Genomic DNA, 144179 nt, shown 5'->3' with positions numbered 1-144179 from the left:
ATTGTGCAACTGAATGTATATACAGGGTGTTCGGGATAAATTTGACAGTTTCGTAAGGAAAAAGAAAATCTTCTTTGTATCTATTAAATTTAATGAATTGACAAAAAAACATTACAGGCAGAGTTAATTACAATACTATCAACAAGATTTACTCAAAATAACCACCATTAGCATCGATCACAGCTTCAATTCTGCTTCGGAACCTCGAACAAGCTGATGCTACAGTCTCCCTGGGAAGGGCCGCAAAAACTGTTTTAATTTTATCCATTAACTGGGCTTTTGTATTACTGGAAGTGCGATTGGTGTCTTTTTCAACTGCGCCCCATACAAAATAATCCATGGGGTTAAGGTCTGGGGAGTTTGGAGGCCAAACATTTGGACTGGTGAAGTCGTAGAAATTTTCAGACAACCATTTTTGACTTTTCCCAGAGGTGTGGCAAGGGGCCGAATCCTGCTGCCATACATACGGCCTACCATTGGCTACCCTTGTTATCCAGGGCTTGACTACAGTTAGCAACTCCACGAACAAAGCCCGAATTCCAATGCCAGGGTTCTTCAACACCTGTTCCTGCAGATTTGCGAGGAATTCTGCTGTACGAACGCAATCAGATCGTCTGCTAGGGATCTTTCTTCTTGCTACATCCTCATAGTCACCATTGCAAGTCTCTAGTTCATGCCTGATTGTTTTTACTGTATTCAGGGAGCATTGGGCAGCAGTCGTAATATCCTTATTTTGATGGCGGGCACGAATCATCATGATACAAGTTATTCTCTTCCATGATTCAGGTGGGTTCCAGCTATCCATCCTTTCTGACATCTTGTATATGAATGAAGAAGGGTCCAAACTTTTAAATGAAGAGAAGTGTGTGTTAATACATGTAACTTACGGAAAAATATAATTAATTATAAATATGTCAAATTTATCCCGAACACCCTGTATATACTGCATTCACCTGAAATAAACTGTATGCACCATTATCAGCTAACAGATATGTGAGATGGCACCCAAACCAACAGACTTGACTCAGAAAGCTAAACACCACCAGGATATCAAAGGGTGCTTGGAATGTGGTACAAAAATTATTATATAGGTTTCTTCAGGGAGCTGAGGAGTGCTCAATGGAGGATGTCTTCCAGATAATACAATGTCTAAATACCAATTAATCTTTCTTTGAAAACTTTAACGGAATGCATTCAAAACACTCACTGATAGTCCATTTCACATGCTTCCCACATGCCATAAGAAGAATCCTCAAGATTTAACATACGTGCTTCGTAACCACATCCGTAGTCGGTATAAAGGATGACCTTGAGTGTAATATGCCACTTGTCTACACTGCAAAATTCCTTATCAACTTGGAATTACAAGCTCAACGAAACAAACTTGACTTAACTAACATATCTCTAACAGGGTATGTTACTGTCTGAAATAATTTGGGTTCTACAGTCAGTTTTCTTGAGTTTACAGGATGAAAAACCCAGGTTTCTGGAGAAAAAACCTCCTTACCTATGCTAAAGATTGACTAATTTGGGAGCCAAGTTAGTCATGTTTACTAAATAACTTAAGAAATTCACAACATACACTAGAATATAAATTAAGTTAAACTTTAATACATATTTCCAATATTTCGGCGTCATGTTGCCTTCTTCAAAGGAACTTAAGATAAAGACATGTGCACACAGGCACTACACACAGTAAATGAGGACGAAGCGAGGAAGTTATTGTTTCTCCTAAAAGTCCTGATGGTGCCCCCTAGTGGACTATGTAGTTATTCTTGGCCATTGGGCTGAAGGTCTCCTGATGTGTGTCTCCCAAATTTGGGACAGTCTCATGCAACCAAATTTGTTGAGGTTTGGTATGTTTCTTAGGGCTGAGGAAGATTTCATGAATAGTCTTTCAAATTTGAAATTGCTATGGTGTATTACTGTGGCGTTCTTCCACCATATTCTGTGGCGTGTATCCAGAGTATGGTCTGCAAGACCAGAGTGGCAATACTGGTGAAACTGGATGCAGTCCTTGTGTTCTGAAATTCTGATATTCGCTGTCCTGCCTGTTTGGCCAAAGTAGGACAGCTTACAACTGCAAGGGACCTGGTAGGTCTAGGGGAAGTGGTTGGTCTTTGTTGCAGCAGATAAGGGACACCAATTTTCTATATGGTCTGTTACAAGAGTTCAAGTCATGTTTTTTTAAGATTTTAGTAATTTTTTCCAAGGTGCCTCGGATGTAGGGAATGGTGATCGATTTAGAGTAATCCTTGTTGTGAAGGGAGGGAGGGGGTTGTGGTTTACTGGTTTCAATATTTTTTGGATTTTTTTTTTTGGTGGGGGGAACCATTGGCTGAGAAAGTGTTGAGGATGTGGTTTAGTTCAGTAGTTAGGGCATTGTCATTTGAACAGATTAATTTAACCCTGATGTATAGTAACTTAACTCCATATTGCTGTGAGGGGGGGGGGAATTGTTGGTGAATGTATCTGCCTGTATGGGTAGGTTTTCTATAAACTGAGAAAACCAAGGTTCCATCAGGCTGGCAGGTGACTAGTGTGTCTAGGAAAGGGAGGCTGTTGTTTTCCTCTTTTTCCAGGGTGAACTTGATTCTGGGGCATTGGTTGTTTAAGTTTGTTAAGAAGGAGCGGAGTGTATCAGAGCCAAATAGCGAGCACATCATCAACATAGTAAAGCCATATGGTTGGTTTTTGTGGGGCAGAGTTTAAGGCTTTCTCTTCAAAAGTCTCCATAAAGAAGTTGGCCAAGGGTGGGGAGAGTGGTGAACCCATGGCTGTCCCCTCTATTTGTTTGTAGATTTTCCCTGCCAAACGAAATAGCCTGAGTTCATTGTGAACTGAAATAGGACTGAGATATTGGGAGGAAAGTTAGCTTGAATTATCTCTAAGGTTTCCTTGAGTGGGACATTTGTGAATAAGGAGGAGACGTCAAAACTGACCATTATGTCAGTATGTTGGAGTGTAAGGTTTTCTATGCTGGCTTTGAAGTGGGCTGAGTTTTTTATGTGTGATGGTGTGTTGCCAGTATAGTGTGTGAGTGCTTTGGCCAAATGTTTAGCTAATTTGTATGTGGGGGAATCAATGCAACCACTATGGGACGTAATGGCATATTTTCTTTATGTATTTTTGGGAGTCCATATATACAAGGGGGGGGGTATAGAGTTAAACGTTTTTAATTTGTTAGTAACTTCTACAGGCCAAGAAGTGACCTTCTTAAGGAGCCTAATGGAGTTTTCTAATTTGTGAGTTGGTGGGATTGTATTCAATAGGGAGGTAAGTAGCCTGATATAATAATAGAGCATTAAGCTTACCTGTGTACTCTGTTTGGTTGAGTACTGCGGTGGCGTTTCCCAGGTGTACGTTGTGAATTCCTTAAGTTATTTAGTAAACATGTATAACCAACATATAAGCCTTTCTACAAGTTAGTCAATGGAAAGTGGTTGAAGAAAGGCTTAGAAAAAGTTACTCCAGTCAGCTACTAGACTTGTAAAGTCTATCTTTGAGTGGCCTAGCACAGAGGATGCAAGCGTCACTTCCACTGAGCTATACAGAACTATACTGCACCTTTTCTTTCTTTACCATGCTTGTCACCTTAGCCTTTGTGTTTTTCATGGATCCAATCACCACCAGCTGTCTTGTACTTCCTCCATAGCCTTTTCTTTTCCAACACAATTTGCTTGATTTCACTGTTCATCCATTTTACTCCTACTTTATTTACTTGCTTAACCCTTGGTATGCAGTTATATATTGCTTGTATCAGATACTGCCTTATGAATTTCCATGCACTGTCAACATCTTTTCTGCACAGCTCATCTACCTAATGTATTGATGCTAATTGATTGCAGAACTTCCCTGCCTTATACTTCCAAATATATCATTTTTGGCAGTAACCTTTTCTTGTTTTTTCACCACTTCTTAAACAAGTACTTCATGATCACTCTCACCAACCAATGGCAGTGTTAATACCTCATTAACAACTACATCTTGTGAAGTTATCACCAAATTTAAAACATTAAATCCACTAGTTGCTTCACACACATGCTGCTTATTGATGCTAATTGACTGTAGAGCTTCCCTGCCTTATACTTCCAAATATATCATTTTTGGCAGTAACCTTTTCTTGTTTTTTCACCACTTCTTAAACAAGTACTTCATGATCATTCTCACCAACCAATGGCAGTGTTAATACCTCATTAACAATTACATCTTGTGAAGTTATCACCAAATTTAAAACATTAAATCCTCTAGTTGCTTCACACACACGTTGCTTAAGATATTTATCTCTCAGAAATTCAACAAACTCACTCTCCTTGTTTCCTTAACAGTCTCTTTCTTCCATTCTATATTCTTGTAATTCAAGTCTTCCATCAGGATCACCTTCTTTTTACATGTCCAACCAATTTGCCTAAACATTTCACAATCAGTATTCCCTAAAACAGCATCCTGTCAGATATACTAGTCTGTTAATTTCAACTTGACACCACAGAGATTCAAAATCTGTGCATGTGCTATCAACTTCCACACTTTATGGACACAATTCTTCTGCAATCATTAACAGCACTCCTCCTCTTTTTCTTCCTATCCTTCTGGAAAATTATATATCCTTCCATTTCCCGACATTACATTCTCCTCAGACAACCAACTTTCACTTATACCAATTATCTTTGGGCACACTGACTCAATCAATGGAACAAACTCAGCTCTCTTATTTCGAATACTCCTTACATTTATGTACAAACATAAAAATCCCTGTCTTTGAGGCCATTCTACTACATCAATATTCTCTGTTTCAGTTGCTACATCACACCTGTCTCTTTGATCTGACCACTTCCATTTCCCTGATAGTGACTCTGATTTCCATGCATAACTATCTCATCCTCACCTTTATGCATCCCATCACCTTGTGCTGCTGCAACCACATCTTCCATGTATCCATGTTCCTCCTATCATACAATCTGTTTAGCTGTGCTATCCTGCTTCACAAGTAGATGCTGATCATTTGTTGCATTAACTTCTTGATTCTGTGCCTTCTCACAAAACAATAGCCTTTCTTAATGCCCAACACCAAACTCATTCAAATGCAATCCATCAACTTTAGATCATTCCAACTTTTCTTCAAATTCAGTCCACAGATTTACAAACTGAACCCCCTTTGCCTCACACAACTCAGCCATCTTACTATTATCAGTGCTCTCCTCAATTCATTATTGTCATATCTGGGCAGCACACTAATAAGTTTTCCAACACTATTATCCTGTATTGGCTGCAACAACTTCCTCAAATTCTATTTTTTTCACCAAGTAAGTCATTTGTGGTCACAACTACAACTAATTGTAATGCCCGTTCTTTTCTTCTCTGCAATGCATCCATTATTTATTTCATTGTTCCACCTTTATTAGTCATCAGAATCTAATGATCAAGTCCCCACACAATGATATATGATTATCTTCCGACTCTTTCTTTGTAGTACTAACTTCCTTTTTCTCATTCTCATTAGTCAATCTCCTCTTTAAATGTTTAATATCATCATTTCATTATGCAATGGTGAATGCAGTTTTGCAGGTTGCAAATCCAAGTGGGTTAGTACAAGGGGTAACTGTAGGTCCACACAGATATCAAAATGTATGTATACAAATGCCAGATGTATCAGAAATAAAGGGGAGGAGCTTTTGTCATTGGTCAGCTCAACTTGGTCAAAAATGCAGGTATTAGTGAGAACTAGACAGAAAACGATATAGTTACAGAAATAGAAAGCAAAGGTTATTGTATTTTCAAGAAGGACAGAGAGAATAAGAGACGAGGTGGGAGGATGTTACTAATGATATATGAAGAATATTAACCAAGAAAATTAGAAGTTAAAGAGTATCTTTTAAGTCTTAGGAAGATAGTTCATCTGAGGCTATCTGGTGTGTGTGTGTGTGAGAGAGAGAGAGAGAGATCAATAGAACAAAGTGTATTGTTCACTACTACTATAGACCAGGAGGTCCACAGGAAGAACCACAGGATGTCATACATCATTGACAGACTAGCACAATAAGTGCAGGCTGAGCACTTATTGTGCTAGTCTGGGGACATGGAAAAATGGAAGTGAAATTTATATATGTCATCATCATCATCATTGCTCATGGGTCCAATGCCTGTTTTGCCATCTTTTGCCACTTCTCTCTATCCACAGCCAGATGGCTCAAATTCTCTACATGCTTTCCACACCACTCTTTCATATCATCTACCCACTCTTGCCTTGGCAGTTTTCTTCTATTTATACCATCTATTGTACCAAGCATCAAGGTTTTGATCTTTCTACTGTTATTCATTTCTGTATAACACACACACACACACACACATATATATATATATATAATTATAAAGAAAATGATTATCCGCATACTCAAGAGCAGTACAAAGTGCAAGCAAGAATGGTGACTGGCATGGTAAGAAAGGCCAAATCTGATTATGAGAGAAAATTAGCTAAGCAAACCAAAGTAAAAAAAGAGTTTTTTCCCATTAAGTAGCAAAGTAAGAGGAAGAATGACCATGGAAGGATTACTATAATTAATAGTAATGGTAGAAAATTAATAGTAAAGGTGACAGAAGGAAAATAAATAGTTGAGTTGCTAAGCAACTCAACTATTTATTTGATCTTTGCAAAGTGATCTACCAATCACTTTGCAAAGATCATCTGTATAGAGATTTTGCAGTTGTAGATGTGATAGAGTCACATCAAAAAGTATCAATGTGAATATGTCAGCCCTTGTGCTATGTGAATGTGCAAGAAAATTGGCAGTGCCACTAATGAAATTGTTCAATCTAAGTCTGAGCTCTCATAAGGTTCCAAAGGAGTTGACAGAGATTAAGATAGTTCCATTACATAAAGGCAGCTCCAAAACAGAAGTAGCAAATTATAAACCAATTAATATCTCAGGAGTAGTAGTTAAAGTATTGGAAAAGTTGGTTAAAGGTAAAATTCAGCAATGGGTGGATGTGAAAAAATATTCTATGGTGGGCAGCATGGTTTTTTAAAAGATAGGTCCTGCCTTAGTAATTTATTAATCTTTTATAATAGAGTGACAGGAGAATTACATCAGGGAAATAAATACACCATGATACTTCTGGACTTTGCAAAGACAGAATACTGCATGGGAAACTATTACAAAAGTTGGAGTAAATGGGAATGGATATAAAGCTGGTAACACGGATAAGGTGATGGGTGATAGACAGACACCAGAGAGAAATACATGGTGGAGTAGAATCTAGGAGAATGAGGGTAACTACTAGAGTGCCTCATAGTCCTGTACTATGAGTTCTGCACTCTTTAATTTGTATATTAATGACAAAGGGAAATTGGGGGGGGTATTGTTTGCTAATGATGCAAAACTGGGTAGAGCAATAACTGATAAAGGTGATGCAGATATCCCGCAGGATGATTTAAATAAATCTGCATTGTGGGCAGAGGATAATGATTATCAATTTAATGTTGCAAAATGTAAGGTTATGCACTTTGGGTTGACAAGGCTACATACTGTGTATCACATTGATGATACTGGATTGCAGGAGATTGATGAAGTTCATCAATCTCAACAGGGAGTTGAAGTTCAGAAGGCATATTGCAAAAGTTGGCAAAATAGCTCAAAGGATTACTTATATGTTGAAAAATATGCTAATTAGTAAAGATAAGGAAATTGTGAAGCTTTGATTTGACCACATTTCGACTACTGAGCAGAGATTTGGTCACCTGGGTTTTTTGGACATCAGGAGATGGTGGAGAGGATTCAAAAACGAGTGACTAAGCTGATGAGAGATCTGTGGACTGCAGAACACTTCATATGAGGATAAGTTGGAGGTGTGTGGATTGCAAAGTTTAGTTAAACAGGTGGAGAAGATGGGATATAATAGCAACATATAAGTTATTCAAGGGGTTCTATAAGATCAAAACAAAGGAAATTTTTCAATACATGACAAACAAAGAGAGATCATCACTGGAAGTTGTGAAAAAGTGTGGTTAGTAAGAGTGTGAGAACTACATTTTTTGTAGAACTACATCTACTGCTGCCAGATTAGATCGTGCCCTGAGGCAAACAATTAAATATTGCCCCTGATGGATTATAAGACAAAAATATAAGAAAATCGCCAATTGCTATTTTGTTTTTATTACAAGAGAAACATTAATGCAAAACGATTACATAATAATATTAATTAAATGTTTGCTTTATGGGGACATCGCACAATAAAACTGTTTATAAGCTCTTCTAAATTTAAATTATAAGCTGTGTCTGCCTCTATCAATATAGTTGCTAGACTAACCAATCTTTTTTCGGTCATTGCTGTTCACAAATAATTTTTAATCAGTTTAAGCTTGGATAAACTGCTTTCTGCACTTGTTATGTTAACATGAATTGTTAGCATAGCGACAGCGCATACAGCAATATGGCTGAACGAGTGTCCTTATTAAGCCGCGCTGTGAGGCAGGCAGCCTATATGCTACACCCTGTCGACGGTACTGGGTGTGTGAGTAGAATGAACTGCCAGATTATCTGTGAGTGGCCCAACAGTGAACACATTTAAGGAGAGGTATGATAAGTATTGTGTGTATAAAAATTAGTGTGGATCTCCCACAATAGTGCTTCTGACTCCATAGAGATATCCTCATAATAATAACAACTTATATGTTTCTATCATGTGTCCTGTCTTCTGTTTATAACTCAGATTTTGAGATGACATTCTTTCAATCCATTATTTTCATATATACAATGCTATATGTCTAATCATCTTGGTTAGACATATAGTATTGTGTATATAGGTTAGACATCATGGCTGTTGGATCTTTTCAATTGTTTCTTCTTCTTCTGAATCCAGATGACTATATCTGAACAAAGTAGTTAATAAGTGATCTGATCAAACCAAGTGATAAGAATAACTTATACAATAGAAGAATAACTTACTCCTATAGGTTAGTGCCCTCTTCAACACTGCAGTTATCAAATGTGATGACCAAAGTACCTCGGCAATGTAGTGCAGTCCTAAATTTTAACTTACTTTCTACCCCCCCCCCCCCAAGTCTCTATCTTCATTAACTACTTATGCAAATTACCATTAACCACAGTGGCCTCGACGTGTATATATGTCCATAATTACACAGATGCAAAGTGTCCATTGAAGTCAATATAACCTTTGGATATTATAGAAATAATATGGATACGAAGCATATGAATATTTTATCTATGTGGCCATTTAGATGATTAATAAAATATTCTCACTGCACTCATCTGCAAACAGAACCAGTTTCTTTGGGATTCTATCAAAACTCACCATGCATAACTTTGCTTCATCACTGTATAATACAATGTATCACTGTATATCACTGTATGTAAAATAACTGTATAATACTATCCAAAGTAACTCCAATATCATAATATAGAAGTTACACAACAATGGCCTGAGTACAGAATCCTGTAATATGCCACTTGGCACCTTTCTTCTCTTTGACTTGGCCTTGATACATTATTCTCTTATACCTATCAGTCAGCTAGTCTCTCCAATCCCTCGCCAGCCTATATTTCATACCCATATTCTTTTGGATTTATATAACAACTTCTCATTATGGTTATGTGACCAGATGTACAGCATTTACAGGTCCTGCACAGCATTAGTATGCTGTGCAGGACCTGTATTGATTTGAAGCATTTGAAATATTTTATTTGCCTTAACAGAAAGAGTAAACTAAGAACATACATTAGTTGTTTATTCTGAGGAACTTTTTCAGTTAAAATTATTTTTTGATTAAATGCCAAACTTTTAAAGAGTATTTTTGGTTGTGAATAAATTATGGACTGCAGAGAAAACACAATTAAAACTTGAAACAATAAAGGCCATTCTTTTTAAAAGGTTAGCTGATTTTTTGGAATGGTTGTTGACAAAAGGAATTGTAATATGGTTGATTCCTGTGAAGATTTTATGAGTGAAATGAATGATGAATTATTGAAAAGAATTCATTCTTCCAAAAAATATGTTTAAATTGTTCATTTGGAGAGTTTTAATAGATATTCATTGTATACAATAAATAAGTTTTGTGTGATATTTACTTTTGCATATATTATTAAGAATTTAAATAAAAGTTGCTTTTAATAAATATCTATTCATTGTATAAATAAAATAAATAAGTTTTTGGGGGATATTTACTTTTGCATCCATTATTGAGAATTTAAATAAAAATTTCTTGATAGTTTAGCAGTAACAATATTATTAATTAGTAATAATAACAAGAATAAATGCAGAATGTTTTATTGAAAAGGTATGATTATGTTTCTGTTGGGATAAGAAGAAATACAGCAATTTTAGAATATTCAGCTGGAGGGAAGGCAAACCTACAAAGCAGGAAACAAAAGTTATGCAACCAGTGGAACGAGTCCAGCATTGGTCCTTGGATAATCTGGTCACTATACATTATGAAATCCTGTCAAATGCACTAGCAAACTTTTAAAGTACTGTAGTATATCCATTTCCCTTATCGAACACTGCCACCAATCCATTGTAAAATAACTGTCAGTAAATTACTAAAGCAAGACTTACCTTTAACAGCACCATGTTGTTCTCTGTAGACAATCAAAGTGCTCTGAAACTTAACTGACCGTTACAGGGATACTGAATAGTCTATGGTTGGTTCTGTCCCAGCTCTCCACCTGTGTATAATGAAATTATCTTGGTTTCCTTCCATTCATTAGAAGTGCCCATATTGAAATGAAAGCTGAACAACAAAATCAGAGGTATTGCTAATTCTCTTGCACATTCCTTCAGTATCCTTACAGATATCCCATCCAATCTCATTACTACATGTGAATTTCTTACAACAGCTTTAATATCTCCAATTCATCCACCTCTGTCAATCCATATAGCTCCACATCAGCATCTTGACAGCTAATGAATCTGCCTTTCATAACCCACTATGAAACTAAGGCAATGTCTAGGAGAAGCAAGTCTGGAAGGCAGCAAAAACTGACAAAACTGAATATAAATCATAAAAACACCAGAACAATTTTTTTGGGTGGGTAGTAAAATGGTGCTTACCTAGGGACAGAATATACCCTAACTATCTCACTAAATTGAGCAACTTTTCTATTTTGCTGGCCTGGTTGGCCGAGTGGTTAGCGTATCCGCTCTCCAGCCAAAAGGCTGTGGGTTCGAATCCCGCTGTGGGCATGGATGTTTGTTTGTGAAAACACAGAGGGTGGGGGAGCAGGAGATGTTTAGACAGTTGAGTTTGGCAAGTGCAAGAAGAATGATTGTTATGGGAGATTTTAACTGCAGTAGTATAAATTGGGGAGAAGAAGATGCATGTAGCAATAAGGGAATGGAATTTCTAGAATTCTTAAGGGACAAATGTCTTAGGCAACATGTAATAGAGGAAACAAGAGGTTCAAGGTTTTGGACTTGGTTATAGCATCAGAAGAGTTAATAATAACTGAGATGACATCTCTCCCACCAGTTGGAGAGAGAGTGACCATATGGTTTTGACATGGAAAATGAATAGACATGGAGGAGTATCAAAGAGACAGGAACGTATGTGGAATTATAAAGCAGGTGATTATAATAGTCATAGACGTCAACTTGGGGAAGTTTCATGGAGGGAGGAATTAGAAGGCCGGGATATCATTAGTGCATGGGAAATTGTGAAAGAATATTTGTTAGCTGCAATGGTAAGTTGTATAGCACGAGTGAAGAAGAGGACACAATTTGAAGTAAAGTGGATGACAAACAATATTAAGCAGGAATTGCATGCAAAAAAGAGGCTATGAAAGAAATATAAGGAGTCAGGTGAAGAGAAGATGCATGAAGTATATAAGACACAGGCTAGAAGAGTGATTAGTATGGTAAGGAAGGTGAAACTGCAATATGAGAGGAGATTGGCCTTAAGATCCAAAAAAAATCCTAGGGAATTTTTTAGCTATGTGGCCGGTAGGAGGAGAAATGACTGTGGAAGGATGATACTGCGGGATAAAAATGGAAATAGGGTGACTGATGCAGAGGACATAGTGGAATTGTTCAATGAACACTTTATTGGAGTATTTCATCCTGGAGGAGTCAGTTTTAATACTAGAGGGATAGGGCAGGTTCTAGTTTTAAAGGTACAGGAGGAGAGCGTGTTTCAAATACTGAGTACTCTGGATGTCGTTAAAGCTGTGGGACTGGGTGGTATTTCACCACGAGTTTTGAGAGAATGTGCTAGGGAACTGACAGTGCCTTTGACTTGGCTTATCAATGAAAGTCTGGCTGCAAGAAAGGTGCCCATGGAATGGAAGGAAGGTAAGATAGTGCCATTGCATAAGGGTGGTAGCAGACTGGAAGTGTCTAATTATAGGCCAGTTTGTGTGTCATCAGTAGTTGTTAAGATCTTGGAGAAAGTAGTGAGGGACCGTATACAGCATTGAGCAGATGAGGGTGGTGTTATCCATGAGAGTCAACATGGATTTGAGAAGGGGTGCTCTTGTTTTAGCAATATGCTAGCCTTTTATAATAAAGTTACAAGAGCATTAGATGAGGGAAAGGCATATACTGCAATTTTCTTAGACTTAGCGAAGGCATTTGACAGAATGCCACATGATAAGCTGATATTTAAGTTGCAGCACATGGGTCTGAATTTCAGATTAGCCAACTGATTCAGGATTGGCTGTCCGATAGGTATCAGAGAGTTGTGTATGGTGGGACAGTTTCAAGGAGGCAGAGGGTTACAAGTAGGGTCCCACAGGGCTCAATACTTGGACCTATATTGTTTAACCTTTATATCAATTACATTGTCAGTGGATTGCAAGGGGATATTCAGTTGTTTGCTAATGATGCGAAGCTGGGAAGGATTATTAGTAATAGTGCAGATGTGGTAACCCTGCAAGAGGATTTGAATAAGCTAGATAGATGGGCAAATGAATGGGGAGTGTCGGTTTAATGCAGCAAAATGTAAGGTCTTGAGGTTTGGGAAACATCGATGGGACGCTGCATACTCTATGGGAGGAGTTATACCGGAGGAAGTAGGGGAGACAAGAGATCTGGGGTTGATGATTGATAGAAACCTGAAATTTAGGGGACATATTGCAAAGGTGGTGAACGTAACACAGAGGATTGCTGCAATAATGAGAAGGACAGTGACCTGCAGAGATAAAAGGGTTATCATTCTGTTGTATAAGTCTCTGATCACACCACACTTAGACTATTGTTCTCAGATTTGGTCCCAAGGATTTGAAGGGGATAAATTAACTGTGGAAAGGGTACAAAGGCGGATAACAAAGATGGTTTCAGGACTGTACCATGTTAGTTATGAGGATCGGCTGAGGGAATGTGGACTGCAGAGTTTGGTGGATAGAAGAAGGAGAGGTGATATGATTGAGACTTTTAAACTGTTGAGAGGTAGTTACAGGGTTGACACTGGGGAGTTTTTTCGCTCGGTTAAACTGGAAATTATGAAAACTCTTTGCAAGAGGATGAGGAGTGATTTCTTTGCATGGAGGGTGGTTGAACCATGGAATGCATTGTCTGATGGAGTGGTGAGAGCAAGAACGGTCAATGAGTTTAAGGAGTGGTATGATAGACTTTGTGTTTCTCGGGGGGGGGGGGGGGTGACGCCCTTCCCTCGATGAGTCTTGATAGACTTTGTGTTTCTTAGGAAGGACCTCCCATGATGAGTCTTTTGACTCCATGGAGGCCTGAATAATAATCATCAAAAAATCAACTAACGCCTATGTTGTTCCTGTATAGGGAGTAGGCAGGGCCTTTCACCCTATCTAACTTTTGGAGACTGAGTGGGCAGTTCAATCTCTACTGGTAGCCAATCAGAGAGATAGCTGGCCCAAGGCTATTACTGCTTCATCAGTATGCAGTGAAGAAGGCAGCAAGCTAGTGCCGCCATCTTGTGGTCTCTAACCCTAACACAATATTTTTAATGTCTGAAAATAGTGTGGGTTCTACGGTCGATTTTCGGTCGTCTTGAGTTTATGGGACGAAAAACCCGAGTTTCCGGGAGAAAAAACCCGCTAGCCTGTGCCAGAGATCGACTAACTCGGGAACCAGCCGAGAAAAGGCTTAGAAAAAGTTCCTCTAGTCAGCGACTAGATTTGAACCACCAAATCCTTTCTTCGTGCGGTCAAGCCCTGTAGAGTGCAAACGCCACTTCTACTGAGCCACACAGGCTCTCCTGAATAATAATAATAATAATATTAGAGGTGGTTGAAGGTGTTGGTGTAGATGATGAAGGTAGTTGCGATTGGTGGAGTGGTGGAGACAAGAGTTGTAGAGTAAGTATCCTCCCTCAATGAGTCTTTGGACTCTCTGGAGGTGTTATGTAATAATAAAAATATAAATAAAATAATAATAAAATTTCTAATGCGCCTGACACCTTGTGCCTTCACTAAAGTTATTCTTCCATTGTCCCACTTCCTTTTATGTGCCACATGGCAAAACAATTCTCTTGGATTTCACTCTGCCTGTAAGACTTTTTACAATCACATTTTGTTTTTCTCACCATGGCAAACCTTCTCCTGGCATGCTTTTTCTCGTCACTACTCCTAAGGCTTGTCATTGCCTTTTTACCAGTATTGGATCCACAACATTTTCTTTGTTGTACACTTATTGCTCCAAGGTTTTATTCATATATTCAACTCCCATATTATTTATTCCCCAATACTAGGTGAATAAATAACACATAAACTCTGATATAGCTACTTTCAGACATCCTTTGGTCTCTTCTCAAGCACTAATGATTCTTATACCATGCAAGATTCCATGTATATACATGTGTGTGAATACATATATTTTTTTAATTCAAGATCCTCACATGATTTTCCACCTTCAGGGTTAAAATCACACAATCACTTTCTTCAGTGGAAGGAAATAGAGCTACCTCATTTATATGCAGATTCTCAAAAGCTATTAATAGATCCAATATTCTTACAACACATGCTGCCTAGGTAGTTTTCCCTGAGCAACTCTATAAATTCTCTTTCCCTCATCTTGGATGGTTTCTTTTCTCTCTCAAGTCTATCTTCCCATAGTTAAAATTACTTCATGATAATCCTACTTGTATCCATGAGGTTTATCTGTCCTTTTGTCCAGGTTACAGTCCTTTTCAAATAATTTGGCCTGTAGCAACAGCAGCATGCAACTCTGTATTTTGCTATATGCTTCTACTTCACACCAAATAGCCTCAAACCGACTGCCAGTATTACTCATACCCAGTACCATCAACAGGGTGCATAGAGGCAGCCTGACTCATGGCGCGGCTTAATAAGGGCGCCATATTGTGGTTGGCAGTGTCGCTACTCTAACAGGAATTGTGCTATGCTACGCTAACAATTCCTGTTAGCATAGCATGTGAGGGAAGAAGTTTTTCCAAGCTTAAACTGATTAAAAATCATTTGCGAACAGCAATGGCCCAAGGATGATTGGTTGGTCTGGCAACGATATCAATAGAGGCGGACATAGCTTATAATTTAAATTTAGAAGAACTTATAAACAGTTTTATTGTGCGACATCCCCGTAGAGCAAACATTTAATTAATATGATTATGTAAACAAAATAGCAATTGGAGATTTTCTTATATTTTTGTCTTATAATCCATCAGGGGCGATATTTAATTGTTTGCCTCAAGGCGTGATCTAATCTGGCAATGGCCCTGCTCATACCCTATCATCATTTTAAATGTTTATCCTAGATGGTTTTAATTTTTCTCAATCATTAGTGCTACTATCTTACACTTTCTGTCAGCTTGTCTGTCTTTCCAGAATACACTGGTATCTATCACATTCTGTTTCTCTAAGGATATAAGGAACAGGTTGATGTCAAAATAGCAATCCATAAAATTATTAAGTAGGAGTTAATTAAGTCTACAAGGAATTAGATTAATAAAAATAGAAAAAAGTAATAAAAAATAGAAAAAAAAAATCCTAGCCCACCCAGAGTGTGAATACACTATAGGTTTACAAAAACTTTTAATGGATGGGAGCCATATAAAAAAAAAAAAAACATGGAAATCATGACCATGGTCAAAGAACATGTGTAATTTAGGTTTTGCTAGAATATAGTGCTCTCCTAGTACTTATTTCAATACAGTATATATATAGAGAGAGATCAAAAATTATTCGGTTTCTGACAGCACAGTTGTCTAAACACACATGGGCGAACTACTTCTGCCATGGGAAATATTAGTCAATATACAAGATAGGATTCAGGATAATTATTGAATATTATTACCATTAATGCTACAAAAGCATACCACATAAGAATTAGTCAAAAAAATATAAAACCGAAAGGAAAACTCATGTAAAAAACTTTATTAGAATAGAATTTTAAATTCTAATAATTTTTTTATGTGGGTTTTCTTCTGGTTTTATATTTCTTTTATGTCAACTGAATGGCATTTCGTTATTGAAACATAAGAATTAAATGGTTAATTTATAATCTGAAATATATGACTAGATAGTATTAATAATTATTATGTAACCCCTCCAAGGAGTCGAAGGATTCATTGTGTGAGAGCACACTACTGAATTAGCTGATGAGACCACAGCAGATAGGTGTGGCACCTGTCTGCTATATTCTCATTAGCTTTCTTTTGATATACTAGCAGAGAAATGCATTAACTTTCTGTGTTTCTGATTTGCCAAGGGTGAAGTCAACTCACTCAAAGAATTCCCAAAGTTAGCACTAAAGAAGAAAGTGCTGCTCTTTGGAGAATAATAATATAAAAAAAAAAAAAAACAGAACAGTTATTTGTTTTCATAAATTATAAAGATTCCTATAGTACCAAAATGTGCTGAAATAATTATAGAGTTAACAGTATGGTTTTTCAAGTGGCTTACTTATGGATTATTCTTAGACATAAAGGATAAGAATGGAATAAGAAGAAAAAAGAAGTTTTATATTGAGGAAGAAGCATTGGATTTTGGAACCAGTAGATTAGTAATGGTTTGGCATTGAGGGCAGTTACCGAGGGCACTGGTATCAGAAGGGTACTAGTGGCAAAATATTTTATCAATTATCAAAATTGTCATACTAAAAAAGGTGCATAACTAAGAATTTGCCAAGGGCACCAAAACTTAGCTACTGTTTAGACCTATTGCAATCAAGTACTTAACTAAAATTCTTCCTTTTCTTCCCTACTAACAGTTACAAATCCAATATCTCCTTCATAAAGAATTCTTTTATTTTTTCATCTAAACTGCAAAAAAATACCAACAGAAGACAAAAAAAAAACCTTGCATGAAAACCAGCATCCCAAAGAGTCAGGTAAGCATCCCTTACCATGCCTAATAAATAATCCAAAAGAACTAGATTCAGATTTATACAAGCACACATTCAAGTTATGGTTACTCATCACTATTTGTTTGGGACACTTGCTCTTCTCAAAGAACAGTCTTAGAACAGCTTAATTAAAAGAATAACTTTTATTATTATTATTATTATTATTCTCAGGGCATCTTTATAGAATTCTAAAACTCATAGGTGGAGGAGACAAGTGCTAACAATTATTCCACATTGCCTATGATAACTCTTCTTAAACTCATTAACTCACAATGCACTCAACTACCAATGGCAACCAATTCCATTCATTCATCACCATCCAAGCAAAAATTCTAGTCTTCATACTGTTGCTACCTACATTTTTACATAACTTCCAAGGGTGATCTCTTGTTCACTTCCCTTCTTGTCTTGTAAAGAAAATTTTCATATGGATGCAGCCTATAAAACCCTGAAACTAATATGTTTCTATTGCAGCTTTCTTTTCCACCTCTCAACCAAATTTTATAACCCAAAAATCTTCAGTCTAACTTTATGGGAATGCAAATGCATTATAGATATCTCTAAATTCTCTCTCATCACTTTCTCATTCTTCCCAGACAATCAATTCCTAACCAAGTAATCATTATAAAGAGGCTTTGACAGAAAAGAGAGAGAGAGAGAGAGAGAGAGAGATGAAAACTTATTTATCCCCAATAGTCAATTAGTTTTTATCATTCAAGTGATCGTTTGTGCAATTTTGTCCACTTCTGCAACATGTTCCCTAAATTTCAATTCCCTGTTCACCATTATCCCCCCCCCCATACACACAAAATCCCTAGCCTCATCAGTTTCTTGTAGTCTAGTCACATCAATATAATGAGGTGTGAGAAATAGGTTTTTTACATGCAGAGTTGTGAATGACTGGAATGCCTTGCCTGAGAGTGGGGTGTCTGCAAGCAATTTGAGAGTGTTTAAGGTGCAGTATGATGAGTTGTGTATATGGCAAAAGGACCTCCTAGATAAGACTTTGACTACATGGGCTCTTGAGATAATAATAATAATAACAGACCAGTTTTTCATCACAATCAATTCCTAATAATAAAAGTATATGACAAAAGGAGGTCCTTTTGTCATATACTTCTATATATGACAAAAGGACCTCCTAGATAAGACTTTGACTACATAGGGACTTGAGATAATAATAATAACAGACCAGTTTTTCAAATGTGTTCTGCAGAGCCCTTTGGATGCACCATAGTTATCTCAGGCTCTTTGAGGCAATTTTAGAATATGCTTTATTTGTTTTTTAAATTATACCTGACTAAACTATAATTACGATTTCAAATTGCATGCAATTGGAAATCCTAATTATTATGTTGCAATATATTGCAGAAGTGGACAAAATTGGAAATCCATTATTTCCAATTTTGTTTCCATAGATGACATTATTTCAATAATGTCATCTATAGACTCATGGAGCACAGTTTGAAAACCTCTGTAAATAGAGTTTTTCTTTATTAAACTCTATATATTACTTTACAACTGGAAATGATCTATTGCTGCTGAGCTATAATATTCAACACTGTTTATTCTTTCTGAACCCCAACTCTTGTATATAATATATGAATTTAATACATACAGGGTGTTCGGGATAAATTTGACATATTTATAATTAATTATATTTTTCCGTAAGTTACATGTATTAACACACACTTCTCTTCATTTAAAAGTTTGGACCCTTCTTCATTCATATACAAGATGTCAGAAAGTATGGATAGCTGGAACCCACCTGAATCATGGAAGAGAATAACTTGCATCATGATGATTCGTGCCCGCCATCAAAATAAGGATATTACGACTGCTGCCCAATGCTCCCTGAATACAGTAAAAACAATCAGGCATGAACTAGAGACTTGCAATGGTGACTACGAGGATGTAGCAAGAAGAAAGATCCCTAGCAGACGATCTGATTGCGTTCGTACAGCAGAATTCCTCGCAAATCTGCAGGAACAGGTGTTGAAGAACCCTGGCATTGGAATTCGGGCTTTGTTCGTGGAGTTGCTAACTGTAGTCAAGCCCTGGATAACAAGGGTAGCCAATGGTAGGCCGTATGTATGGCAGCAGGATTCGGCCCCTTGCCACACCTCTGGGAAAAGTCAAAAATGGTTGTCTGAAAATTTCTACGACTTCACCAGTCCAAATGTTTGGCCTCCAAACTCCCCAGACCTTAACCCCATGGATTATTTTGTATGGGGCGCAGTTGAAAAAGACACCAATCGCACTTCCAGTAATACAAAAGCCCAGTTAATGGATAAAATTAAAACAGTTTTTGCGGCCCTTCCCAGGGAGACTGTAGCATCAGCTTGTTCGAGGTTCCGAAGCAGAATTGAAGCCGTGATCGATGCTAAAGGTGGTTATTTTGAGTAAATCTTGTTGATAGTATTGTAATTAACTCTGCCTGTAATGTTTTTTTGTCAATTCATTAAATTTAATAGATACAAAGAAGATTTTCTTTTTCCTTACGAAACTGTCAAATTTATCCCGAACACCCTGTATAATTATTATTATTACCACCCCAAGAACCTCATGGAGTCAAAGACTCATCTGGGAGGTACTTTTATCACACACAAACAGCTCATCATGCCATGTTTTAAACACATTCAAACTCTTTGCAGTGTTGTGTCAGAAAAAAATGATGAGTCATCCTTTGGAGGGTTGTAAATGGGTGGAATACTTTGCCAGAGGTGGTTGTGAATGCTTCATCTGTGAATGAGTTTAAGGGGAAGTATGACAGGTATTGTGTGAATAATGGTTAGTATGTCATTGTTGGGTCTCCCATGATGAGTCTCTTGACTCCATGGAGGCACCTTATATATAATAATAAGACATCACCAGTACAACTAATGAACAACAGTAGGAATTGAATTCACCTGCTTAAATTAGAATCCCTCTACACATACAACTGCATGTTCATGGATTAAAAACTATTGGGCTGAAATTAAAATTACTTAAATTAAAATAAAACTATAGCAGATAAATTACTGAATATAATATAGAATAACAATTTCCCAAACTTTTGGAATAGTGAGACAGTCGTTTCAATTAAGATTAGGTCTATGAAGTAAGGTTTCAGCACTTTTTTTATATAGCCATTCATGTTTATATGAGTAACTTGACATTTTGCCACTGGATATTGTGGTTAGCATTTAACCTAGCATACCAGTTTTGAAGGACATATTGTATAAGTTAGAAAAATAACACAAATCTGGCTGTTGAAGAACACATTGACAAGCAAATATATAGATATTTTTTATGATATTGCTCTTTATAAGACTTTAACACAGTTATATGGACTATGCTGCACTAATTTGGTTGCCTCGGTTTCTTTGGGATTAGAAAGGGGTGAAGAGGATCCACAGATGAAAGACTAAGATTGTGACAAGTCAATGGAATGCTCTCTACAAAAACAGACTTGAAATTTATAAAATTGGTTGATAGAGAAGAGAGGATATGACAGAAGCATATAGGCTACTAAAGGGACTTTATAAGAGTAATGCAGAAATTTTGCAATACATAACAAGAAAGAAGAGAACAAAATTGTATGACTGTTAGCAAGGGCATGAGGAGTAGATTTTTTTTTACTTGAAAAGTGATGAATGAGTGGAACGGGTTGCCACAGTCATTCATGAGTGCTCTGTTAGTGAAGTTGAGGGAAATGTGTTTTCATTTCATTTCATAAGCATTTTTCCATGCAATATTTGATTACAATATTATAATTATTACTGTTGTACTGTGTCCTTTTGCTCAGTAATCCATGTTCATATCCTGCCAAATTTTTGTAACTTAAATTAATTTTAGAATTTTGTTATTTAATTATAAACCTAAGATCTTAAATGGGAATATCCTGGGAGTTACATATCATTTTTTTCCAAAACCTAATTAGCGTAATTAGATGACCTTCCAGATGAATCTTTGACTCCATGAGGTCTTGGGTAATAATAATAATTACATGTTTGGTCATGGTTATTTTTTATGACAAACTGATTTAATTAAAAAAATAATAATAAATAAAAGAAAAAGTGAAGTAAATGTAATAATAAAGTTTTAACTGTATATATGTAAATGCTCTGTAAGATATTCATATAATATTGTCTATTACATATTATTAATAATGTGTATATAATAATTACTCTTTGTAAAAAAATGGGAGAATTACTCAACACTAAAACTTGTATCATGGTATCATGTTCTTGTTAATTTTCTTCCTGTGTACATGTAATTTCACTGGCAGAGAATAAATTATTGTAGTTTAAGTATTTAAAAAAAATTCACACCAGACATCCATGGGATGTCTGTACTATCACTGCAAAGATCACTGAATTATGTCTTAAATCCACTGACAGTTTTTACACTCATGCTCTCAGGCAATGTATTCCACTCAACAACCATTTTCCATCCAGAGGACTTGCTCCTCACTCCCTTACTTGCGCTCTCCTAATACAGCTTTCAGAGATAGCCACTTGTTCAATTCCAATCTCCTATAATATGAAAAATCCCCACATTAATCCCCACTGGTAAAAGACTCCTTGCCAACTTTTATCTCAATCATATCCCTCTCCTCCTCTTATTCATAAAGCTCTGCATATTATTGCATTTCCTCAATAGGTCTTCATATCAAACATTCCAGATACCCAACACCACTAAATCTTCTCTGAACCTGCTCTATGATATCCTCATTCCCTTGAAAACCAAATAACCAAATCTTCACATTGTGGTTAGCATATCTACTCTCCAACCAACGGGCTGCAAGTTCAAATTGTGTGATCATCTTTAGGTGGGAGATGCCCACTACAAGACTATTGCCTACTTATTGGAGACATGAAAAAGTTCTTTGTTTAATCTCTAGAGCAGAGTTCTGGACTATGTAAAAAATAAATAAAATTCATAAAAAAAAAAAAAATCCTTACTCATAATGGTATGAATGTACTTAGGTTAAAAATAAACTTTCATGGGAGAAGTCACATAAAAAAAAAAAAAAATGTTATCCCCCATACACAGCCTATTGATACCTATCTAACATCCTTTCCAGCTGTGTTCTTTCTCCTTATAGTGTTGCATTCATGAGGATGAATACTATGATAAACTGTTCATTGAATACCTTAACTATATCCTTTACAACAATTACCACTGTGTCATTTCCATTTAAAAACTTCATCTCCAGCAGCCATAATTATATTTTCTTCCACTTGCCACATATTCAAAGAACTCACTAGAATTTTTCTTGACTTGATTGGCTTATTTCTGCTCATACTGCACTTTTGCTGTACTTACCAACTGAGTAACCTCCATGTTGTTCTCCTTCTACTATATGCAATGAATTATTGCCTGTGTGCTTAATCTCTTCATTTCTCCATTTTACTCTCATCTAATTTAGTCACCTTTGGAATGCACTCAGTACCCAAGATTAGACACCCCACATCTTCTGATGATATGAAGTGTCAATGTTCATGTGCCCTAGGTTACGTACGTAAGATAGTTGTCCCTTAAGAGCTCAAGAAAGTCATGGCCGTTATTCACATATACTATATCTTCATTCCAATTAGTATTAACATAATTAATAGTAATAATGGTCTTACATTTTCATGTCTCCACTCTACACATTCCCCAGCCTACAGTAATACCCAACTAAATATCTCATCCTATCAACTTCTATCTCATGCCAAACTGACTCAAAACCATTACTACTATTTCCCCTTGAATTTCACCCCAGTGTTGACACAATTGCTCTGCTACCATCAACAGCACTCCCCCTCCTTTCTTGCAACTTCCTATACTCATTATAAACATCCTTTCATCTTTATTTCCATCAGGAATCAGGATACCATCCTCATACAACCATGTTTCAATTATTCCAACTGCTTTGGAATAAATAAACTCAATAAATGTAACAATTTCTTCTTTACTTCTGATGGTCCTGGCATCTGTAAATAAGCATAGCATTCATTTCTTAGTCTATAATCAGCGCTATCCATATCACCCCTCGTCTGCGACTTCTCCACCTGCTTGCTTACTTTTAGAAGTCCATAATCCATATATATCTCTCTCCTCAGATTGATTTTTTCATACAATTTCTTACAGAGTCTTGGTTAACTCATTTAATATTTTGGATAAAATTTTGTAATCTCTTGCAAAATTTTATCCAAAATGATAAAATTTTATCATTTTGGATAAAATTTTATCATTTTGGATAAATTATATCATTCTCAGAAATTGTATCATTCTCACTGACTCATAGTTTAGTCTACCAACTCTGTAACCTAATAATAATATATAATTATGAACGGTATACACCATGTTGAAATAATTCAGTGGCAGCACTACATTTCAGAGAAACCTGAACTGCATGCGTGCACACACACACACACACACACATGCTAAAATAGAATGCAGGATTCCATCCTTTGGCTCTAATCATACTTTCCTGCTATCCAAGTATAATCACATTTGTAATAATGAGTTGAGCAGTTGAGACAATTCTTCCTTCAAAATTAAATTAAAAATTCCAAGAAATTATATTCTTGTTTAATCCTTTATCCACGTATAAGCAAACAAAGTTTTTGCGTGAGTTTCTTCATGACTAGGCCACTTGTACAGAAGCTAATGACTTCACATTAATGAATCCACCTTACACATAGCACTGATGTGCTATAGGTTCTTGTACCTCTCATGTATAGGATAAATTTATATATATTTTTTAAAAAACTGCCTTACTATGCATTATACACAGCCAAAATGATGCACGTTACAATACGGGATACTAAGGCAATTAATGTGAAGTCATTAGCTTCTATATACCACTGGCCTAGTCATGAAGCATGCACAAACTGTTTGCTTACTCTTGAATAAAGAATTAAACAAGAATATAATTTCTTGGCATTTTTAATTTAATCCCATCATGATGTTTTATGAACTTAAGCTCAAAACTCTGTGCAGACCAGTCAAGTTTTTCTAATTCGTTTTCCTCAAACAATATCGCAATAATTCATGCAGTATGATATGGTGTTAAAGGGAACTTGGGTCTGCTCTTTAACAGTGCTACCTTATCTAGAGGTTGTTGCATACATTTCTGCCACCAGATTTCACAAATAGGATGAAATACTGCATTCTTAAGAAATAAACATTTCAAATCTACTACTTCTACACTCACACATTGCTGGCCTGATTGTCCAAGTGGATAGCATATCCACTCTCCAGTCAAAAGGCTGCGGGTTCGAATCCCACCATGGGCATGGATGTTTGTGATTGTCTGTGGAAATATCAGTGGTGGTCAGCGGTAGATGGCATTGGTGTAGTTGCAGTCAGTTGGTGATTGAATGGTGGAGACAGAGTTGTAGAGCAGGTGCCCTCCCTCGATGAGTCCTTGGACTCCCTGGAGGTGTTAAATAATAATAATAATAATAATAATATTCAATTAGAAAATGATGTAACATGACTTATTATTCCATATTACGAACTTTCAATGATTTATGGACTAGTCACGATGTTCTTAACACTAGTATAGTCTGCATTGTTAATTGCTACCACTGAGAATGCTGCTGTAAATAGCAATATGACAATGATATGTTCATGTTTGGCTTATGTTCAATGGAAGCTCTGTAGAAAGTAATATATAGTTCTAAACAAAGTGCCCTGCTGAATCTTGAACTTGCTAAACTGCTGGCTAATCATTTCCAGCTGTCTGAAATCAGGGCCAGCTCTACCGACGGTGCAAGATGTGCATTTGCACGGGGCGGCAAGTTTTTTTGGGGTGGCAAAATTGGCATAAACTATACAAAAAATATAGTTTATTTTTCAGAGGGAAGGGATGGCAAAATTCCTAAGGGCAGCCCTGTCTGAAATAGTGTGGGTTCTACAGTCAATTTTCTTGAGTTTGTGGGGCAAAAAACCAGCAACGTGTTCATCAGTTGATAATTTTGCCTACAGCTGATTTTTGGTTATGTGGTCTTTACCAACTTTACACAACAATAGGTTGCTGATATGGCATCCTATGATGACACCCCCTTTTGAATGCCATTGACAGTACATAGAAGTACAGTCAACTGTACATACATACTGTAAGCAAGTATACAGGGTGTGCCTCAATAATAATTTCAGCATAGTTTATAATAAACAAAAATTCAGTACCATTAAATTATAATTAAACTCTGGATTTAAGCTAATTCTAGAAAGTTTTTTTTTAATTAAAGTTATACCATGCTGTAATTTTCCAACTAAGTGCTAAAATATAGATTGGTAAAATATAGGTTCTATAATTGTGAAGTCAATATCCTTTTTCAATAGTAGAATCAAGATTGAAGAACGTAAGTAAAAGTGGATAACAGTAAGTTTGAAAAGATGAGAAAGAATTAAGGTGAAAGTGGTGTAGGAGATATTCCAGGAAGTTGTCCTTAGTGGTGATAGGAGAACAGCATCTCTGTTCTCAGACCATAGGTCATGGAATGTGGCATCCATATTTGTGAATGTCTTTACAAGGAAGATGATATTATCACCTTTCATGAGTGGGAATCGCATAAAAATAAAAAAAGAAAGAAATAAGAAATAATTGTTCCACAATATATATATATATATATATATATATATATTTATAAATTGAATGACTAAAACCGAGATTTAAGTAAAAGGTTTTAATATTAAAACACGACTAGTTTCGGCTTGTAACAGCCTTCATCAGGTGACATTATAAAAGAAAGAAAAAAGAAAAAATACTAAAACACTGAAGCTTAAATAAACTATGAACAACATAGAAAGTCTCTATACATAACTGACATTAAAACGTTGTGGTTGTATTTAAAGCTGTTCTTTCGTTTGTTGTATTGTTGGGAAAGTGCGTGCTAGTAGCATCTCGTGAACGCCAGTACATAATTATAGCTGAATGACTATCTGGGAGGTTGTAGCTCAAGTTATTATTTAGATGAACAGGATTGAAGATGATTTCCCGAGATTCCACGATTTTTCTCTCTAGTTCATTATTGCAACGGAAGATGTTAGTAGATTTTTCCCAGCAGACTGTGTGACTTTGGCTTTCATCATTAGGATTAGCCAAGAAAAGGATATGACTTGATAATGCACTGGCTTGCTGTCTCTTTTAAGTAATGTCCCTCATGTGTTCTGCCATACGCAATTCAACAGATTTGTCTGTCTGTCTGCCCAAAATAAGGAATATCACAATCACACAATATTTTATATACACCAAGGTATTTAAGATGAAGATGACAAGGTTTTAGGTGGCTTATTAAGAAACAGATTCGCAATATATATATATATATATATATATATATATATATATATATATATATATATATATATTGTGACTAGTATTGATTCAGCTTGCAGACATTTTAAAAATTAATAATTATACTGACTAAGAATACCGAGAAAGGTAAGAAAACTTTAATATAACACGACTAGGTTTGTCAGAATGCCAACTTCTTCAGGTGTGTAAATATATATATATATATATATATATATAGTTTACTGATATATATTTTATGAAGAACCCGAGATGTTGGTCAACCTATTATTATTATTATTCCACTAATGTGGTATACTGCTGATAATCTTTTTGCCCCAAAATGCATAACCTTACACTTTGCCACATTAAACTGACATCCATTCTCCTTAGCCCAGTCTGCCAATCTATCCAGATCATCTGGAGAGACTGGCAGAATTTTGACATCATGTGTATTCACTATTGCTCTACCCAACTGTGCATCATCAGCAAATAAATGAGCAGTTCTTCTCAGATCCTTTCCTATATCATTAATGAACAAATTAAATAGCAGTGGTCCAAGAACAGAACCCTGTGGCAAACTAGTCACAGGCCTTCTTTTGGATTCTACTCTTGAATAAACTACTCTCTGATATCTGTCCATCAACTACCCTCCTATCCATCTTACCTCCCTATATTCATCCTCCATGTGCTGCAGTTTACTGATTAGAATTCCATGTGGCATCCTGTCAAAGGCCTTAGCAAAGTCCAGCAGTATCACAATAAACCCATTATCCTTATCCAATTCAGCCGTCACTATATTATAAAACGTGAGTAAGTTACTGAGGCATGATCTACCCTTCACAAAACCATGCTGCCTCCCACACAGTACCCATTTCCATCTATTCATTCCTGTATTTTGCTCTTGACCAACTTCTCCAATACCTTGACAATGACTCCTGATATGCTGATTGGTCGGTAATTTGCAACAGCAGTCTTGGAGCCTCCTTTATGCAATGGAAATATTTTCCCCTCTTTCCACCCTCTCAGGACTAACCCAAAGCTGAGACTTAAATTAAACAATATGGTCAAAGGCAATGACAATTCCTTTGCCACTTCACATAAGACTCGAGCTGGTATACCATCCAATCCCACAGCTGTATTACCTATAGTACACTAGTATGGAAAATGGTGTGGGAAATATGATGATGAGCTGTTATTAAACTAGCATATTCCATTGGCAGAAATATGTATATGTATGTGGTCATGACCACATGATTTAAGGGATGAGTGGCACAAGAAGTTGGAGCCTACAATAACATACACACACAAAAAAAAATCTTGTCAAGAGTAACCGCCCTCCCCACCAGCCTCATCTAGTATTACTATATTCATTAAGGCCCATTGTAGATCTAGGACACTTCAGCATTAGTATTATTATTATATTCTGGGCATCTCCATGGAGTTAAAGACCCATTGTAGAAGATACACTCAAACTATTGTTCACACAATACTCCTTGAACTTATTCACTGACGAAGCACTCATGACTATCTCTGGCAACTCATTTGACCTATTTGCCATCCAAAGTCTAGACCTAACCATACTCCTAGACAACTTCCGAGGAAAACACCTTGTTCTCTCTCTTCATGGAATGTATTAAAAAAAAAAAAAAGTCTTCACTGTCAGTCCTATAAAACTGCTTCAATAAAACATGTTTTTATCATATCCTTTCTTTTTCATCTACCTTCAATTTATCCTAATTAATTTATCCTGTTGAAGAACATTGACAAGCAGAGATAGGGAATGATTGTTCCACTTTATAAGTCACCTGGATTTCTTGGTGATAAAGAAGTGCCGGAGAGGGTCCAGAATCAAATGACCATAGACTGTGGCAGGTTTATGGAATGCTTCCTATGAGAATAGACTGAAGGTCAGTGGGCTCCACAAACTAGCTGATAGGCATAAGAGAGGAGATGTGATAGAAGCATATAAGTTATTCAAGGAAGACATGGCAGGAAGGGAGAGAATGAAGGGAAGGGGGTTACCTGTGAAAACCATGATTGCCAAGTGTGCTAGGACTAGATTTTTTGTTTAGAGGGTAGTGAATGGGCAAAATTCATTGCCAGAGGTGGTTGTGAGTGCTTCGTCTGTGAATGAGTTTAATAAGTTTTAGGTATTGTGTGAATAATGACTAGCATGTGAATATAGGGTCTCCCTTGATGAGTCAGAAGACGCATCATGGAGACATCCATATATAATAATAATAATATATATATGTACACATATATAGCACATTCAATCTCTGTGAATTCAGAAGCCACAGAGTTACATCTCTAAATGTGACTTGCATGGATGTGCATGTAGAGCACCTCATACAGCAAATAACTATGACATTCTGAAAATTTACATAGTAAGGAAAATTTTAACTTCAGATATCTCCTGAGATTCTACAGATAGGTTATGAAAGGGGCACGCTTGATTTTTGCAATAAAAAACGATTCCATAACTCAGGGTTTCCCTAACAGGGCTCCACAGCTAAAATTCTAGGACTCTGTGTATCTTGTTTACAAACATTCACTTTTTTTAAAATTAATGAATCAATGATATGATGAAATGATTGGATGCTGAAAGTTACACCATCGTACCAGACTTTGAAAAACTGTGCAATTCAAAATAACTGCACTGTAGTCGTTAAAATGAACTTAATTCTTTTTAATTTACAGAGTACTAAATTTTAATTAAACTGTAAAATAGGGAGTGTTTATTGATTTCTTCCTTTTTTTTTCATGTTTATTTTAAAGATTGAAGCAAAAAAAGTTTGCTTGCTTCAGATATCCGCTTTAACAAGAAGTTTGGGGAAACCCTGTCATAACCTATTCGCCAGAGAATTATTAAAATTATTTTTCTAAACTATTTCCACAATGAATATTTTTTATGCTTTTCAGTTGAAATTTCAGTCCAGTTTCAATTAAGTTAATCTCACGCGGTGTTGACAGGTTTCTCTTCTTCTGGAAATGCGATTCCTCACTCCCACAAAATTGACAAATAGCCAATGAACATACATAATTATCACTCTTCCTGGCCTTATATGCATTAGCATTAATTCTGAATAACACCATTTTATTTTAAAGCACTTACGAATTTATAGCTTACTAGAAACGGGTAACCCTGTTGCAAGTTAATAATTTTTATGAAAAATTTACCCTTCCTTTAAGATCCTTTTCCCCGAGTGTTCTGGTATGTTTAAACTAATGCCATTATTTCTTTAAATTATCAATTCTAATTAACCTGTTCCCGATTTTTACAAGTTAAAATGAAGTTAAAAGTCGTTGTTGTTGTTTTACTTCGTTGTAAAATTAAGTGATGGTTACAGAGACGGCTAGTTAATAAGACATGTTGATTAATTCTGATATATCCTTATCATAAACTCTTTAATTTTGGTACTTACTACAGACTAAATCATGCTTTACAAAGTACATTTATCTTATGTGACCAGGTGTACAGCATTTGAAATATTTTATTCACCTTAACAGAAAGAGTAAACTATGAACAGCGGCGACTCGTACATAAGCACTACGACACTGCAGCACCCCCCAAGGAAAAAATGAAAAATTTAAATTTTGTTTGTGTTTATAAATAATAACAATGATTACAACATTATATAAATGCAATACAACATGTTAAAGGTTAGAGCTTATGTTTTAACATTGATTAAATAGTTAATAATTGGAATTGTTCGATTAACGCTTTAGATACAACATTATATAAATGCAATACAACATGTTAAAGGTTAGAGCTTATGTTTTAACATTGATTAAATAGGTAATAATTGGAATTGTTCGATTAACGCTTTAGATTACGAAACAGATGCACTGCGACCTAACGCCGATAATCGTTAGCGCTTGGCATTGCACGTTATATCATTCCAACACTGCCCAAACAGCAGTGTATTTTTAGTGTCCATACGCACGTTATTTCTGTGAGATATGAAACATTTATTATTGGTGCCTGGTGAACTATTTTATTTTGTTAAAATAACATATAATTATTTATTTATTGTAGATACAAGGCTGAATTATGATGAGTGTCACTGTTGAAAATATGAGAAGAATTATATTTTTTCAATTATCGTTACACGAAACAAATGCATTGCGATCTAACGCTGATATTCGTTTGCGCTTGTCATTGCTATTGATATAAACAAACACCAATAATAATAATTTTTATTATTGGTGTTTGTTCGTGGTGAGGACGAAATATTTTTAATATGTAAATTTATTTATTAATAAATTCGTTACTGATTAGGAAATTTTCAAATTGTCACCGGCCGCTACTGACTACGAACATACATTAGTTGTTTATTTTGAGGAACTTTTTCATGTAAAATTATTTTTTGATTATATGCCAAACTTTTAAAGAGTATTTTACATACTCTTTAAAATACATACAAACAAATCGGCCCTTCAGAACACACGCAATTTACAGACAAAAATTACTAGTTGTGGTGGTGTTGGAGGTGGGCGGTAGATGGCGTTGATGGAGATGATTCGTAGTAGAGGTTAGGTGTAGAGACAGTTGTAGATGTCCTCCCGCGATGAGTCTTCGGACTCCTTGGAGGTATCAGGGATAATAATAATAATAATAATAATAATAATTTTCAGTTGAATAAATTATGGACTGCAGAGAAAATACAATTAAAACTTGAGACAATAAAGGTCATTCTTATTGTGAAATATAATATAATTGATTCCTGTGAAGATTTTATGAGTGAAATATCAGAGGATGATGAATTATTGAAAAGAATTCATTCTTCCGAAAAATATGTTTAAATTGTTCATTTGGAGAGTTTCAATAGATATTCATTGTATGAGATAAATACGTTTTGTGTGATATTTACTTTTGCATATATTATTAAGAATTTAAATAAAAGTTGCTTTTAATAAATATCTATTCATTGTATAAATAAAATAAATAAGTTTTTGGGGGATATTTACTTTTGCATCCATTATTGAGAATTTAAATAAAAATTTCTTGATAGTTTAGCAGTAACAATATTATTAATTAGTAATAATAACAAGAATAAAAGCAGAATATTTTATTGAAAAAGTATGATTATGTTTCTGTTGGGATAAGAAGGAATACAGCAATTTTAGAATATACGGATGGAGGGAAGGCAAACCTGCAAAGCAGGAAACAAAAGTTATGCAACCAGTGGAACGTATCCAGGATTGGTCCTTGGATAATCTGGTCACTATACATTTATCTAACAAATAGTTGCTCTAATTTCGTTCATTCCAAAACGTACATATAAAAGTTAGTGGTAAATTACTTCAAACATTTAATGTTTAAGTGCTATAAAATTTCCAAGATAATTAGAATAGCACTTATTTATATTTTGAAAGATTTTGTATAGCAGTAAGTTATCCTAACGTTGATAGATGGCGCTACTACACATCTGCCTTTTGGTATAGGAATGACAACTTCTGAAATCATATTTGAATCACATGAACAATAAAACAAATGGGAAATAATATTGGTTTCATGACAGTCACCAACAGGAATGATTTTTGATGTTGCTTTAACTTGATTTAGGGTATATTCATGCAATCGACTGTCATATTTCATTCCTTTTGCCTCGACGATAACCCATAAAGGATAACTTTTTTTTTTTTTTTGAAATATATTGGGAATGTTTCCTCTATTTGCAACTTCTTTGTGCATTTAAAGCCCTTTCCCCTAGCTTCCCAAACCATTTTCCATTGTACATTCCGCAGAACGATTTGACAAATGCACAGATAGCCCTAGAGTTCTCATCGGTCATGCAAAAACATACCAAGAAAAGTTATTATGTTTCGTCTTCCCTTTCGTAAAAGAACCGTTGCCATGGGAACGAAGAAAACATTCTATTTGGCATCATGCATCCGTGCGCCACACACAGAGAGAGGGAGAACTATATGCTAAGCACTCACCGTTCTCCACTTGAAGCGAATTTGGTCTAACTTATTTTCCGGAAAAAGAGTGACAAGAATTCTTTACTAGAAAACGTCTAGCATTCAATTCTATTCTAAACCATCTTGCGTGATCTCACTTCGATGATCACACCGCAGCATTTCAATAGGCTATTTATGGACTAGAATTATTTATTAGCTGGAAATGAAGTATATTTTGTGTAATATGATATACAGCGATATCTACGTATTATAAATAAAAAATCTTAAAAATATTCTGATATCTAACATTTAAAATTATGGGTTATAAAGATTTTAAACGGATTATTATTAACATATAAGAATAATACTTAAAGTCGAAAATAAACAATATTTTAAATTATCATACTTCTTGATAACTGTGGCGGCCTGGATAAGAATAGCTCTACTGCAGTCCATGTATGTCGTACGAAGCGACTAAAATGGGCACCCAGGGAGGGTAATGGATGGCAATACTGTAGCCAATGAAGTTCCAACTGAGGCTCGGATATTGCTGTTGCTCTCCTGCCAAGATCAGAGCTCATAGCTCAATAACACCCTATCCTTTCATTGTGCTTTTCATATTTCCCGATATCTGTAGACGACAATGAAAGGATAGGATGTTATTGAGCTATGAGCTCTGATCTTGGCAGGAGAGCAACAGCAATAGCCGAGCCTCAGTTGGAACTCCATTGGCTACAGTATTGCCATCCATTATCCTCCCTAGTACCCATTTTAGTCGCCTCGTACGACATTACGACATACATGGGCTGTAGTGGAGCTATTCTTATCCCGGCTTGCTTCGCCCATCTAGCCAAAAAAATAAATAAATAAAAATTTACAATAACAGCTCTTAATCATCCAAATCCGCTGATCAAACAAGCTTCCGACTACAGTGAAGTGGAATATAAATATAAATGACCCAAATCTATCTTATGCTCAGCTGAACACAGCTAATCTCAATGCCCTCACAGGGCGAGCCTAGAGCTCAATAACACTCCACTCAAAGAACTTCCCTCTCAGACAAAGGGGATTATGAAAAGCATGAGTGCTTCACCCATCAAACAAGTAACATTCTGCGTGATAACAGCTTCTTGGTCTGATACCTGTACCAGCCAACTCACACCTACTTCTCCAACTGAAATTTATGACATTATACAGAATTTAAAGAATAAAAAAGCTCCTGGGCCTGACGGCATTCCTAATAAAGTTATTAAACTGCTTCTCCGAAAGGCCATTGTACATTTTACAATAATGAATGCCATGTTCAGATTCAAATACTTTCCCTCTGCATGGAAGTTGGCAGACGTGGTCCCTATTTATAAGCCTGGCAAGGATCTGCAGCTGCCTCAAAGTTATCGTCCCATCAGTCTGATTTCTAATTTGGGCAAAATTGCAGAAAAAGTTATTCTTTCCAGAATTCAAGTCTCTGTAAACAAGTTAAATATTCCTTCCTACAGAACAGTTTGGCTTTCTTCCAGTTTCACAGCACTACTCAACAAATCCATAGACTGACTGAATTCATTACCACAAGCTACAATTGGCATCGATACACCGGAGAGGTTTTTCTTGACTTAGAAAAGACATTTGACAAGCTATGACACGTTGGACTACTATAAAAGCTGATATTATCCGGCATTCCATTGGATCTGGTCCACCTTATAAAGTCATTTCTTAGTGACAGACGAAGGCAAGTCAAATTAAATGCCACATTATCTACCCAGCGATGGATCTTGGCAGGAGAACCTCAAGGGTCCCTCCTGGCACCGATACTTTTCTCGCTTTCTATGGCGGACATTCCGCACAATCCAATGTCATATATCATTGCCCTCTACGCTGACAACACAGCAATACTAGTCAGATGTCTTAAACCGCATCTTGTCACCAAGAAACTGCAAGAAAACCTGCTGAAACTAGCGCAATGGTTCTCCAATTAGAGATTGCAAGTAAACCCTCAAAAGAGCACTGCCATGCTTTTCACTAAAAACTCAATATCCCCTAAAGAAGACATCTTCCTATTTAATATCAAAATTCCCTGGAAAGCAGAAGCCAAATATCTCGGTGTATTGCTGGACAGAAAACTAACCTTCAGCCCACATACAAAAGCCTCATGTACAAAGGCATTAAAAGTCATAGCACAGCGCTCTCCTCTTATTAATAGAAATAGTAAACTAGATACTAAACTAGATAGTAAACTAGACACTAGATACCAAACTAGATAGTAAACTAGATACTAGATACCAAAATCAAATTGCTCCTCTACCAGTTGATGATTCGTCCCATTATTACTCATGCGTCCCCTCCTGTAGCCACACTTCAAGCACAAATATCCTTAAACTGCAGAGAGTGCGAAATAAATGCCTACGCATGATTTTAAATGCGCCATGGTATATCAGAGATGTTCAACTTCATCGGGACACAAATATCCCTTATATCTACTCTTTCCTGCAATCTTTAACAGTAAAGTTCTTTTCAAAATCGTCTTCATATCCAAATAAATTAGTTCAACAAGCAGCAAATTATGATAAATCAGAATTATGCAAATATAGAAGATCTAAGGCCATCCTAATTCCCTTTAAGGATCTATAACTTGCCCAACTCGGGCTGAGCATGGAGCTCATAAGGTTACTTTACCCTGAACAGTCACCTTATCAGCTAGTAGGGATTATAAAAGCATTTTGCTTTACCCTTATAGTAACGTACTGCGATAACAGCTTCTGCGTGTATGTAGGAAAGACGTATCTCATGCTGATGTAAGAAAAGAAAAATTCTCCACAGGATTTCAACGCCGGTTTTCAAAGTTATAGCCTGGAATTGAAATAATTAATTAATGTTTGGAATTCTGGCCAAAGCAGTTGAGTCAGTATGCGATGTCTGTTGATTGTGTGTGTGTGTTCTTTGATGCTGTCTTTTTCACATACGGTATGAAGATATCCGGATTTCCGGGAAGAAACGATAGCCTCCCCCATTCACCTTGACCTTTAAGTTAGAGGGAGGGGTTGCTTTTGGACTCTATCCTCACCCTGGGGCGATGAAGGGATCGTTGCTATTCCTTTGCTGGTCAGGGACGTCGCTAATGAAGGCCCAACTGAACTTCGAATAACAGTGTAGACTAACTTATATTAGAATGAAAAAGTTAGTACGAAAATCATCAGTTGGCATCATATTCCGTAAATTTTTTTTTAAAAATGTAGCACTCTTTTTTTTCTTTTTTTTTTTTTTGACCTACAAAATTTTTGTTAATTAATTGCGTGTGTTTTGTATAATGTTTGTAGATTAATGTTATTGGCTTACTTTTTTTAGTCTTTCCTATGGATTTTTTTATTGTAATAGTGTTTAGAATATCGTGATACACACACACACACAGAGAGAGAGAGAGAGAGAGAGAAAATATAATAGAAAAAAATTTTGAATTTGTACTCAAAAACTTTGAATACAAATTTGCTAGAAACCATTGCCTAAAACTAATAATTGATACAATTGTTTTCAATAGAGCTTCCTCATTTGTGTATTTATTTATTTATTTATTAGTGTGTTTATTTATTCATTTTATTTGTTTCCGGTTAAGATTTGAAGTACAGTACTTTATTTTGAGTTAAAACTAGAGAGTTCATTGTAGTAGGATAGATTCCTCACCAATGATATTATACTGTAGTGTGCTTGGATTTATGCAGAATATAATATTGGTAACATATTTCAATTTTAGAATCTATTTAAATAGTAAAGTTTTACTATTTAAAGTTTATTTAACCCAATCCTTCATTATCCCATTAAATCTGCGATACACATATTGTTCGTATTACTTATCTCAGCAGTAGCGCACTTAGGATTTAATCTTGGGGTGGGGGGGAACGAGTTGAGTAGACGATTTGAGAATGCACACTCGCATCGCATACGACCTATGATTGAACATCTGCAATGATCGCTGATTCATAAGTAGTATTAAAATAGAAGACACGACACAACATAAATAAAAAAAAATGAATTTTAATTAGGAAAAGATTTTTTGAAATTTTTCTTGTTTTTTTTTTTTAGCGGGCAGGGCCCTTTGGCCCCTCTGTGGGTGCGCCACTGTATCTCGGCAATGCATGAGTCATCATCCCTGAGAGAAGTTGGTCAGCACTTGAATGGCGTCTGTTGTGGGACAAAGAATTTGAACTGTGAATTCGAAACGTTTTTCACCAAATTTGCGGGGAGTGCACTTCCAGTTTTATTTTTTCTCTTTAAAGAGCTTTTTAAACTGGCTTTTGCTGATGCTTTTGCATTTCTCTGCACACAGATGTAGCAGGTGTAAAGTCAATACATATCGCTTCACCAATCTTGCAGCAGACTGTCATTTCGCTAAATAAGAGTTTAGGGCTAAAGTTAATCCGCTGTTTTCTTCTAAGTATTCAGTGTGTACTGTAATCAATGGCGACTTGACACACAGCATGGTGAATAGGGTATTATCTCACACTGCTCGCAGAGGTTTACATTCACGTGATTTTTAAATTTGTTGGTAGCGACACGTTAGTGAGTCGTGAAATCAGTTTAGCGGCTCGTGACAATTATTTTTTTAATGACAGAATAGAAAATATTCGAGTGCATATCACAGATTTCCATTTATTTGCTACTGAACATTTGAAATACGTTGTTGTCAAGGTAATGTTAGATACCGTAAGCATTAAATGAAATATTACATAATTTTTTTTTATTGTTTATTTTGAGGATTTTTTTCTATATATTGTATTTGAATGTTAATAAAATAGCGTCTGTTATTAATATTTTCTATTTCTATTAATATTTTTCACTCCAAGGAGAGATTTGACTCAAGAGGTAGTGCGCTTCCAGGCAACTCGTAGTAAAGGTGGAGCAAGCTCCGCTTCTTCACTGCCTTTTAAAAATCGTTTCAGATTTTAAGATGATAATAACAGTTTTTCTTATCAGCTCTTTGGATCGGACATTTCAGCTTAATATGTGATACAATCCCATTTGGTGGGGGAGGGGGGTAGAAGATAAAATGATTTTAGAAGGTGGCGAAGTGTTTGAAGCGAGATCCAGCTTTACTACGAATTGCCCTGATATTGTGTACTATCTCCCAATTTGGGAAAGTGGTGGAAGTCAACCAACCTGTTAGTGAGTCAATCTCTTTTCCGGACATCGTGTTTGAGTGTCATAACTATTTATTCTAACTAGAGTTAGATATCCTCCATGACCAGGGTATAGAGCGTTTAAATTCACCAAGATCTATGGAGAATATACTCACTTATAAACTATAATTATCAATGTTTTAGTTTAGGCTTCCACTGGACTATCTTTATACCTTTGGTTGCTTACCATGCTGCCTCTTTAAATTTTCCACTGGTCTCACTGGTGGTCCCATCTTTTAGTTACTTTTGGTTGCCGTTTCAGCCATGGGGAGTCATTTGCTAGCGATTTTAGGTTCCCCCTAATGAAAGGTTCTAGTCTCTTTCCTAATATCTGTTCACCATGCAATCTTAATTAGTTTACCTTATACAGGTGTTAGTTTTACCCTTTGCGACTGTATGGTGAAACAAGGGTTATTGCTTTAGTTTATAAGTAATCCATCTCTCAATTGCTTTTTTGGTAAGGTTGTTAGTTTTTATTTATTTTCATTTATTTATTTATCTGTAAGGAGAAGCAGTAAGTTTTTTGTTGTTGCGCTCCTGTATCTTTAAGCATACTATCATTTCTTTTGTGGGAAGTGGTATGTTGAATTTGTTGGCGACATAATCTCACACTTCTTGCACAACTGGACAATCATTTAAATATATATATATATATATATATATATATATATATATATATATATATATATATATATATATATATATATATATATATATATATATATATATATATATATATATATATATATATATCGGGTGATTATAAAATAACATCAAGTATTCAGAGCCCTCTAGCGAGTAATGTATTGGACGAAACACACCAATATTTGGAACATGGGGATTCGATTTAACGAAAAAAAAATAGTACCAAAATAGTACCAACAGGGATTTTGGCGCTGCCAAATTAATTTTTGTAGGTGTGACTAATGAATGACTAAATGGCAAATGAGAGACAGCACACATCAATTTCGTGACGTTTATTGTTAATTACAAATGAGGTTCAATATGACCACCATTCTGATGTTCCAGGAACTGCATACGGTGCACGACATTTTCCACAGTGGCTCGCAACATATCGGAATTGATTTGTCTCACGTGTAACGTTATTTGATCTTTCAAATTTGGAATATTGGGTACATGTCCTTGATACATAATGCTTTTAAGAAATCCCCACAGTCAAAAGTCACAAGGATTGAGATCAGGCGATCTTGGTGGTCATGGCTGAGAAATGCATGACTAATGATTCTTCTGTCAGAGAAATGTTGTCGCAAAACACGCTGTATACCTGAAGTCCGATGTGGGGTGGTGCACCATCCTGCGTGAAGATGGTCGAATCGAGACATCCGCTATGCTGCAGTTGTGGAACCACAAAGCTCTGTAGCATATTGGCATACCGGTTAGCATTGATGGAACAGGTCACTGATCCATTTTGGCGTTTTCCTCGTAAAAGTATGGACCGATGATAAAAGATGCCGTATATCCGCACCACACTGTGACTTTGGGCGAGTGATAGGTATCTGCACACACACAGGTGCAGATTAGTTGCAGCCCAAATGCGACAGTTGCGTGTGTTAATATCGCCGTTCAAATAAAAGTGCGCTTCGTCACTCCATAAAATCTGCCATGGCCATGCATCATCCACTTCCAGGCGCTCTAAGAATCTCAAAGATAAGTCGATTCGTGTGGTCGCATCACCAGGGCGCAATTCTTGAACATGACTGATTTTATAGGGGTAAAACTTCAACGTCTGACGTAGGATTTTTCTACACCGTTGTGCATGCGATATCTGTTTGCCGAGATATTGCTCGTGCACTGCTGTTACCCTGCACATTCGTCATCTCCTGTTCCACAATAGCAGTTGCAACTTGTTGGTGATTGATTGGTTTGCGTCCTCTGCCTACCTGCACTGCTAGAGTTCCAGTGGTTTCAAATCGCCGAATCAGTTTTCATAAGTTTGTTACGCTAATCGGTCCTTTTCGTAAATTTTTCATACGCCGAAAATCACGAAGACAAGCACTGGCATTATTGTTCCGCTGATAATAGTTTGACTAACAAAGCACGCTCACGTGAAGTAAGAGGCATCGAAAAGCAGTTCGTCTACGATTGATAAGAAATCTCACAGGCTTTCATTTTATTGCATGGGCGCTCACAAGAAACGCGATAATGCAAATTAATGCATTTTACTCGATAAACAACGTCAAAATTTCCCCTGTTGGCGACTTTTGGTACTATTTTTTTTTTTCGTTAAATCGAATTCCCATGTTTTACTGTGTACGTGTACAGAATATTGGTGTGTTTCGTCCAATAGATTACTCGCTAGAGGCTCTGAAAACACTTGACGTTATTTTATAATCACTCAGTGTGTGTGTGTGTGTGTGTGTGTGTGTGTGTGTGTGTGTGTGTGTGTGTGTGTGTGTGTGTGTGTGTTCCCACACACGAGAGGAACAAGAGCTATAGCACATCAGGCCATGTGTCAGGTGTAGATGAGGGTTGAGAAAGAAGAAACCTGTTGAACAGCCTTCAAGAGGAGGGCTGTTTCAGAGGACAGAGATAGATGGAATAGACAAGGAAGAGGAGAAGCAGGTTTCATGAGTTTGCAATAGTCCAGTGAAGGGATGCTAGAAAGCAGCTGCTCTTGGTTTAACAGGTCTAACAACAAGTGGAGGAAGGATGTTTGCAATTTACTGGAGCAGTGACCATGGAAGTATGTACAAGAGATACAGAGCTAATATATTGCATCTATCAGATAGAGGTTGAAGTGAGCCTGAGCAGGAAGGGCCATCTATGAGCCGAGTTCCTTTCCTCTGGACAGTATCAAGAATTTTTAAGGAGGTTTTAGGTGCACTGCCCCAAATGGGTGCACAGTATTTTAAGGATGGGCTGATTTGGATTTTTATAGGGTTAGTAGCTGAGTGGGTGTAAAATAGCTTCATGAACAGAAAATAATGCCTAGTTTTTCAGAAGATGATAAAACTATTGATTTGATGTGTTTGTCCAGGAGGTTGGAGGTAAATGTCAGTCTAAGGAGAGAGTTCATCCTGTCTGGTGGTGTATATATTACTGAGGATGAGGGAAGGTGGGCTGAAATCCCTTTTGCGAGAGAAAAGGCAGAACTGCATTTTGGCGACATTGAAGGTGACTAAGTTATCCTTGCCACACTGAAGGATGGTGTGGAGAGTAGTGTTTAAGGCACTGGTTGCAGATGTTCTTGACGTAAGGAATGTTTGAGATCTACATGGTTTGTCAAAGGAGTAGGATGAGTGGAGAGTGTGTTATCTTCAGCAAAGCTGTGGATAGGATTTGTAGTGATTGAGAGCGGGTCATTTATGTATAAGAGAGTAGGTGAGAGAACGGAGCCCTGAGGCACTCTCGCATAGGTAGCAGAAGTCAAAGAGAGGGTGTTGTCCACCATCACATGCGGTGAACGACCAGAGAGAAAGCAAGTTATCTAGTAAGGGTGGGCCCGTATACTATCGCGCAGCAGGCCTGCGTTACCACCGTTTTAACTGCTATACCTCGAAATGGAGGAAGGTCTGGAGTCTCTAAGTATGTTAATGTGTGTAGGTTAATGTTAGTCATGCCCTTGAAGGGTATCACTCACTCCCGTGGAGAAGAGAGTGGGTTATGAAGACTGGAACCTTTGCTCCGGAGACCAAACATAGCATTCGGCATTTCAGGCCTCCAATAAGCAGGATGGTGTTTCGATGAAGGAATGCCATCTACCACCTAGCGGTCTAGTTGGCATTCCTCCAACTAGGAAGATATCCATTTTACTGCAGGCACCAGAGCTCCCTTTGTGGAAACAGGCTAAATCACAGGAAGGGGTTTGACTTGACTGTAAGTGCCTACGAGTATATTGCTCATCCCTGACCATTAGCGGCCCATATACATGTTCTATTGTATCTTCCCCAGGGTAGAACACACACGCGCATTTCCTGGGGACGTCGTCGTTCTCTATATAATTCATGTCTTGTCGGAAAGTGAGGATGAGCCATTCTACATAGAGCAATTCTGGATAATTATGTTACCCCGTATTTTCACGTGGGTGTCTCTGTATGGTGTATGACGTTATTTTCTTTGTTCCTTGGAGATTGCCGGTTGCTAGGCTGAATGTTTCTCCTTTCATTCTTAAGATTTTATAGTTTTTTATTGCTTCATTATGGTATTGTGTTATCAATGTTATCAGTCCCAGTTTTCTATACTTTCACCAAATAACTGGATTTTAGTCCACAGACAGTATCTGGTGAATGACGTGGCTTGATGTTCTTCATTTTTTAGTATCCTCTTTATCAGTTTCATTGACGTTGCTGTAATTTTGGTCCTAAAGTGTGAGAAGCCGAAACTCCCGAACGCCTGTGGCCCACATATATTTCACCTCTGACAACCTCTTCTCCTTTGTATTTCAAGAAATAGCGGTTAGCCATTAATTAGTTTCTTTATTGACTTTGTTTTGATTGGATAGATTTGTACTGTGTATAAGATTGTGGGCAGTAATATTATGCTGTTGATCAAGACTTGCTTCAAGTGCAGATATGTTTAGTGTCCAGCTCCCCATCGTTATTATCTCATTTGCCGATGTTTTCCCTACTTCCTTTGTAAATTGCACAACCAGGATTTTAATCGGTCTAATCAGAATGTTCCATCCATGGAGTGTTGCGTCGTTTGTGGTATTTATATACGTTTCAAAGTTGTCTTCTGTTTACTGTATTTAAGTGCAACTATTACTGAATCCTTTTGTTTTTGAGGATCGGCGCATTTAACGATTCTTTTTGGGCTACAATTGATGTAATATCGTCTGCGTAGCATATTGACTTACATTCTCCTAGGCCTTGTCACGTAAGCACATCCATTGGATGTTCTGTTGATCTGTATAGTTCTCAATAATGGTTCCAATTCAGAGACGTCGTGAGGAATTTTGGCGCCTATGGCCAGGGAAGAAAGTTGTGCCGTTCTAAAAATAAAAAATAAAAAAATAAAAAAAAATAAAAAACTTTAAAAATCTCAATATTTGCGCCTATGTAAAATTAGCGCCTATAGCCGGGGACATATTGGCCATAGCCTCACTACGCCTCTGGGTTCCATGCACATGATGAAAAGTGTTGGACTAAATGAGCAGCCGTGCCGTACTCCTCTTTCTATTCTAATTCGGCTTGTGATTGTTCCATTTATCTGGAGCTGCTTAGTTTGTTTGTTTGTTTTCATTATGTCTGCGCGGTTAGCCTAGTGGCTGTGTGCTTCGCAACCATATGCCTGGGGAAGGAGTGTCTTAGATTCGATTCCCGTCGATGACCTGGGGAGCTTAAGGATCTTCCTCAGCCATAGCCAAGTTAACCGATCTTGGGCGTGGACAGCAGGGTTTTTCCCCAGTTTATCCTGGGGTTTTTCATCCCGCAAAGCAGACAAACCAGCCTTGAGAACTCAACACTACAGGACATAGGATACACTGGGGCTTAGCGCTGACCACCTTATCCTGTGAACGGTTTGAGGTCCGATGATTAATAAACCCTCGGCACCGCAAGGTAAAAGAAGGTAAAAGGAAGATGAGAAGATAGTTTTATCATTATAAACTCTGCTTGTGTGCATTTTATTAGTATTGGATGCAACCTTCCGTTAGTTTGTGTCTTACTAGATGAAGGAAGGTTTTGTAGTAGTCTATCGGTATCTCATCTTTATCAGTGTTGTTTTTCCTTTTGCTAAAGGATTTTATGACTTCAATACATTCCTGTAGGGTGATGTGGTTTGCTTGGTATATGAGGAAGTGTTCTGGTGCCTGTGATAGTTCACCATAGTCCCACGTATTCCAGTTTTCTTGTGTTCAGTCTGTGTATAATAGTTTTGAAATGTCTGTGCTATTTTTTGTGTAGTTTCTGATGTTTTTTTCATTTCCATCTTTTTTTTTTCTCTTTCCTAGAAAGCTGCATTGCCTGTTTCCTATAGTAGCCATTTGGCTTTAACCTTCCATTTGTGTTTCCTTGTTTATTTAATTTCTTCCGCTAGTATGTCTTCTTGTAATTGTTTTCCCAAATTGTTCCATGGTTTAGTGATTCTTGTTGAGTATGTCGTGAGAAATGTGTTAATTCACAATATACAGTACTTAAGTGAAGATAGTAAGATAGAAGGCACTTCTATCGTTACGTTCTGCTGTCTGTTGGAGGTTTCCATTTCTTGCTGTTCTCTGTTTTTCCACCTCCCACAATTTCTTGAAATCTCTTTTAACCTCTGGATCGTGGAGGAGTCTTGTATTCATTGCCCAATATCCTGGTCCTGTTGCATATCTGTCAACAGAGGCATTTTTGCTCCGACCATCTATGGTCTGATACTTGTCTTGTGGTGTTCATATTAAGTCGTTATGTGAGTCCCTCCCCCTGTTGCTAAAGCCGTTGTGGTGTGTAATTTATTAATTCTTGCATAGATATTTTTCTGTAATTGTAATTCCAGGTGGTCGAAAAAAGGTCTTCTTTATTGGCTACCCAATAATCCGCTTTGTTTATTTCTCTACACGTTCTGCTTATTTCAGCAGCTCCTGAGTCTTTTTTTTTTTTTTTTAAATTCACTCGGGGCTCGGCCCAGGAACTTTTTTATACACCGGACCCGGAACATTTTTCTTTTTTGTGACTTTTCTCTCTTTACGGTAATTATGCGTACATTACTGTGTAATTAATCACCTGAATAAGTACGTTGGCACCTTTAAATTAAACAGTTTTGAATTAAATCTATATTTGCACTATATTTTTATAATGATTACTCGATTATCAAAATTTTGAAAAAACCTGTTACATAGAACGCAAGCTAGCAACAATGTCAGTGGCTATAACAGATCAATACTGTATAACACGGGTTTGTCGTGTTAGTGAATTCTGTTATGGCAAAAGGGGAAAAATTGATTTCGTATTGATACAATAACATCAATCAAATAAAATATATGTAGATGCTAGTCTATCTTATCATTTACTACCATAAAGTATACACAAATCTATTATAAAAGTTAAAATTTATCAAAACTTACGCACACGAACACTTACAGACCGTACATGGCCATTTGAACAGCATAAAAATAATTATTACTAATTAATTAATTAGTTAAATTTAATTAAAATTTTATAACGATTCATTCATTAGTGTATAGGCTAGGCCACCATAAAGCAATCATATGATGATTCTTCGTTATCAATGCATGAATCATTACACCTGTAAATAAATACGAATTTCTTTTTCGCATTATCTTTTCATTTTTGATGTCTAATGTTAGTAATACGTATAGCAACTACAGTGTTTTGTATCATATAAGACAATATAGGTACTGACAGACATTCATCTCGTATACAGACAACGTAAAATTACGGTATCGATAAACCCAATAAAGTGCAGTACTGTAAATGTATTTTCTCTTCCTTATGATTTCTTTAATATTTTCTTTTCCCTAGCTTATTTTATTCTAAGAATACAGTATATATATTACAATACATACCATGCAAAATATGTGATAATGGACTGTTTATATATATGGAAAAGAAATGCAAAAATCGCGATTAAAATACGATCTCAGCTCCTTCTATCCCCTTTCTCTCCTTCTGAATTATAGATAATAAGGACCCCCCCCCCCCCCGCCTCACTAATCTTTCTCCTCCAACACGCGCAGTTACACTCGAATCGTAAAATTATCTGTTATATTATCGATGATAGTATTGGTTCGAGTAATGAAGAGTCGAAATAAAATAATTGTTACACTGTTGAAAACTTTGTCAAAAATGCGTGCTTTTATTATTATTTTATTTTATTTTTTCCCTTCTCCCATATTCGTTTGGTTCTTCATGGTTTGGTTATTCATCTTCCCTACAACTCTTTTCCATGTGATAAAGATAATGAGACTCCATCGATCATTCTGATCTTCAAGATTATAAACCCTATGACTGGATTTGTCAGGAATCCTCCAGTTAGATTATTTGGTTGCAACACCACATTCGAATTATTTTCTTTCATTTTTAAATTTTATTTTTATTTTTTTTTTTATTCCGGACTACAGATTATACTAAAATATTTGTTACGATTCTTTTATTAGTGTATCTTAACATTGCTGCTCTTGGCGAAGCCTAATGCAGGTATCTTGTTTAAGATTATCTTGCTGAGCATCCCCGCTACCAAAATATAATATAGAGGAAGCATCAAATATTGGTTTCTAGACGATAAGATCGATATCGTCTTAATGAAAACATACTTGGATCATACGGCTATCAACAAAGATGGTAAGAGTTGACAATATCGTGATTCCCCCAATGTACTAACGCTGTTTCTAAAAACACAGAAAAATAAGTAAATTAAATTAAAAAAAAAAATTACTCTCAAGAAAACCCGATTGTTGGTTGAAGAGTGACCCAGTAATAATCCCCAGTGAAAACAGTACTTGAAGCTAACGAAAAACACATAAAGCAAGCATGATACTCCTAAATGGAAATTTATTTACTTTTTTTGTAGAGCTTATTCATATTTGTTAAATTCATGTGTGTGTATGCGTAGGAAAATTCGTGATAGTTCACTGTTTCATCCATAGATGGCGCTTTGCATTTTCGATGTTAACAGAAGATTTAAAAGTACTTACTTTTTCTCATATTTCGTAAAACTCTCTTTTATACCTTATCAAATGTACATTCGACTTCTTTAAGCGAGTCTTATTTTTGCTGAAATCGCTTTTATGTGCCCGTGATGTTCAACATCCCTCAAATCTTGGAGATCCTCGTTCATTCTTTTCAAAAATGGTTGCATGAAAAATCTTAAAATACCCTTCATGATAATTTAAGGTTATTAATGATTTGGTTATTAATACTGAAGATAGTTAACGGTCTCGTACGGAGGTGGCAGGGTCTTTTTCTGCAGTAAAACAGACGATCCTAACCAGAAGTACACACAGAATCAACAAACATAACATACAGGTCTTCGATTAACACCGTATTAACACTGCGTGTGCAAATGGGAATCATTATTTGAATAAGGATTATGGTTCCTTATTTTTATAGAAGTAGGCTTAGCAGCTTCGTATGTTTATTGTGTACATTTAAAATTTTAAAAATAGTAGCATTCTGTACGAATAAAGACTCAAATACCACATCCATGGTTACAATTACAAAGATATCTGTGAAGTTTAAAATAAACCTTTGCCAGGAATTAATTTCAATCAGAAATTTAAGATTTTTCTCCTTCTGTTTACATTTGAAAAAAATCTCATTATGAATGGGTCTGTTTAAACAACAAGCCACGAAAGTTTGAAAACTTATGAGTCAAGTGGAGATATAATCCTAGAACAGGAGGAGATATTTGTTTACATTTGCGGAGAGAACTGAGATTTTTTTTTTTTTTAATTATCGACCGAGGTGTTTACATTTGTAGGATGAGTCTCTTCATGTAGTGTTTATAGTCGTGTTCTTGCATAAGAAGTAGCACCTTCCTAGTTAACTTCTTGCTGTTAAGCTCCTGTTTGTATCTTACTGTTTATTTTAATTAATTAAACTTTTTTTTTTTTTATCAACGGAGGAGCTTGAAAGGAAAATTCGGATGCTCAGGAATATGCTGTGATTGAATAAACCGATGAATCAATACAAGTCGTTTAATTTACGTTTTCTGAATGGTGGTACTTTTATGAGTGAGAGATAGTCTAGACTCTAGAGTAAAAGAGAAAAGTTGGTTTATAGGTGCTTTTAATTGACAGTGCGCGATATTTAACTCCTCTTGTTCTTTTTATTTAACTTCACTATGGTATGCTATGCTGTGTGTGTGTGTGTGTGTAGGGGGGGGTATGCTTGTGGACATGCGACGATCTTTTGTAATTTGATGAAATGAATTTTTAATTTTTCACTTATTGTATATACTTTTCCTTACTCGTGTTTTAAAATGTATAATAGTTCTAATCAAGGTTCATAGATGGCGTTCTAATTAAATATTTTGTAGAGTATATTCACATTTTTTTCGTATGAAAAATTAATATATGTAAATAGTAGGAAAATAAATGATAATTCTCTCTTTGATCCATAGATGGCACTACGGTTTTTTGTTTTGTTTAGGATAAGTTCTGTTAGTAGATCTCAAGCTGTTTTGGAAAGGAAAAAGTAAGATATTAGCAGAAATTTACTGTTTGTTTATCGTTTATAAACAAACTTATTGTTTGTTTATCATGTTCGCAATATTATTTTTGTATGACACCACACACACACACGTAGAGAAAAGAGAGAGATAGAGAGGGGGGGGGGGATCAGCTGTTGACTTTGATAAGGCTGTCGAATCTAAATATTTAATAAATCCAGATTATTATAAGACAGTACTTTAATGATTTACTGTTTTAATAAAAACTGCAATTTTACATAATTCGAAATGTTTGAATACAAAGTTTATAAACCACCGAATGTCTTTTAATTATACTGTGCATTTTCATATAAAAACTTAAAAAATAAATAGCTTATAACGTTAAACATGCACATTTAATTATGAACTCCATCAAATTCCAACAATAACAAAAAAAATCTATAAATATTGAATAATCAGTTAATTTAAAACAACTTATAAATCAAAAGATTAAAATCTCTGTCGTGATTTGAAGTCTCATCTTTTCTTCTTGCGCATGTGCAAAAAAAACACGTCTCAAGTCATATTTCATTAAATTCACTGCTGACATTAAAAACATCACATGATATGACGTCATGTATGGAGCAGTTCTTAAAAGAGTTCATTTCACATCATCTCACGCGACATCACATGCTCGTGGATGACGTCATCTAATGATTAACAAATGTTAATTTCACATTTCTCTTCCTCCAATCATAATACAGTTAATTGCACTGTTTTTTGAGCACCAGATATCGGTGTTTTTTAATTTATTTTAAGGATTGTCGATCGAGTGTTAAACTCATTCTCATCAGGAAAAATCACACGCATGCTGTTCCATGTATTCCTGACGTTGGATAAGCTACAGAAGGCATATATATTCTGGAAGATGGAGAAATAATTTCTCTGTTAGATTTTAGTCCACAGTGAGTTCTTTCTTGAACATTGATGAAGGCTTCTTTGCTCTCCAGTGGTAACGCTCCGAGAGGTTGCCTACTACGAATTCTACCTTCCGTTCTTCTATTACGACAATACAACAGGAACGCTATAATAGCAGCTATTGCCACGACCCCTACAATGGCTGCTGCAATTACTATCGGAAACGGGAGAACAGATAACGGCGATGAATCAGAAGGTTGCGATTCTGCAATAGAAATTGCAACAAGTAAGAATGATTTCGTAGTGAATGCAATGAAGATGTAAATTCAAAAGAAATTTAATTCTTAAGAATGCACTACTTACTTGGAAGCACTTTGAGGAAGGCACTCCGGAAACTATAACCCATGGTGTTGGCCCCTAGACAGATGTATTTCCCAGAATCATGCTCTTTGGCTTGTGGTATGATCAATTTGTTCAGGAAGGATCCGTCTGGTTTTTCTAATACTTCGCTGGACAACAGCACGCGGTAATGTTCGCCTTGTACTTTAATGACGTCATTTTGGTCGTCGGAACCGGAAGTTTCTAGATCATCAATTTTTTTGAGCCACTGAAAATTAATTCATTATTAAAATAGCTACGAGATGGCGGTACTGTCTGACTTAAAACGTTTTCCAAACAAATATAATGAGAAACCAAAATATATTATTTATTTTAATTAGTTTAAATTTTTAGTTAAGAGAATTATGTCAAAGAAAATTTATTAGGGAAAACTTTTTTATAAATAGATTTTCCCTTAAAAAAAAGCAGTTGTACAAGGACATAGCCATCTTCACCCTTTAACTAAAACCATACTACATACCTAGATGGCAATTTCTACAAGTAATACGTAATATAATATATAATATAATATAATATAATATAATATAGTACGAAATGAATTTATCAAAGAGAAACTAGAATTTTAGTTAATATAATTTGTTTCGTAGGGAAATAATCAAAAGTTGGACTTTTGAGATATTTCTTTATATTCACATAAATATAATATACTATTTTAATAAATGGGAAATATTTTAAAAATTTAATTTTTTTAAAACTCATTTAACACATCATGTGCACTTGCAATAATGGAAAACTATTTAGATAGTAAAAGGTAATGTTACGCAATAGAAATTTAAAAATACCCAATTTTGTTTTCGTACGCATTGAGAGGATGTTTATCCGCGTACTCCCACAATGTATTAAAGATATACCAGATGGCGCCACTTACTTGAACATGGGGTGGTACATCACTCCGTACCCGACATTGAAAAGTTGCTACTCCTCCGTATTCCACAGTCGTGTTAAGAGGGTGAGTTCCCGTCAATTCAGGTTTGCTACGAACACGTTCTGAAAATAAATGAAAAAAAAAAAAAATCAGTTCGGTATTTATTAATATCACGCGAATGAAAATTTCTTAAAATTACAGAAAGAAAAATGACAATTCTCTCTCTCTCTCTCATCCTTCATCTATCTATCATTTGCTCTCGCTCTCTCTCTCATCATTCTCGTCTCGATTCTGTCTGTTTCCCTTTTTTGTTCTTTTCCTCTTTTTTTTTTTTTTGCTTTTTCATTCTTCTCTCTCTTCCCAATCGCAAGCTATTCCTCTTTCTCTCTTTTATTCGTTTTCACCAGTCGTTGCTTTCTTTTTTTTTCTTCTTTCTCCTTTTATTTCTGTCATTCTTTTCTTTTTTTATTCTTTGTTTAAATTTTTATTTTCTCTTTTTATTTCTTTCGTCTATCTCGTCTTTTTATTTTCTTCTTTCATTCTATATCTTTTCTACCTCCTTCACCTTCATTTTTCCGTCTCTCTCTTCTCCTTTCATTCTTTCTGAAAAATCGGCTAAAACCATTTATTCCCTATATGGGAGAATTGTTTAACTCCTAACTTTTGAAAACTGAGGGAGGGCAAATTCAATCTCCACCGATAGCCAATCAGAGATAGCTGGCCAACTCACTATCACTAATTTTAAACAAACCAGTGAAGAGAGTACAGCAGACAAGTGCTGCCATCTCGTGGTCCCTAACCCTAACGCCATATATTATTGTCCGTAATAGTGTGGGTTCTCGACACAAGAAAATTGGTTCTTTTTGTATATATCATTAATTATTCTTCTTTCTATCTTTCTTCTCTCAATCTCTCTCTCACACACACCGTTTATCTTCATATACTCTCTCTCTTTCTCATTCCTTACCTACAATTTTGAGCGAATAAGTCACGTTCAGCATCCCGTACAAGTTTTTCGCCACGCACGTGTAGTTGCCACTATCAGAAAGCTGGAGGTTTTCCAAATGCAGCAGCCAGCGCCCTCTTTTAGACATGGGAACAAGTTCGGTAACATTATGGCCGTTTTTAAACCAAGAAATATGGGGATGAGGATGTCCGGAAACTGCACATCGGAAGCGAACTGAGCTACCTTGGGGACGTTCGATCAATCCGCGATGTAACTTAGTGATGTGGAGGCGGGGCCTAACTGAAAAGAAGAAAAAAGAAATTTTGAAATATAAGCCAAGTAAATACAGTAAGGAAACAGTGAAGAAAAGTGTTCTTAAAAGTATTCAAACTTATTTATTTTAAAGATGCTGCGTAATTTAGTGGTAATTTTAATGACGTCACAATGTTAATTACAGCCGAAGCAACTGAGGCTATCAGTCCAGTGTAAATTGCATGTGTTTTTCTAGTGGGTTTGCTGCTTTGTGGAATTAAAAGTGTGCTGAAATATTCTGATAGGGTCAAATGTGTCGAAAGAGAACCCGGACATATCACTAAAGTAGTGTTTGAAGTGAGTAGTAAAAATTGATCGCAAATATTTCAATATAATTCTCTTTCTCTCTCAATTTTTCAGATTCTCGTTTGTCTTTCTTTCACTTTTTTTCTTTCTCTTTTCCTCTCCATCTCTGTTTCATTCTCTTTCTCTCTCTCTCTCTCTGATTTGTCCTTTGTTTTCCTTGTTCTTATCTTCAGTTATTTTCTTTTTTCTTTCCTTAGCCTCTCCAGCTCAGTTATTCTTATTCCATCTCTTTTTTTTTTATCTCTCTTTCACTTTGTATTTTCTGATCAACACATTGCTTTCCTATTCGTAAACTCATCCGTAGTGCTGTTCAAAGACACGTATCCTTTGATTTTTAAAGCTTACTTTGAATCTCATCTAGGAGCAACTTTTAAACCGCAGGTGAGTTAGCTGGTCTCATTCAGTGATGGCAAAGTGTTTCTCTTCCAGGAAAGTCTGTTTTTTTCTGCCTGCGAAACAGACAAATCAGACGTAAAACACACCCATTGATAGACATACTAAGCACGGTTCATGATCTTAATTACTAAACCTAACGCTAAATGGTCTCGTGTGCTGTTGGACAATTTATTCTCTCCTTCCTTCATGTCGATATTCGACAATCTGACAGAAACACGTACATATAATACATACTGATATTTATACATTTATTATAAGTTTCTTAAACATTATTTTATTATCAACTTCGAATTAAAATTTGCTTAATGCTACAAAAAAAATATAAAAATTAGTAATGAAGAGTAAGTGTCAAAAAACAACGCCAGGGGCGCTTCTGTCTCCAATTTCTTTACCATTGATGAATAACTTATTTCGATATTTCAAAATTTTATTCCCGCGATCATTTCCATCCAGAAATGTTATAAAGAATACGAATATGAATCTGATTCTCAATAGTAGCTAATCCACCTTTATAACTTTTCTTGGTAAATACGCACAATATAAATGTGGCATAGGCTAACGGGCTTTCGTGGATGAAAAAAAAAATGCAGTTGAAAAATATTGGTGACGGTTTTCCTACGATGAAGAATCCAAACTAACGTATGTTCAATAATGTTCACAGATGCAAGAAAGGGACTTGTTTCTGGCTGTTTGTTGTTCCCATACAACAGAATGTAGATGAGGAGGAAAACCTCATTCAGATGGCACAAAGTGTCGACATTCAAAATCTTTACACCCACCTCCATATTCCTCGCATGGTGGTCTAAAAAACCTTATGCAACGAAAGATTATGCAAAATGAAAAAGAAATTCCAGTAGGCTGAGCTCCTTTAACACTAATAAACTTGTTGAAGACAGATTGGCCTCCAGTCTCATTCCTTCAAGCCTTCACTGGTAGTGGGTCCAGTCTATCAACGAATCCGATCTTTTCAGGAGCGAAGAGAATATGGAAGGCAACTGCATTCATCTCGTGCCTCTACACCCGAACACTCGTATGTATTACTGTCTGTAAGAACGTGTTTCTAGCGAAAAAAAAAAAAAAAAAAAGCTTACATGCTGCTTCTGCCAGAGTTCAATTAAATCAAGAATAGGTTGAAAAAGACTTTAAAAAGTTTCTGTAGTCAGTGACTTGAATCGAACTTAAAATGATCTTTCTTCGGGCTGTTTAGCGCTATGGATGCAAACGCATCCTGACCGAGCTACCATAATTCTTCGACATTTCATCAGTTTATTGGAGATAGAACAAATAGTATCAGATATTCTCGTCTATGAATTTATAACAGTTCACAAAGGTTACGTACATTATTTTCCTATTAAACATGTGGTGCAGTATCGTTGATAACCATCGTACTAAATCTTTGCTGTACTCCTAACAAATAACACGTTTTCTTTTTTTCTTTCTTTTTTATGATCCTGTAATAAAAATTCATTTGAAAACACAATGAACCTCCCTCCCTGCACACACATACACGTCGCTAGAAACGTCAAGCAACCTTTGAATAATCAATTTCCTCACCGTAAGATCAGACGTTGTGGGTCGCTGAATTGATCACTGTAGTCACTCGATTCCGCTAATTTCCGTCCATAAATGCATTAAAAACATTGTTCTGAATGCAAAGTAGACCCAACAACCAAATGAATCCAACGAATAATCCTACACTTCAAGGCATCATTAAACTTCTCAGTTCTTTGTATGATTACACTTTGAATAGTCGATGAGTTATCCAAGCTGACAGCAGCCATTTTGAATATTTGAAATGTAATATTTTCTCGATAAATAATTATCGTTCGTTCAAGTAATGCTATTTCAAATATTTTATAACAGTTGAGAATCGGACCCATCGCCTGACGAATACGATCTGGAAGAAGCATTGAATTTGAATGTAAAATGCTATTAATAACGTTTATTGCTTTAACTCTTAGTATTTCTTAAAGCTATCTTACCTCTTATCTACAGAAATCTTACCTCCAACGGGTTCTTTTGGCTCATCACCCTCGTTATCGGGGTATAAATTTTTATCACTCTCCTCATTTTCGTCATAATCCTCATCTAAATAAATAACAAATATATATATAAACAATAAGTAGAAATTACTTATTAGACATTTTCTTATACTTTTTTCTGTAAGGTGTTTGAAATCTTTTGTCAGTTTTATAGAAACGCTAAGGCATTATGCAAAATTTTGAAAGGGATAATAAAATTTTATTTCAGTTTTCAAAGAATTTTTAAAATAATTAGCTTAATAACTGAATTGTTGGTTGAAAATGATTGAACACCAGAATTGTTAACGTTTGTAAATTTTGGCAAATATTTGAGATGTGGGTAAAAATATACATTTTTTATTTTGCAATTGCTTTGTATATTTTAGTAAAGTAATTTTATGATTAATGCACGAATTTTTTTTTTTTTTTACTTTGATTTTGAACTTTAATGTATTAGTCTATTTTCCAGTCTATTTTCAAGCCCTCTAGTGCTATTTTAGGTAACTATCACACCCAGTCACCTGACCTAGCCACCGGAACTGTTTTCAAGATATTTTAGTGATGATATTTTCTTGCGTTCTGGCAATGGAGCGGATTTTCTTCCTAACCTCGTCATTTGTTAAGTGTGCAGTGTTTGACATTTCCAAAAGTATTCTGTAGCACTTCATCTCGAAAGCCAATAGTCTTTTCTCATTTCCTTTAGCAACATTAAACTCTCACATCCGTGTGGTAAGACAGAGATAAGAAGGGTATCGATGATCGTCTTGCATTTTATTGTCCTTCCAAAGTGGCTGTAACCTCTGAAGGGAAACAGTTGCTTTAGCAACTGTTTCCCTTCAGTGTTACAGCCTTCAGTTTCCCTTCAAGTGTCCCTTCAGTGTCCCTTCAGAAGTGTGCAACCCTTCAGTTTCCCTTCAGTGTTGCACACTTCTGAAGTAAGTGAATCTTTCATCACCATGTCGTCAAGGATTTAGGCCTAGTGTGGCCTGTTCCGGCTTTAGAAGTCATCGTTGAATCGTTTAAGAGGATGTCCTGGTTTTCTTTTTCCTAATGGCTTGTACTTTAAGGCTTGTTTTGGTAATCTTTCTGTTTTCATTCTTTGAACGTGTTCCATCCATTTATGTTTATATATTTTCTATTACTGTTTTTTTTTTATTTTTTATTTTTTATGGTTTAATTCTTTCATAATTTCTTCGTTTCTTTTGTGATCAAGTGAATCTTTCAACTTCTAATATTCCATCATTCACTGAAATCTTCATAGGCCGTGTTTGCCCAAAGACATCATCGCACTTCGGACAAACAGCCGATGATATATTTTATATTTTTCTCTCAATCCTAGAGAGTAAGATTTTTAGGACAATTTTGCTTGGGTGATTGATTAGACCGATGGCTATATAATTGCTACATTATGTAACAATAGGAATAGGAATCAGAACAGAAATACACTAATCATTAGACCACGGTTGATTACTCCATGCATCTCGACAAATTTTGAACAGGCCATCTATAGTAGGTTTTCTCTCTGTTTTCTTAGTAGTTCTGAAGTTATTCCATCTGTGCCTGGAGCTTTTCCTGCCTTCAAAGAATTAACCGCAGCTTCTATCTCTTCTCTCAAAATAGGAAAGTCTCCTTCAAATGTAAATTAAAGATACCAAGAAATTATATTCTTGGTTTAATCCTTTATCCAAGTGTAAACAAACAAAGTTTGCGCTGAAGTATTTTCGGGATTGAGGCAACTCGTGGTAAAGGTGGTATGACTTCACATCTCATGCCTTAGTATCCCATAATGCAAAGCACATCTCCTTGCGGACATGCATTTCAACAACTCCTTCAAATGTCATTTGTATTATCTTCAAGGTTTTGATTATTAAATCAATTGTCTTTTGAAAAAGACGGAAATTAGCAGTATGAAATATTAATTGTTCTCTGATATGAGGACAATTTAAATTAATAAGTAATTTAAATGTACAAAATAAAAAGAAATTTGTGAAATACACATAAACAAAAAGAAGGAAAAAAAATAAAAATAACAGCTCTGAAACTTTTTATTTTTGTCTTAATTTCTGGCGTGTTCCCTAGATGGCGCCATTTCTTTAGTCTGTATATCCCATTTTTTTAAAAGTGCACAGATTTACAGTATTGTATAATGCTGCCTGCTAATGGCGCCATCTAGGGTATTTTACTCGTACTAGAAACGTATTAAAAAAAATAAAAATAAATAAAAAATAAAAAGAGAGAGAGAGCGTTCCAACACAAGTTCGTTTAGGGCTCTAAAGATGATATATTCAATCGCGATCAAACCGGTCTGAGTTTGATTATTTTTACTTGTTTCTATCACGAAGCTTCGTGTAAAGAGTTATTTGCCAATGATTTGTCATCATAATTTCTGGCGTGTGAATAGTGGTTTAGCGTGTGTTTGAATGTTTTGGCAATAACGTATGGGTAGAAGTCAAGCAAACACAAAATAAATAAAGGTTAAGCTAACGACCTTGGTCTGACCTGATATGTTGGGGCGGCACAGCGTTCTATAGATCCGGGGAAGAGCACGACTCCACATAAATTAAGGAAACGACATTTTTTCGGCCTTCCTCTTAAGAAGAAAATTTACGACCCAAGTGGAAGCAGTTGTCGTGCTAGGGGGGGGGGGGGAGTTGTATATAGTTCAATAATAAACGGGCCCACCTTAAAGTGGGAGTGAGAGGCAAAAGGGGAGGAGAAAGACGCTGGTAGAGATGACTTAATTTAGAACCTCTTAGTGCGCGAAATGTTGTTCAAGTATGCAGACGAAGCCTCGTGAATGTGTCTACAACCGTTACGAGCCAAAAAAAAAAAAAAAAATTCTGGAGGTGCTAAAGAGACTACTACAGAAAATGTTCCCGGATGTCATGGGGAAACGCATTCTGATGAAAGCATTAACCAGAGCGACAGTAGTTTGAAGGAATAAGCAGATGGCGATACCTACACCGTTCGAAAGACTTCATATATCCTTCAAAAGAAAGTGCAGTGCCAGTTGGGTTTTTTAAAAGCCACGAAGTTTGATATACATCATTTGTAGCATTTTTTTTTAAATTATTCAGACTTACCTAACACGATTAAAGTGACGTTGACTTCCACACTACCAAATCCATTTACTGCTCTACATATGTACACTCCTGTGTCTTCTTTGACGGTTTCTTTAATTCTCAGCGCACCACTATTTAAAATTCGGAATCGTTGACCCCCAAAAGTTGTTAAGGGTTCTTTATCTTTGTACCATTCGAAGAAAAGTGTATCTGGATCCGCATGCACCGGACAAGGAAGATTAGCAGTAGATCCGGCTGGAAGTACTTGCTGTTGATCGTATGATTGGTGTAGTAATTGAGGAGGACCTGAAAATGAAAAATGTCAATGATTAATTACTCCTAAGGGCTATTAAATCAAGTCCTGAGATAAATTTTATTTATGTCAGAACTTAATCTTGATATAAATCTCGACCTAATAAACTGGTTAATCCTTATTCCCGTAATCTCATATGTTTGTATATTGCGTGTGTTCTTTTTACCGAATTGCAGGATGAAAAACATTTCCACCCCATATGAGACAGGCTAACTCATCACCTTCAGTTGAAAAGTCCATCTTCAAACTCTGTCTTGGAAACGAGTGTTTGATATCCACATTCATTTGCTTTGTTCTTATTTAATTTCTGCTCTTATTTATCTTCTGCCAGTCCAATACGATAATCCCAAAATATTGTTTTTCTGGTTCCTTTTCTTCACTAAATGGATACGAGATGTCTTCTGTTATATCGATAGTTAATATTATGCATTTAAATGTAAATTCTATCCCTTTCACATCAGTCTGTTTACAAAAAACAGTCTGATGCGAAACCTCCTTTGATCATCCAGATCTCTTTGCGATATGTTTTTTCTATCGCATTATTTTATGAAATGAGCGAAATAAACATAATCGGATAACTTCGTTTGTCATTGGTTGTGAATCATCACAATCACGTGCCATCCAGTTCACATGAATTGTAATTTTCTCCCACTGACAGCGCCATATTTCCCCTGTTGGTCATTTTTTTAACTACTTTTTTTTTCTTTTTTTTTTTAATTGTGAAAATCTCTTCTCCATGATCTGGTTAGGGTACCTACTAAGTTTGAGGTTACTTCGTCTACTCGTTCTCTCTACAGATTGCTCGGAATAGGGGTACTTTAATGCGAAACACCCTGTAGAATCGCAGTTTTATTTAATGATTGTTTAATCCAATTTTAACTATTATTAGTAAATATCGTGGACGCCCTTTTGATTAAAAATTGAGCTCTCTGATCTAAGCAATTCCTTCCCCCCCCCCGACTACCAAGACTGTACTTATGCACAGGCACACGAGGCTTTATCTAGCTAGGGGCCCCCGAAATATTAGGGCCAATTTAAGAGTCCCCAAACAATTAGATTTAAAATTGAAAAATTAAAAGTGTAAATAATGAAAATTGAACATTAAAAATGACTGTTTTCTGTTAAATTTCCTACATCGCTATAATACAGCTCAAAAAAAGGAAGTCAATATCTAAATAGATCATATCTCCTTTAAAAAAAAAATGCAAATACTATTTATTTTCGTAATACTACTTAATGTTACTATTAACATTTGTATTGTCTTTACTTAGCATAAGTTTTTTTAATAAACATAATAAAAGTTTATATATATTGATTGTTTTTATTTGTCTTTATTCATTTTGTAACGGGGGGGGGGGGACACTCTGGTGTCTCGGGAAAAGTGTAAGGACGGCCCTGCCCACTACACAATTTTCCCCTTACGTACACTGCCTCTTCATATCTTTATTATAAGCCGCTGTTACAAAACACTGGTTCATCAAATCACTTTATTTCCTTCTACATTTCCCTGTGCACTGTATTCCTTATTTTCTGTAAAAAAAAAGTCTTTTTTTTCCCTACACACACAATGCATTTTAGATTTCCCTACCTGCTCATTTATATTCAGTGCAAATAATAATAATAGCGTTTGCAGTTATTTTTTTAAATACCCAGACTTTTGCCTCAATGACTTCAAAGGTTCCTTTAAACCTTGATTTATCCTTTCCATCTGTCTAGAACTGAACCCTCTATTTGTAACGATTATGTCAAAATGTGATTGTCTGTTTGTTGAATCCACTGATATCACTGTTTTAATTTCTTTGCTTGCGCAAGATTCACAAAAGGAAAGTAACCTTAAATACAATCTCTACATTAATTACAGTGTTTCCCCTTAATGCCTTCGGGAGTTTAAAAATCACCCAAGGTATGTGTACACATACACGTAAGAAAGACAGACAGATAGAGAGAGAGAGAGAGACGTACTCAGACTGTAATAGGTATAATTACGGGTGAAGGATGTATTTAAAACTGTCTGGTGGCGAGGTTATTCAATTCGTTTTTGAAACAGGTAACCCCGCCCTCCAACATTACATCTGTTCCCTCCCGTGTTTTTCGTGGTACCTAGAGGGATGGGCTAGCCCCTGCTTTGTTAGTTTCTTTTTTCTACCGCCCTGTCGTCAGATCGCTAATAGGTCTAAGTGGATGTCGCTGCTTGTGCTAATGATCGTGTGCAACATAATTCTGAATTTTAATAGCCCGTCATAAAAGGTAAAACCAACAGTTGGTTGCTATAGTTTCAGGCGAGTTTGTCTTATGACTCTTTACAAGACTGTTAGGATAGATTAAGATGGAAGCCGACAAGCTCTTTGAATATCTCATAAAAAAGGTATATCGCAATGTAAATATCGAAACAAAGCTGTTTTTTTTTTTTTTGTGAAACTACACATAATACAAGTTATAAAAATTCAGCTGTATTGTAAAAAAAAAATAATCAGCAATTTTAACAATATTATAGTCTTGTTTGAAAATTTTTGTAAACCGCGCATGCCTAGTAAGTGAAATGATGACATCATAGTTTCCATCTTTACATCAGTCGTTTTTTTTATTCAGCGAAATAAGCTTTCAAAAGGGAGGCGGTATCTGACTCAAGTCGAATGTATGGCCATTCGACTTGAAAGAACCAATCAGTGCGAAATTCATCGCCACTGTTGATGAGATGTCTATTGATGCGATCCGACTTATCAAACATATAAGGCAGAGTGTAAATTATATTAAAAGCTTGTATTTTGTTAAAGAAATGTTTGATTTACAAAGTACCAAACAAAACCTTTGGAAATAAGCCTCGTATTTCTATTCCCCCTTTAAAATAATCCTTCATCGACAGACTTTTTTAATCTCCTAATAATCCATCTGACTAATTTAAAACTATTTGAAAACGTGTAAACACCACATCTGGCCCGTTATGTTGCATCTTTCAACTCATCGCCATGCATCTCATACACCCAAAGATGCATCGCTGAATGTATCATTACAAAGAGAAAAAAAAAAAACACAAATATCAGTTATAATAACTTAAAAAAGAATGAGATAAATTAATATCAAATGAGTTTGCCTTTCAGTGGATAAAACTCACTCATGTCGAGGTTAAAACGATCTCATTTTAAGACAGATGAATGACGATATATATTTCCCTCTTTCTTTAATAATTGCTCTTAAATACTTGTAAACACTAGAACGCCACTCTCATCAGATATTCCCAGGGACTTTGTCCCCTTTTTTGAAACTATAATTTTATGTTAAGGGCTTTTTCGATATCCAATGTAAACAGCTCTCGCCTTGTAAAAGGGATAGAAGGAGGGGGGGGGAGGAGAAGTGCCATAACTAACTCGCATTAAGTTTGAAAATCACCACCAGGTGTCATTAATCAAGGGATCACGTATATCCCCCTACAAGAATGCAAGGGGGACAAAGATACCATTATCAAGAGCCAGTTTTCTTCCATTGATCCGATTAATGTAGCACACACACTAGAAGAATATTTAAAGTTCATTTAAGTCAATTCTTAAGAAGCCCATGCACCATAGAAACCCCCCCCCCCGGTCCATAAATCATGTTTAGTACCTGTGAGAGATAAGATCGGGAGAAATTATGACAAGAAAATATTACCCTTAATTAAGATGAACACAAGTTCCATGAACTTAAGAAAAAGACGTGGAAGGATATCTAAATAACCAATGCTTTGCATCCAAGGATATCAAATAGATCCGATGGAATCTTACTGCAGTTACCATTTCTGAAAGTCCTACAATGTCATTAGCACGTTGATATCAACAGTTTTTGAATTTGCAGCGCCTCCTACTGATATAAAATATGGTATCAGATTAGTGTTAATCTGTCACCAAAATTTTACAGTTTTGTATTAGTTTACATTATCTTACATTAAATAATGCAAAACAAAATGTCGGAATTTTTCGGAAACTTTTTTTTTGTCATAAAATTCTAATATAAAAGAATGTTTTCTTCTTATGTACAAAGAAACATATAACAGGAAGTGACGTTGGCTTTCGGACGCGAACTATTGCATCAAAGAAGAAGCAATAATGGTTGTGATTATCGTCTATTTCATAGTTTCGATGGCAAAATTTTCTATATTAAAAAAATGGGGGGGGAAGAGATTTCTTACCTAATACGTTTGTCTGAATTATCATTGATTTTGTCATTTGAACAAACATACACAAAGAAATGTAAATCTCTCATTTTCTCTATTTATATAAAGACTTTGTTCAGAATTTCTTATAAATAGTAATGTAACTTATATTATATTTCTAGATAGTACACAATATTGTAAAATATTTTATTACTTTTAAAACAAAATCTAAATATATTAGTAAGCCTTTAAAAGTTTCATATTAAAATATTACAATTAGTTTATGATTCAGCGTTATAACTTATAATGACTGGTGAATGCAAATGGCGGCTCGCGTAGCGTATTAGTTCAGTGCGATAGTTTTGAATGATAAATGATATATATATATATATAGAGGTAAGCGTTTTTCATTTTCTGAAATTTCATATGCTATTGATTTGCGCATTTAGCTAATCGCTCGATATTGCTGGCAATCCTTTTCATCTGCAATATCCTCTACAAAATTTCTGCTGGCAGGTCTCAAGACCTGCGGGATTTCTAATTGCGATCATAAGCAATTTTCCAATCACTACCTACTAGATATAACATCAAATAAAACAGACATGGATAATATTACACACAGCCGGAAGAATCCGATGATATGGAAGGCGAAGCGGAAGAGATCAATGACACATCCATCTTCCCGCCCGAGAGCCTCAGTCAGACGGTCTTCACAGGAGAACAGACGGGCAAGAGACGTAGAATCGAGGATGATCATGTGGAAAACGAAACACCCTCACAAATAGTCCCTGAAAAAAAGGGAAAAGGAAAAACTGTGGTCCATTTTTCCTTTTCCGTGAGAAGGAAAAATGGACCACAGTTGCAAGAAACCTAAGAGAACATCAAATTGGATACTCCTGGGCCAGAAACACCGACGAAGGTGTAAAAATTCAACCAACAACAGTCACAGACTACAGAGGAATAACAAAAATGATGGATAACAACAAACTACAGTACCACACCTTCGCACTAAGCAGCGAAAGAAATCTAAAGGTTGTACTGCGAGGTGTCACCGAAGGCATTACCTCCGAGGAGATCGCGGCTGACCTTACCCAGCAGGGCCCAACACCTATCAAAGTCAGCCGGATGTACAGATCCGATAAACAACCGATGCCAGTAGTATTGGTTGAGATACAGAACACACAAAGACAAATTTATGACATAACTGCGGTCTGTGGTCTTAAAATATCAACAGAGCCACTCAGGAAATGGACCAGCAGGGCAATGCCATCGTTGCCAAAAGTTTGGCCATGCCCAAAGACTCTGTAAAGCCGAGTTCAGATGCCTGAAGTGGCGAGAAGCATCAAACCATTACATGCACAAAAGCAAGAACCACACCAGCCAAATGTGCCAACTGTGGAGGTCCCCACCCAGCAAACTACAAAGGATGCAGCCACCATCCCAGAAATCAGGGAACTACAAGACCCGTCCAACCTCCCCCAATCTGGACCACCACTCAAAGCATCTCTGTTGCACAGTCATCAAACCACCAAAACCCAATCCATAAAAGTCAGGAAAGGGCTCAACCTTCCACCAAGACCTATGTAGAAGCAGCCCTCCCAAAGGACACAATACAAAGCAATCAAATAGGCTCCAACATCACAGCAATACTGACTGCTTCGCTAGCCACTATGCTGCAGGAATTCAACAGAACAAACCCAACTCCATCCTTCACAAAGAGATTCCTGCAAGGAACCCATTCCATACTCACAGCACTCAACTATGAATAAAACAAAAGTAAAACCTAACTCGCTTCTAATTGCAGCCTGGAATGCCAATGGCCTCACCAACAAAACATTAGAACTACAGGAATTCGCACAAAGACACAACCTGGACATAATGCTGATCAACGAGACCCACCTAAGACCTGCCAACAACCCAAAAGTGAGAGGATACACAATATACCGAACGGATAGACTCAGCTTCAGAGGGGGAGGCACTGCCATCTACATCAAACCATACCTCCACCACAATGCTATATCGAACCCACAGACTACAAACCTGGAAACCACAGGAATACAAGTCCACACAAACAATGCTGGAAGCCTCAAGATATTTGCTGCCTACAACTCACCAAGCAATCCTCTACTGACAACAGACCTGGATGCAGTCCTCGGCACCACAGACCCCACCATCATAGTAGGTGACTTGAACGCCAAACACACAGCATGGGTCAGCACCACCAACAACAGAAGTGGTCGCTTACTACACAACTATTCAACACTTAACTCAGTTGTGGTAGCAGGACCCACTGAGCACACTCATTACAGCCCTCATGGCAGATCAGATGTACTTGACATAGCTATCCTTAGAAACATCAATTATCAATATAAACTAGAGACGCTCAATGAATTATCATCCGACCACAACCCAATCCTGATCAAACTTGGCACACAAGATCAACTGGCCCACCAGCACACCTTCATATCGTGGGATAGGCTAGCTAAAATCCTACCAGAATACATTGGTCCTGTACCAATCATCCACAAAAAAGAAGAAATAGATGAAGCAATAAGCAATTTAATAAGCCAAATTAAAAAAGCACTAGAAGCAGTCACCAAAACCACAACCAACCACCCATCCGGTCGGCTCCCAGAAAACATAATGGACCTCATCAGAACAAAAAACAAAGCCAGGAAAAGATACCACAACACAAAAGCCCCACAGGAAAAGAAAACTCTGAACAAGTTGAACAACCAAGTCAGAAAAGCACTTCAAATCCACAGGAACCAGGATTGGGACAATAAACTATCATCACTCAGCCCAGAAAATCACACAATATGGAAATTTCTGAAGATTCTGCGCACTAAACACAATCCCCTACCGCCCATGCAAACTGCTCATGGAACGGCGCACACGGATAAAGAAAAAGCAGAAGCAATAGCAGAAAACCTAGAAAAACAATGCAGCCCGTCATATGATAATATAAACATCACCCACATATATAAAGTCCACCAGCAGGTCAAGCCTACCTTAAGTCAGTCCGAAGACAAACCAGCCAGCATCACCCCCACTACTCCAGTTGAAATAACCAACATCATAAAACATCTAAACAACAAAAAAGCTCCAGGGCCAGATGGAATTACTAACAGAATCATCAAATTACTTCCTAGAAAGGCTATTATGCACCTGGTTAACATAACCAATGCAGTACTGAGGATACAACACTTCCCCACTGCATGGAAAACAGCAGACATCATACCAATAAAAAAGCCAGGAAACAATCCGCAACTCCCGCAAAGCTACCGTCCAATAAGCCTGCTTTCCAACCTGGGAAAGATTGCTGAAAAAATTATCCTTTCAAGATCACAAGAAAATTCAGACCAAATAGGAATAATTCCAAACGAACAATTCGGCTTCCGCCGTATGCACAGCACAGTGCAACAAATACACCGACTAGTGGAGCATATCACTCAAGGATACAACTGGAACCTTCACACAGCTGCAGTTTTTCTGGATATTGCCAAGGCCTTTGATAAGGTATGGCCTTAAGGATTACTCTATAAACTCATTCAGGCCAACATTCCAACAAACCTTACCCGTCTAATAAAATCATACCTCACTGACAGATCCATGCAGATAAAAATAAATGGCACCATCTCAACTAGGCGCAAAATCCTGGCAGGAGTACCACATGGATCTCTTTTGGCTCCTTTAGTTTTCACAATCTACGTGGGTGACATTCCACAGAACCTGAGGACTACCATCACAGCCCTATATGCTGACGACACAGCCATAATGACAAGATCTCTCCGCCCACACCTGGCGATCAGTCGTCTCCAGGACACTATCACAAAGCTAGAGAAATGGTTCTCCGACTGGAGGATACAAGTAAACCCGTCAAAATCTCAGCTATACTGTTCACCAGACGCAAAGCCTTCATCCAAGATGATATTGAACTTCTCGGAAGAAAGATACCATGGCAGACAGAAGCCAAATACCTTGGAGTACAGCTAGACAAAAAGCTAAATTTCAACAGCCATATCAAACTCATAGGCACAAAGACATCCAGAACCATAGCCCAACTCTATCCCCTGATCAATCGCAACAGCAAATTGGATAAACGCAACAAGCTGTTATTATATAAGATGGTAATTCGACCAGTAATCACATATGCATCCCCGGCATGGAGTCACACATCCAAATCTAACATCCAGAAACTACAGAGGATACAAAACAAATGCCTGTGGATGATCTTAGATGCCCCATGGTTCGTCAGAAACACCCAGATCCACAGAGAAACCGGAACCCCTGACATCCGTTCTCTCCTTCATGACCATGCGGAAAAGTTCTTCAGCAAGGCACATTCTCATCCTAATCCACTAATCAGACAAGCTTCCAGTTATAGTGAACATGACTATCAAAAACACAAAAGACCCAAGGCAATCCTCCTTTCAGCAGAACAGAGCTAACTCCATAGTTCACAAAGTGCGAGCATAAGTCTCACAACCTCCCCCATCAAGCTTCTCCATACAGATAAAGGGGAAAATAAAAAGCGTTTTATGCTTCACCCAGCAAGCCGGTAACGTTGTTGTTGTTATAACTTATAGGTATAAAAAAATAATTTCCTAATTTTTCCTTCTACTTTCCATTTTGAAGAGTTGGAGAAACCTTTTAGAAGTTGTACACATGTCCATACCATTAACTGTTTTTCTCTGATTCTTGTTATTAGTGAAATATGATAGTATAATTCTTCTCTGATCTCCTGATTGGGTTTCATTTTCAGTCCATGATGATTTCTTTCTTTTTTTTCCAACACTTGTTTTTAAAAGTCTGTCAATTTTTCTTATTTGATTGATAACCAAGTCTGTACCATAAAGAACTGTAGGGATACCACTGAACTATATATTTTGATTTTAAGTTATTTGGAGAGATGTATATTCTTTCATATATTTGTAAGTTTCGTCATAGTAGACCACCCTTGATTTATTCTGTGTTTAATTATTTCTACATACACCGCCTGTCTGTGCCTAAGTAATTGAATTTTTTAATCCGGTCGAGTTCATTTCCTTCCACTATTCTAAGTTAAGTTTTTCTCCATTTCTGCCATTATTGTGGTTTACAGAAATTTATCTGCATTGCATAGTACAAAGTTTAAATTTTCTTTATTATCTGCAAATAATACTATATCATCTGCATATTCTATATATATAGATGTAAAGGAGAAAAATTATTAATTGAAAGAATAGAAGCGTTATTATACTTTAGAGGCAAAAAGGTCAGGAAATAACCATCGCAGTTCGGTTCTTGATCAAGAAAAATTCGAGGAACGATATCATCAACTGATGATATAATAAACCATACTGACAAAGAAACTAAATACTTCTAAGCTGATATTTAGGCCACAACTGTTCAACAAAGGAAAAGATCACTGCAAAATCAAATCACCAAGGTGAACATTAATGACAGAAATGGTGCAGAAGAACTAGATGAAAGCTCTCGATGGGGGATTGAGATTAATCGAATTCAATGAAAAAGAAAGTCTTTATATGATGGAATTCTTTCTTCAAATAAAAACCCTTTTTCATATAGAACCTTTAACATTGGTCATACACTGGTCTCTTGAGAAGTAGTAAACATTCAAATAAACTGCCTAAAAATAATAAAAATGATTATAAGAGTAAAAGAAAACATCTACAGCATGCAAAATAGAACAGGGTTTGAGAGAATGAAATCCTGGTTGAACTCCTAAACCAAGGTGGGGCAGTGATCTACGAAATTTTGGTCAATCTTTTCTAATTTAGTTAAATGCTCTTGGTACACCAAAGGGTACCAAGAGCATTTAACCATGCTCTTGGTACCCTTTGGTGTACCAAGAGCATGGTTAAATGCTGCTTCATTATTCTGATACATGAGGGGGGGGGGGGAATTAGAAGAAGAAGAAGTATCGACCAATTCATTTACTATCGGTCATTATACACAAACTGTTTACAAAAGTCTTAATTCGTAGGCTTTGTACAACTGTAGATCTTGGCACATCATTTGTACGACTGTATTCCACATTTAGAGACAGTTAAGCTATGTCTAAAATAAAAATAAAATTAATAAACATTAGTGTGTTCGAAATGTTTTAAAATCCCCTAATTGACACGTAATAAGTATATCTAAACATCTTGATATAGGTGGCGCCAGTATTTTCTTTGTTACAACACTGCTATGCATGGTATCTTCCTTTATTAGACCTCGCTGGCAGAGAGGACCAAATAAAAACAAATAAAAATAAGCGCTGGATTTCTTAAAGACTCGTATTTCCAAGGTTATCTTGCCGCATACAGAGTTGCACTATTTGTACAGCTTGGTGTATCTACGGTGTAACGAATGCCAGGGATAGAAAGTAGGCTTAAGTCATGAATCATCCCCCCCCCCCACAACTCACATTTTCACATTTGAATTATTTGATTTGAAGGTGTTTACAGGGGGGAAAAAAATCGGATATGTATCCAAGGAAGGATGTTTTTATTTTTATTAATTTAAGAAACATGTTATTAACTAATCTCTGGTTGACTTATTTGTAGGGTCGCATCTGGTAGACGTTCTTTTCAACACATTTTGCTCCGTCAACATCTGCTGAACTGTTGTTGCTTCATCGATGAAACAGTTATTCCGTATATATAAGGATGTATCCTGTACGGGAAAAAAAAAAAAAAAAAAAAAAAGAAAGAAACTGCTAAGTTCAAAGTTACCCCTCATTTGAAGTTAGTTTTACGGTTGCATCTTTTCTCACCTTAGCTAATGTGCAGAGTTCGAGTACAGGGGGGAAAGAGCGTGCGTGTGTGCGTGTGTGTGTTTACACAAGAGCCCTAAATCCTACCATAAATCAAACACCTTCTGAGATACGCTCTTGTCAGCTACTGCAACGATCTACAACAGTAAATCACCTTGCTGTATAAGTACACCGAAGGAGATAACAGGTGGGCGAAAATAGTACAACACGCAACTGTATAACTGAAATAACAATTACCTTTTTTCCATTTAAAAAAAACCTTATATATATTAAAAACAAACTAATTCTGATAATTATATTACTTTAAAAAAAAAAAAATACTAAACTTACTTTGCCCACCGGCAGAGGTCACCACCTTCAGCAAGCATGCGTAGACCAAGATAAACTGTTTACCGGAAAGTAATGACGTCATCCTTCATGCTGCCTGGTATCGGAAGAAACCTAAAAAATAAGGATTAGGAATATACATTGTGGAGCAGCCATTTGATCCTCAATCCCTCCATCATGTACATTACTATATGTTGTCATAGCAACTTTATCACTGTGTTACAGAACTTGCGATAACAAACAGTGGTAGGCTGTTAAGAGCATTATAGATGGTTACTATAGCTACAGTAATATTCATTGAATAAAGACCACCATGCGCTTTACAGTTAAATAGATCGGGCAGTGTTTGGGTTGTTGATTATTACCGATTTTTAGTGGGGGTAACGACCAAGAATTTATCAAATTAGGATTTTTATTCACATATACAATCCTGCATAAGATAAATAAAGGAAATGTTGAAGGGAATAGTATAATATACAGATAAATTGAAGATTTACCATCAGAACTAGGACAACACAAGATTGACAGACGATGTATGAATACAATTAAGTTATTTGAAAATTAATACTTGATTTTGATCCTTTTTATAATGTAATTATCACACTATACCACAAAACGACTTACAAAAGAAAAGTAAAAATACTATCGACCCCCATCTGTACGTGATTTAGTAACATCGAATCCTTAACGCCTCTGCATTGCTGGAAAAAAAAAAAGTCATGTAGAAAAAGGAGAAAATTTATGATCAATAAATTGTCTTTTTTTTTTTCTCTGACACTAAAGAGAACATCGACCTATGGATGGCAAGAGATTAATATTTTTTCCAGAGTATTAATTGCTTCTTTTTTTCTTCGTTGATGAGGTCAAAAAATAAGACATCCAACAAACCACGCGATAAATATGAGCTCTTCTTAGCGTGGTCCTTATCTTTGTACTCTCGAAGTGACCTCGAAGATGAAAATACCCTCGGGATCATGTTTAAAACATTCACGTGGAGTGATTTTTTTAGATGACTCTTGAATCATTACTTGAGATGAAATGTAGATATGTTCGCTTATACTAAAGAGAAAAGGTAATTTTTATTGTTATTATTTGTATTTAAACAAGAACATGGAGGATGTAAAGATGAATTTTCAAAATATAACTCTTCTGGATACTAAATATAGAAATGCAGACTGCACTCTCAGAAGTTTTCAATGCAATGATTATTAAAATCATTTTATGGAAAATTCTTGTTCTATTTATATAACAAAAATAAAAAGGTGTTATTACATTCTAACCAAATTCTAGATAATAAAGATAATAAAATATTTTTTATTTTTATTTTATGTAATTAAAAATTAAATAGACTTTTATTTATTAGAAATAAATAATTTTTATGTTAAATCTTTCCGAGTGGATAGCGCAATCGTGCTCCAACTAAGCTGCTTATTAAAAAAAAAAAAAAAAAAAAAAAAAAAAAAAAAGAAATGTGCTTCTAAAGAATAATTGACATATAATATGAGCGATTTGAAACTTACTGTTTGGGATATCTTATTATCGAAGAAACAGTACACAATTTGAATAAACTATCGAAATACGGTAATCACAATACCATTCTACAAACAAATAAGCGCGATGTGGTCGCACACCGGGTGGGAAACATTATCTACTAAAAGACATACAGAAACATACTTTTCCACAGCGAGATCAAAACTCCTGTTTTGGAGAATGGAGACACTGTCAAATTCTGACAAAAATATAGAAAATAAATACTATTTCATCATCATTTTCTTAACCAAGAAATGCAAGTATATGTACAAGATGATGATAGGAAAGTTTTGTTATTTTCCGCAATCCCCCCCCCCCTCGAGAAAATCTAGGGGTGGGTTAAGAGACCATTTTTTGCCTCTTCTATCATAACGTTTTGCAAATTTAACTTTATTTTTTAAAAGGATAAATAGTTTGTGCTTTAGACAAAGCGACAAAAATTGAAATGTACAAATTCAGCAAAATATAAAAAAAATCCTTTCAGTATTTTACTTTGCTAGCAAACGAATCTCTGACTTGATCATAGTACATCTTTCGCTTATCATTGTGATTTTACATTTTTATTGCTGGTTTTGTCCACGTTCGATACCATTTTGATTTGGGTTTCGTTTAGGCCGTCCTAATAAGTTGCTGCATATTAAATTCAGGTTTTCTCTCCCACCCCATCCCTGTTCGCAAGGCTCCCTCAATTTGGTAATTTTTTTTTTTTCACATGTATGTACATTTTATGGAAGACCCGTAAAAAAATAAACTGTATTTCTAGAATAAAAGCAACCCATATTACCACGAAAAGTAAGAGTACAATCCTACTTATGTTATGATCTGATTCCCTGGTTTGAAGGTCTTGCCAAGCAACATTCATACCCCTGTGCTTGTTAAAGAGATAACATTCGTGTTATATAGTTAAAAGGAATTATTGTTCCAAAACTCTAGACAGAATTTTTTGGTAGCAGATCTGGTTTTCAGGAGAGCCGTTTGGTGGAAATACCTTGGTTTTTGTTTAACAAATCAGGCAAACCGGCCTTAAAACACACACACGATTGACAGCCATAATACAAAGTTCGGCCATAATTTAAAATAGTCCAAGTAAACCTGGCTGGTTTAACCAGGATGTAGGCTCTGACCACTATGCACTTATTGTAGAATTCTTACATGATATATTTGGGGATAAATGGAGTGAATTCCAAGGCGAAAATGAATGCTTAGCATCTCAGAAACATTTACATACAGACCTTATATTTCAAAGAATCCTAATGGGTTGTTAAAAAGATAAAAATTAAAATAAAAAAAATAGGTCGTGTTTAGAAAACCTATTTTGTTCTTATTATAATTAAGTATTGCGTGGCACTAATTAGAACTCAGGGTGGGACTTATAATAAAAGGCTAAAGGTTTCTGGGCTGAACTGATTAAAAGCAATATTGTCGTTGAGGATTTGGGAGGTGCACATTGTGTGTGTGTATGAATAAACTAAACAATATTAAGGTCGACAAGATTTTGCACACGGAACACAAACGTATAAAAAGCCACGCGATATAAGTTAAATTCGCCTAAAAAAAAAAAAAACTATAAGTAAACTCATTGTTAAGGAAATCGACAAGATTTAGAAAACAACAATTAATGAAAATTTTTAAATAGAAATGTTTTTTTTTCGAACATAATTAAAAAAAAAGAGGCTATAACAATAAATGGCTTAATTATCTGGAAAAAAAAAAAAAGAAAAAGAAAATTGTAGAAAAAAAAAAAAACTGTTATAAGAGGTCATTTTGCTAACCGAAAAGACATTTAAAACAAAAGACAAACGGAAACAAATCGCAATGCATACAAACAGACTACATAAATACGCCCGTTCCATTTGACTTCAATTCTCTTCGGACCCCAAAAAGTTTTAGACTCGCGTGCGCGTCGTAAATCATAGTTGTCCACAAAACGTGCTATGGCGCCGTGATTTCTGAAAACGGGTACGAACGCAGAAAAAGTGTCACTTTCCACGCTACGGCGTCACCTCCGATACACTTCTTCACTTGTCACTCTGCCCACACATGCATGTCGAGATGATGCCATAATCTGCAATCGAAACGTGCTGAGAATTCCCAGAGGTTACAACAATGTCGGGATGTGCGAGCAATGGCTGCAAATGGGAGGTAAAAGTTTTTTTTTTTTTTTTTTTCCAACAAGGCAATTTGGATGACATCCATTGATAGAGTCGCCGAATTGTAGTAAGGAATACATTCTGAATATTCCCTCTCATATTTAAATATCATCGTTGTTTATTTTCTCTCTTTACATATATATATATATATATAGTGATGATTCAGTAATATAATATAAAGTATGATATAATGATGATTCAGTAATATAATGTATGATATGATATGATAAAGTATTATAATAATAATAATATATGACATATACAACAATGTATTGTATAATGTACATAAAAGCCTTATAAATATTTTATGGTGTCTATTATTTTATTCATTTATTTTTGTTTAATTTATAGCAGATTTGGCAAATTTTTTTCACAAAATTTTCTATAAATGCTACATCCTTAGAAAAGAAAAAATTCCCTTGTAGAATGATCTCTTAACAGAAACATTAAGAAAGAAAATAACCATATTTTTGAAAATAGTTCATTGTTTTTCAGCTAGCTGGCAATACCTTATCTTCACTTTTACATCACGCCTGGTGTCCTGATAATATACTAGTTCATATGCAAAAAATACTAATACTTATAAATTCTAACTTTTAGCCTATAGATTATTCTTGTAATTGAAAAAAAATATATATATATTTTAAAAATATTTTAATATATAAGAAAAATAATTTATTAAAATAGTTTTTAAAAAAAACACCTTTTATTTTTGGAATAAAGTTATTATAAAAAACTGATTTAGATTTGAAATTGCAAAGGAATCAATCGACCGTGAGATGCGGTGATTGATTCATTCAATCCAATACCCTTGGAGGGTAACGGATGGCAATGCTGTAGCCAATGAAGTTGTAACTGAGGCTCCGCTATTGCTGTTACCCTCCTGCCATGATCAGAGCTTTAATAGCTCAATAACACCTTATCCCTACACTGTCCTCTACAGATAACGGAGAAGATGAAAAGCATTCTTGCTTCGCCTCTTTAAGTCCTTATAAAGTTTTTTTTTTAAGGAAATTGCAAAGGTACAACTGTAAACTATTCACACGTATATGAAATAAGCAGAATATAAAATGAAGTGAGCTGAGCATACATATACATATATATATGAAATAAAGTGAGCTGAGCATATATATGAAATAAGCAGAATAAAATGAAGTGAGCTTAGTATATATATATATATATATATATATATATATATATATATATATATATATAAAGTGAGCTGAGCATATATATATATATATATATGAAATAAATAAATACATGAAATAAAGTGAGCTGAGCATTCATACATATGTATATATATATATATATGAAATAAGCAGAATAAAATGAAGTGAGCTATATATATATATATGTAATAAGCAGAATACAAAAAATGATGTAAAAGATGATGCTGCGTGGTAATAATGTTTCGTGATGTTTTATTTTCACTTTATTTTTATATTTTATTATTTTTTATATAAACATTATAATCCGGAAACCCAACTCTAGGGAGAAAAGAAACATATGGCTTCAGGCTTCCAATAATTAGCTGTGCGATGATTTCACAATTCATTCACATTCATAAAATAGATTGGATGGAGATGGAATTTATGCAGTTACAGTTACTAAGGGCTAATTACTTGAATCAGCATATGATGGAATGTACTACTTGTTTGAAAGTGCTACATCTAGTAATTGCATCGGAGAATTTGTTTATGACCAATATGGCCACCAATTGGTAAGAGTGATCACATGGCCTTGACCTGAGAGATGGCTTATGTGGAATTTTGAAGCTGGAGCTACAAAAAAAAAAAAAAAAAAAAAAAAATGTGGAGGGAATTCAAGCAGAAAGATGACCAGCAGGGAAATGACCAGTGTGATAAGAAAGGCAAAAGCAAATTACGAAAGGAAGTTAGCAATGCAGGCTAAAGAGAAAAGAAAGAATGTTAATGGCAGAATGATTTTAATGAATGGTAGGGAGGTAACCGAATCGAGCGAAATAACAGAATTACTAAGTAAACACTTTGCAAGAGTATATCATCCAGGCGGAGATATTGCTGTAACAAGAGAGGCAAAGGCGTACATGGAAACTGCGGTAAATGAAATGGAGCTGCAAAACATATTACAGAACCTTCACGTGAATACAGCTATGGGATTAGATGATGTACCCTGCGCGAGTTTTAAGAGAAGGGGTTAGGAAATTGGAATTGCTTTTGACCATGTTGTTTAATCTAAGTCTTGGCTCTGAGTTAGTCCCAAGAGGAGGGTGTAAAGAGGGGAAAATAGTTCGATTGCATAAACGAGGCTCCAAGATTGATGTAGCAAATTTCCGACCGATCAGTATATCAAGAGTCATTGTCAAGATACTGGAGAAGTCGGTCAAGAGCAAAATACAGGAATGGAGCTGCTGTCACGTTTTACAGTGACAGCTGCGTTGGATAAAGGTTTACAGTGATACTGCTGGACTTTGCAAAGGTCTTTGACAAGATACCATGGAACTGTAATCAGTAAACTGCAGCACATGGGGATGGATATAGGATTGATGAGATGGATAGGAGGGTGTTTGATGGAGAGATATCAAAGAATGGTTTATTCAGGAATAGAGTCCCAAAGAAGGACTGTGACTTGTGGCATGCTGCCGGGTTCTGTTCCTGAACTGCTACTGTTTATTTTGTTCATTAATGATATTGGAAAGCATCTGAAAGGAACTGTTCAGTTGTTTGCCAATGATGTAAAATTGGGTAGAGCAATAGTTAATACATATGATGTTAAAATTTTGCGGGATGATTTGGATAGATTGGCAGACTGGACTAAGAAGAATGGATGTCAGATTAATGTATCAGAGTGTAAGGTTATGCATTTAGAATTGAAAAGATTACCAGCTGTATACTACATTGATGGAACTGTACTCCAAGAAATTGAAGCCAGAGATTTGGAAGTGTTAGTGGATAGGAGATGCTAAAGTTTAGAGGGCATATTGCAAAAGTGACTAAAGCAGCTCATCCCCTTACTTACTGGAGAATACCCTTACGATCAGAGACAAGCAGGTTATTGTTCCTTTTTATCGAGCCATTTTGTAAGTCCCCATCTTGACACTGCTGTGCATAGATCAGGTCACCTGAGTTTCTTGGAGATGAGAAGGAGGAGGTGGAGAGGATCCAGAGGCGAGTGACCAAGACGGTAGTAATTCAATGGAATGAACTTTATAAGGACAGGTTGAAGATTTGTGGGTTACAGAAACTGGTTGGAAGACGGAAAGGGGTGATATGATTGCGACATACAAATTACTGAGAGGTTTTTACAAGACTAATTCAGGGAAGATTTTTCACGACAGGTGTGATGATGGGAGAGCTAGGGGCCATCCATAGAAATCTAGCAAGGGTGTTAGAACAGAGGCGTAGCTAGAGGGGGGGAGGGTCCGCCTCAGGCGGCACTTTTAACCTTTTTTGAACTTTTGTAGTTAATTCTAAAATACAGTCTCGAGAACTCATTTCCGAATATTGTAATACTACTGCGAATTTTCCTCACAATTGCTGTAAATGTTATTAGTTGTGACAGGAGTTTTTCTAAGTAAAATTAAGAATTACCTACATTACTATGAAATAGACGTCAACAATTTTGCTAACAGAAAAGCAAGAAAAATAGCATTTTATAATGTTGAAATTAAAGGTTTACTTCAAAAATAAAGTGTTTTCATTTATTTCCCTATACGTCGTTTTGAAGTTTTGTAGTATTTTTGGTGTATTGTGAGGGGCGGCAAACTCAGGGATTGCCCCGGGCAGCAAAAGCTCTAGCTACACCACTGTGTTAGAACCATGTGTTTCGCTTAGAGAGTAGTGAATGAGTGGAATAGGTCTGTTTTTGGTGCTATGACTGTGAATAAGTTAAAGTATGATAAATACTGCAAATGTTCGATAGTGCTTGGCACAGTGTTTAAGGTTTCCCTTGATGAGTCTGAGGACTCTACGAAGTTGTCCATAATAATAATAAACATTCATGCCCACACGGGATTCGAACCCGGAAGTCTGTTTGTTGCAGAACGGGTCTCTGTCCACTCGGCCAACCAGGATCGCAATAGTTTTGTCTTTGTTATAAGTTGTTGTTTGCCTTCCTGGGTTAGTCGAGTGCTTAGCATATCAGCTCCCCAATTAACAGACCGTGGGGTTGAATCCGCTGTGGACATGGATGCATGGGATCGTCTTTAAGTGGGAAGTGAATTTCATTGCCGCCGTCCGGCTTATAGGAGGCCAGAAGTGACTTGAAAAAGGTCCGTTTGATCTTTAGAACAGGATTTACGGACCAAGTAAAAATGAAGAAAAATAAATAAATAAAAATGAATTTAAGAATGATTTTTTTATTTTTTGTCATCGAATTAATTGGGCTCGGACTGTGGCTAAGAGATTGGTTCTCCACCGAGTACACCGGATTTTCACTCCTATATACACTTTGTTCACATTTCGCCTATTAAACTCCTTCACTGGTTACAATCAAACTCTTCTCGACAAATTGCGCAATATATCTTTTAAATACAAACTGCAATTGCTGCTATCCACGTTGTTGCCTAAGGAGAATACTGTATATTCATTGGTAGCGCATGAACTTATAATTACCATGGCAACGATGGCGTAGACAGCAAGGAGATCCACTTATTGTAAGCTAAAACGTGATCAACTTTTCAATCTAGATAATTAAAAGGCAGATATATCTTTGCTTGCCTAATAAGGGACAGTGTTTTGGTGTGTGTGTAAAGATGTGAAAAATGCCCTACTCTAATTGCTAGCTCACTATCTGATATTTCAGTGCTGTGACGTGTTAGGAGAAATAATTAGCTAATCAGATAGCTTGGCACGAGCTGAGTGTTATCCTACATACACGATCGAATATACAGGTTTCTTTCAAACGACACTATCTCTTACAAGTCTTCAAGAACAACACAAATTAATAAAGAAAACGTGTACAATGTGGTTATACACACATGGCCAGAATTTCATAGAATGGGTGCTAAACTTCTCAAGCCAATCAACATGCCAAATTATATGTAAGCTCAATAGACAGGTGGCGTTATCAGGCAACTTAAAAACTCATTGATTGGTCATTATTATCTAAAATGAACTTTATATTTTATTCACTGCAAAATGTCCAATCTGAACAGTAAATGAAATACTTCAACATTTCGGAGCACAAATTATCTCCATTCGCTGTCTCAATAATTGGACTCTCATTGGGTTTGGAAATATGTAACCACCCTCCTATCGGCCATTATTTAGTTTCGATAGAGGGTGCCCGGTTCTTAAGAGTGTGTACAAAACACCTAACTTTTTTTAGAAGGATGAGGAGAAAAAGCATGAAGATAGCGTCCACTGGGAGTAAATTTAAGGAAAACTCACTGGACTAGTATTATTTTGATGATTCCTCTCTTCAATACCAGTACAGGAAACCGATTTCCATCCCATATATCAGCAATTTGTCCATCAACATTGCTATCCTTCTCAAAGAACACAACATTCGAGCTTTCAAACCAATCTAAACCATTCGTAGCCTCGTCAGATCTACAGAGGGACAGTATTCCCTTCTACGGATGTTTATGGGATACCATGGCCCTTCGGTCTTGTTACGTACGCCAGACAAGCCTAAGTTTTGAAGTGAAAAATGAAGAAAGAACATGTTACGATCTGGAGCACAGATCGAAGGAGTCTGGGTTAGCTCACTATATTTCGACTACAAATCACTGTTCACTGAAATACACCCACCATGCTCAATTTAGAAAGGGAGGAAAAACACCTTTTTTTTTAGACAGATCATGGAATCTACGGCAATAATGCACTCGCATGATTACCTTAACAGTAACTAAGAGTTTATTTAACAATGGATGGAAACGCTGTCAGACGTACACACCAACACTTTTTGTACGTCCAGGAAATACTGGTCTATAAGCATTAACCCTCGGGAGCTCGCAACTGATTTGACAGATACATGCAAAATGTTTACTATAAATATTCTTACACAATTCAGTGTATAGCTTGGAGGTCATGAGTAGTTGTGCATTCTTATGTTACGAGTTCTATATTACGTACTATTTTTTGCTGTCAGTTTGGTTTAACACATGTTATGTAAAGGTTTGTGATATTTGAGAGTAAATTGTATCTGAGAGATACCGCGACCTCCGATGTCAGTATAGTATGGTTTATTTTTATTTATTTATTTTTTATTCTTTGTTCAATAATTTCTAGATTGTAACTGAAAATAAATAAACCATCGTGTATTACTGAAATAGAGAGCCAAAGGCTTATTTATCATACATGTCCTCTAGGAGATGTGCTTTACATTATGGAAAATACTAAGGAAAGTGATCTGGAGCTTACTCCACCTTTACTACGAGTTGCCCATAAGTTGCTTATGCTTGCATCCGCTGAAACTTTTATAGTTTCTATATATTCAACACGAAACTCTTGTAGTTTCTATATTCGGCTAAGAAATAATGTTGGATTCAATATCCATTTAATTTGTACCATCACGTATTATATTTACAGTGTTTTTTCTTTATGTTTTATTGCATTTTAGCACATACTAGTAATGAATGTATCTCTCAGATATACCGCGACCTACGCTGCAATTTTGCGAGCTCCCGAGGGTTAATTTTAAATTACCCAGCCAAGCACATCTATCAATGACATTACAGTGCTATGATATAGATCATACTCTTTACAAAAGTTTAATAAAATTACGTCTAACATATAAATATAATATATTTTTGTTGAGTATAACTATCTTTATTATTAATTAAATAAAAATCTTTGGTAAATCTTTTGATTTTCAAAATTTAATTGCAATTTGTAAACATACACCATTTTGATTTTTCCATACGAAATATTACAATATATAGTAGTTATGTTAAAGAATTTTTTTCCGGTTTGATGCTAAAATTGAACGTTAAAATTAATGTTCAATTAAATGAATCATTATTAATTAATCAGCTGAAGGAATTCCAGGATGCGCTTTCACTCCTGATTCTTTATTAAAATACAACTTAGAATAATCATTAAATCATCGTTATTGGCTTTTGATTGCAAATGAATTGGAATGCCAACGTGTATGTCAGAAATGATCACTACTCTAGTAGAAAGACTTTTAGAACAGTTTCGTGTATTACCATATTTAAATATATATTTATTTGTTTATTTATAAAAGGGAAGAACAGTTTTAAATAGTTAAATAATAATAATAAAATATAAGTTACTTCTTTCCATGGTAGATAGCATTGAATATATTATAAGTTCAGTTCTTAGGATATGGTGGTGGCTATCCCTGATAAATAATAATAGGGTAACATCCAAGCAGACCATGATACGATTCTGACATTTATTCTTAAACTTTTATTCGCGATGTCAGTAGTTAGTAATCTAATTTAAGAGAATGTGATTTGGATCTCTGATAATATCGGCAATAATTTGGCAAAAATTAAATATATTTTATTGTAATTGTTTTCTTGCACCTTAGCCTACTGTGATAGAGTATTAAGTAACCCAGTGTTCTCTAGTGATCAAACACGGAACTTTTAATTCCATATAAGGGCCAACAATATGTGGATTGGTGGTTTCACAAGATTCTAGTTTGTAGCGAAAAACCAATGGAGAGAAATATCCACAAGATGACATTTAAAACTACATCAGGCTCATTTATTAAGACGTCAAATTGTAACACCGAATGTGTGCAAAGTTCTTTTAAAAAAATGCCAAGCCATCCTTCATTCGGAACAGATGATGATACTCAATGAAAAAGACACCTTACAACAAAAACTCACATCTTTCTAAAGTCATGATGAATCTATCAAAAAAACCCCTAATTACAGAGTTTTTAAGTGAGCACCAGTGTTTGAGTATCTTAATGTTCTTATGTTATTCCAGCTAATAGCTGCATTCGCAATAGGAGTTGTTAAGACCAATGGAGTGTAGAGCGATTGGAGAGTGATCAATCATGGAAGCAGTCAAGGAGCTAACAACTGCTGATATGTTGAACTTGATAATTTGGGCAAATTTTAGGGTTCAACGCTAGAAATACACTTCTGCAAACTTTACGTTGAGTTTTTCTTTACATTTCGTCTTGATCGTGAAGATTGCGACTTTTTTTTTTTTTAAGTTAGCCTATTAAAAATTTAAATCAAGGTCCTTTGATAGTTCAAATATAATCAAGAAAAATAACACGGCATGTCTTTTTACATACGACTGACATGCATGAGTCATTGACTTCATAGCAATGATAATAGTCTAACAAATAATCAAGAACTGCTCTAAATAAATAATAAACAAACTGTATCGACATCGCAGTCATTTCTTGTACCGCTTAAAATGTCTACGTTTCACTGAACACATATAAGTTTGACGTCCTGCTATATTATGATATTTATTACAGAATTTCTTTCTATACAATGATCGCAGTAGCAAATGTACAAATTGCAGGGAATTGACATTGCTTCAAAACAAATCGAATATGTAGTAGAGTTACATGCAGTATATATAAGAAATTTTCCATTGTTCTTATGACCACGTGTTGTTTTCTCATAGTTCCAAAAGTGGCCGGTAGAGTGCTTACATTAGTAGTTTATGAATATTTATACATTTAGTATAATACAGGAATTTGAGAAATAATAAAGATATAAATAAAAATAGATGTGTCGATTCAGTACTTATGCTTCCAATTTATGTTATTTAAGATGTATTTGTTATTATTATTATTTATTTTATTTATATCTTTTCTCATCTAATCTCTCATCTATCCAGGATTTTTGATTATTCCGGTATCTTAACATTGGTGAAATGGTTTATTTGGTGTGCGCATGCGCAGGTTTTTTTTTTTTTTTTTTATTTGCACTACTTAAATAACATGCATTAATAAAGATTAGCTACAAATAAATTTTATTAATAGCATTTTTCCTCTTTCTTTCTTTTTTTTTTTCTTCTTTTCAGCGTGTCCCTATTTAATTCTACTCCTTTTATTAGACTTAAGTAAGCAATTCATAACATAAAGAAGTCTTTAAAGTGGAAATGTATACGAATCTGTCAGAGTCGGTTTTTAGAGAGCTGTATGGAAATTGAAGTCTGCACAAAAAATTCTCGGGTCATATCGGGTATGATTTAAATTGCTTTATTTGAAGAAAGACAGCATGTTTCGTAATAACTCCTCTGACTGAACAGAATTAAATTTGGTATTCAGAATCTCTACTAATACATTTCCAGTAATTTTCGTTTTAGGTTAAATCAAGCTATTTGCAGGGGCACAATGTTTCGAAATATGCTCCGAATAAACTTTTTTTTTTTTAATGACTTCCGCCCATGAAAGGTTGTACACTTCTCGTATATTAGTACCTTAGATGGGCTAATAGTCCGGATCTAATCCGGGGTAATAGTCTTCTACAGATCAAATGGAATTTATTCAAGCTACTTTTGAGCCCCCAGTTAATCAGAGGGGTGTTGTTCTCATAAGGGGGAGATTAAACATATCTACCTAAAGATACTCAAACATTCATACCTCTAGTCTGTCTCAAGTGGTTGGACCGTTGGGTCACTTATGGCCCGTAGATGATATTCTTTGTTAGCCTCCTCCAATCATCTCGGTCTCTTGTTCTTGATGTCAGTTGAGAAATGGAGGAATTTGTCCATTTTGTGATGTTATCAGTCCATTTTAATCGAGATCGGCCCCTAACCTTTGATCCCGGAACGATTCCTTCTAGTGCTTGCTTTGGGATGCCATTAGCCCTCTCCACATGTCGGAACCATTTCATGTCTTTTTCTGATGACTGTCGGAATATTTTCCCTTTTTCCATCCACTTAGCGAAAAGGAAATCTTTGAATTTAAGGATCTCTAGGATTTGGTGATTCATCTCAGTTTTAAGTTACTTTGTTTAACCACGCCAGAGAAATAAATATTTTCCACACAATACTAATAAAACACCATTTCGAACTTTCTTTATAAGAAAATTTATTTTACAAATAAAAGGTGTATTAATTAATATTTAATTTCGAAACGAATTTTAGTAAAAATTTAATAAATTTTAAATATTAAATTCAAATTAAAACTTTAAAGTTTTTTATATATAATATTTTAAAAAATACACTTCTTAAAATGTATGGCGAAACTTATTTGAGTAAATATAAGAGGCATTATGCTATAAATCCATGTTTTAATACAAGTGCATGAAACCGACCAAGGATATTCCTTGGTAATATTCCCCCATAATCTGGATAATAATAATAATACATTTAATCGACATTAATGTTAATAAATAAATTAATATTAGCATCGATGCACAATAAAGGATCATGCTGAGACACACACAATGTCGTTTAGATGCCCAAGTTAATGTTGAGTGACAGAAAGAAAATTAAAGAGAAAAACACTGATGAAAAATCCCAATAATCGCAGACGTCGTCTTCCCTCTCACATCTCCCCTGCCATTTATTTTAAGCAGTTCCATAGATGGGTCAAAGGACATCGGAAAAACTTAACCACAGCGAATCCTACTTACCGCACATCAGTAACGTTCAGGTCATAACAGGGCTAACAGGCTTCGGCTCATCGCGTCAGTCGAGTCAAAACCACACAGGACTTGGCGCATCCAGACGGTGTTCAAAAGAGCGTTCACAGCACATGTGAGCGTGGCCAGATAGAACTCCGAATGTCGTCATCCGATCTTCCCATCGTTTCGGCTACTGTCGTTACGTAGTTGGTCGGTCTCCTCTCTCTCTGCTCCTCCGTATGGGAGAAGTGGCGGCGAAGGTACACCGAGGTTGTGTAAAAACCTCTTTTGTCGCAGGACTGGGCCGGTTGGCTTATCGCCTTTTGGGGGGAAAGTGAGGGGGGGATGGAAAAGAAATTAAGGAGTTCCGAGATACGAACGCTTTTCCTACTCGCTGATTATGTTGATAAGAACTCAAGGAAAAGAATAATCAAAGATATTCCCCGCTTCCTTTCGCTATCCTTTAAAAGTGAGTCAAAAACTGTCTCGTGTTGGGAGCAGGGCGATAATCGGCACCATCGAGTCCTTTACGGAGTCTTAAAGCCAATCGCAGGCTACAGAAAGAGGGGGGGGGAAGAACTAAGTACTTCATACTTTATTTGAGAACTTTCTTTCCTGTGAGTACACAACACGTATCACAATTATTGTGATTACTCTGATCTGGTTTCGTAGTATTGCTAATAGGTGGCTAAGATCGTGCGGAGTTTATTATGTCATTCAACTTTTAAGTTTTTTTTTGGGGGGGGGGGAGTAGAAAAGTATGCGGGGTTAAAATCCAGACCCCTCCATCCGAGACACTTCAAAGCAAGAATTCCATATCACTGTTCTTTGCGTCCACGATGAGATTTGAACCGAGATCATCACAACAATTTCTCTCTCTCTCTATATATATATATATATTGTTATTAGAATTGACTTGGGATATATACATTTAGAAAATTAATATTTGTACTGACTAGAATCCGAGTATAACACAAAAAAAATTTAATGAATCACGACTAGTTTCATCGGTGTCTCCCGACTTCTTCAGGTGAGTAAGAAACAACATAAGACTTATAAAACTAAGAAGGTAAAAAACATGGACTTTTCAGCTTAATAAAAAGAAGAAGAATAGTAACAGTCATATTTGAAATGGTGACCGCGTGCTATTGTTAGCATGAGTTGAATGTGAGTGACAGCTGATTTTTAGAGCGCCAGTACTGGATTACTGCACTATGGGAATCAGGAAGACCGTAGCTCAGATTGTTGTTCAAGTGTGAAGGGTCCAGAACTATTTCTTTGGATTCTATAATTCGTCTTTCAAATTCATCCTTGCATATATACAAATTGGTCGTGCGGTCATATATATATATATATATATATGATATATGATATATATATATATATATATATATCATATATATATATATCATATATATATATATATCATATATATATATATATATATATATATATATATATATATATATGTTTACACGAATTTATACACTTCTTTAAACACGTTTACACGTTTTTGCATATTCCAATGTAATTGGTTACTATTACTTAATTCTTAACATGTTGACACACTTGAAGTGTTTCTCGAAAGGTTAGAGGTGGTAGTTTTTGGTGAAAATAATGTAAGAGAGGCTATTACAGAGAAGTAGATAAAATGAAAGAGGAAGTCGATTGCTTTTAGAAGTTTGAAGCTCAGCGGATGCATGTTAATCAACTGCTCGTCGTTTTATATGATTTGATGAAAGTGGAAGAACGATGATGGATGGCTATTTCAGTAGCATATTCCTTGAGAACTTATAATTTTGCTGTTAAAATACCTGTACAAAAGGCATGTCCACGCGGTTAGCCTAGTGGCTGTGCGCTTCGCAACCATATGCCTGTGGAAGGAGTTCCTTGGTTCGATTCTCGTCGGCGACGTGGGAAGGTTGAGAATCTTCCTGAGCCATAACCAAGTTAGACGGTCTTGGGAGTGGACAGTAGGGTTTTCCCCCAGTTTATCTGGGGTTTTTCGTCCCACAAGCAGGCAAACCGGCGCCGCGAACACACAGGATACAGGCATAGGATATAGTATGGCAAGGAAGGCAACGGGAACCCACCTTGCTCATAGTCATTTCCCTAGATGGTGGCGTTTACAGCTGCCTAGGGGCAGCTGTATACGCCACCACCATGGAGTAAGTGAATCTGTTAGCGAAGCATTATCTGTTAATTGAATAGCATCCATGTTAGAGAATTTTTTTATGTACTACCTCCAAACGTGAGAACAGTACTCTATGGTTCGGAGGCTGAATAGCTGAGAAATAGTGGCTTTAACAGACGAGGACAGTAGGTTTTTGTAACCGCTAAGAATGTGACGTGTTTATGCTAGGTACAACTAAAGGTGTGGATTATTCCGAAAATCGATATCTGCTAGTCTTTGGAGACGTGGGTATTACCAAGGGTAAGGAGAAGTGAATAAGATCCTTCTTACAAGAAAAACAGGACTGTGTGTTTTGTAGTACACAGTCCCCACAAGGTTGTCCTCACCCTACTGAAGTACATCAAGGAGATCAGTATTTAAGACATTGATTTTGTATTTGAAAGATCTTTAAGATGATATCGTTTGGGCAATATAGAAAATATCATTTGAATGAAGCTAATTAAAATCCAATCCCACTTGACATATTTCCTTTCAAGTCCAAACATTAGTTTCCTTTGCTTGATTAAGAAATCTGTTTCTCTGGTTAGCAGAAATCGTCAGCTGTCTCATTTTTCTATCGGCAAAAAGTTGCCGCCTTGAAAGTCTTGAAGACGAACCGCGAAGAGATAACAGAGGGATCATTTTACCTCATCAGAGCAAGCGTATCGCATTCCGGCAACATGGTTGTGTGGGTGCATTCTTGTATTTTCTTAATGACATCAAAGTTTGTGTATTCCTGTTAAACTTTGGAACCAGGTTCGTCCCAGTTTTTTTTTTTTTCTATCTTTCTCTCATACATTCCTGGAGAACTTATAAATTTGCTATTAAAATCATCAGAAAAATTCTTTCCTACTCATCCTAGAAATGTATTTTTCTGTTTATAAATTGTCTCGTATTTATCATATTTAAAGTTTATTACAGATCAACGTCTATTTGATCAAGAATTTCAACTTCCCAAAATGCATCTGACATTTCATTCGTTATTTTTTTTTATATTTCTTTAAAAAATGAAGACAGTAATATTGAGGATAATTCATTGAAAAATATTAAATATTTACAAAAAAAAGTCCACTAATTGCATGACGCTAGATGGCGTTTTAAACACAACTATACTACTAAATATAGTATATTTATATACTTTTGAAAACTGATTACGAACATTGGTTATCTTTTATCTACTACCTTTTCAGAATAGATTCAGAAACACGTTTTCTTGCTATCACTGTACATTAAAGTGGAATCCATGAAAAAAATTGTTAAGTCTCTAAATAAGAATGGAAGAGGATTGCATTATGTAAGAAATAAATTTTCCTCAATTCAAATTCCTTAATTAAAATGAGTCAGGTTGAAATTAAACTCAAGGTGAATGGAACTCATGCATCTCATTATTAGGAATGTTATGCACGTAACGCAGCTAATAGTTAAAATTCGATTATACTTGGTTCTTATAATACGCATTCGTCAATTTTCCTGATTCTTAAAAACTTACAGTTTCTATTGTTATTCACACCTTGAAGTTCGACCCTACGGCTTTTTTTTTTAATCATTTTAACGTTTGTAATTTAATATTTACTAAATTTATTCTGCATAAAAAAAAAAGACGAGACAAGAATTGAATTATTTCAAAAGGCAAACATACATGCCATATCTTATTTACGAACAATAACTGTATGTTAACGCTGCATGTAATTATAACATGTTTATAATGGCAATTTGATTAGAAAAAAAAAAAAAAGGAAACACATCGCTGTTTATAATGTGATGTCATCGTTTTATGTACATTACAATTTTAGCGTCATCCTCTTATGGATGATGATTTAAATTATTTTGCTTTTGCTTTTTTTTTTTTTTTGTGGGGAAGGAGGGGGAAATGTTTGTTTCTATTATTGAGTTTTCGTTATGATAATTAGCAGTTAAATCAATCACGTAACAGGTTATCTGGAGGCCATTAAAATCTCTACCTCGTTTTCTGTAATCTCACACCCATATTATTGTTTAGATCTATTTTTTTTTTATTTTCCTTTTTTTTTTTGTTATTAAAAATAATGGCGTCGAATATCCTGTTCTGTGACACTAATTTTCATTGAACGCGCCGTAATCCATCCTATAATCCATCGCAATAGTTCTGTCGTACTCTTGCGGTGATACTTTTAAAATCATCGGTAGTCACGAACTGAATTATCGGAGAATGACGGTTAAGGGTGGAAACCGACTGACCACCGATTTCCAAAAGTTTTTTAGGTCAAAAAGAGATCCATCTACTTGTTTGGAGACTAAAAGGGATTCGCGTATTTTTTTTTTTTTTGTTACTTCTTTTTATTGTAAAGCAAAATCAAACATCAAATCTGTAAAAAATAAAATTGATTGCACAGATAATTTTAATTTCTTTGTTCTCAATTTCATCCCATGTTCTGCTAGCTAAAATTGCGTTCTCTAATGAGTGCAATGTCAAAATCAGTATCACATTTTCTACATAAAAAAAAACAGTCCATGATACGTTTGTGTTAATTATTCAATGATATAAGTCAAGGTTCTAATATCTAATCCAGTGGTTCTTAACCTTTTCGAAGTCACTGAACATTTTTGATTATAAGAAAAATTTGGGGAACATCAAAAGCATTAGGGTCATAAAACTAACAGTAAACATATGCATGGACTTGCCTTTTGTAAAAAGGGAACTTATCATGCGATACTTGAGCTTGTCTGCTTTTGCAGGTTTCAGCACTATCAGGTCTAATACGTGATATAGCTACCCTCATCTCTTTGTCTCTATATTTTTTTTTATATGGGTTAATATTGAGAAACCGAGCTCACACCAATATGCTGTTGGAAACTGTAACAAAATTTTCAGTGCCCTTGTGGAGAGAGCTGAGACGTGGACAAAAATCCAAAATTCCTCAAGAGTTATTTCAGAGAATTTCATTTTTAGAGTATGATCCTTTGACAAGGTAACGAATTGTTCTTCTTCTTCTTGTAACGAAAATTCACAACTCGATCTGTTAACTGTGCCAAATGGATTTCGTATCCACTCATAATTGTGTGTATATAAGTAAGGAAAGTAACTTGAAATCTTTCCTTCCAATACAGTTAATTGTTCTGTTATAACGGAGATAATTCCCTCGACATTTTATTATGGATCCAAGGAAACGTATCTACTTATTTTTTCTGATATGCGGTTTTTCCAAAAAGACACTTTTTTTTTTTTTTTTTCTGAAAAGCTGACAATTTGTCAGTGGATGTCAAAATATTTTCATTTCCCCCTTGGATACGTGTATTAACACTATTTAAGTAATTAAACATATCGGCTAAATATGCCATTTTAGCACACCAAATATCATTTTGAAGATATTTTACAAAATCATCTGTACCTTATGAAAAAAAGGTACAGATGCTTTTGTAAAGGTATTAGCTTTTTGAAAAAAAGGCCAATAATTCATTCTTAAGTTCTAAAATTCGGAATAGACCTTAACTCCTGGATAACCATCTTATTTCAGTGTGAGAAAGCAAAGATTCGTACTTGACTTCCATAGATATGCAAAGTTTTTTTTTTTAAAGCAGCTTTTAAAGGTCTTGACTTGATGCAGTTTACCATATTTACAACTTGGTCTAATACAGATTTTTATTATTGCCGGTAATGTTTTTGAAAGATGCCATGTGACATCTTTCACCGGCGTAACACTTGTAACCATAACCAGTTCGCGGAACACAAGTGCTCCAGTGAACCACTGATCTAATACAAGCATTTATATATTCCTTATAAGGACTGGCTTAAAGGGGCGAAGCAAGAATGCTTTTCATCTTCCCCGTTATCTGTAGAAGACACTGTTGGGATAAGGTGTTATTGAGCTATTAAGGCTCTGATCATGAACAGCAATAGCCGAGCCTCAGATCTTCATTGGCTACGGCATTGCCATCCATTACCTTCCAAGGGTATTAATCACCGACTACGTAAGTAAAGGTGAAATCTCAAAAAATCGGACGAGCTCTAGGCCACTCCATAGTGGGCGAAAGACCGTCCATATCTCAGCGTTGGTTCCACTCAGTGACGGGCTCCCCCACCACCGAGCAGAACCGCTCAAACCGAAGAAAATCATTCACCGACAAAGCCCCTCAGCGGGCCGTGCCGGAGAACACTTTCCCCGGAGACTCAAATTGCTCCCTTAAGACAAAAACCTTAAGAGAGCGAACTCAAACTCTCGAATCTCAGCGCCCCAAGGGGGGTAACAGCAACAGTCGAACCTCAGTTAAACTTCATTGGTACAGCATTGCCATCCATTACCCTCCAAGGGTATTAATCACCGCATCTCACGGTTGATTAACTAAACAATCGGATTCACCCTTTTAAAAAATTTTGTGAGTTCAACCAACTTCATCATTAGCCTGTAGAGGAAGATAGGCTGAGAGTCAGCAGATAGTAGGAGAGGAAATAAAGATAGAGTGCATAGTGGTAGAGTAGGTAAAAGAGGCCTCAGTTGACTTGTTTTCCCCCCCAGGGGCGTTTCTAAAACGGTCGTTGATTTTTCACTTTAGAAAAAGGAAAAATCCTGAAAAGGAAAACATGTAACAAACAGAAAGTATAACATAAGTATGAGAAAGCCAAAGGAATGGAAAACTAAATTTAGAGGTGGAGGAAGGATCTGGCCCGAGTGATGCAGCTCACAAGGAACTGCACCGCCTCGCTGTAAGCCTTCGCCGCTCGGGTTCTCAGGTCCTCCCCTACCTGTGGGAGCTAAAAACCAGTGAAGCTGAGTAGAGTAAACCCACAAAGTGGTTACTGTGTCTTTCTTTTGTTGTGGGCTGTTAATATTCTCTTGGCTACTTCACTTCCCTTGACCATGTCCAGTTTGCAGAGAGCTATAAAAAACGCCGAAACTGCCTCCCCATCTAAATCCATAGCTACCTCAACTTGATCAGGGCGGATTTTGCTGATGTCATCCACGAAAAGGTCACCCCATTTTGCACTGACAACATCAGGTCCATGCTTTCCTGTAAGGAGGAGTTCAGGTTCTCCTAATTTTTCCATCGCTTCTTTGAATTTATCCGCCACCTCTGGGATACCTCTAATAAGATGGCTTAGAGTCTCCCCTGCTTTTGCATGAGGAACTTCTGGGTGAGCGGTCTCCAATACTTTTGCTGTTTTTGGCGTTACCAACTGTTCTTCCTGTGGGCTTAATGGCCGCTTGGAAGTGTTGGTATCTGCCTCCATCTTTTCTTCTTCCTTGGCTATATCTATATCAGTATTTGTAGCTTCTCTTTCTTCTACTGTAGTTATATCGACTGTTTCTTCTGTGTGGTTTTTACTGCTCGTTTCTGTTGTGGAAATTTTTTTTCCCTTACGGTTTTTCTTGGTTGTCTTAGAGGTGGAGGGATGGTGCAGTTGCAAATGTGATTGCACCTCCCATCCTCTCTGCCAGGGTTCTTGATGGGCATATGTCCACTTTGTGGTCAATGACCCCGCATTTCAGGCAAGCTGCCTTACATTTTTCTTGATTGTGGCATTGCTTGGAGGCAGTTTTTGCACTTAACTCTAGGACAGTCTGCCCCAAGGTGAGTGAAGGCACCACATCGGAAACACTGTTTTTTTACGCCAGGGTAGTTAATCATTACTCTGGCGGATCCGATAACAACAAAGTTGGGAACAGGCGTTTTCATCTCAAGGGAGATAATGACCTCGCCCGACTTCCATCGAGGGTTGTCTGCATCGTTCAGGACTTGTATGTGGCGTACAACGCCCCATTTTCCGAACACTTCATGGATGACTTCGTTACTTTGTATATACTCCAAGGGGAATCTGGGGATTTTAAGCATTTTTATAATGCTCCCCACCATAAATGGAACAATTTCCTTTCCATTACATTGAAAGCCTTCGAGTAATTTGTCTGACTCAGATCGGAGTCAGTCTCGATGCCGAGAGTCCGCGTGCGTGGCAAAACATTGGCCATAGCTGGAAAGGGGGGGGGGCTAACTATTCCCACCACCAAGTGTTTATTATTGCCCCGGTCCGAGGTTTAGGAAGATCTGTAAATTTCCGATTGAATATCGTGAACCCCGATGGGATTCGTACCGATATTAACGGTTAAGAACAGATACTACGAAATGCTAGTCTACTACGAAAAATAGAAGACACTATTCTACACACTTGATCTAAGCCAAAAGGCCAAGAAGCGATATATACATACATACATACAAGCACTTATCCTTATAAGGACTGGCTTAAAGGGGCGAAGCAAGAATGCTTTTCATCTTCCCCGTTATCTGTACAGGACAGGACAGGGATAAGGTGTTATTGAGCTATTAAAGCTCTGATCATGGCAGCAGTGTAACGCAATAGCTGAGCCTCAATTAGAACTTCACTGGCTACAGCATTGCCATCCATTACCCTCCAAGGGTATTGGATTGAATGAATCAATTACCACATTTCACGGTCGATTGATTCGCATACAAGCACTTATAGTTCTTATAAGAACTGGGCGATGGACTGAGTCCTTGACTCTTTATCCCGTCATCTGAATGAAGAAATTCTGTGTGGATGGGGGTGTCATTGAGCTAAAAAGCTCCAGTCATGACTGGGTAACGGCAATAGCTGAGCCTCAGACAGCATTTGTTACCCTGGAATTCCTGATTAGTAAGTAAAGGGTAAAATCTCAAAAAATCGGACGATCTCTAGGCCACTCCATAGTAGGCGAAAGACCGTCCATGTCTCAGCGTTGGTTCCACTTAGTGACGGCCGCCCCGTCCAAGCACCCCGACGGGCTCCCCGTTTAAGCAGAACCGCTCAGCGTTGGTTCCACTCAGTGTCGGCCGCCCCATCCTAGCACCCCGATGGGCTCCCCGACTCCTGAGCAGAACCGCTCAAATTCCGAGGAAAATAATTCACCGACAAGAACCCCTCAGCGGGCCGTGCCAGAGAACACCTTCCCCGGAGACTCAATGTGCTCCCTTAAGGTAAAAACCCTAAGGGAGCGAACTCAAAAACTCACACCCAGGATAACAGCAACAGCCGAACCTCAGTTTACTTCCTCGGTTCAGCATTGCTATTTGTTACCCTGGAAGTCCTGATTAGTAAGTAAAGCGTAAAATCTCAAAAAATCGGACGATCTCTAGGCCACTCCATAGTGGGCGAAAGACCGTCCATGTCTCAGCGTTGGTTCCACTCATTGACGGCTGCCCCGTCCAAGCACCCCGACGGGCTCCCCGTTTAAGCAGAACCGCTCAGCGTTGGTTCCACTCAGTGTCGGCCGCCCCATCCTAGCACCCAGATGGGCTCCCCGACTCCTGAGCAGAACCGCTCAAATTCCGAGGAAAATAATTCACCGACAAGAACCCCTCAGCGGGCCGTGCCGGAGAACATCTTCCCCGGAGACTCAAGGTGCTCCCTTAAGGCAAAAACCCCAAGGGAGCGAACTCAAAAACTCACACCCAGGATAACAGCAACAGCCGAACCTCAGTTTACTTCCTCGGTTCAGCATTGCTATTTGTTACCCTGGAAGTCCTGATTAGTAAGTAAAGGGTAAAATCTCAAAAAATCGGACGATCTCTAGGCCACTCCATAGTGGGCGAAAGACCGTCCATGTCTCAGCGTTGGTTCCACTCATTGACGGCCGCCCCGTCCAAGCACCCCGACGGGCTCCCCGTTTAAGCAGAACCGCTCAGCGTTGGTTCCACTCAGTGTCGGCCGCCCCATCCTAGCACCCCGATGGGCTCCCCGACTCCTGAGCAGAACCGCTCAAATTCCGAGGAAAATAATTCACCGATTCACCGACAAGAACCCCTCAGCGGGCCCTGCCGGAGAACACCTTCCCAGGAGACTCAAGGTGCTCCCTTAAGGCAAAAACCCTAAGGGAGCGAACTCAAAAACTCACACCCAGGATAACAGCAACAGCCGAACCTCAGTTTACTTCCTTGGTTCAGCATTGCTATTTGTTACCCTGGAAGTCCTGATTAGTAAGTAAAGGGTAAAATCTCAAAAAATCGGACGATCTCTAGGCCACTCCATAGTGGGCGAAAGACCGTCCATGTCTCAGCGTTGGTTCCACTCATTGACGGCCGCCCCGTCCAAGCACCCCGACGGGCTCCCCGTTTAAGCAGAACCGCTCAGCGTTGGTTCCACTCAGTGTCGGCCGCCCCGTTCAAGCACCCCAACGGGCTCCCCGACTCCTGAGCAGAACCGCTCAAATTCCGAGGAAAATAATTCACCGACAAGAACCCCTCAGCGGGCCCTGCCGGAGAACACCTTCCCCGGAGACTCAAGGTGCTCCCTTAAGGCAAAAACCCTAAGGGAGCGAACTCAAAAACTCACACCCAGGATAACAGCAACAGCCGAACCTCAGTTTACTTCCTCGGTTCAGCATTGCTATTTGTTACCCTGGAAGTCCTGATTAGTAAGTAAAGGGTAAAATCTCAAAAAATCGGACGATCTCTAGGCCACTCCATAGTGGGCGAAAGACCGTCCATGTCTCAGCGTTGGTTCCACTCATTGACGGCCGCCCCGTCCAAGCACCCCGACGGGCTCCCCGTTTAAGCAGAACCGCTCAGCGTTGGTTCCACTCAGTGTCGATGGGCTCCCCGACTCCTGAGCAGAACCGCTCAAATTCCGAGGAAAATAATTCACCGACAAGAACCCCTCAGCGGGCCCTGCCGGAGAACACCTTCCCCGGAGACTCAAGGTGCTCCCTTAAGGCAAAAACCCTAAGGGAGCGAACTCAAAAACTCACACCCAGGATAACAGCAACAGCCGAACCTCAGTTAACTTCCTTGGTTCAGCATTGCTATTTGTTACCCTGGAAGTCCTGGTTAGTAAGTAAAGGGTAAAATCTCAAAAAATCGGACGATCTCTAGGCCACTCCATAGTGGGCGAAAGACCGTCCATGTCTCAGCGTTGGTTCCACTCATTGACGGCCGCCCCGTCCAAGCACCCCGATGGGCTCCCCGTTTAAGCAGAACCGCTTAGCGTTGGTTCCACTTAGTGTCGGCCGCCCCATCCTAGCACCCCGATGGGCTCCCCGACTCCTGAGCAGAACCACTCAAATTCCGAGGAAAATAATTCACCGGCAAGAACCCCTCAGCGGGCCCTGCCGATGAACACCTTCCCCGGAGACTCAAGGTGCTCCCTTAAGGCAAAAACCCTAAGGGAGTGAACTCAAAAACTCACACCCAGGATAACAGCAACAGCCGAACCTCAGTTTACTTCCTCGGTTCAGCATTGCTATTTGTTACCCTGGAAGTCCTGATTAGTAAGTAAAGGGTAAAATCTCAAAAAATCGGACGATCTCTAGGCCACTCCATAGTGGGCGAAAGACCGTCCATGTCTCAGCGTTGGTTCCACTCATTGACGGCCGCCCCGTCCAAGCACCCCGACGGGCTCCCCGTTTAAGCAGAACCGCTCAGCGTTGGTTCCACTCAGTGTCGGCCGCCCCATCCTAGCACCCCGATGGGCTCCCCGACTCCTGAGCAGAACCGCTCAAATTCCGAGGAAAATAATTCACCGACAAGAACCCCTCAGCGGGCCCTGCCGGAGAACACCTTCCCCGGAGACTCAAGGTGCTCCCTTAAGGCAAAAACCCCAAGGGAGCGAACTCAAAAACTCACACCCAGGATAACAGCAACAGCCGAACCTCAGTTTACTTCCTCGGTTCAGCATTGCTAATTGTTACCCTGGAAGTCCTAAAAAGGACTTTTCTAGCCGCTCTTTCCCCATCGCATACAAGCACTAGACCCAAAGGAACACTAAAGTAATATATTATATATATTTCTAAATGGTGTGTATATGTTTATATATTTTTTTAAACTTATATAGAAGTAATTAGTATTAAACCGAATTATTTTATTTTATTTTATTAAATTACAAAAGGAAACATATTTTAGTTAAACAAATGCGATATTTTATTTATTATGAGAGGTATATTTATTTCTTTAAACAGAGTATTTTAAGCCAGTAGTACTTAAACTTTTTAGTAGTCCGTTCCCCTACGTATCCTAAAATATTTTCGCGGTCCCCCTAGTTTGTAGTAATAACATAATAATAATTAATTTTTTTTTTCTAAAAAAAAAAAATAGTTGTTTTACTTACTAATTATAATGACAAAAAAAATATCAGGAAACAGAAATCAACTTTACTTAAACATTACTGTAAAAACTTTACTGTGTTTCTATTTAGGAAATCAAAAAATGTTCTTTTGGTTTGCTCATTTTATAAGGGATGAAATTCGAGAAATATCAAATCAATATTGCAGCACTGAAATATTCGAAAATTAATTAAAACTTCAGAGAATCACTACTATCACAAGTTCACACGTCTAGTAGGCAGATGTCACGACTTGCAGTGTGGCCAGCAGCGAAAAGTCGCCTTGTGGCGCCACCACGAAAGAAATCACTGCATTAAACTGCATAATTCAAATTACTAATACAAAACGATACAATTTTGAACCAAACTAAAATAAAGAGCAAAAACTAATTATTTTAAGAGATTTTACAAACTAGCAACGTTTATAAATTTTTCACGTCCCCCTAAGGGGTCGCGGTCCGCCGGTTAAGAATCAGTGTTCTAAGCGATCAACTTCACCTAGAAGTCTTCAGAGTATACGTTTTATCCGACGCATGGATTGACCATCAAGACTAATTTGTAAGTGTTTACATCATCCAGAGATCAAACAGTCTTGCAAGTCCTTATAAAATACCTTATCGTGAAGTATAGAGCTTATATAAAAATCTTAAGACAGACACAATTAAGATAAAAAGCACGAGTACAGGCTGTCATGTTTATTTGCTTGATGCCTGTTTTGTTGCAGTAGGGTGGGGAGGTCAAGCGAGCAAATTTGGAAGATTCTTAAAAGATGTATTCCTGTAAATGATTTGTCTTAGGTGATCCTAGCGATAGATCGCGCTCAACTTTATCCATTGTCATGATACACGCAATTAAAATCACCAGTAAGTACCATCACTTCTGCACCAACCGTCTATTTATCAATTGTCCAACAAAAGGAACAAAAATGCTAACTTTCCTGAGGTGATGACTCCCAGTAGAAGTAGCTAACAGAGAAGTACGAGATTTAAGCAAAACTCAATGCAGGAAGGTAAAGAATCTTTTGCCGCTTTATGAGATTTGTTTATGGTCAGGACTGTCCCACTTATCACATTAAACCATAGTATGAATCCTTTGATCATACAATTTGCTTTCTTTGTTCAACATGTGATGATTTCTCACTCACCTGAGACGAAATCTGTCAACGTTATTAATATTAATATTAACAATCACACTTATAGTCCTTATAAGGACTGGCTTAAAGGGGCGAAGCAAGAATGCTTTTCATCTTCCCCGTTATCTGTAGAGGACAGTGTAGGGATAAGGTATTATTGAGCTATAAACCTCTGATATCTGTATAGGACAGTGTAAGGATAAGCTGTTATTGGGCAATTAAAGCTCTGATCATGGCAGGAGGGTAACAGCAATAGCCAAGCCTCAGTTAGAACTTCATTGGCTACAGTTTTGCCATCCATTATTACCCTCCAAGGGTATTAATCACCGCATCTCGTCGATTTAACAATCACGACTCTTATAGTCCTTATAAGTAAGGACTGGCTTAAAGGGGCGAAGCAAGAATGCTTTTCATCTTCCCCGTTATCTGTAGAGGACAGTGTATGGATAAGGTGTTATTGAGCTATTAAAGCTCTGATCATGGCAGGAGGGTAACAGCAATAGCCGAGCCTCAGTTAGAACTTCATTAGCTACAGCATTGCCATCCATTACCCTCCAAGGATATTGGATTGAATGAATCAATCCTGTTGAATTTTTCCTTACCAACAATCACAACTTAGTCTTTATAGTCCTTATAAGGACTGGCTTAAAGGGGCGAAGCAAGAATGCTTTTCATATTCCCCGTTATCTGTAAAGGACAGTGTAGGGAGAAGGTGTTATTGAGCTATTAAAGCTCTGATCATGGCAGGAGAGTAACAGCAATAGCCGAGCCTCAGTTAGAACTTCATTGGCTACAGCATTGCCATCCATTACCCTCCAAGGTTATTGGATTGAATGAATTAATCACCGCATCTCACGGTCGATTCAAGCATCTTCAAGCATATATATATATATATATATATGTTAGTTTTAAAGCTTACAGGCTATCATATATTCTTTTATACATTTTGTAAATCATCTTTAAAATTGCTAAAATGTCCTATTTGAAACAGGCACTGTTATTCATAATACATATTCAAGTAATTATTTCTTATAATACTAAAAGATAAAGACAAATTCAGTGTACATCAATTTTTTAGCAGATTTTGTGATAGTAACGAAAAAGTATGAAAAACGGGTGAGACAATTTTTAAAATTTGAGTTTCGGAATTGTATTAACTGTATAGTAACGTCAATCGATCTCTTTATTTTTGGTCTAACCCCGGACAAATGTACTTGTTTATTCATAAGAGATCATTTTGTATCATTTTTCTCAAATTTGGTTAATCCATTGAACCCGATCGAAACCACTATTGAGATGAATTTATAATTTTTACTAACAACCTCAAATTCTAGATTTCATCAAATATCGGTCAAGGCGACCAAACGCATTTTGCGAAACGTATCGAAATACGTAAACCTTAATTGTGCTGCCCCCTCATTTCAGGCACATACGAACCAGTAAACTTAAATTAGCACATTAAAATAATAATCATTTTCTAGATAATTACTCTTAAGATTTTACGACTAATTATCTGTATTAACATGCGCTTCTAAATAATTAATTTTAATGAGTTCAAGGAAACCAGAATCTCTACGGTTTTGAATTTAATTATACGGAGCCTACACGGACATGTGATGGGTATTAGAGGTGATGAGAATTGTGAACTTCAATTTTGGCTACAGCAGCAGCAGCCAAGGTCGCTCGTGTGATGATCGATGCGTGATCGTACCATTGGTCAATTGATATGACAGCTAAGAAACAGTGATTATCTTAAACATCCCGCGTGTGTGAATATGTATATATATACACATGTGCGTGTGTGTCACGGATTTTTTTTTTTTTTTTTTTGATAATAATCATGTGATAACAGCCACGACTTTCAAACTCTATAACAAGGTGGTAAGAAGTCACACCCAAGGTTAGTGGTCTATTTCAATCGACGGTGGTGCCACCTGGTGAAATAACATGGAAGTCCGATTCTTTCCGAGATAAAAAAATGTTTAGCTTACTTTGGACTTCTGTTTGTCGCGCTTTTAATATACTCCAGATTTTTTTTTTTTTTTTTAAAAAAAAAAACACCCCTAGGCTGCCACTGTTAGTCAAAATAAAATATTCATTTCACTAAAACATGTGATTATCTTCATAGCTAGGATGTGCGCGGTCATTCAAATAGATGGTGGCATGTCACGTCATAGCCCTGTGTTTGGCAGATCCATTTGTCAGGGTTGGCGTAATAACACCATGCAAAGTGGCCGTGTAAATCGACACTCACACAAACTTCCGTCTATAGCTTGAAGATCAATAAACTCCCTTCAATTGATAAGCTAGTTCATGGATGGGAATTAAGAATACCTTGAGAGGTCAATGTTTTTCTATCTTTCTATCTACATATTTATTCATGTGTCTATCTATCTATACATCACTGCCCATCCATCCATTTTCCATTTATTGTTACTATTATTATTATTATTATTATAGTTCTCATTTTGCCTTCAGAGTTATCTGACTATAGATATGGTCAGTGGTGAGCTATAAGGGGCTCTCTGAGGCTCGCCCGAGCCCTTTGTTAAATTTTTCTCAAATTTGAGAGTCCCTTGTTCTTATTGTTTACTTTTTTATTTTTTCGAAAAAAAAAAAACATAATTTTTTTGAAATATTAAGCAACAAACTCATACGGTAACCCAACAAAGTGATTTTATTCCTCTTACGACCATTTTACAAATAAGAATTCACTTTTGGTAATCACATATAAATAAATAGGATTATAAAATAATGCTCCTTGATTGGTACCGTTGATTATCACTTGAAGTATAAAAACAAAAGAGAAATATAACGTATTTCAATATTATTGTGTTTAGATAATATTTATTTATTATTTATAGATTGTTTGTCATAGAAACTTCTATCGCAAACGAAACAAATTTATTTTGTTTATAAAAAATGAGGATTATTGCATATGTGCAATTAATAAAGATTTTATTCTTATTATATTTTGATAGTTAAAAATGTTTTTCTTATGTAAGATAAATTAACACAGATGATTGCGGGCAAATATTTCATGTTTAGATCATGAAATATTTGTTTAAAAATGATAACCTTTACAGGTTGATTGTCCCCTCATACTTTTTGATTAAGGAGTACACAAGCTGTATTAATAAACGTTTTTTGTGTGAAATACGGCTTTTTTTTTTTTTTTTTTTTTTTTTTTTTGACGATGCGAGCCCTTTGTTAAAATTTCCATAGCTCACCACTGGATATGGTTCTAATCGCTTTCCGATTACTGAATTTTTTTTTGTTCTTAAATGATTTCCAAACTCTTCCTTTCGAGGTTGTCTTTAATTGAGAGAAGAGAGAGACAAAAAAAAGTTACTGGATTGATATCATGTCGATAGTGATTGCGATACCTGTGGAATGCAATCTTGGACTAACAGTGTTTTTGAATAAATTTAACTATTTCTAATACAGTCTGGTATATCTTGCACAGCGAAGGCAACTGTTTTTATACTGAAAACTGAAAGAGGATTCAATGTCACATTCTTTAAATCAATAACTTCGTTAACACTCTTTCCATAGCGCAACTATTTTCTTAAAGTAAGTTCGATATTTTATTTGCTGATTTTTTTTTCATTGATTACACAATATTTCGGGTATAACACGCGCTTTCTAGAGCCTGATATAATCAAAGAAGATGTTTAATACAACTGATCGCGCTTGAGATAAACTACAAACAATTGAAATGAAATATCTCAGGAAAGTGGCGCAAAAAAACAAGACTAGACCCGAATAAGAAATCAAACTATAAGAGACAATCTTCAAGTTGCACCTCTGAATCAATTCATAACACAAGCCCAAATGAAGTGGTTTGGACATCTTAATCGAATGGAAGAAGGAAGAATAGCATAAACTGTATACGAAAGCCAGAAAATAGGAAGAAAGAAACATAGGCAGACCCAGGAATGGTTGGCAAAAGGAAATTAAAGAAAAAAATTGGAAAAGAAGGGAATTAACTGGAAAGAAGCAAAAGAACAAGCCTTGGACAAGACGGCATGGAAATCACTTTGGCAAAATCTCGACCCTTAAAAGCACAAGAGATCATAGACGAAGAAGATCGCGCTTGAGACTGTTAATCACAAAAAAGAAAGAAAGAGAAAGAGAGAGAGAGAGAGAGAGAGAGAGAGAGAGAGAGAGAGAGAGATGAAAAGTAAACCAGACATAAATGGGCCTCCTTATGCCCTCAAAAACATCACGAAAGTCTAATTTCCCAGTCCAATACGTTATATCACAGTACAAGTTCACTGTTCATGCTTATTAAGTAATTTCTTTGATTATTTTATTCTGAGTAATGCTACTGACAGTGTTACTTCCATACTCCACTGTCAACTCCTAATTTAAGATTATCTACATTATTTCAAGTTTCCTTTCTATCCGCCAAACCCCATTTTAATTACATCTGCCAGTAAAGAGAAATCTGTTGCTGTATTTATTACCTGATTCAATCCGGTATCAGCTGAAGGTACGACATCTTTAATTTTCTTCCCAAGTAAATATTCATTTCTCTCATCCGCCTGCTAAATATGTATTGAAATATCACTTCTATCTCGTTTAAGATCTTAGAAAACCTTTATAGCTATCAAGAGAACTAATAGATGCATCCGCCTCCGCTAACACTTGGACAACACCTCCCAACTAAACCTTTTGCACACATAACCTTCGGGCCATGCAAACTCATTTAAAACACTCCCCTAAGTCTGTCGTGACACACCCACTTAAACCCATTAGACTGCCCTAAAATATTTTTTATTCCTCCAGGGGAAAATACATCAAGAAATCGCCAGCACTTATTGCTATCCGGCCACAAAATCGAAACGTCGTATGTTTGCATTTGGAAGCAGGATTCCACTAATATTTTTGTCTAAACGTTAATGAAAATAACTGAAGAGACATTTGGATATTTTGCAGATATTCGGTTTCAAGGAACATTGGAAATTTTCTGTCAAAAAAGGGAAAAACGAGTCTTCTTACTGTTCCAAGCCTTCTTGAAAAATTACAGAATGGACACAAAGTCTTTTGCATTTGAAACTGAATGTTTTAATGTTTTATTTTATTTTGCAACAACTTCGGTTTGCATTCCTCAAAACAGATCAACAAGAGCCCTTTGGATCGGGTACTGTTCGAGATCGCTCTTAGCAATCATTGAGAATTTTCAGTCTAGCATCAGTAGCTGTGAGTTTTTAATTCTAGAGGTGCTAATCAAATTACTGAGGGAGTACTTAGACTAAGTTAGTCCGATGCCAACTCAAAATCATTGTTACGAGCGAACTCATCACTACATGTTGCGAGCAGCACTTCGAACAGATCATTTAAATTACATTTTGAGTGATTTGTTGATCCTGAAACGTGTCTGAAATTGATGCAAACGTAATTGGTTCATGAAACTGCTTTGAGAAAAATCTAGAACCAAAATTTCCTTCGACAAGACGATGCACAAAACCATTATGTACATTCAGTGATTATAATTCATTCGGTGGACGATGAACTCGAGCATTTGGCATGAAGTTGCCACCTTAAAGCCATCACGTAATAGTAATTCAGCTTGGGAGATTGTAAAGGAAAGTGGAAAACACAATCTTAAAGACATCAAAACAGTCAGAACTGTTTTTATATTAAGTATATTAGAGGCGTCAGCAAGTGATTTTTGTAGTCTCAAAATCCTGAAGGTTATGGTGATGATTCTGCTATAAAATAAAAAAAAAAACCAATTAATATAATTTTAGGTATGTGATCTATTCGATTAAAAAAAAAAATCTATCTGTATTGAGCTTCCGGAGGAAAAATCTTTCCACATCAGTATGAAACCAACTAACTCACCTCCAGTTGAAAAGCCCGATAAAGGTTCTTCGAGTCCTAGACAAGAATTGAACGCAGTTCTTTCCAACCAGAGGGCTGGGCTTCGTCTATGTCGACTGAACTACAAAGACTCTTAAATAAATGTTAGCTTTTCCTGAAAATTTTTCCTAAAGATTCGATCAGTCACAATTGCATTACACATCTGAGGCACCTTTACAATAGCTACTAGAAAGATAATCCTTTTTATATTTCATTTCACATAAACGAATGCTGAAATGGGTTGATAAAACACTAAAAAAAATTTTTTTGTAGTAGACATAAACTCTCAACTACTTCTATTTATCACAACAATACGATGAATTACGTTGTATTTCATTTACATGGAATTGTATTGTCATTCCACACATACAAATAACATTATGAAATCAAATAGGATGCAGAGTTGATTAAGATCTTTCTTTAGTATTTAAGTGTTAAATCGATTTATTATATTGATAGACTATTTCTTATTGATCGTTTCATTAAAGAGAAACAGTCAAGAATAAAAAAATTTCCCTCAAAATGTAACCGACTTGATTGGCTACTCATCCAACAAGTAGATCGATGTCAGAATCTTTAACTCGCACGTGTAACGGGCACAATAAACATAATGAGAAGCAATTAACAATGATCAAGTTCAAAGTCCTGCTGGTGGTGGACGCATCGAGGTTGGTGGCCCCAACTCGAGAGAGTTTTAAGTTTTCTTCCAGATGATTAGCGGTAATGTATTCCTAAACTATAATAATTGAGGTGATAGATTATAATTAATAATGTTGGACTGATTTTGCCGGTGGGACACTTCTGGTATCGGTGACTATATAATGGATTACTAGGAGGGGATTGGAGGCATCCGCGTGACATTGACGCATCACAGGGATTGCTACCCGTGTGGATTTATATGCATGGGCAAGTAATGGGTTTGAAGATAGGTTAAGGTTCGTGGAAAGTTGAATATCAGATTTTACTGTAGTTGCGTGAAAGATCTTCAAAAAAAAAAAGTATTTAATTTTCTTTATAAAACTGGGAAGCCGAAGATGGACGAAAGTTTCTTAAATATCAACCTGCGAGTGAAATATCTCCTTAGAAACTGGTATAGTATGGAAAAGTCTAAATTCTCATAAACTCTCGGATCGATTTTCGGAAACTCTGAAAATTCTACCCCCCCCCCTTCTCCTATGAAATAAGGGTAAATTTTTAATATCTCCTATTTAGATGCTTTAAATATCCTTTATACGTTAATCATTAGTTAACTTATTATTCAGCTTATATAGAATACAAGATTGAACGGAGGCTAATCATGCTGTTTCTATATATGCTGAATGGTGTTTTTATCACATCTAAAAGCTGGCCAATAAACTAATGCAATATAGGTGGGAGATGTAAGTCACAGTTATTTCAATAATTAATATTCGTCTCACTATAACTATAAAATGGTTTGTTGGTTGGAGATCGATGTGAGACATATCTACCTTTTTTTACAAATTTTATCAATACTTTTGTATATAATTATTTAAAAATAATAATAATATATTTAAATTTAAATTAATGCTCTAAAATATTCCAAAGTATTTTAATAAAAAATAAAATACATTACACACTTTTAAAATTTTTATATCATAATATTACAATAAAGTAATGCGGAACTTTTTTTTTTTTTTTTTTTTTAAATTGTTTCATGTAGTCTTATGTATGTAGAATAGAATAAAATGAAATAAAATATATACATGGGTTAAGAACACACCAGTAAAAGGCGTAGGACTGCTTCAGCATTAACAGTAAGGAATTATTTATCAAGCACATCATTATTAAACGCGTTTTTTCTTTAAAATTCGCCTAATAGGGCGTTTCTTGCATTTGGGAAAGCTGTCATTGACTTAGTCAAATACAGGAAATCCTCAGTTGTGTATAAACATAAAGACCCTGCAGGTGGTCGACTGTGTGTTTCGAATGCTTGGGGGCATTTAGAACAAGCAAAAGGTTAATCTACAAGACGTGCCAGAAATTCGGCTAGCGAAAAATTCCTTGATTTAAGTTTAGGAATTCAGGCCTTAGGGAGGAAGTTCTGGGTAGACTTATCTCCGTAATTATCTTCACGGCTATCGAGCTGTGGTCATTTAAGTGTAATATTATTTTCATAAAATATCCCTTGGGAAAATGTAAATATATTTATCATCTTGTCACCAACTGCAACCAACAGAACAATCTTAAGTGCTTAGAGAAGTTAATTACGATGTCAGGATGGAAGTTGTTTTGATGGAATTGAGTAAGTCAGCCATAAATGGTGAAACATCTCTTCTGGCGTGAATGCATACACGCCACAAGAGATTGATTTATAATAATGAACGTGCTATTGACCGGACACGAATAAACTCCAGATGGAATCCATGTACTCCTTTGCATAGGGAATTTGAAAGAAGGGTTCAAATCCTGAATTTTTGTATATTTATCCATGGCACAGATGAATAAAGGTACTGGCAAACTAGCAGCGTCGTTACCACACCATCTGGATTGGTGATAAAGGCGACTCTGCTAGTTTGTCAGCACCTTTATCCATCTGTGCTATTCCTGTGGCGACAACTGCAAATCACCTGTTCGTAGTGATTTTCGACGACCACCCAAAGATCGGCTAGGGTAATTACAGCGAACATCAACAGATAATTTGCACCGCTTGTACAAACATGTCCTACTGAATAGCAGACCTGCCACGTTAACTCCAGTGCACTCATCAGATGTTCGGCAGACACGTTGAGCTGCGATTGGAAAAAAAAAAGGTAAAAAGAAATCACGGACATATGCCGTGTGTTCACTGAAGTTATTTTGGAGCGTGTGCAAATCTTTATTAATCTCTGGGTAGGTAATTGGAGGGAGGAAAGGCCTAACACATGGCTATCGTAGTTCCACCTTTCCTTTTTTTTTTTTCATGCCCCCGTTTCTAATGCAGCTATTAGGTGGCGCCACTGATCGCTGCCGAGTCAGCAATTAAACTGTGCACAGCTAACGCCAGCTTGATAGGTAGCTCCGACACCTCTTGATGGACAGGTCACAGACCTTTTCATAATATGGTCGCTTATCACATTGCTAAGACTGGAATAGATACGCCGATTGCATCGCAATCGTTTTTTTTCTTTTTTTTTTTTTTCGTTGCTATAAATTGCATATAAAATGCATTATTCGTAATTTTCAATTACTATTTTTATAAATAATATATATATATATGTTTATTTATTTATTTAAAAAAAAACATCAGATCAAACACTAGCGACGTAGTGAAAGTAGTTACTAGAGTAATTAGATGAAACAAATATTGCATTTCGTAGATTTCAGGACTTCTTTTATAAATAAAAAATATAACCAAAAAATATCAAAGTAAACACTAGCGACACTCTGTTGTGAAAACAGTTACTAGATTAGATGAGAAAAAATATCATTGTATTATGTAGATTTCAGGATTTCTTTTATAAGTAAAAATATATATAAAAAAAAAAAACATGAACGCAAACACTAGCGCCACCTTGTGGTGAAAATAGTTACTAGAATAATTAGATGAAAAAATATTGTATATCGTGGATTTCAGAACTTCTTTTATAAATAAAAAATATAATCAAAAACATCAAAGCAAACACTAGCATCACTCGGTTGTGAATTACAGTTATATTTACTAGAGTAATTAGATGGGAAGAAAATATCTATTTTGTCGATTTCAGGATTTCTTTTATAAGTGAAAATATAAATAAAAAAACATCAAAGCAAACACTAGCGCCACTCTGTAGTGAAAATTATTATTAGAATAATCACTTGGAAAAACATTCATATTGTATTTTATAGATTTCAGAACGAACTTCGTAGTGCACTACCGAATTGGGAAATAATGCAAATTGCAATTACGGCTGAACATGCTTAAATTATGCTGGCGATTTTGTGTAGGAGTGAAAAAGGAAATCTGATTTTAGACAGTCGTGTGTGGTCTTCTTCATATGATAATACGGTCCATCCACTTCCTGGACGAGATGTGTTTGTCCGATTTGTATTTATCTTGTTGTTTCTTCTAGATTTCTCTCTCTCTCTCTCTCTCTCTCTCTCGTTCTCTGACGAAACATGTTATCTAAGAATGCCGTGCCTCACACGAAGTTCTAGATGTCGGAGTGAAGTTTGTATTTCTAGTGTACGTCATGAGAGAATGCTGAAATTCAAGTCGGCAAATCGCAACTGAAATCAAAGAATCGTTTCTCCTAGTTGCCATAGCAACTGCCACTCACCGTCTAAGACATTCGCCTTGTGCACCACAAAAACGCATTCCTCGTGTTTGGAAAACTAAAGCAACGCCATCTCGAGCAGATGGTTTCTATTTTTATAAAAAAAAAAAAAAAAAAGTGTCATCGTCCCCACTGGGTTTCTTGTATCTTCCCCTTAGGTATATTTTAGTTAGCCACCATCGCTATGGGAAATGTTTGCGTTCGATGACGTCACAGTTATCTAATTGCCAACAATCACACGTGCGCCACAACCTCCCCTTTGAATTTACTGCTCGATGGACACATATGGAAGATGGGTCTGTCGTAATAAATTTACGGTCCTCCAGGGACCATAAATTTCATTAGGCACCCCTAAGTCTACATCCCCTGCATTAGCTGGACCGCTGCACTGCGGTGAGTCATTTTCTTTCTTTCGCTCTATCTATTCCTCTGTTGCTTTCAATTCCACCCTTTCTCTCTTTCTCGCTCTTTCTATTTTTCCCTGATCACAATTTTACTTCTCTTTCTTTCTATTTTCCCTATCTCCTTTTCCTTGATCTCTCTCTCTCTTTCTCTGTGTCTCTCTATCCATCCATCCCTCACTATAATTTGTTTGCGCCATTTTTTCTCTTTCTTTGTTTCCAAATCTATCATCCACAAATGGATAGATTTGAAAAAGAATTTTTTTAACTTTCCTATTTATCTTCTGTTTCCCCCCTGCTGTAGTGTATCTACTACTTATGGAAAACGTGTTTTTTGTTTCCCCTGTAAGTGAACGTCCTGCCAACTTCCACGAAAAAATATAACAGGAACAATGATTTATTATAATACAACAGCCGTGAGCCCCTTTTACAGGGATGTATGGTGTAGACGAAGCCCGACCAAAGGGCTTCGTCTACATCGACTGAGCTACGGAGGCTCATAATGGTTATGAATTCTCAGTTATCAGTAGACAAGCACAGACAAGTTGTGCAGTTGATTTTTTTCGAAACAATCCACTGGTGGTTTACTAAATTCTGCACCAACTATACCTACTTTTGTTCGAGTACCACCACAAAAATACCATTGTTTGTTATTGCAAAGGCTCGAGTTCAAATAAGACCCGTGTATCTCTAACTTGATTGTCTTGGACATCCATCAACTGAGACATCTTCCTTCTCCATACTTGGACATCTTAGTTTTATACGCCCCCTTAAATGGACAAAGAGGGAGAGGAAGACCAACTAAACAATTCTGGCAGTATATTAACCACCTTATCAGCGCAGATACTTTCTCTCTTCGAGAAATAACTCAAGTGGCTCAAAACAGAGAAGCCTGGAGAGCTACATATAATAATTATCTTTTTCTTATTCCTATTTATTTAGTTCGTTTCTCTATTTATAAATTGTAAATAAACCATGATGATGATCACTAACAGCCTGCTCAGGACGAGCTTGTATAGCTCCTTGAATGGACAATGAAATGGCCAGTATCCACTACACGACATATTTTATTACTCCCACTTGAAAATACACCCAGAGGGCGCTGGTGACATTGTAAGCTCGTATTTTAATTTTAAAAAATAAATAAAATACAATAACATAAGGAAAGGCTTAATATAAGTACCGAATGATTTTCATTATGGTTTATTAATTACTGTCATAGATGAAAAGAAAAAAAAACGCATTGGTTTAACCATCACTAGAAGAAAGAAAGAAAGAAAGAAAGATATAAAATATGCTAATAAAAACCGAATGCCTATTTATCTCTTCGTCCTTTACCCCTAGTGTATGATTCTCTGTTTTCGCGTCTAAATCATGGTTGTAATGGATCCTCATGAGCGAATCTTTTTTGATCTTACATGAAAGAAACCAGTCGAAACGCCTTCCCCAACCGCCCTATTCCGTGACCGTATTGCGACCCGAGCTCGTTAGCCGCTAAAATAACGTCTCAGTGGGAGGGTTGACGTTCCCTGTTCCGATCGTATTTTATACCATAACGGCAAAATGAAGACTTCTCTACAGCAACAGTCGCGAGTGTGCATCTTGGCGGCAGTCCTTAAAGATAAAAAGGAAAAAAAAATAATAAAAAAATGTCCATCCATATAAACGAACAATAGAAAAGGGGGGATAGGGGAGATAGTAAATCAGAGTGTTGGAGAAGTGCTGTCACTGGAATGGACAAAAGCCAGCATGTCGTCAATGAAATGGGCAATATCCACTACACGACATATTTCGTTACTCCCACTTGAAAATACACCCAGAGGGCGCTGGTCACATTGTAAATAGAAATCTTGAACGGCTGTAAGAAGGATGCTAATATTGGGTAGTTTCTTCTGGTTCTTCGTCCCCCTCCCCCCAATCCCTGAAAGATAGTTTTACATTAGAGACGTCTCGGCTTTGTCTTCGTTGTCTCCGTATGGTGACATCAGCTTTTGGGGGTCATTCCTGGGGATACTTCTTGGCCCATTAAGATTGCTATCAAAGTATGCTTGAGTGCAGGACAGTAATGTGTTCGCAGATAACATACAGGGTTTTCAGTAAACACAGAAAAGCTCTCTCTTTCTCTCGCTTATTGTATATGTAGGTCAGCATCTTTCTCCGAGATCTATAAATAAATGCACAACTTAATCGCTTTCCTTCCAGCAACTCGTTGGAATAGTTCTTTAGATCAAACTGTACCATAAAAACAGTCCCTTTTGGATCTGAAAAGAATAATTTGTCTTTCCAGTCACCTAGCCGTTGCTATAATATAAAAATGTCAGAAAACGCCACAAAATAAAGTTCGATTATTGAGTTTATTTTGTGAAACAGATTTCAATTGATATGTAGAAGATTTCTAATTCCTTAGAAAATAATTAGAAATCAAAAATGGAAGGAAATTAGAAAACTAGAAATCGATATCTAATTCGAATTACCCATTCGCCTTTTTTTTTTTTTATGATCCATTATTCGTTTCTTTTTTTGGAAAATTTTCAAATAGTCACTAAAATGTTTCCAAATAAATCTTTCTTTTGCATGTCAAGTATTTTTTAAAACAAAAGTTAGAAAAAAAATATTCCAACCTTTTTTGCTTTCTTTGTATCTCCTAATTGCCACCTAATCGAGTTTTTACTTTTTTTAGGATGAGTGAAGGCTTCTTTCACCCCTCTGGCAATTAGCACCAGACTAAGAAGAGGGGGTGGGGATTTCCCCCAACTATAAACACATCCACAGTAATCTGACCAAAGAAACGAAGCTATTTTGTGCCTCCACTAACATCTCTACATACTTAACCGTTCTTAGGAGGTGGAACTCCAACCATTTCCAGCTCTGACGTCAAAAAAGCAGATGCCCTCATGAGTTGATGGAGTGTTTGGCTGACGATCTTCGATTAAATAATGAGATAAGGGGGGGGGGGAAACGGATAAAGTTGAACATATAAATAGAAAAAGGGACTCCGCTCTGTATCGAAGCAAACGAAGCACTGGTTAATGGGCACATCCTCTGACAAACCTAAAATAGTCTCGCGCTGTCTACATTCACCATTCTACCCCCAACCAGATATTTGCCAGCCGTCATAGACGTAGCATTAAGCCTTTCACCAGGGACATTTCTTTCCGTACATATTTTTATCCGCTCAACTCATAAATAGACTCCGGTGACGGTTGTCAAAGTAAACCCCCTGTTTTGCGTCTCTCTCGTCTCCTCCTCTATATTACACTCAGCAATCCCTGCTCGCTTGGCGACGAAGACATAGCGGCAACACTTTTAGGGAGATGCTGATGATGGCATGCGGTGATAAACCCATCTCATCCCGGTAACACCTCATTAGAGTTTGCCGAGACTTCTGAGTGATGGAGGGGACACAAATCGCCCGCCTCCTGTGTGGCTGGTGACCCCATTTCCGCTGCTAATATCTCCATCTCGTAATAGAGTAAACTGATAGAAGCCTGTTAAAGATACGGATCAATAAGCTCCCTGACGGATGCATGGAACACTGAGAGAGAGAGAGAGAGAAAGGGAGATGAGATGAAAGAGTCGGTAAGAAACAGTTCTTCCCGAGACCACCAACAAGGATTCTTCATCAGACTTGATGGCTGATGAACGAACGCAAATATTCCCACCACTTATTACACGAACACAAATCAAACCTTCCCCCCTTTTTATCCCCTCGCTACCAATCTCCCTAACAAAAAAAAGTGTCTGCGTAAAGAAATAGCCAACTGGGATTGAAGGTGGATGCGATGCGTCCTTCATCTCGTGAAAAAAAAAAAAGAAGGGTGGAAAGCGTCTTAGTATTGTTAGGATAATCAACTTTGTTAATCAAGATAATCAGCTTTGATAATCAGCTTTGTTAGGATAATCAACTTAGATTATATATAAAGAAGCAGAGATGATTTTTGGTGGGAAGCGATGCGAGCTACAGGGGCATAATAATTCGCTGGTAACACTGTTTGCTTCAAAAAGTTGATTTTTGAATTTCTTTTCTATTATGTCGATAGTCATAATCTTATATTTTATCATACTTTTAATCCGCAGGATGACAATTCGCTGTTTTTTTCCCTACTCACTGACTCGTTAAGAGCTACACAACCTCGTTTTCTACTGAAGACTAGCTAAACATTAACCATGAGAATCAACAATACAGGTACATCAGTAAAGAACATGGCGGATGGTCAGTAAAGCAACTGGAAGTATACGAAGCACTGAATTTCAATCACATAAGCAAGTCCGGATACGGACCAACACTTTATGTCCGAGTGAATTATCTCATCTGTGAAGTTCATCCAGGAATACACCAGGTGTCTGGAAGGATGAACGCTGATAAACGTGCAATGATGATGGCCTTTCCCATTGCTGGAGGATTGGGTCTACTTCTCCCATGGTGAACCAGTCCATCTTGGGAGAGTGCATCTATACTTGGATGAATAAACGTATGAAGCTGGAAGACACTCACAAAAATCCATGCCTAGGCGGATTCGAACCCGCAGCCTCTTGGCTAGAGAACGGATATGCTAACCACTTGGCCAACCAGGCCTGCAAATATGCAGTATTTGTGGAAAATGAATGCATCCACCATTGTGACACACTAGACCAGTGTGTTTTTCAAATTGTCGGTCACGACCCGTTAGTAGGTCGTGAAATTAGTTGCAGTTTCTCAAACTTCAGATATTCGCGAACTCCTTCTTAAATTTTCATTATTACCAAGTACCCCTAATTAATTAATTAATTAAAATTAATAAATTGATTAATTAAAATTAATAACCACTCAATTAAAATTAATAAATTAATTAAAATTAATAAATTAATTAATTAAAATTAATAAATTAATTAAACATATTGATTAAAATTAAATATCTATTTTATTTGAATTTATATGTTCATGTAAACAAAAAAAAAATATGATCTATTTTTAAATTTTGGTTCTCTAGAGATGTCAGACGACACACTCATCAATTTCATTTGATCCAGATGCAATATCAACGTTTTCTTGTTGCTTACAGCTACTTGCATTTGCTATATTGCTCTCTTTTGGGGATTTTATAAATCCAATCTTTAACCAATGATCCATACGTAAGAATTTGAAAGCTAAAAAAAAATACTGTAATTACTCGAATATAATCTAACTTTTTTCCCAAAATTAAAGCTAAAAAATCGTGTTGCGAGATACGTGCGGGAATTTTCGGAAACTAAAGTTTTCAGAAAAAACCTGAAAATGGTGTGACTTACCAAGAAGCTCCTACTCGCTTTCACTACTTTTGGCATCGAGAACAGTTTCTTTGTGTGCATCGCCAAAGTCATCTACCCAAATCGCGTCATCTTCTTTTCCATTATTTCAAACAAAAATTACCAGTAATTTACAAGACTTGAGATACGTAGAGCAGCGAAGAACTGAATATGATTGGTACGGTATTAACAAAAGATCGCGCGAACCAAAGCCAAATTAGCATATCAACAGTTGAGTTGAAATGCTAATTCCCTTCAACCGAATTCCATAATATCTGAAACACATTCACTATAGAAATTAAGTGGTTAAAATTTTTTTCTTAGTTTTAACACGTTAACGACGGGGGTGGTGTCAAGCAAAACCATATGTTCCACCGGCAACATATGGTTTTGCTTGGTCTACACAGTAGTTTCTGTTGGAGAGGGATGTGATTCATTAGTTAGTCCCGTTTTATCCCGGTTGTCTCTAACTGCACTGTTTCTTGAAAAATATAATGACTCCTTTAATTATGCATAGCCGAAAATTGCCACGGACCCTCTAACGACCTTTCGCGTACCCCCAGGGGTATGCGTACCACACTTTGAGAAACACTGATTTAGGGGTTTAGGAGGCAGTATAATACCAGGGCAACTCATATGAAAGATGGAAAAAGCTCCAAGCACATCGCCACCCTTCAAAAATCAGTTTAATATTTTGGTGAACCGTCTCAGATATTAAACTGATTACAAGAAATACTGCACATTTCGCTTCTCTGCCTTTTTGCTAAGATGAAAGTTTAGTATTTGTTCTTATCAGTTTAGTATCTGATATGGGCCCCATTTGACCCCAAGATATTAAATATTTATTATAAATATTACATGTTTATGTGAAAAGTTCATTCATATTGAATCTTTTACTGGCTTCATTTGTAAGCAAGCTATATTTAGTACTTGTTTAGCGTATCCATTCAGGCAACAAGATCTGAGTTTGAATCCGGCTGCGGGCATTGATATATCTATTGTCGCCCGGTGCGAGATGACCACCCTGAAGTGACCTAAAAAAATTTCCATGTTTGGTTTCTGGAGCAGTTTCGGCATCATCTATTCCTAATCTCACTACGGCATCACTATTAGAGTATTATGAGCTGAAGCCTCTTATGAGTGAATTACACCCATGAAAAATAAATAAATAAGAAAGCATGATAGATAGATAAAAGATGAACTTGTAAATTGTAAATAAAACTTCGTTCGATATTAGTATACCTTCCTAAAAATAAATTTATCTTGTGACATGGAACACACCAATACAGATTCTGAACAAAGTCTTCGAACAATCTGCAGTCCTTATAATTGGGAGTTATCAGTGTATGCACATGTCGTATATACTCTATTTGTATAAGCAGTATTCAATAGAGTGTTATGTACAATGATGTCCAAATATATAATAAATAGAAATTTTATTATCGGACATTAACTATGTTATATTTCTTCTCCTCTCCTCAACCTGATAGTTGGTGGGTAGCCATCTACTTTATTAGGAAATAATAATTAAGAACGTAATGATTCCTTCCTCCTTCTCTGTCCAAGTATTTATGTTTGTAGATATCACGGAGCTTGTTTGCAACATGAAAACCCTGGGAGAAAACTCGCTGTCACATTTATCTGAGACCAGATCGGTTAACTCCTCTTTAGTTGAAAAGTTGTGATAAAAGTTTGCTTTCTAGACGGAATTTTGGAAATGTGGAAATGTGGGTTTTTAACCCCACAACTCAGAAAATTCAGCTGTAGAACTCACACTTTTCCATCCTCTGATAAATTAAAACTCTTCGGTGCCATGGAATCAACCCTAGTTGATGACTAAGTGTGTAACCAGCTGCTTACCGATTTCCAAAAGTCAGTTAGGGCTAAGATCGTAGCGATTTTTATTTCTCTTGGAGAAAATTTGTTCATAAAAGCTTTGCAAACCTCAATCTAGTTAGGTAGAGTGGAAGTTGTTTATAACTAAACATATTTTTCAGTTTACAAATTGCTTAAAGAAGTAATTGTGGAAGGTCGCACACCTCAAAAGAACAGGCTTTTTTTTTCCGTCTTGATTCGGAATCACTGGTCAGAAAAAAGATAGCCAATTAGTCACACCTGTCACCTATGGAGCTGACGAAGTAAAGCATCTAAATACAGGTTCGCAATCTCATTTATAAGTGTTGAGTGAGCCTTTTTATGGAAAGCAGCTGAACAATGTGTGTGTGTTAGGCGCCATTCGGTGATAAAGGGACCTTGTTATGAACAACGAGGCTTTCTCTTGGCTTTTCAACTAACGACCAACGCATGGCTGAACAAAAGGTTGGCAAGTGTATTTCGAGTCTTTCAAAAAGGTGTTAACGACTTCATGCCCTAGCCGTGATTCTGTAAAACCTTAAGTAGCAACAAGTTCAAAGATCCACTAGTATTTTATTTTTTAATTCTCACTTCCTAAACCGAGGGCGCTGCATGCGCTTTATCGTTATCGAAACTAACAACGAAGTCAATGTAGATCACGTGACATGCCATTAATCGTTGCCTTTAAAATTCCGGTTGTTATGGTAACCACATGTCAATTTCTGCTGTTTAGCAAGTTTAATCGCTGAAAATGATAGAAACGAGTGTTTTTATCTTTGTAGCATTAGCTAGGAGTTGATAAATTTAGTTAAGTGCACATAAATTTCCTTTATATGATATTATGCGTATTGTAAGAAAAAAAAAAAAAGTTGGACTCCATATCCCGCTAGCGTGATTTATCCTAACCATTATTCGAGATTATTTACTCTAATTCGGACCCCATATCACCATGAATTCTCTGAACTTGTTTAAATGCATCCTACTTTATCTATTTAGTTTTATTTCACTCACTACACCTCACTCATTTTGCGTATATTTTTTTTCCCCGCTAATTAGGGCGTTGTCATCAAACAGGATATATATGACTGGAGGCAGAAAATAAAGAAACCAAATTCTTAAGAAAAAAAAAAAAAAAAACGACCTTCACTCCGAATGTGCAGTCACCTTTACCAAAACTGCAAAGTAACAAAGGTCAGTCGAATCTTATCGTTGAAGAAATAGCATTTTTGTGCTGTGTACATGCATAGGTCAAGTCCTGACGGTGAGGTGTACTGAGCATGTCAATAGAACTGACTGGAAAAACGCATGAAGTTAAAGGTTAGTGAAGAGAGAGAGAGAGAGAGAGAGAGAGAGAGAGAGGGACCTGCCATGCATCTTAATCAGGTACCCACAATTCACGGCCCCCTAGTAAGGGTTCGGCTTCTTCATCCATCACCCCTTGACAAATCTGTTCTTTCCGACTAGTTTCAGCCATCTGTCTCTCCCCCCCCCCTACTCTTCCTTCTTTGACGCGGGTGGAAAGGTCTGCGGGAGTCCACGAGATAGATGGGCAACGCCTCTAAGACCTGCATGTCAGCATGTTTTATGACGAGTTCCATGTGCCACGTCCTCCTTTTAACCCTTCGTCTTGTGCTGGTATTGTCTGAGGGATTCTTGATAATATATCTCCCCCTGTTTATTGCAGGGGCGGAAGGGACAAATTGCAACAAGACCGGTTAAGAATTTACGAGAAGAATTACCGTAGATGTTACCCGGACAGGCAAGTAACGAAAAAAATGGTTTATTGCCGACAGGTGGCACTGAAGGTTAGATTTGTTGTGATTAATAGAAGAATAGTGTTGGAAGGCATGTCTATATACGCATTTTTTTTTTTTTTTAGTAATGAAGATATCTTTATTTGTTTACAGTTTCTTTGAATGGCTATTTTTTTTTTTATTAAACAATATATCCCTTAATTTCAAACTACGAAATTTGAAATTATTTTTTTAACAGTATATATATATATATTATTAAACAATATTTATTGCCTTACAGGTTGCACTGGAGGTTAGATTTGTTGTGATTAATAGAAGAATAGTGTTGGAAGGCATGTCTATATGCGCTTTTTTTTTTTTATATTAGTAATGAAGATATCTTTATTTATTTACAGTTTCTTTGAATGGCTATTTTTTTTTTATTAAACAATATATCCCTTATTTTCAAACTATGAAATTTGAAATTATTTTTTTAACAGTATGTCAATTTCTTGCAACTTTGCAATGTTAATATTAATATTTTTAACAGTATGTTAATTTCTTGCAACTTTTCATTATTAATTTGCAAGAAGTTGATGACAACAAAATTATAATGATACTTTTTCCAATTTTCCGGACCAAACTAAGAAAGACAATATGCCTATGTATTATTTATATTATCCTTATAAGGACTGGCTTAAAGGGGCGAAGCAAGAATGTTTTTCATCTTCCCCGTTATCTGTAGAGGACAGTGTAGGGATAAGATGTTATTGAGCAATTAAAGCTCTGATCATGGCAAGAGGGTAACAGCAATAGCCGAGCCTCAGTTAGAGCGTCACTGGCTACAGCATTGCCATCCATTACCCTCCAAGGGTATTGGATTGAATGAATCAGTCACCGCATCTCACGGTCGATTGATTTCCTATGTATCATTTCTTTTCTACAATTTTTAATATACTCTTTTTATTTAAGAAAATAAATGGTGTACAAACATTCGAATTTTTAAAATATCATATTCAAAAAAATGAGGCTTAAAAATGACTTAAATATTTATAGATCACAATGAATGTGGAATGAGGCCATTCTAAAAGTGTCATTTTATTCTGCCATTAAAAATTCTTATTTTAATGAAAAATATTTAGGTGATGCTTGAAATCGTAAAGACTGCAGTAAAAAGTTGAGTTGAATTGACAATAAGATGGAAACAGAAGCGTGTTGGAGCTTCGAATCATCTAAATGCATGGGAGGTAGGAATTTAAACTATTACTAATACACAAAACAATAGTAATTTCAATGTCTGTATAACTTTTGAAGCATAGTGTATATTTTGCATTTCATAGCTACAATTTGTCAATTATAAACATTCTAAACAGTTGTTGTATGGAGTATCGTGTTCGTGTCGAAATATATAAGGACCGGTGCAGTAAGCCTCCGACAAGATAGGGCACTCATATTTCTTGAGAACATCAATCATTCCAGATCTTAGTAGTCATGCTTACATGCACTACAATCGATGTGCCGCACCATCCCATACCACAAGAAGCAAGTCTTCATCGTTAAGGGATTTCCTGTGACTACTTCCTTCTCTAAACACAAAATTTCTAGGCAACGATGACGTCAGAGATAGGTAATCAGCGGTGTCGAGTGCTCATTTCGGTTGGGTGTGCTGTCATGTGGCTTATGCAACCTCCCGCGCTACAAAATTCACGTCAGTATGACCGTTATGATTGCATTTTTATCGATGGACGAAATTTTTAAGAGTGTATAGCACATCAGTGCTCATCTTAATTGGTCCAATGCAATTAATTGTAGGATAACTGGGAATATTTTAATTTATCAATTAATTGCAACCAAATCTACACACAGCGGGGGACAATGTGTTTCTTTTAAGATATTAGAACACAGTAATGAAGGATAATGCTATATTTGGTTGGTATATTTGAATTACTCAGAAGGTGTAAAATTTGGAAGAGGAGGAGGACAAAGCTTGCCTCACTCGATTACAGTACTGTTTCCCATTTAAGTATGGGCAAAAAAGTATAAATTTATTGAAATTTATATATATATATTAAAAGCTTGTCTATAAAGCACCGCACATCTAGCACACCCTGAATATTCGCCCTTGGCAACCAGCCTTTTTTCGCTTGGTTTCCTGTCTTTTCTTAAGCCGGTATCACCAGTGGATTTCTATCTCTTCTCCGAGTTGCCCACTACTAACTTAAGAATGCTTAACTGTTACTCAATGGCAGGTAATTTTTTTTTTTTTTTTTTTTTCAAATTAAAACCGACTATCACTCCTCTGAAATGCTGTTAATTATTTCCATCTACCTCACCATTCTCATAAGTTCGAAATGACTTCTGGAATAAATGCTAATCTCTTTGACAGACCATCAAATTTCCATATACATAGTTGCATTCGTTTTTCTGCGATCAGAGAAGTGTCCTATAACTTTTGATGCAATTGTGTAGATTCTTCATTAAACAGACTGGTTACAGTCACCTTTCTGTTGGGATTATGTCAGCAGTGTAGATCACGTGCTAAATATTTCTTTCCTTAAAAGGACTGGCTTAAAGGGGCGAAGCAAGAATGCTTTTCATCTTCCCCGTTATCTGTAGAGGACAGTGTATGGATAAGGTGTTATTGAGCAATTAAAGCTCTGATCGTGGCAGGAGGGTAACAGCAACAGCCGAACCTCAGTTAAACTTCATTTGTACAGCATTGCCATCCATTACCCTCCAAGGGTATTAATGAATCAATCACCGCATCTCACGGTCGATTGATCCCCCCCTCCACGCAATTTCCAGTCACTCATTCTAGTTACAAGGATTAAAGTTATATTAATATATAGAAGGTGTATTTAAAACTTAATTTGTAATTAATACATTTTAAGAAACGATTTAATTAATGATAAATTTAGTTTTTTTATTTCATGTAAAATAAATTTTCATATAAAAATTGAATAATTTTTAATTATTTTTTCTTAAATTATAAAATATAATTTTTTGTTATATAATTAATATAATCATACATATATATGATTAATAATTAATAATTATTAATTAATATGATTAATAATATATATGATTAATATGATTAATAATTACTAGATAGTACAAACTCCCAAATATATAATTTCAATATTTAAAAATTTTAATTTTTAAAGAACTAAATTACAATTTTAAAATAAAAAAATAAAGTTTTATACTTTAATTTTAATATTGTATTGGAAATGGAAAAAGTGAATTTGAGAATTTATTAAATTTTGAGTTTGCTAAGATGTTTCACCTTGAAAAGTACAAATAATCTCGACAACAAATACTCACAACTTGACATACTATATAAATCGGTGGTGAGTTTCACTGAGTGGAACCAACGCGGAGATTTGGACGGTCTTTCGCCCACTATGGAGTGGCCTAGAGATCGTCCGATTTTTTGAGATGTCACCTTTACTTAAATATACGGTGATTGATTCATTCAATCCAATACCCTTGGAGGGTAATGGATGGCAATGCTGTAGCCAATGAAGTTCTAACTGAGGCTCGGCTATTGCTGTTACTCTCCTGCCACGATCAGAGCTTTAATTGCTCAATAACACCTTATCCATACACTGTCCTCTACAGATAACGGGGAAGATGAAAAGCATTCTTGCTTCGCCCCTTTAAGCCAGTCCTTATAAGGAATATATATGGAAATAGCGTGTTTATATATTATTATACATACCTTGTACATATTTACCACGTTTAGTAGCATAATGCTTCATTTTTAAATGCAAAACAACTTGAGTAGCGACTCCCGAATAGCAAATGAATAGAATTTCCAATTCGATAGAACCATTAACAGAATTATTACATACCAGAATGCACTATAGTAGAAAATTCAGCAGACATTTTCAAGAAGTATTCAAAGATAAACAGACGTCCTTTCAAGCGGAAGCAGTAAATAATTGATCATTCTCTTCACGTGCTACACCACGCTAAACTAAACGAATGGAGAGTAGAGCACCTTTCAGTCACTACAAGAATGACAGTTATCAAAGCATTACTTTCATTATTATGCGTAATTCAAATTAGGGATATTAGAACAGCTTTCGAAAATCCACTATATTAGGAATTATTATCCTTCTCTGGAACAATAATCCTAAAAATGATCCTAGAGTACGTCTGTCATCCAGTAGATAAAAGGGAGTCCTAGATTACCAGCATTACAAATTTTATAAAGAGATTACCAAAGAACTAGACACTATCTGTCTAGTTCTTGACTAATTGACATATTCCTCATTACGGAACTAAAGTATCATATTTGGAAGACCAGGCAAAGGGACAAATCTGACCCCTACGAAAGTTATATAATACTATTATTGGTACATATTCTTATTCATCTTTCAGCTTCCTCATCTTAGAAAAAGCTCTTTTAGATATATCAGGCTTTGTAGAAGAGTGGTGCAACCCAGACATCATCTGTTCATTAGATCAAAGTAAGCTTAAAATTCGGTTTGTTCATCCATTTATTTTAAGTACCAATTAATGTATTAATTAATGTCGTTTTTAAATTTGCTTTTCTCTGCTAATGTAATAACAAACGGGATGGTTCTAAGCAAACCTGCGCTACGAAGGCCAACTCGAAGCGTGAAGCTCCGAAAGGAAGAACTCTCACAGGCGCCGAATTTTTCATCATCTCTTTCAGTTTATATATCAACACGCGCGCGCGCGCGCACACACACAACACAAATATAATTAGAACAAAAGTGACGCCTCTTTTGACACTAGCATTGGAATATATATATATATATATATATATATATATATATATATATATAATATGATATAATAATATAATATAATATAATATATAATATATATAATATAATATATATATATATATATATATATACCTCACTTTAAAAGTATGCCAAGCCAACAGCACCTATCAAATAGTAAAATTTGGGACGGGTCCTCTACATGCACTACTTCGATTCTTCAGATATGGATATAAGGCTAAGGAGGTAAGATTTCTTTTAATGAATTAAGTAAGTACTGGGATTCCTTCGCATTGCACAATCTGATAGCCCATCAAGCTAAGCTTTCCCTTTATAATGATCTACTCTGGAAGCTGATGAGATGGTTTAAGCCTTGTCCATAGTATTTGCATATTACGTAATATGCAAATAGTTGTCGATACGTAAACAATGCACACACACACACACACATCTCTCTGAATACATTTTTTAGGGATGCTTGTTTGTTCAATTCATAAAGCCATTAAGATGAACGCAGCAGATGGCTTATAACCTAAAGAAAAACTTAAACGCGCCCGTTAATTTTCTTACCACTCCCCCACAATCCGTGCACTGACTCCCCACTAGAAAACTTTACGGCCCATGAGAAGTGTCGACAACTCTCGTGACATTAATGGCGGAAATTCTTGACAAACGTGTCTCGCTCTTGGCACCTACACCAACACTTCATTAAGCCTGTCAGATGTAATGAGCTGAGCAAAGAGTTGGTGACAAGATGTGTTTTTCTACTCATTTCCACCCCCCCCTCTTGGGTCTCATCCCATCAGTAGCTCCCCCAACATATTCCTCCCAACTAACCGGAAACGGGTTTATAATGATCTCCCTCGAGATGTTTTCAGCGATGATCCAACAGTCCAGCTTAATGGACTCGGATTGCTGCAACCCATGCGCAGGCTACGCCTCCAGGATTCAACGTCAGTAAAAAAAAAAAAAGTATCATTAATTAAACTATTTAATGAGATACGCGTTGATCACTTAATAACTTATCAGCTAGAGCGAGAAAAAAAAAACGAAAATGATAAAAAGAAGGCATGTCTCCCTGTGTTTGGGAAAGCATTGAATAAATAATATGAATTTGATTCTTATTTGATTCCGGCTTTCTTTCTTTCTTTCTTTTTTTTTTTTTTTTTTTGTAGGTATTATTTCTGAAAAATTTCCATGTTACTCCTCTAAATAAAAATATTAATTTTTCAGGCTATTTTGCCAATTTGTCTTTAGGAGTATCCCTTTTCTGATGTTATTGGCTTTTTACTCAATTTTTAGGGCATTAATGAATGTTTTAAAGACAGATACGTGAACAACATGAGAAGAATAATTTTGGACATACCTTTGTAGGATGTTCTTGGTCGTCTTGTTATTGAGCGGCATCCGGCGTATGGCGATATATATTTATATTACTGATCAAGTTTGACTGAAAGGAATGGGTGGGAGGTTGGATTGCGGGTGAGGCAAGTGGGATGTGAATTTTAAACCCAGGTTTTAAGGATGGGGTGAGAATTCTTTAGGAAGAAGGTAAAAGAGAGAAATTTTTGGGAAAAGGAGAAGAATAGAATATGATGGAACAAGATTAGGGGTGGGAGTAAGGAGTGTGAGACGTTTCGATAGTGCGTTGTCTTCAGCTGGTGGGAAAAGTGGAGGCTACCATGTCGATTTGGTGTTTTTGTCTTGCTTGTATCTGTGTTGTTTTCTATTGGTCGGAGTAGTGACCTAATTTTTATGTTTTCGCGTTTTTTTTTTTTTTTTTTTTGACGTATTGTGTACTATGAACATTTAACAACCCTGAAAATGAAACCAACCCTTGTTTTTTTTTTTTTTTTTAAATATGATTATTCTCTAGGTCTCCTCGTAATCTGTCATGCCACAGGAAGTGTAGTTCAATGTTAGTGATCCTAAACCTACCGACATTTATCGGATTATAACCCCCCCCTCCTCGCGTTTGCGATTCTGAAATGGTCAGAGTAAGTTCAAACAAGACTGGACTGAAGTATTGATGCTTTAGTCCAGAGTAGGTGTAGTCCGAGAGCTTTAGACTGTATGTAACATTGGCAAAAGAATAAAGAACTCATTTTGATTGATATTTGCTGTCTGTTGATTGCATTCTTCGATGTCCAATCATACTGTGATGCGTTGTTTGAGATGTCAGGAAACTATTGGCCCGCTTATTGAAGGCCTAATGTGGATTGAAAAAGTTCCATGGTCGGTCTCTAGAGTAGAGTACGTGAACTTTTAAAAAATAACTTAAAAAGTACAAAAATGCATGGCCTAGTGTCTGATTCTATAGAACCTTGATCGTGAGTGTTAAGTTCATTATCACTGGTGTTATACATCTGGTGATGGTTTGTCCCTCATTATTGCATCTGTGGTATAATTCTTAAGATTATACGGAAGCGTGCCAAACTAGCCCTGTTACCTACCCACCCCGGTCCGATACTTTCCATGTCGCATGCAGAACTTAATAAGGCAGTGCTACGGAAGATACTAACAGAAATTCCTTTGAGACTAATGAGGGAAAGGAGATCTTAAGCACTGATGTCGACTACTGACACCAAGTCATATGGGATGGGTGTGTGTGTGTGTGTGCAACACAAGTAGGATGCTGCGGCATTCCTACAGGTGGTGATATTGTTAACAGTTTCCTCGAAGGCCTCGGATCCATCTGGGCGTGAACATGATTCTTTCGGTCAGAAACACGCGCATCTTGAGATTCCCATAAAGAAAAGTTTACAACCAATAAACTTTTACGACTCGAGTTGATCCGACGCCAAATGAAGGCGAAACGTGATCGGCAACATTTCCCCGCAAGTGCTACGAGGGATGTCGCGCTACACAGACGCTAGCTTGTTTTCTCCGCCCCTGCTTTGTGCGCAAGCCGCTCCGTCTCTTGCTGCGCCTCTCGTCAGACGACAAACACGCCAAGTGACGGACGCGTCGCATCACGTGACACACTAGTAAAAGAATTTTTCGCTTCTATCCTCTCTCTTCCGTTTTATCTTTTCTTTTCTTTTTTTTTTTTTTTTTCCTGTCTATTTTGTTAACATTTTATTTGTCCTTCCCGTATAATTTCAAACTTTTTCACTTTCTTCATTTCTCCACTGATTTTTTTTTTCCTTATTACTGTTTAGAATTAATTATTATAGAAAGTCTAGTTTCCTTTTGTCTCTGTATTTCAATTCATTAGCGTTTCATCAACCCGAACATCTGTTTGCTAGTTTCACCAAAGTTCTGAGTATTCCTGATTCATTTATAGCAGACGATGTTAACTTCTTCTGCTAAAAATCGCGTCCTTGCCAATATATCGCTAAAGGTCCAAAAAAAAAATAATAAAATAAAATAAAAGTTTAATAATAATAATAATAATAATAATAATAATAATATTTTTAATATTTTATTATTTCTCAGATAAATTACATACATTATATGAACACAATTATGCATAACAATAACTGTTTACAACGTATATTATTATAATATTCCTAATGATGATTATTACAGATGTTTCTTTGCAATTTTACACTCTATATATACAATATCAATGGATATAATCACTCTATATTGCATACTTTTGTTACAGTTATTACATACATTGGTTTTCATGCGATACGTACATTACATACATTTGGTTACATGTGATACATCTTGGATGAGAACTAATTTCTTTGCTTTCATCCTCGAAGCTTATATTTAAGCTTATCTGAGGATGACACCAGTTGGTTATTATTTATTGTTTTTTTTTTTTTTGCTGTGTTGGGAAGCTACGAAATCTATGATTCAGAAATTCGCACGCACGCACACACGCACGCACACACACACACACACACACACACACACACACACACACACACACACACACACACACACACACACACACACACACACACACACACACACACACACACACACACACACACAAAAGCCTGGACGAATATATTGTGTTTCATTAAGTTTGTATGGTATTTTGGGTGCGTGTTTCTTGTTCGTAGTATGTCCTTAGAGCTCTTTTCAGGCTATTGTAGTTCGTAAGGTTTCTGTATTCAAAAGGTAATTTGTTTATCGTGTCTGGGATGTAGAAATTTCGCGTGGCCTTTCCGTAGTAATTATTGTATTTATATGTGATATAATTAGTTTATATTTAAACTAATAATAATAATAATAATAATAATAATAATAATAATAATAATAATAATAATAATAATAATAATAAACTGTACATAGTAACACTACACGGCCACTGGAGAAATAAATAACTAAATAATATAATAATAATAAAATATAAACTTAAAAATAGAAATCTAAAATATCCTAATAGCGAAAACAATCCTGAAATTCAAAAATTAAAAATAAAAAAGTGATAAAAGTAACAACATCAATAAATTTAAAACTAAAAAGAAGAAAGTAACTTTGATACAAAAAAAAATTAAATACCAGAGATTTAAAAAAATCCCAGAAACTTAAAAATAAAAAAGAAACGAATTAAAAAAAAAAGGTCAGTCATTCATTGAGAACGACCAAGAGCGGTGCGTTTTTGCGACCTGATAATTAAACGAATGTTATAGTTTACCTATTCGGAACTTTCTAGCTATCCTATTATTATTATTATTATTATTATTATTATTATTATTATTATTATTATTATTATTATTATTATTATTATTATTATTATTATCTGAGACCTCCAGAGAGTCAAGGACTCATCGAGGGAGGCTGTAAATTACCTAACCCAGCTATCATACCTTCCTTTAAATTCATTTACACTAGATGTACTCACTACCCTTAAGGGCAAATTATTCCACCCACTCACTGCTCTCTGGGAGAAAAACTTACCCCTTTCTTGACTGAGAACAACCTTAACTTCCATGGATGCCCCCTGTGTTGTTTCTCCGCCTTCCATATAACGAAAAATTTCATCATTTGAAATGCGATAACATCCATTCAAAAGTTTATAGGCCTCTATCATATCACCCCTCTTTCTCCTGTTAACCAGTCTGCAATCCACATACTCGCAATCCTGTCCTCATAATCTAAATCCCATAATCCGGATATAATCTTTGTAACTTTTCTTTCAACCTTTCCACAGCTTCTTTATCTCCTTGGAACCCAGAAGACTAAATCTGCGCACAGTAATCCAGGTGTGGTCTTATCAAAGCCTTATAAAGAGGCAAAATTACTTCTTTATCTTACATGTCAAGGTTCGCTTCAACATCGCAATTATCCTCCGAGTTGTATTTGCAACTTTTGCTATGTGACCTTTGAAAACCGTTTCTTTTGTTTTGTTGAAGTGTCACTAGCTGAGTAAAACAGGCAAGGATTTAACTGAATTGTACAATTATGGAGAATAAAGAGATGAACGATGTAGTCCAAAAATTAGGTCGTAAGCAAGCGTTCGCTCTTTTCACGAAACTGCTAAAACTGTTCGAAAATGAATGGCCAGGATACCTGAACCTGGATTCCTTGACATCTCATACTGAAGACAAAGAAATCTGAACAGAGAATGAAAATATTAACTTGGTAGATCCACTAAAGCAATTCCATCAATTGGAAACATAAGACGAACGAATTAAAAAAAAAAAAAAATCACAAGGCTTCCCCCGTCGGTCTTCTGTTTTGATATTCACAAGAATGACGAAACTGCTGAAGAAGATATTGCCAACATTACTAATGACAAAATTCCCCTGCTTGGCTGAGTGGTTAGCAGATCCGCTCTCCAGCCAAAAGGCTGCAGGTTCGAATCCAGCCGTGGGTATGAATGTTTGTGATTGTCCGTGTAAATACTAGTGGGCAGTAGATGGCGTTGGTATAGATGATTCTCTTCGCTGTAGGTGGAGACACAGAGTTGTAGAGCAGGTGCCCTCCCTCGATGTGTCTTTGAACTCCCTGAAGGTGTCGCATAATAATAATAATAATAATAGTAATAATCATTCCAAGAGAACAAAAACAGTTGGACTTCAATCACTCCGATTATTAAAGAACAAAAAATAATTTTCTCCTTGGCAAAAAGTTACATTCAGCTCAGTACAGTCACAGACTACCGCGATTATGTCCAAACTTCTGGATAAATTAAATCTACAGCATCCCACGTTTGCGCTTAGTAGCGAGAACAACCTCAAGTTGTTCCCAGAGTTGTCACTGAAGGAATTACCACTGAAGATCTTGTTAACTATGCACTAAATCCTATTAAAGGTAGTCGGATGTATCGATCAGATAAAAATTAAATAAAAATAAAAATGAATAATAATATATTTTTTATTTTATTATTATTTTTTAACATTTTATTATTTCTCAGATAAATTACATACATTATAGAAACACAATTATGCATAACAAATACTTTCTCGTACATAAAGTTTTTTTAAATAATAACAATTATATTACTGTATATTATTATAATATTCCTAATGATGATTATTACAGATGTTTCTTTTGCAATTTTACACTCTATATATACAATATCAATGGATATAATCACTCTATATTGCATACTTTTGTTACAGTTATTACATACTAACTAATATTTAAGGAATTGACAGCGTATACTGGAAATATAGATTAGATAAACTTTAATATACACTTTCCGATATTTCGGCGAACGTTACGTTGCCATCTTCTTGGGAACTTACTAAAAGGACACGTGCACACAAGTACTAATACAACAAATGAGACTGAGGCTAGGATGCTAGCGTTTTCCTAAAGTCCTGATGGTGCCCCCTGGCGGGCTATATTGGTAGTTCTTGGCCTTTGGGCTGAAGTTCTTTTGATAAAAGTTTCCCAAATTTGGGGCAGTTTCATGCATCCAAATTTGTTGAGGTTTGGCATGTTCCTAACAAGAAGATGGCAACGTAACGTTCGCCGAAATATCGGAAAGTGTATATTAAAGTTTATCTAATCTATATTTCCAGTATACGCTGTCAATTCCTTAAATATTAGTTATTATGTCTAACCAGCGTATAAGCCTCTCAACAAGAATAGTTATTACATACATTACATACTTTGTTTACATATAACACATACATTTCATAGATTGGTTTTCATGTGATACGTACATTACATATGATACATCTTGGATGAGAACTAATTACTTTGCTTTCATCCTCGAAGCTTATATGTAAGCTTATCTGAGGATGACACCAGTTGGTTATTATGTATTGTTTTTTTTTTTTTTGCTGTGTTGGGAAGCTACGAAATATATGATTGAGAAATTCGCGCAAGCACCCCCCCCCCAACACACAATAACTTCGAATGTATGAATGTGTCGCTGAACTGGAAGCCTGAACGAATGAATATATTGTGTTTCTTTAAGTTTGTATGGTGTTTTGGGTGCGTGTTTCTTGTTCATAGTATGTCCTTAGAGCTCTTTTCAGGCTATTGTAGTTTGTAAGGTTTCTGTATTCAAAAGGTAATTTGTTTATCATGTCTGGGATGTAGAAGTTTCGCGTGGCCTTTCCGTAGTGATTATTGTATTTATATGTGATATAATTAGTTGTCTGAGGTCTTGTTATAGGGTATGTATTTCTGACTGTCCTGTAGTTGGCATCGAAATAATGTTTTAGCAAAGCTGCATAGTGACATAAATGTTTTGCTGTCAGTATTTTGTGTTCTGACATTGCAATGAATGTAAGGTCGTTATTTTCTCTTTGTTCCTAAAAGATCAGTTTTATCTTTTTTTTGTACTGTAGCGACATTAATCTATTTAATTTGTAGGGTGCACAGAAAGCATACGTTGTTATAGCGTATCTTAGTATATTTTGGCATAGTGCTTTGTATATTAGTGTTTTTAGGCGTATGGGAACTATGTCCTTTAACCTGTAGAGTTTGCCAGTTATTGTTCGGAGTTTGTTGTGTAGATGGTTTATGTGGCTATTCCAGTTCATATCTGCATCGAAGTAAATTCCAAGGTATCGTATTGTTTCAACCTGAGTGATTGTAGTGGTTTTGCTGTTCTGTGTGTTTTTTGTGTTGGAAAGTGGATGTTGGATGGTTACATATTTGTTATCAACTGGTCGAGTCAGTGGATTTCTGAATATCATTATTTTTGTTTTCAATTAAGGGGATATAAAATCCACATTGTTTCAAAACCGAATAAGAAACTCAGAGATTGGAATCAGAGAGTTTCATGCCGAATATAGTAAACTATAAAGTCGGTTTTCGGTTTTGAAACCATATGGATTTTATATCCCCTTAATTTAAAATATTGTTTATATCGCCGAAATGAAGCTTATTAGCTCTTTATACTTAAGTAACTTAATGGTTGCACCTCTTTGGAAACTCGTTCGCAGAGTATATAAGTTCTTTTCGCTATACACTTTGGTATTAATTTGGTCTAGCTACTTACTGATGAAGCCTCAAAAAAGGCTTCATCAGTAAGTTGATTTGATTTGATGTATTGCAGAGAGAAGTTCTGCTTCTTTTATGGTTGGGAACCATAATGTCTGTTTTGATTGTGGTCAAAGTGGAGGGTCACGTTTTGTGATTGGGGGAATATTTCTGTGCAGTTCTTGGATGGACTCTGCAAAGTATTGGTTAAAGTCATTTGCTAGTTGTTGGATAGGTTTTGCGTCTTTCATGAAGTTGTATTTTATGGTTTTGGAGACGATGGTGTTGGGAACAGAATCTAGCATCTCGTTGATCAGATGCCAGGTTTGTTTCATGTTGTTTTGTTTAGAGGTAGTTTGTCTCTGTAGTAGCTTCTTTTTGCATTTCTGATTTGTGTTGTAAGGCGATTTCTTGTTATCTTATATTCAGTTTTTAAAGCTGTGTTATTTGGATATCGCTTTAATTCTTTCCATAAAGCGTCCTTTCTTTGTATTTCCAGAATTAAGTTTTGTGTTATCCAAGGATTTTGTGTTGTTTTTGAACGAATTCTGGCTTTCTTTGCAGCTTTCTTATATATTTCCTCCAGTGTGAGTTTAATGTTGTTGTATGTATAAGATATCTGCTGAATCTGATGACAGGTGTTTCCAGTCTGTTTCTTTTTTTATTTCGTGGTTGATTATTTCTTCGTCTATTATTGTTTTCTGTCGCTTTTCTTCTGTGGGACATTGCATGGGTATTATCTTGGTGTGCAGGTTTAGGGCTGTGAAGTAATGGTCTGCTACTTTGCACTTTATGACTGATGCAGTGTAACTGTTTGGTGGTGCTCGGACGTTTATATGATCTAGACAGGAGGCAGTGATAGTATTTCCGAATATTTCTTCTCTAGTACATGATGTTATTGTTGGTATTAGATTGTACATGGATAGTGTGTCTAGGTATTGTACAGTGTTGTTCTGGTTTTCGTTTGCAATATTTATGTTTATGTCGCCAATTATCAATAGGTATTCGGTTGAGCATATTTCTTGGTGTGAAAGCCAGCAATTGAGTTCGTGTAAGAATTTTATCATGTTTAAGTTTGGTGGCCTGTAAATAGCATTTAGTATTATGGGGTGCTGTCTATTGGTGGTATTCGTGATTTCGAGGCAGAGGGTTTCAGCATGCTCAAACTGATAGGCCGTTTCTTTTGCTATTAATTTTTGTTTGATAAATATTAATATTCCACTCCCTCTTTTTGTTTGGCTGCATGATGTATTTGTTGGAAGCCTGGAATTTGGAAAGCAGTCGCTTCGTCATTAGTTATGGATACTCCTGCTAGAATCAATATATCAATAATATCAGTGTAATTCCTCAGATAAGCCTGTAACAATAACCAATGTTTTCGGATGCTTCTGATGTTAATATGCAAGATTGAGAGACCTCTCGCTTGTACTGTGTTTTGTTGCATCAAGCGATTCGAAAGTACAATTACTGATGTATTCTGGTGTAATTACATCTATCTGATGGTTCACATTCATTTTTGTTGTGTTGAGATCTTCTTATTGAACTAAGTTGGAGTCTTTTGTTTCACTCTGGCAACCTGTCTATATCTTCCGAGCTTTTTATTTGTAAAGACTTTGAAGTCTGTGACTTTCTCAAGAATATTTTGCCGTCTTTGATCCATAAAAATTGATACTTTTTTTCTGTTTTTTCTTTTCTTGCTTGGTTCAAAAGATTATACTCAGATAGAAAGATTGAAGTATTGTTTCCATTTAAATCCTTGACTACTGGTTTTTTCAGTCTGCTGGCTTTTATGAGATTGTCTCTTGTAGCCTTGCTTGTCAGACGGATTATTACTGGTGCAGGTCGTGGCAAACTTTGTTTTTTGTTCTTCCTGGGAATCCGATTTATGGTCTGAATATCATTATGCTGTAGGGGGAGGGGTCAATTGCATGGTCTAACTTTAAAACCACGTCTCTGAGATTTTCTGTAGATTCAGTTTCTTGAAGACCGTTTATAACAAGCTCTTCTTTATGTTGTTGTTGGTTTAAAACTTCGTATTGTAGTTTCAGGGAATTAAATTCTTGACGGAGTTCCGATGTGTCTTTTATCAATTTGGGCTGCCCGTCAGTTAGTTCGTTAATGGTCTTACAAACGGTAAAACACATTAAAACAATTTAGTTTTAATGTCTTTTACCGTTTGTAAGACTTCTTCGACTTTTGAATTATTAAATTTAACAAACTCTTCATATTCGCTAATTTTTTTTTTTTTTTTTTGTTATTTGTTTATTCTGTTTATCAAATAGTTCTTGGATAAGATCTACTAAGCTGGCTTTTATATTTTCTAAACCTTTTTCTAGTAATAAATTTACGGAACTCAAATTATATGACTCACCGGTATTTTTTTGTAATAATAATTTTGTAATTATTATTATTATTATTATTATTATTATTATTATTATTATTATCACCCCTTAAAAATCATCCCTGAACCCTTTCGGAGGAGAGCATCAAATGGACAAGGTCACAGATTCGGTCATGCTCAGAAGCTGTGCAGGACTGACTACAGATGTAAAATGTGGTGAAAATCATCCACCTAACACCTGCATTAACCGAAAACTATACCCGCCAAATGAGAAAATTACGGTGGGCCACTTCCAGTCAATCATAAAAGATGTAATTTTGATCCAAATAACCGAACTACTGGGAGAAATCCAGACTCCCTCCCAAACTTCCACTTTCGGTAAACAAGTTGATCATACATCAGTTAAATCCTAATAAACAGCAAGGAAATCTGCAACCAAATAAAACATATGCAGATGTGGTACGACCAACGAAAACATCACGCTTTGAACAAACCACCAATGTCAACCACAACTTACCGCAGTCGCTTCATTAACAAACATGTTAGAAGACTTCAGCAAATCCAGCTCGACTCTACAAAAAAAGATTTCTCAAAGAGACTCATTCCATTCTAACTGCTCTCAACAATTGCATAGAAACGCAATCTTACTCAATTCATTTCTGATCGCCTCTTTGAATGCTAGCGGCTTCATCAACAAAATTCTCGAAACTGCAAGAATTGGTCATCCCACATCCAGAAATAATTCTAATTAGTGAGACAAACTTTCGGCCAGAAAACAATCCAAAATTAATATGCTATATCGCATACAGAAACAACAGTCTTGATGCTAGAGGTGGTGGCACTTCATTGACGTTAAAAACTACCTCAAACATAATGTTACAGCCAACCCCCAAATCAAAAAAATGTAGAAATCACAGGAATTGAAGTTCACACCAACAATGCTGGTAAACTTAAAATCTATGCAACCTACAACTCATCGCGTAAAACTCTATTGATGTCACATCTAGACGCCATACATAAGTGCTGCATGCCTGGACCTTGCAAAGGCTTTTGACACAACTTGGCGTTAAGCACTTCTTTATAAGCTTATTAAATCAAATATCCACGGCACGTTTACTTAAATCGTAAATCATGGTGTTCCACAAAGCTCCTTATTGGCTCTGCTTTTATTTTCAATCTACATGGCAGATATCCCACAAAACCCTAATAACTTGAATATTGGTTTTACCCGTGTGATGGCCAGGATAAGAATAGCGCCACCGTAGCCCATGCATGTCGTAAGAGGCGATTAAAATGAGACGCAGAGTTTCGGTCTCTTAGGTTTCTTCCGGAATTTTGATCCCGGTGAGGGGGCTTAGATTTCGGGGGGTTTGCCCTGAGAGAGCATTTTGAGTCTCTGGGAAGGGTGTTTTCCGGCATGGCCAGTGAGGGGTCTTGCCGGTGGATGCTTTTCCCTGGAATATGAGAGTTCTGCTCAGTGGTGGGGAAGGGGGGAGGGCCGTCACTGAGTGGAACCAACGCTGAGTCGGACGATCTTTCGGCCACTATGGAGTGGTCTGGGGATCGTTCTAATTTTTAGAGAGGGCTTTACTTAAAAATCCCCTACTGCAGCCCATGCACATCGTACGAGGCGACTAAAATGGGTACCCAGGGAGGGGTAATGGATGGCGATGCTGTAGCCAATGAAGTTCTAACTGAGGCTCGGCTATTGCTGTTACCCTCCTGCCATGATCAGAGCCTTAATTTAATAACTCAATAACACCTTATCCCTACATTGTCCTCTACAGATAACGGGGAATATGAAAAGTATTCTTGCTTCATCCCTTTAAGCCAAAAAGAACTTGACTATTGGTGTAATTATAGTATATTGCTTCAAATGCGTTTGCTGTTTGATAGTCTGGATTGTACTTTTTTTTTTTTTTTTTGCATTTAATCTCAGAATTTTTTTTTTCTTTTATCAGGTAGCCATCAAGCGAGGCTGTTCCCCTATTTCTACTAAGTTACGTGAAACGTCGCAAACTACACGGTTCTGCTAATGAACTCATCTCATAGACCATTTGCCTATGAAAAATGATACCATTTGGGGCGGATCTGTCGAAAGCAAATTGATGAACATAAATAAAGGTGGTATGTACATCATCAAAAACTGGTCCTTTACAGATAAGACGAGTGGAAAAGGGAACGACTGAAGAAACTTAAACACAGATTTTTTTTTTTTTATTTCTAAATCTAACAAGTGAGTGAATTACCCCTAAAATATTAAATTTTCATAAATTCGCTTAAGGGAAAGATGCCTGTCACACCCCTCCCTCCACTTCCTGTAATAATCATTGAAATATCACCGAAATAAATCATGTGGAGAAAAATCAGGGAAGATCAAACCACGTCTGTGTGTGTGTGTGTGTGTGTGTGTGTGTGTGTGTGTGTGTGTGTGTGTGTGTGTGTGTGTGTGTGTGTGTGTGTGTGTGTGTGTGTGTGCGTGTGTGTGTGTGTGTGTGTGTGTGTGTGTGTGTTATCGCAATTTACGATGTGGGTCTGCTGGGTTTCTACTCATGAGAAATGCAACCTTTTTTATGTACTTACAAATGACGTTTTTGGATTGATAGTGAAAAAAAAGTTACATAAATACATAAAGCATGTAAGACTGAAGCAGTTAAGGCTGTAAGGTTAGTGTATTAGGTCTGTTAATCGCGTGTGTTCTTCGGCTAGTTGGTTTGCTTTGAGGAATGAAAAATTCAAATTTCTGAGAAGAAAAAGTCTTCCTTCTCCATGAGTGAGTCCACACGAACACATGCAAGCCATTATTGAGAATACAAACGAAAATATTTGTCATACTAGATATTAATTTCACTGTAAATTTATACGACGTGTCTTTCACACTGTACTAGGGATTATTTCATTGGGCGATGAAGTCTTCCCAAGCAGTTCTCATCCTATAGTCTTCCGCGTGTATTTTTCATGCTTAGTTTATTCTCTGTTGCTAAATGTATTTGATGACGATTTTTTTTTAATCTTCAAACTTCTCTTCCAATATCGAAGTCTGTAAGACAACTTTGGAAGTTGTCTTACAGACTTCTTACAAACTCTCCTCCTTCTTCTGCAAATGCCAATACTGTGCTCTTTAACTTCTTGTAGTGAAATTTTTCAGTTGAAATAAAAATCTGCAACTATCTCTTTATCTACCCGTCTATATTTTGCAATGAAGGAAAGATAATAAGATAATCCTAATTCACATCGATCTGTCATAAGCATAGTTTCATACGCAGTGCAATAGTCATCATATTGGGACTTCCTCTTTGGCTTCAGAGTCTCTTTATCCTCCAGGCGACAAACATCAATGACCACTTAAAGAAATTCACATAATTCGAACCCACAAATTGTTCGTTATGCAGCGGAGATGCTATTTGAAAATGTACGATGTCTTTCCATCTCAACTATGAAAAAGTTTAGTATCATTCGTGATTTAGAAGATAACTGTTATTCTAACAACTATTAGAATTGTTTTAAGAATTCAACAAATGACCAAATGTCGACAGATTATCTACCAATTTATCTTATGAATTGAAAACATTATGAACAGTTTGGGATAAAAGTTATAATATTTAACTGATAGCATTAGGGGTTTAGTTCTCCACTTTCCAAATGAAATAGTTCCAACAGCATTTAATCTCTGTGTGTGTTATCCACGAACAGATCTTTATATATCTCTCCTGTAACTGTCTTCAATTACACCAAAATGTTAAAATAAGATGTGATATCTTCCAACGCACTAATAAAAAGTGAATATATAGACTCGGGACTGAGTTCGTGACTTTTAAGTAGTGGAAACCAAGGCAATTTCCATGCCGAAGATTATGTTCTCATTAGTTCTCGGGAAAATTTTGATGCAACTATAAAATCTAAATGGATCTATAATATCCTTTTCATAGTTACAAATTTTAAGAACATCACACGTGTAGGTTTTCTTACCATCTAAAATAATTAGAAACATATTTAGGTATGTTTTGCAAAATTAATTAACACACCTTTTCGATTATTTATTTTTTCTTTTTATTTGTATGCGTGCATGCAAATCACTCTGTTCTTTGATTATGTGTTGCAAAAGGCTCTAAATCACGTATCAACAGTAAAGATTCCAAAAACGCCTACTGACGTTTGGCGTTTTTTTTTTTTTTGGGGGGGGGGGGTTCATGTTCTGTGTAACTAATGTCAAATTATTTCTCACTTATTTAACTTCTGATCAATTTTAAATGCACAAAATGACTTACGAATCGATGTTCGTGTATAAACTATGAATTTGAATGCAAATCTAAATGTTTGCTATCATGGAAGATTGTTCTCTTATCCGAAGAAAGCGAAAATATAAGCCAAGAATTAAATTGCTGTCTCAAGGCACCTGATGGGAAAATGAGCAAATCTTAGCTATGGAAGGTCGGGATGGGGGGGGGGGGAAGACAGGTGAAGTGAAGGTATGCGGGAGGGAAGTGGGAAGTTAAAATCTGTCAAATTTCAAACAGCTTCGTTTCAGAAGACTGTGAAGGGTCATGATGGATGGGGGGGGGGGTGAGCTTCCCTGTCGCCTTTGCTGTTTCGTTTTAGATGGACAACAGCATGCGGTCTGCGAGAAAACATTCTTTGTTTGGGGGTTTACTGATGCCTCGTGAAGTGCCTGAAGAATATCGAATGGATCACAAGCTTTGAAAGAGAAATCTTCCTTGAAATTAGGGCCGGCTGTCCGACCGAGACTCAGTTGGATAGATCGCTTGATGCCAGATAAACAAGAAATCGTTTATGTTGGTTATGCAAATTCAGTAAATAAAAATTTCGAATGGGAAAAAAAAAATAAATAAATATAGAATAGAAATAGAATAATAATGCAAATTTCGTTATATTAGAATTAGAATAAAAAGGTTTATTAGAATATAAAATAGAATTAGAATAGAAATTTTGTTAGAAAATTTCTACTCTAATTACGATTATTAGAATTAGAATTATTCTAATACAGTACTAAGTAACGAACTTCAGGTTATTAATAAGACACGTCAATAGCTTACAATGGTATTTAGTAGTTATAAGTTGTTTATAAAATTTATAATTTAATTATAAATTTATAATTTAAAATCACCCAACGATAGTATGTGTGTGTGTGTGACTTAAGTAGGAATTCCGTAGTAGAATCCTGCAGTTCTGCTTAGCCTTAGACCCAAAATCAACGATGAAGAAGCATCGAAGGCGAAAACTGCCGACCATTTCTTAAATACGTTTTCTTTCGATTCAAAATTTAAGATGCTTTCTTTCTCCTTAACGCATTTTGCTTTTCTTTCATTGGTCACACCTTTCTGTGTTATTGATAGGAATCCATCTGGGAAAAAAATCATCGCTAATTCTTTCGTTAAAAAAATGAAAGCCATTTGACGGATGAATCCCTCGAGCGAGGACCTTCTTTTTTTTCTCGTTGGACTCATCGTCTGTTTGGACTGTCGAATTTTTTCTTCCACGTGGAAAGTTCACATTATTAAAATAGGCGAAGAATTCTCACGAAAAAATTCTTTCATTTTACAAATTAGACGTAAATAATAAATTAAAAAACAACGAAAACTAGAATTTCAGGCAACAGTTAAGAAGTACCAAATACACTTGAAGGGCGCATCAAATACAGAACTTGGGCGTAAATAATCGAACTTACTTTCTCCCCCCCCCCCTCTCTCTCTCTCTCTGTCTCTCTCTCTCTCTGTGTGTGTGGTGGGGAGCGAAAGAAAAATAATTTGAGAAGAGAACGAACAAATGCAAGGCTACAGACCACTTAAAAGAAACCAAGAAATGTTCCATTTCAGATTTAGATATCACCCGCGACATCTTTTTGCTTAAAAGGCAGATTTCGTAAACAATAAAAAAATGTAATTTCTGCTAATTTGAGCAAAAGAAGAAGAAAGAGAGAAAGAAGAAAAGAAAAGGTAGAGAAGGAGGGGGAAGAAACAGAAAGAAATAGAGAAGACTGAAAAATAACGAAGATAAATCAATATATGAGACATACAGATAGACACACACACAGAGAGAGAGAGAGAGAGAGACTTAGAAAGAAACAGAAAGAGAAAGAAAAACAAACAGATCGAGATAGTTGTCACAGACCGATGGAATATGAGGATTCTGAGAATGAGGTGGCCTCAGATTGGAGCAACAAGTCTGAAAAGTCTTTTTGCATCTTTAACAAAGAATTGGAAAAGGAGAGAAATAATGCTGGCGAAATCCGCCACTCTGTGATGGTGGTGGCTGTGCGAATGTTACTCGCTAGACATCCCAGCTGCGAATTGAACCACAGATAGAGCAGCTAGTCGGTCACACTGCTTTCCCACTCGTGCAGGCAATTCATTCATCCATCGATTACATCAACGTCAGGTGTTTAACATCTTAAAAGATCTAAGACAATACTTCTCTTACTTAAACACATACGCATATCTCGAAAACCTATTCGTTTTTTCCCCTTAGATTACTCTTTTCGAATAAAAAAAAAAAACAAAACAAAACTTTTTTCTCTTTACGAAGGAAATGTAAACCAATAGAAATAAAGGAGTACATAAAACACCAAAAAGAAAGCAACTTCTTCATAGACTTGCACCTACCTACTCGCTGCGAGGGTCTCCGAAGTGCACGCTCCACACTATCGCGCGCAGTCGTCCCAGAGAGAGAAGAGTGCCATGGGAACACCTCTCTGTCCGTACCGGGGAGTGATTTGATACTGACGGACAGCCCTGCACCACCTCCGGGGTGCTACGTTTAACTTCCTGTCGATTCTCGCGAACACCACTAACCGACAAGCCATAGCACGAGGCGCGCACCTACACTTTGTCACGGCTCCATCGTACGTCTGTGGCTTGTCAAACAATTTATGGCCTCCCGCCCTCCTCGGCAGCTGCGGTCAGGTAGTGCAAACCTCCCCCCGTGACGGATACCACCGTTCCAGACCGGTTATCGGTCCCCCCCCCCACCTCCCCATCCCAATCCCAGAACTGTCGGCTCTAAAACAATAACCTCGACAGAACATAAACCTTCCAATCAGCCCTAGCAGTGAACTGACTGCTTAGTATTCTACGTGCAGAGAACTGGCGCTGGACGGGCTCCTTTCTACTAAACGATTTGTCACCCAGACACACCAAGCTCATGAAACGGTCTCTGTGCTGTCCTCCCACCTTGGACATTAAAGAAGTTGAGCCAAAAAGAGCGTCATCTGTCTCATAGTAACGTTTTTTCCAAATGATCTTAAGCCTAATTAGGCCTAATGAGAGATTGTGTTTAATAAAGTGACTGAAATGACCGATAGTGAGTGAGTGAGTTACCTGCAGCTCCCCCTATATTATTCGATTCTTGTAATCATGTATATAAATTAAACACTATTTTATTTAGATAAAAAAAAGGGAAAAATACACGAAATATTTCAATGACTGCTAGCAATATTGAAGGTTTCTTATTGGATTTAAAAAAAGATTGAATGAAAGAAAAAGAAAACACATATTCGCAATTCTTTGCACTTATCAGAACCCACGTGGACACTGCGAAGCTAATTCAGGGCAGATGAAAGTTTGCATTGGGCCTGCGGACCTGTCAGTAGCACCACATTCACAATTAGTCACACCGACAGATAAAAGTCTTATCTGTCGCCTGAAATATGTTCCGTAAATCAAGGAGAGGCGGCTTTCTCACATCTTCCAATTCGCCGCCCATCCCTCTCTTCCCCCCCACCCTGCGGCAACGACACACAGGATAAAAAAGCTGAAAATCATACACTTCTGTAAACAGTTACGCGTCGAGCCGTCCACATTTATACATAGTTGGTCACATGTGTGTCTTGGTTGTCATGGTAACCGGCAGATGATAAACGAAGGCAAATCACTCGCTGCCGTAATCCTTACAAAAAGGAAACGAGGTAACTTCAAAGCATCCTTCTCATATATCAGTACACATTCAAGTGATAACTGCGTGGAAAGACTCCGTACATTTTTTTCTTTTTCCTTTAAAAAAAAAAAAAAAAACGCACACAATCTGTACTTTTATGTAGGGTTTGAAAGAAATGTAATATTGTAGAAAACGGAATATGACTTACGTTGTGCTGCCATCTATTGATAATAATAATTATTAATATGAAAATTATTGTATATTGTATTTCGTATTTTCAAACGTTTTTAACCTTTCTTGATAATAAATAATAATGTAATAACTACATAACAACTTCCTTTTCGTCAAGATAATGAACTTCATATTTAAACTCATAAAGAAAATGAGTTTAAATATGAAATTATATTATTGGTTTGTTTCTTATCGTCAGGAAGTACAAAATGGTTGTGCTGCCCTCTGTCGTACAAAGACCTCACTTAGAAATAGTTTTATAAATTATTTTGATAGGGGAATATTTTTTTTTCCCGTTTGTTTTTAATTTGTATAATTTTCAAGATACTATTCATAATGGCTTGTTGCCATGTTGTTTCTCTAAATAAGCAAAGAACAACAATAATTTCATAATATATAAAGGGGATGATTCTTTCTAAATCTCTCTTATTTTACTTCCCCCGACAAAAAATAACTGCACATTTTTTTTTTTATTGTCACTAGCTGTGTATTATTATTTGATTTTATTTCTGTATTTTGGAGAACATATCCATTGTTTGAGAAACATTCCAAGAAGGAGAAGTCGATAAATAATAAGAATAGGAAAGTCATTAAAAACAACATGGACTTTTTTTGAAAAATATAATTTGTTACATTAATTTTTATTGCTGGAATAGTCTTTTATATTACTCATACTCTTCTGTGCTTTCTTAAAGTTTAAAAATATTTTGTTTAGAAAGTTTTTTTTTTTTTTTTTTTTTTTGTTAAATGAAAAATATTCTTGTCCAGTCTGAATTTACTCGCCAACTGACAAAATCAAGCGTATTCGTCGATTCCTGTTAATAGATCTTATAAAATCTTCATATATATTCCTTATTATCATTTCATAAGATACATTAATTAATTTACTTTGAAGTACATAAATTAAACCACAGCAGAGCGAAGAGTACCTTTGGACTGAAAGAAAAAACGGACACAAACAAAAATAATAAAATAAATAATCTGATTTTATTCTCCAAAGGGAGTAGGAGAGGCCATTTTAATCTTCACTAACTTCTTTTAAAAACTGGAGGACGACTTATCTCCAACTGTATCCAATCGCAGATAGCTGGTTCAAAACCATCAATGATTTTAAACGGCATCCAGGGAAGAGATTACAGTAGAAAATTGCTGTCATTATCATGATCCTTATCCTAATGCTATAAATTATTGTCTGCACGACGATTAAATTTATTAATAAAACAGGTAAATATTAGAAAGGAACTCTTGATGGTAATTAGATTAACTATTGTGAACACACAGAACAACTATTTGTACGCATATAAAAACTCTCCTCAGACAAAACGGGTTTTATCGAAATTCATATTCGCGATATTTCCCCCCCCCCCCCCAAAAAAAAAAAAAGGTTTAGAGTCAACTCCATGTTAATTTGAAATCGAATTATTTGAGTAACAAAATTAGACAAAATAAAAATATGTCTGCATTACATAACACAAATCCGCTCTAGGGGTTCAATCGTTGTGATGCATCACTACACAATAATGTTATTACACTTTTTTGATAGTTCCATACATTTCCATACCTTTTAAAAACCTTCAATTATTACATTTTATAAATATAGCAACAGTTAATCCATCTCTGTATTCTTATGAAAGCTCTGCCACCAATGCTAAATTGCCTTAATATATACTGTATATATATATATATATATATATATATATATATATATATATATATATATATATATATATATATATATTTATATTTATATTTATATATATATATAAACGAAGAGAAAAATAAAATAAAATAAAAAAGAAGAAAGAATGAAAAATAAAATTAAGCATGAACCAAGTGTTTTTAAAAATTCATAGAAGGAAAATTTTAAGTACCATCTTGTACTGCCATCTACTGGTAGATTTATTAACTACAGAAATTCAGAAATTTCTGTCTGTTATTATCATCGTTATTGTTTTCATACTGTTTTGTTTCGTTTGTTTGTTCTAAGTATATTGTAGTGCCATCTAGTGGTAAGTTTATTAACTGCAGAAATTCAATTCACGAAAATTAGAGGATTAGTCGTTGGTTTCTGTGTCTATTATTATCATTGTTGTTCTTATTCCTACTATTGTTTTTTGTTTGGTTGGTTTTTTTGTTCTGAATTAAAAGTATAAAAATAATTCCTTCTTATACACGACATAAAAGAAATTCTTTCTACATATAATATAGAAATAATTAAACTTTAAATAAAGCAAAATCTTTCAAGTTCTTGTAATACCAAAAGCGTTGGTGATTCTTTCTTCCCAGTCGAACAGAAAACGAATGTATTTCCCCCGTAAGGCTTCTGAGTACTGATATTTGTAGGTAACGTTGAAAAACCATGGAAATTTCCTATACAGAATACAACAGACACAAAGTACCCCCTTAGTAAAGGACATCAGGCATATTTTACGGTTAAATAACCCCCTCATCCGTCATTCGATGACAAGGGTGACAAAAGAACTATCTGGGAAGTCGTGAAAGATGCGCATTTGGGACCAGAGTCGCTATCTGTGACAATGATTTTCATTAATCAACTCGGTGACAAGCCCTGTTGGCGCCACTTGTATCTCAAGGACTGCCGATGAAAAATAACAATGCCAACGATCTTCCGTGTGGAAGGCCGCTGTTGAAAGCGCCTTCATATTTCAGAGAGTGCAAAATAGAAGCGATGGCCTCGTTCAAAACTGTTAAAACTCCGTATGGGAAATCAGCAGATGTTAATAGGTTGAGCAGCTTATGCTGACAGCTCTCAAACCAAAATGGTTTCAATTTAATCGCTGGAAATGATCGAGAGAGTCGAACTCAAAAAAGTTGGACTCAGTTGATGTGTAGATTGGCATTGTTCGGATGGGATTTGTTGTTGTTGTTGTTGTCAGTGTATTCTTGTGTGTTCGTTGTGTGTTCTGTTTAGATGGTTTGCTTGTTTTCAGATATGAAAAACTCGATTGTCCGGTAAGGGACATCCTCCACCTCCGTATGAGACCGGTTCAGTTTCCTTCAGTATCATGAAGTTGTAATGTGTGTTAAAATGAGATGGTTAATGCCGTGATGAGTAGAGGTGTTTAACTAATAAGAAAACTGACTGTTAACTTGAAAAGTATATTATTCTTTAAAAGTTGATGTTTTTGTAATTTTAAAATTTACCAACACACCTCCACTCACATTAGTATGTCTGATAAATCTCGGAATAGTTAGCGATTGAATTAAGACGCTTGAGGACTTCAGAGGAAGGAGGAGATGAGAGAAATAATCCATTCCTGAAGAAATTAGGACGGGGGGGGGGATTTTCAGCGAAATCATAAAGTCCATTTTTTTTTTCTTCGAATTTTATGTACATTAAAAATTCGAAATTAATTTCAAGTAAAAAGCTGAGGTAAATGTTACTAAGAAAATAAAAAATTGTCCAAAAATCTCGTTTAAGACTCTTTACAAAAGCTTCCCAAATGAAGGTGAGTTAGCGAGTCTCGGTTGAAGGCGTTTTACATCCCCCACCCCCACCCCGACCAACCGGCGAGAAGACAAGAACACACGACATTAACAGACACAATACCTCATAGCCTCAGTTTGGCCATAAATCCAAACAACCCAACGAAAAGAAAGTCGTGCTAATCCGTTTTTTTTTTTTTTTAATTCTCCATACTGTACGATTTTTTTTAAATTCTTCTCTTCCTGATGACGGTCTTCCATCCTGTGTGTCCATAATTCAGGATAGCATTTGGAAAAGAGAAAAATGCCCCTGAAAGGAGAGAAGATCCCAGTATTGTTGATTGTACCTCACAGAGTGCAATCTTCCCGTCAGGGTTTGGACACTCTTCTGATCCTGTACTGTTTTAGAAGACAGTCCAATCTATCTTGTGTCTTTGCTACAAGGTAGAGATATGGTATTTTGAATTGAGGGTAGGAACTTGTTCTTTTAAAGTTTGTTATATGCTTTTTATCTATTTCTTTTTTAGCGATGTTAGCGAAGCCTGTAGTTTCAGGTACCGTACTAATCTGTGGACGAAATTCGCTCTGTCCTGAATGTCTGGCTAAAGTTAGGAATTCCTCTTATGTGTGTGTGTGTGTGTCCGCGTGGGTGCGTGCGCGAGGGAGTTTACAATGCCGAACAATTGTCCTTGATATAAACTTACTAAACAGTTGACATCAGAACTCGATTACCATTTTATGTAAAACATTGTCTTACATTAAAAAAAAATAAAGCTTCGGATATTTCAGATAGGAAATTGAAACTACAATTTATGAACTCTTAACTTTCATTCTTATTATTAACTAACATTACATTTGTTATGCGTGGAATCTTTTGACACGGGCAAATAAAGTCTGTTTGAAGTTATACATACATTTGGCCTAATGGCTCGTGTCAACCCTGGAAGTAGATTTACGCATAAAATGGAAAAGAAATGACAAGAAGTAGCTCCAGTCTTTCTCCTTTTGGTTTCGGTCTACTCTAAAGTCGTGTATATACGGGTAAATATTAACATGCCACTTTCTGAGCTTAGCCCAGAAACGTAGAACAAATTTCGTCCTCAGAATCAGCGGCATCTGTTTGACATCATTTGAACAAAATGGATAAAATGACAACAACAACAACAAAAAAAAAACTTTTTCTAAACTCCTTAAAAATACCAAGCCTTGGCCTACCAAATCAGATTATACGCTCATGAGCCAAAACATGGACCACCCACTTACCTAGTAGCATTTTGAGCCTCCTTTGTCTTGGTACTGACGCCATTAGAAAACGGACGTATTCTGGACAGAATAATGTTTCGGAGGTTAGTGACCGAGTGAAGCCTGACATCCTCACATTCCACATGATTCCACAAATGCTTGATGCGATTCAAATCAGAGGAATTATGCGGTCAAAGAAGCACATGGAATGCTCTTTGAACTATGCTGAAACAACGCGAGCCTTGCTCGTAGATAAGATTCATCTATTTGGAATAGAGGTGACCGCCATGAGTAATCCTCTTTTCCCTACTTTGTGGAAGCAGAGACTTCTCTGTAACCTCCATCCTGGACCCTCGGTGTATGTAGTTCAGATATTTGAATGATATCTTTGCAGTGTATGTAGCTCTATTATCTTTGTTGATTGTGTGACTTTCAAATGCCCAGAAAATGATATCCGAGCCTTCAAGGGGTCTATTAGATGCTTCTTTCAGACAACCCCCCTACTTTCTGAAAATTGAAAGGGAAATTTTCTACAAGAAATCCCCCCAAACCGAGAAAAACGCGTTAAATTTTCT

At 36.3% G+C, this 144179-nt stretch overlaps 1 protein-coding gene and 1 pseudogene across 3 annotated transcripts; one reads left to right on the top strand and one right to left on the bottom strand.

Annotated features, from left to right (window-relative positions):
• Positions 1 to 47936: 47936 nt before the first annotated feature.
• On the bottom strand, positions 47937 to 137552 carry LOC150106845 (fibroblast growth factor receptor-like 1). 3 transcript variants are annotated; one of them, XM_090392762.1, is made up of 8 exons: positions 137415 to 137552; positions 68434 to 68544; positions 56923 to 57207; positions 53823 to 53906; positions 50826 to 51104; positions 49862 to 49980; positions 48958 to 49201; positions 47937 to 48859 (listed from the first exon to the last, which is right to left on the bottom strand). In XM_090392762.1, exons 2-8 carry the CDS (start codon positions 68513 to 68515, stop codon positions 48537 to 48539), a joined length of 1416 nt encoding a protein of 471 aa, XP_090248888.1. In that variant the 5' UTR covers positions 68516 to 68544; positions 137415 to 137552; the 3' UTR covers positions 47937 to 48536. The 3 variants fall into 3 exon arrangements, with proteins under 3 accessions (XP_090248888.1, XP_090248887.1, XP_090248889.1); XM_090392761.1 differs by lacking the exon at positions 137415 to 137552 and adding an exon at positions 82618 to 82873; XM_090392763.1 differs by lacking the exons at positions 50826 to 51104; positions 137415 to 137552 and adding an exon at positions 82618 to 82873.
• LOC150106846 (U2 spliceosomal RNA) lies at positions 112507 to 112623 on the top strand (annotated as a pseudogene).
• Positions 137553 to 144179: the final 6627 nt, after the last annotated feature.

The sequence above is a fragment of the Typopeltis vanoorti genome, chromosome 5, assembly GCF_054136105.1.
Source record: "Typopeltis vanoorti isolate ZY-2024b chromosome 5, IOZ_Tvanoo_1.0, whole genome shotgun sequence".
Lineage (NCBI taxonomy): Eukaryota > Metazoa > Arthropoda > Arachnida > Uropygi > Thelyphonidae > Typopeltis > Typopeltis vanoorti.
This window is presented reverse-complemented; position numbering and strand designations above follow the sequence as displayed.

Excerpts from the sequence above, each read along its gene's own strand:
- LOC150106845 (XM_090392762.1), bottom strand. The coding sequence starts at position 68,515 with ATGACGTCATTACTTTCCGGTAAACAGTTTATCTTGGTCTACGCATGC. Across the intron at positions 51,105-53,822 it reads GCCAAAAGAACCCGTTGGAG|TTAGGCCCCGCCTCCACATC; the intron begins GTAAGATTTCTG and ends TCTTCTTTTCAG. Across the intron at positions 48,860-48,957 it reads CTTCCTCAAAGTGCTTCCAA|AATCGCAACCTTCTGATTCA; the intron begins GTAAGTAGTGCA and ends TTTCTATTGCAG.